Source organism: Bos mutus, chromosome X (genome assembly GCF_027580195.1).
Source record: "Bos mutus isolate GX-2022 chromosome X, NWIPB_WYAK_1.1, whole genome shotgun sequence".
NCBI lineage: Eukaryota > Metazoa > Chordata > Mammalia > Artiodactyla > Bovidae > Bos > Bos mutus.
The window spans coordinates 22,789,441-22,911,336 of record NC_091646.1 but is presented as its reverse complement, the minus strand read 5'-3'; the positions used below and the strand labels follow the sequence as shown (position 1 = coordinate 22,911,336).

Sequence of the window (121,896 nt, the reverse complement as noted above, 5' to 3'; positions counted from 1 at the left end):
TCATACACCTTATTTCCATCCTTTCTTTCCTAAATAATGCTTAAGGAAACCATGCTAGGGTTAACACGGGAAGAGAGGAGGAACAACCAAGGTGAATCCGCACTAAGGACAGAGAAGAGACTGCCTGGCTTGCGAAAAAAGGCTCCTTCACTGCGCGTGCGCCCACATCACGGCGGACACAGGCGCCTGTAATAATGTTCGTTGCTTACGTAGTAGACGTGCGTCAGCGGGCCGGACCCAGGACGCATGCGCAGAAGCGCAGTGCCCAAATGATTCTGCAAGGCAGTGGGTTGTGGTTTTTGTTTTGACCGGAAAGGCTTACCCGGGTTTCCTTGGCTGAGGGAAATAAAGGAGCATTCACGGATTATGATAAATTCCTCATGTTCATTACAGGCTTGGAGGTGGAAGATCTCAGTGTTAGGTGCCCCGAGCTTGGAGTTAGGAGGGTCGGAGCCAGTCCTGTCCCACTTTGTGCCCACTGGTGTTAGGGATGGTAGGGCTGCAAAAGTGAGCACGCACTTGTCTAAGAACTTCCTTCTCTCTTTTATTTTTCCTCTTTTTCCTCTCTCCCTACATCATCTCCTCACTTAGCTGACTTGTTCTTATGTGAACGGGAGCCAGAAAAACCAGAGAGCTCCAAACTAAGCTTCTGCACGGACAGAGCACGGGAGAAAATGGAGCTACATTTGGAGGTGCTGCCGAGTTCAACCACTACAGAAGATAACACTTTGAGGCGATCCAGCAGCGCCCCTTTGATCAGTGGCCTTGGGTGAGCAGGATTGAGATACTGGAGGAGGCCTGCGGGGGCGGGAAAGGGTGGCAAGAGTTGCAAGAAAGTGACTTACAATAGCATTCCCACTTCTTGACTCATCGAGTTTCTGCAGGTATCTCCCTTGCTCCTGGTGACCCGAAGATCCCACTCTCAGCCTGGGGGTGGGGGAAGGGGGACGGGCTGGCTGGAGGGCAAGGGCGCAAATGAAACCTGACATCCTCTTCTGACAGTTCATCAAGATCCAGGACCCTAAAGCAGCAACTATTTGGTGTGGAGCACGACTTTCTCTAACTTCACCCCATCTCTTACCCACACCATTGAAGAAATTGTGTACTCCCCACCCTTGCCTCCAGATCTGTAATGACTGTAATTTTTGTCATTCTCTAGTCTGCTTTGTCACCTCTGACCTTCACCTTAGCACACTCAGAGTGGGAATGGTTGTCAAGTAAATAAGCTTGGGCCTTTTTTACACCTAGTTTTTATTTGAACAAAAAGTTTAGCTATCACAGAAAATTGATCTCCTAATTTTGTATTTTCAGTGACCTACATTGGCCCTACTTAGTTCTTGGCAGGTGAAAGTTTTTTTCTCATATGCATAAAACAGATATATGTGTATATGGCCCATAGACAGATATGCAGTATATTTGTGCTATTAAAATTGTGTGGGAATTCTCCAAGAGGAGCTAATAAGGAGGGAGGAAATATCTAAAAAGACTCTAGAGATCTGATGATGAAAAAAGGTTTAAAAGATTAACTGATGGTTAACTGTATTTCCTGCATATATCCAAAGATCTGGCCTGACTCAACCTTATTTCTTAAAATAGAATTTTAAAGTGAGATCTTGGATTTCACATCCCAGTATCGTAAGTTTTTCTCAATGTTGTAAAAATGTCTGAAAAATGCATTCACTGCATACATTTTATTAAGTTTGCACCTCACCTTTTGCTGGCATCATCCTACTTGATAGCTGTAATTCACAACTGTTAGATGAGAACTCAGGAGACCAGATCTACCCTCTTTGTTTAATGTATGGGCTAACAGGCCTGTCGATCTCCAAGATGTCATAGGCAGTAATCTATCAGTACTAGGAAGCTGTGGCTCCAGACTCCTAAGCTAGTGCTTTGTCCACTGGCTCAGAGGGTAAATCATCTGCCTGCAGTGTGGGAGACCCGGGTTCGATCCCTGGGTTGGAAAGATCCCCTGGAGGAGGAAATGGCAACCCACTCCAGTATTCTTGCCTGGAGAATCCCATGGACAGAGCAGCCTGGTAGGCTGCAGTCCACAGGGTCGCAAAGAGTCGGACACAACTGAGCGACTTCACTTCACTTAACTTCAATCAATATCTAAGCTGATTAATTAAATAAATGCAGCTTTCTGGTCTTTTGAGTTAAGGGAGAATATGTTCTAACAAAATGAAACGCAAACTAAGAGTGACCTGAAAATAATACATTACCTTTTAAAATAGGCAGATAGAAAAATAAGGGGTGGAGACAGCTCTGCATGTTGTACTGAGAAAAACATGCTATAAATTCAGGATTCTACTCTAAATCCTGTTGTGTGAATAAATGAATTGTTATGGGTGCACTCTGCTAGTAGAAGAAAATACTTGAGAATGTTCATTTTATTGAAAAGCTCTGTGAAATGAAGAAACAAGTCACAAATATGTAGATGATGGAGGATATATATTTGCAGGAACATGTGGATCCTATTTAATATATTAAGTGCTGGGGTGGGGGTTGGGGGGCAGCTGACCAGGTCCCTTTTCCCAATCCTCAAAGTCCTGGAAACAGAGTGATCACAGTTATCCCTTCATACTTTGCTTTGTTCTGCAAAAGATTGGAAATGTTTATTATATTAGAACATGGTTACAGTGTAGAACTCCATAGCTTAAGATCCTGATGCTGGACATGAATTTTTGTACAGAAAGGTGAAGGGCAGTTGCATATTTCTCTAGTAGGAATTAACCCCAAAAAAAGACCAAGTCCAGGGACTCTTGTCTATCAAGAAGAAGTAGCATAGGAATGATAGGTGACATGCCTGAGGTCAAGGAACTTGTCCAAGTGATCTGAGGGCATATTTTGTGCTGTTGTGACAAGCTTAGCATTTAATCAACAAGAAAAATTTAGAGCAGAATTACACGGAGACTTAGTTGCATTCTTTTTCTTGCAGATTCTTTTCGGTGGAGTATGTCCACTGCTCACTGCACTTTCTTTTACTTGGCCTCTCATACTCATTGCCTTCCCTCTTTCACAGCTCACTAAATATTTTTGCACTTCTTTGAAGCAGTTTTCCAATTTTGCTTGATGTTTCCTATGTATAAAGACTCTCGGTCTCCCTTGCACCAGCATTTGCAGAATTTGTTGTGTAAATGTCAACTCTTTAATACAAACATCACTATTTCTTAAGTTCCTGTATAGTTTTGTATTCATCTTATATTAATAAAAATATCAATGTCAAAGTTTTGAACCTCTTGATTCTATCTTTAGCCCCTTGAAGTGGCTGACTTCACTACTGGTATCAGTGATTTTATTTAAAGGTATTTTTTTCTTCTACTTCTCTGGCCCTTATTAGGCCCTTATTAGAGATTAAGTTCTTGGATTTCTGCTAGTGCCTTCCCTCTTTAAATACCGCTAGTCTGACCCTGCATTTAAACTGTTAGTGCCTCAATTCTGTTTGAAAGACAAGCTATTGCCTGGGGGCCAAACTGATTGGTTTTGCAAATAAAGTTTTATTGTAACATAGCCACACCCCCTTGTTCACTTACTATCTCTGGGTCACTTTCGTACTACAGTGGCAGAGTTGACTAATTGCAGCAAAGATTGTATGGGTCACAAAGCCCAAAATATTTACTGTCTGGCCCTTTACAGACTTTATCAACCATCTAGATCCCCTGGAGGAGGGCATGGCAACCCACTCCAGTATTCTTGCCTGGAGAATCCCATGGACAGAGAAGCCAGTGGGTTACAGTCCATGGGGTCGAGAAGAGATGGACATGGCTAAAGCGACTGAGCACAAGCACACTGGTTTAATAAGCTTGTATTAATACAAACCTGGAAGAAGAATAATGGTCATGAAGAGTTATTGCTTTAGGGATGTAACTGGTGTAAATATAGTGCAGTTTAGACAGAGCTGCTTACTGATCATTTAAACATTATCTCAGTATATTGCATACCAGGCCTTCCTGACCCTCACTATCTCCCAGAGTTTGCTCAAGTTAGTGTCCATTGAATTGGTGATGCTATCCAACCATCTCATCCTCTGCTGCCATCTTCTCCTTTTGCCTTCAATCCTTCCCAGCATCACGGTCTTTTCAAATGAATCATCTCTTTGCATCAGGTAGCCAAAGTATTGGAGCTTCAGCTTCAGCATCAGTCCTTCCAATGAGTATTCAGGGTTGATTTCTCTTAGGATTGACTGGTTTGATCTCCTTACTGTCCAAGGAATTCTCAAGAGTCTTCTCCAACACCACAGTTAGAAAGCATCAATTCTTTGACACTCGGCCTGGTGGGCTGCTGTCTATGGGGTCGCACAGAGTCGGACACGACTGAAGCAACTTAGCAGCAGCAGCAGCTTCTTTATGGTCCAGGTCTCACATCCATATGTGACTATTGGAAAGACCATAGCTTTGACTAGATGGACCTTTGTTGGGAAAGTGATGTATTTGCTTTTTATTGTACTGTCTAGGTTTGTCATAGCCTTCCTTCCAAGAAGCAAGCATCTTCTAATTTCATGGCTGTAGTCACCATCCACAGTGATTTTGGAGCCCAAGAAGAGAAAATCTGTCAGTGCTTCCACTTTCCCCCTTCTCTTTGCCATGAAGTAATGGGACCAGATGCCACTTGAATGTTGCATCTTATTTTTTTGAATGTTCAGTTTTAAGCCAGCTTTTTCACTTTTCAGTTATAGTCTTATTAAATAAAATTGGCAGACAAAAATTTAGGGAAGAGTGTAATTGTTAGCTTTAAGAATTATCCCAGCAGAGGGAAGGGATAAGTTGGAAGTTTGGGGTTGACATATACATACTGCTGCTGCTGCTGCTAAGTCGCTTCAGTCATGTCCAACTCTGTGTGACCCCACAGACGGCAGCCCACCAGGCTCCCCCATCCCTGGGATTCTCCAGGCAAGAACACTGGAGTGGGTTGCCATTATATACACACTACTATATACAAAATAGATAACCAATAAGGACTTAATGTATAGCACAGAGAACTCTACTCAATACTCTGTAATGCCTATATGGGAAAAGAATCTAAAATAGAGTATATACATGTATATGCATAAATGATTCACCTTGCTGTACACCTGAAACTAACACATTATAAATCAACTATATTCCAATAAAATTTTTTTAAAAAAGAATTACCTCCCACATGCAAAAGACAGTGGAAATATGCAACCCATTAGTGACCCTCCAACTTCCTAGTTACCTTACCTTTACCTTTGCTGAGTTAACACCACTTTCAGCCTGACAGAGAACTAGGGTTTTCCACAAAGGTGGCTGGTAGAGGTATCTGGGTGGTGGAATGGAAGACCCATGCTTTGGAATCCAATGGGCCTGAATTTGAACCCAGATTTTTCCACCTTCTAGAGGCCTTAAATTACTTGGCCTCTCTGAGGCTCCATGATCTGTTCATTATTAAGACTACCAGGTTGTTGAGAAGAGTAGACAAGATCTTCATGTAGAACCTAACCCAGTGAAAGTGAAGTCACTCAGTCGTGTCCGACTCTTTGTGACCCCATGGACTGTAGCCTACCAGGCTTCTCTGTCCATGGATTTTCCAGGCAAGAGTACTGGAGTGGGTTGCCATTGCCTTCTTCCTAGTAGTAACTGCTAAAATATATTCCTATTCTTGTAGGGGAAAATGACTGGGAAAGAAAGTAAAAATACACATATACACATATCCTCTCATAAATATTGTTACTGCCTATTATATGCAAATTACTGCACTGCAAAGATGTATCTCAAGGCTCAATAAGCTTTTAATAGGGAAAATGAATACTGAGAAGACTTAAATGTATGGTCGAATAAGATCTATGCTTAGAAGAGAAAGTAAGTCCTAGGGTAATTAAAAGAAGGGAGTTAGAAATGACAGCAGGATTGGTGAGGAATACAGGGAAGCTTCTTGGATAGATGGCACTGAAGACGGGTCCTAACAAACAGATCGATAGGAAGCAGACTGGAAGAAAGGTGGCCAGGTAACTGAACAGCGTTTCAAGAATAGGCTTGGAAGTAGGAAAGTACAGGTGTATTCCAGAATGCTGGTCAACTCTGCCCAGATCACTGGCTCCCAAATGTTTACCTACTGACTAGTGCTGATCCCAGGTGACATTGTACCTAATCGATGGCTTTAAAAAGTTATATAAAGCATACTTTCCTGGGCATTACTGTATTTTACTCAGTCCTGTACTGTCAGTCCTGCTTTTTTTTTTTTTTTTAAATAACAAAATGCCCTTTTATAAATGAAATGATGGTAGTTGATGAGATTTTTTTTTAATGACCTTACTTGGCAAGAGAAAATGCAACTGCATGTTTATGCCAAGATTTTGTTTTGAAATTTTCCTAGTCTATGAAATCCGAAAGTCTGTGGAGCTAAATTGTGGAGGGCTTTGAAAGTTATAGTGTGTGTGCCTAGTTGCTCAGTCATGTCCGACTCTTTGCGACCTTATAGGCTGTAGCCCGCCAGGCTCCATCTATCAATGGGGATTCTCCAGGCAAGAATACTGGAGTGGGTTGCCATGCCTTCCTCCAGGGGATCTTCCCAACCCGGGGATTGAACCCAGGTCTCCCATATTACAGGCGGATTCTTAACCGTCTGAGCCACCAAGGAAGCTCAAAAGTTATAGTAAAGAATGTAACTGAATTCAGAAGGCAATGAAGAGAATCACTGAAAGTTGTGAGCAGGAGAGCAAGCTGATTGCAGTAGGAAAAGAACAGAGGTGAGCTGACCAATTAGACTATTACAGAGTCGGTGGAAAAGTAAGAATGCTTTGAATTGGTTTTTTAGCAAGGAACCTGGAAAGCATGATGGACATGAAAAATCATGGGTGAAACCTAAAAGAACTGGCACTTAATTGGATATAGGGGGTAGAAAAGAACATGTTAAAGATAGTTTATTATCATTAGGGAAACCTGGATGAAAGGTACACAAGAACACTCTATATTCTTTTTGCAATTTCTTGTGAGTCTCAGTTTCAAAATAAAAAAAGTTATAACAACATACTCTACTATATTTAAACTAGGCAACCAACAAGGACTTCCTGTATAGCACAGGGAACTCTCATCAATATTCTGTAATAACCTAAATGAAAAAAGAATTTGAAAAAAGATATATATGTATGTATAACTGAATCACTTTGCTGTATATCTGAAACACATTGTAAACCAACTAGAGTCCAATATAAAATAAAAATATTTCTAAAGTTATAACAAAACGAAAACATAAATAGGGAAAGATTTCTTCAGGGTCCCAAGCTCAAATCAGGTCAAGGCTGGCTGCTGATGCTGCTAAGTTGGCTCAGTCGTGTCCGACTGTGTGTGACCCCACAGACGGCAGCCCACCAGGCTCCCCTGTCCCTGGGATTCTCCAGGCAAAAACACTGGAGTGGGTTGCCATTTCTTCTCCAATGCATGAAAGTGAAAAGTGAAAGTGAAGTCGCTCAGTCGCATCTGACTCTTCACGACCCCAGGGACTGCAGCCTACCAGGCTCCTCCGTCCGTGAGAGTTTCCAGGCAAGAGTACTAGAGTGGGTCGCCAGTGCCTTCTCCACAAGGCTGGCTAAGTAGGCACTTTCAAAGCTGAGGAAACTAGGAACATCTTCAGCAGGCAGTGGTTGCTCAGCTCAGTTCATTGTTGCCATGGGGGACTGTGACTCAGTGTGGCAAAATTTCAATAGAAGCCAGAAACCTGGAGTCTGAGTTCTTTATGTGAAATCTCCATAGTTGTTCCAAGTTTGCACAGCTAATTAAAAACATTTTTAACACTGGGTAGGCCAAATGAGACATATCTGAAAAGCTTAGTTCTATTGACCCTGCTAGTGGCTATCCCTCTCATTATGTGAAAGTTTGGGAGTCCAGAGGAAATTGCAGCTAGAACATAATAGCTTCAATCACAAATTTAAATTGGTTACAGGTTTACATAGAAAATGATGTGTCTCTAAGGCCACAATAATTTATACTTATTCTTGGTAGCATGATTAGAGATAAAATGGCATGCTTGAGAATTCCCTACTTTACATGGACACTTGTTTAGGTTCAGTCAACTAAGGATGTGTGTGTGTGTGTGTGTGCGCGCGCACACATGCATGTTTTGTTTTCTACAGCTGCACAGCTGTTTCCATGAAGATGTTTACATCAATGGCAATGTTGTTTAAGGATTTGAAATCTTATTTCTTAAAAAAAAATTTTGTAATGAATTTTACATGACAAATGTTTTCCTTTTCTTCTTAGTGATAATTCACAATTGTTACAATCTGATTCAATAACAACTCGAAGAAACAGTGCAACATGTATGACACAACACAGTCTGGTAAGAAAATGCTTATAGATGTGTGCTATTGTTGTTGACCAGTGGTTCTCAAACTTGAGTGTGAATCTGGAAGGCTTGTTAGAACAGATTCAGATCAGATCAGATCAGTCGCTCAGTCATGTCCGACTCTTTGCGACCCCATGAATCGCAGCATGCCAGGCCTCCCTGTCCATCACCAACTCCCGGAGTTCACTCAGACTCATGTCCATCGAGTCAGTGATGCCATCCAGCCATCTCATCCTCTGTCGTCCCCTTCTCCTCTTGCCCCCAATCCCTCCCAGCATCAGAGTCTTTTCCAATGAGTCAACTCTTCACATGAGGGGGCCAAAGTACTGGAGTTTCAGCTTCAGCATCATTCCTTCCAAAGAAATCCCAGGGCTGACCTCCTTCAGAATGGACTGGTTGGATCTCCTTGCAGTCCAAGGGACTCTCAAGAGTCTTCTCCAACACCACTTCAAAGGCATCAATTATTCGGCGCTCAGCCTTCTTCACAGTCCAACTCTCACATCCATACATGACCACTTTACTGGCCCTCAACCCCAGAGTTTATGATTCAGGAGTTTTGGGGTGGGGCCTGAGAATTTGCATTTGTAAACAAGTTTCCACTTTGAGAAACATTGTTCTAAACATTAGTGAAGGAAAAATAATCACACTGACTGCAGTTATGATTGGTGCAGCTGCTGCAGCTGCAGGAGAATGAACTTTTAAATCCCACGTGGATTTAACATTGAGGTTTGTTTTTATATATAAAACCATCTGGCTTCCAGTTTTTAAAAGAACAATCTGATTTTGAGGGGGAAATTTGCAAGTTCTCCTAAGGGTAATTTTCAGGCTTATAGCTTGATTTTATCTCATATATACCTTGAATTGAAAATATAGTTTGTTTTTCATGGTGTTATAATGCCATCTCTAAATGATAACTCACCTACTAATTATCCTGTAAACGTAGGAAATATGCTTGTATGTCAGTAAGCCAAAGTGAATAAATGTTTCACTCTAGGAATCATTTTGTTGAGGTGAAATTCATATAGCACATAGTTATTTTAAACAATTCGGGGGCATTTGGTGAATTCACAGTTATTCAACCACCACCTCTCTCTTGTCTCAAAAAGCACACATCCTTGTCTTATTCCTGATCATAAGTGGAAAGCTTTCAGTCTTTCATTATTGAGTATGATATTAGCTGAAGGTTTGGGTAAATGCCCTTTTTCATGTTAGGGAAATTCCTTTCTATTCCTGCTTGCTGAGTCTTTTTTTTTTTTTTTTTAATCATCAAAGGCTGTTGAATTGTTTCAGAGGCTTTTTCTGCATCTATTCAGATGATTATGTTTTTTTTCCTCTCCATTCTGTTAATATGATTTACTACTTTGGTTTTCTTTTGTTGAACCACCTTTGAATTCCCACTTAGTCTTGCTGTATAATCCTTTTAATGTACTATGGGATTTGGTTTGCTATTATTTTGTTCAGAATTTTTCCACTTATAGTCATAAAGGATATTGGTCCATAGTTTTCTTGTAGTATCTTTGCTGACTTTGGTATTGGGGTAATGCTGATATTATAGAATGTGTTAGGGAATGTTCCTTCTCTTATATTTTTGGCAGAGTTTTATTAAGATTGGTGTTGATTCTTTAAATGTTTGATAGATTTCACCAGTGAAGCCATCTGGCTGTAGACTTTTTTTTTGTTGGGAGGTTTTGGAAACAGAGCCTCTCTCTTTACTTGTTAACAGGTCTGTTGAGATTTTATATTTCCTCCTGAGTTAGTTTGGTAATTTGTGTGTTTTTAGAAATTTGTCCATTTCGTTTAGATTATCTGCTTTGTTGATATACAATTATTCATATATTTCTCTTATATGATTTAATATGATGAAAGCTATAGAACTTTTTAATGAAATGCTATAGCTTAGATTCTATTTTAAAATATTGCTTTCTAATCTTAAAACTGAGCACTTTCCTCTTTATAAAATGATATTCAACATTATTACCACAAATGCAATAATAGTATGTTGGGGGAAAATTAGAACTGTTCATTAAACAAATCTTTCTTCCTCTATCCATTCTAGCTAGAGTGAAAGTAAAGATGAAATGGTGAGAAATGACATTGGAGATGTAAACTTGTGAAAAATCTTGTTACAGTGAGGTCACTCAGTCGTGTCTGACTTCTTTGCGACCCCATGGACTGTAGCCCACCAGGCTCCTCTGTCCATGGGATTCTCCAGGCAAGAATACTGGAGTGGTTTGCCATTTCCTTCTCCAAAAATCTTGTAGGGCCTTAAAAGTCATTTTTAAAGATTTTGCACTTTGGGAATTGCCTAGCAGTCCAGTGGTTAGGATTTCACTGCCAGGGCCTGAAATCAAACCCTGGTTAGGGAAACTAAGGTCCCACAAGCCATGCAGTACAGCCAAAAAGAGGAAAGACTTTTCCACTTTATCCTATTTTCAATGGAAACTCATTGAAGAATTCTGTCTGTGATTGACCAAATCACAGACAAATCTAAGTTTGTGATCAAATTTGCACTTCTAAAAGATTACCTTGGCTTCAGGGTAGCAAGTAGATTGGAAGAGGACAAAAGTAGATGTAAGAAGATCAGATGGGCAACTGTAGTAACTCTGGCAAACAGCTGATAGTAACTTGGACAAATGTGGTGGCAGTGCGAAGATCCATGAGATATTGGAAAAGTAGGATCAGTTGGTGATAGATTTGATGGAGAATGGAACACCATGGAGGCAAAGATGATTACCAGCTCTCTGACTTGGGCAACTGATGGGATAGTGGTACCACGGAGAAAGGGAACATTGGCAGAAGGGTAGATTTAAAAGGGAAGATGAGTTTAGTTTTGACCTTGTTAAGTTTGAGGTTCTCTGATATTTTCAAGTGGAGATGTTATATATACAAGTTTGAAACTTGGGATAGAGATCTGGGTTAGAGATACATTTAGGATCATTAATAGATCATTATTTGAAGCTATGGGAATGAATGAAATGACCTATGGAGAGAGTATAAGAGAAGAAGAGGAATAGGAAAAAGCTTTAAAAATCAATCTCAGAAAGTTCAGTTCAGTTCAGTTCAGTTGCTCAGTCTGATTCTTTGTGACCCCATGAATCACAGCACGCCAGGCCTCCCTGTTCATCACCAACTCCTGGAGTTCACTCAAACTCATGTCCGTTGAGTCAGTGATACCATCCAACTACCTCTTCTTCTGTCGTCCCCTTCTCCTCCCACCTTCAATCTTTCCCAGCATCAGGGTCTTTTCCAATGAGTCAGTTCTTTGCATCAGACGGCCAAAGTATTGGAGTTTCAGCTTCAGCATCAGTCCTTCCAATGAATATTCAGGACTGATTTCCTTTAGGATGGACTGGTTAGATCTCTTTGCAGTTCAAGGGACTCTCAAGAGTCTTCTCCATCACCACATTTCATAAGCATCAATTTTTCAGCACTCAGCTTTCTTTATAGTCCAACTCTTACATCCATACATGACTACTGGAAAAACCATAGCCTTGACTAGACGGACCTTTGTTGGCAAATGAATGTCTCTCCTTTTTAAAATGCTGTCTAGGTTGGTCATAACTTTCCTTCCAAGGAGTAAGCGTCTTTTAATTTCATGGCTGCAATCACCATCTGCAGTGATTTTGGAGCCCCAAAAAATAAAGTCTGACACTGTTTCCACTGTTTCCCCATCTATCTGCCATGAAGTGATGGGACCAGATGCCATGATCTTAGTTTTCTGAATGTTGAGCTTTAAGCCAACTTTTTTTCACTCTCCTCTTTCACTTTCACCAAGAGGCTCTTTAGTTCTTCTTTGCTTTCTGCCCATAAGGGTGGTGTCATCTGCATATCCAAGGTTATTGATATTTTCTCCCAGCAATCTTGATTCTAGCTTGTGCTTCATCCAGCCCAGCGTTTCTCATGATGTACTCTGCATATAATTTAAATAAGCAGGATGACAATATACAGCCTTGACATACTTCTTTCCTGATTTGGAATCAGTCTGTTGTTCCATGTCCCATTCTAACTGTTGCTTCCTGACCTGCATACAGGTTTCTCAAGAGGCAGGTCAGGTGGTCTGGTATTCCCATCTCTTCAAGAATTTTCCACAGTTTGTTGTCATCCACACTCAAAGGTTTTGGCATAGTCAATAAAGCAGAAATAGATGTTTTTCTGGAACTCTCTTGCTTTCTTGACAATCTCAGAAAAGGCTCCACCAAATAAGACTATGATGGAATGGTCAGAGAGATGGGAGGAGACTCAGGAGAGAGTAGTACCATGAAAAACCACAGAGAATAAAAGTGGTTAAACATTATAAAGACTGAAATGTGTCCTTTGAGTTACCAAAATAGAGCTTATCATGAACTTTAATTTGAAAGAAAGTTCATTGGAAAAAAGGGTAGAAGAAGCCAGAATGGATTGGGTTAAAATATGACTGAGAGGCAAGGACCTATAAATGGCACTATACATATGAACTTGATTATCTGAGGACAGATTATCCCTTCTGCACCTTAATTTCCTCATCTGTAAAATGGGAATGTAATAGCTTATGCCTCATAAGTTTGTTGTGATTATGTCAATCAGTGTAAAACACTTGGCACAGCAATGATACCTACCAAAAGTGAAAGTTGTCCAACTCTTTGCCACACCATGGACTGTAGCTCACCAGGCTCCTCTATCCATGGAATTCTAAAGGCAAGAATACTGCTAAATGCTCATTAAATATGTTTTTTACTAGTAATAGTACCTATGTAGAGAAACTAGGTACCTGGCATTTTTTAAATGCATAATTTTCCTTAGGATTTCTAGGCTCTTAATTCCCATAAGGTTCAGCTTAATATCATGCATATTTAAAATAAACCATCTTATACAATGGATTAGGTTTGGCAGAACTGAAGTCATTTTACCTTATTTGATGATGAGAATTTCAAGGTTTATTGGTTTAGCTTGCTGTAACAGCATTATAGGAGAAGGCAGTGGCAACCCACTCCAGTACTCTTGCCTAGAAAATCCCATGGATGGAGGAGCCTGGTAGGCTGCAGTCCATGGGGTCGCGAAGGTCGGACACGACTGAGCGACTTCACTTTCACTTTTCACTTTCATGCATTGGAGAAGGAAATGGCAACCCACTCCAGTGTTCTTGCCTGGAGAATCCCAGGGATGATGGAGCCTGGTGGGCTGCCATGTATGGGGTCGCACAGAGTCAGACACGACTGAAGCAACTTAGCAGCAACAGCATTATGCATATGCTTTTATTTTGTTCCAAGTACTACCTCATTATGAAATTTATGGAGATATATATCTGCCTTCACTATAGATAGGCTGAATTATCTAGGAGAATGAAATGATAATTAGAATGTTTTGGGCAAAAGCAACAAAATTCAACTAGAAGTGACTTAAACAATAAGGGACCTTTATTATATCAAATAACAAGAAGTTTGTTAAAGGAGGTTCCAGGGTTAGTTACTTCAGTGGCTCAGTGATGTCATCAGAGGCCCAGGTTTCTTCCATCTTTCCCCTCTACCATCCTGAGCAGCCTCACTCACCTTTGTACCTAGTAATTAAACCCAGGGTTCAGAATCACATGTATAACATGATCTATATATTTACAGATGTCAAGAAGGATATATATCAATCTATTATTAGTAATCTCTGGAGCATGGAATTGTGGGAAAATTTTTACTTCTGCCTTATGTATTTCTATACTATTTGAATGTTTTTCACAGAGCATCAACAATAGAGATGTTTTCATTTCTAGCTAATATATCACATTGCAAAATAGAAAAATCATTCTTGATACAAATATTGTTTTGAAAATATAATTGTCCCTTGGTACCTTGGTATATCCATGGGGGATTGATTCCATGATGCAGATGATACCAAAATCTGAGTATATTCCAGTCCCATAGCCTGCCCTCCATATCCAAGGCTTTGAATCCTCAGATCTAACCAGCCACAGGTTGTGTATTGTTTACAATCTGTGGTTGTTTGAGCCCACGAGTGGGAACCCTCAGGGCCAGCTGTATATTTATTGGAAAAAAAAAAAAAACAATCCATGTATAAATCGATGTGTGCAGTTCAAACCCATGTTGTTCAAGGGTCAACTGTATTTAAAAAGTGTTACTGAATGCATGAAACTTAAGTTTAAGGATCATGTCTCATACTAGACTGTCCCTAAATTTGGCGCTGCAGGAATCTAGAGTATTCAAATTCCCAGAGACAGAGATCGGAGTAGTGTTTGCCAGGGGCTTGAGGGCGGTGTTCTTTCATGGGTCTATAGAGTTTCATGTTTGCTAGATGAAAAGGATTCTAGAGATTGGTTACATAGCAACACAAATGTACTTATTTAACAGTACTAATTGTACTGAACTGTACAATTAAAAAATGGTAAATGTAAGATGGTAAATTTTATGTATCAGTTCAGTTCAGTTCAGTTGCTCAGTCGTGTCCAACTCTTTGCCACCCCATGAATCACAGCACATCAGGCCTCCCTGTCCATCACCAACACCCGGAGTTCATTCAAACTCATGTCCATCGAGTCGGTGATGCCATCAAGCCATCGCATCCTCTATCGTCTGCTTCTCCTCCTGCCCCCAATCCCTCCCAGCATCAGAGTCTTTTCCAATGAGTCAACTCTTTGCATGAGATGGCCACAGTATTGGAGTTTCAGCTTCAGCATCAGTCCTTCCAGTGAACACCCAGGACTGATCTCCTTTAGGATGGACTGGTTGGATCTCCTTGCAGTCCAAAGGACTCTCAAGAGTCTTCTCCAACATCACAGTTCAAAAGCATCAATTCTTCAGCGCTCAGCTTTCTTCACAGTCTAACTCTCACATCCATACATGACCACTGGAAAAACCATAGCCTTGACTAGACAGACATATCTCTGCTTTTTAATATGCTATCTAGGTTGGTCATAACTTTCCTTCCAAGGAGTAAGCATCTTTTAATTTCATGGCTGCAATCACCATCTGCAGTGATTTTGGAGCCCAAAAAAATAAAGTCTGACACTGTTTCCACTGTTTCCGCATCTATCGGCCATGAAGTGATGAGACCAGATGCCATGATCTTAGTTTTCTGAATGTTGAGCTTTAAGCCAACTTTTTCACTCTCCTCTTTCACTTTCACCAAGAGGCTCTTTAGTTCTTCTTTGCTTTCTGCCATAAGGGTGGTGTCATCTGCATATCTGAGGTTATTGATATTTTCTCCCAGCAATCTTGATTCTAGCTTGTGCTTCATCCAGCCCAGCGTTTCTCATGATGTACTCTGCATATAAGTTAAATAAGGAGGGTGACAATATACAGCCTTGATGTGCTCCTTTTCCGATTTGGAACCAGTCTGTTGTTCCATGTCCAGTTCTAACTGTTGCTTCCTCACCTGCATATAGGTTTCTCAAGAGGCAGGTCAGGTGGTCTGGTATTCCCATCTCTTGAAGAATTTTCCACAGTTTATTGTGGTCCACACAGTCAAAGGCTTTGGCATAGTCAATAAAGCAGAAATAGATGTTTTTCTAGAACTCTCTTGCTTTTTTCGACGATCCAGTGGATGTTGGCAATTTGATCTCTGGTTCCTCTGCCTTTTCTAAAACCGGCTTAAACATCTGGAAGTTCATGGTTCACGTGCTGTTGAAGCCTGGCTTGCAGAATTTTGAGCATCACTTTACTAGAGTGTGAGATGAGTGCAATTGTGCAGTAGTTTGAGCATTCTTTGTCATTGCCTTTCTTTGGGATTGGAATGAAAACTGACCTTTTCCAGTCCTGTGGCCACTGCTGAGTTTTCCAAATTTGCTGGCATATTGAGTGCAGCACTTTCACAGCATCATCTTTCAGGATTTGAAATAGCTCAACTGGAATTCCATCACCTCCACTAGCTTTGTTCATAGTGATGCTTCCTAAGGTCCACTTGACTTCACATTCCAGGATGTCTGGCTCTAGGTGAGTGATCATACCATGGTGAATATCTGGGTTGTGAAGCTCTTTTTTGTATAGTTCTTCTGTGTATTCTTACCACCTCTTCTTAATATCTTCTGCTTCTGTTAGGTCCCTACCATTTATTTCCTTTATTGAGACCATCTTTGCATGAAATATTCCCTTGGTATCGCTAATTTTCTTGAAGAGATCTCTAGTCTTTCCCATTCTGTTGTTTTCCTCTATTTCTTTGCACTGATTGCTGAAGAAGGCTTTCTTATCTCTCCTTGCTATTCTTTGGAACTCTGCATTCAGATGCTTATATCTTTCCTTTTTTCCTTTGCTTTTCGCTCCTCTTCTTTTCACAGCTATTTGTAAGGCCTCCTCAGACAGCCATTTTGCTTTTTTGCGTTTCTTTTCCATGGGGATGGTCTTGATCCCTGTCTCCTGTACAATGTCATGAACCTCTGACCATAGTTCATCAGGCACTCTGTCTATCAGATCTAGTCCCTTAAATCTATTTCTCACTTCCACTTTATAATCATAAGGGATTTGATTTAGGTCATACCTGAATGGTCTAGTGGTTTTCCCCACTTTCTTCAATTTCAGTCTGAATTTGGCAATAAGGAGTTCATGATCTGAGCCACAGTCAGTTTCTGGTCTTGATTTTGCTGGCGGTATAGAGCTTCTCCATCTTCAGCTGCAAAGAATATAATCAATCCGATTTCAGTGTTGACCATCTGGTGATGTCCATGTGTAGAGTCTTCTCTTGTGTTGTTGGAAGAGGGTGTTTGCTATGACCAGTGCGTTCTCTTGGCAGAACTCTATTAGCCTTTGCCCTGCTTCATTCTGTATACCAAGGCCAAATTTGCCTGTTACTCCAGGTGTTTCTTGACTTCCTACTTTTGCATTCCAGTCCCCTATAATGAAAAGGATGTGACTGGTGATAGAAGCAAGGTCCAATGCTGTAAAGAGCAATATTGCATAGGAACCTGGAATGTTAGGTCCATGAATCAAGGCAAATTGGAAGTGGTCAAACAGGAGATGGCAAGAGTGAACATTGACATTCTAGGAATCAGCAAACTAAAATGGACTGGAATGGGTGAATTTAACTCAGATGACCACTATATCTACTACTGTGGGCAGGAATCCCTTAGAAGAAATGGAGTAGCCATCGTGGTCAACAAAAGAGTCCGAAATGCAGTACTTGGATGCAATCTCAAAAATGACAGAATGATCTCTGTTTGTTTCCAAGGCAAACCATTCAATATCACAGTAATCCAAGTCTATGCCGCAAACAGTAATGCTGAAGAAGCTGAAGTTTAACGGTTCTATGAAGACTTACAAGACCTTTTAGAACTAACACCCAATTTTATGTATATTTTACCACAGTTAAAAAAATTTAACTGGCACTGATTTTAATGTATTAAAATGTAGGCAGAACAGTGTTTTAGAAAAAAATGTGGTGATTGAGGACATTTATAATCATCTCTCTCTCTCTAGTCGCTAAGTCATGTCTGACTCTTGCGACCCCATGTACTGTGGCCTGCCAGGCTCCCCTGTCCATGGGATTCTCCAGGCAAGAATATTGGATTCGGTTGCTGTTTCCTTCTGCAGGGGATCTTCCCAACCCAGGAATCAAACCCAGGTCTCCTGCATTGCAGGCAGATTCTTTTCTAACTGAGCTATAAGGGAAGCCCTGAGCTATAAAGAATTATGGGTGCCATTTAACACACAAATAGAGATGTATATGTACAAACCTTGTAAAAATATGCTATCTCACAATTATTTTCTGAATTAAGCTCAAATTTTTCTTCACCACTGTCAGGAAATCACTCCACCCCACCCCACTTTTTATTTTCTTGGCCGCACTACACAGCACGCAGGATCTTAGTTCCCTGATCAGGGATCAGACCTTTGCCCCCTGCGATGGGAGCATGGAGTCTTAAACACTGGACCACCAGGGAAGCCCCACTTCTGATGAGCAGTAATGGAGGTCCTCTTCTGCTTATGGAGACTATGTCTTCCCCCGAGTTACCCCTTTGCTGTATCCCCTGAAACCTCTGAGGTTGGCATGCCTGTTTCCAACTCCTCCACTAGGAATTCTCTTCCTGGAAACTCTGTTAAACTTGGTGCAGCTCTGTCTTCTCCATCTCCACCTCCCTCTACTCCAGCAAAAGCAGGAAAAGTTTTTCATCTTCCTGTCGGGAACAGTTGGACTTTACTTGAGCAATTTGTTTTAATTTTATGGCTACCTTATGGCTACCAGTGTTTGTTTACCTGATTTGGTTTTGCTTTACACATTGGCAACTACGAACTCTAAATCTAATTTATGGCCCACGTGATAGTGAGTGTGTAATACATTCCTTATCCTGCTTTATGCTCTGTCCTTCTAGCCTACATTTAGTTCATGTTCAATGTCTGCATAACCCATTTTAAATTGTTTGGGGAACTAGGCAGAGGCATTCATAAACAGCATATAACCCTTGTTCAGAATTTTCTAAGTGCTTTATCTCTAGTAACTGTAGTAAGAAATAGGTTAAAATTAGCAAACCTAGGAAAGTTAAGCATTTTTAAAATTTAATGTCTTTACAATATTAGTTTTCTGTGGTTTCTCTTAAATGGAACTAAGCATGATGTTTCCTCCTATCTTAATTCCTTCACTAGAGAGAACACTTGGGAATCAGCTTCACCTAGCACCCTCCCAGGCCCCTGCTCCCACTCCTACCCTCCCTGCCCTGTGACACCATTCCTGGTGCCGGTACTCTTGCTTCCTCCCAAGGACTTTTTTCCCCTAAAGTGTGAGAGAATGACACAATGGGAAATTTATTAATACACGAAAGATACCAGTGACGTTTATTGACATCTCAGGAAACTATTTCTATTTTAAAACTTAGTTTCATATAGAAAAATTACCTGAAGCAACTCCCTTGCATATACCACCTATAGTACTTAACCTTTGGGAGAATTCTCTTCTAAATGCCTTTTCTACAATTAATTTTCCAAGTTATTACTAAAAGACCAACCAAGTCCAATATTTGATCCATATTTTGTTCAATTTAAAAGTTTTATTGTGGCTTATAATTATCTAGCTCAGCTCAGTTTCAAACCCTACCTTCCACAGACATTTCACACTGTATCCTTATTGATGTCATCAATTTCAGTCAGGCAATCTTCTCAGGATTTCCCGGATAAAGTTTTTCCCATTAGGAAATTCTGAGCCTTTGTCTGAAGCTAAACCGATTCCTTCCTGTCTTTTCAGTTCAGTTCAGTCACTCAGTTGTGTCTGACTCTTTGCAACCCCATGGACTGCAGCACACCAGGCTTCCCTGTCCATCACCAACCCCTGGAGCTTGCTCAAACTCATGTCCATCGAGTTGGTGATGCCATCCAACCATCTCATCCTCTATCGTCCCCTTCTCCTCCTGCCTTCAATCTTTCCCAGCATCAGGGTCTTTTCAAATGAGTCAGTTCTTCACATCAGGTGGCCAAAGTATTGGAGCTTCAGCTTCAGCATCAGTCCTTCCAATGCATATTCAGGACTGATTTCCTTTAGGACTGACTGGTTTGATCTCCTTGCAGTCCAAGGGACTCTCAAGAGTCTTCTCCAACACCACAGTTCAAAAGCATCAATTCTTCAGCAGTCAGCTTTCTTCATGGTCCAACTCTCACATCCATACATGACTACTGGAAAAACCATAGCTTTAACTAGATGGACCTTTGTCAGCAAAGTAATGTCTCTGCTTTTTAATATTCTGTCTAGGTTTGTCATGAGCTTCCCTGATAGCTCAGTTGGTAAAGAATTCACCTGCAATGTGGGAAACCCGGGTTCAACCCCTGGATTGGGAAGATCCCCTGGAGAAGGGAAAGGCTACCCACTTCAGTATTTTGCCTAGAGAATTCCATGGACTGTATAGCTCATGGGGTCACAAAGAGTTGGACACAACTGAGCGACTTTCACTTCACAGGTTTGTCATAACTTTTCTTCCAAGGAGCAAGCATCTTTTAATTTCATGGCTGCAGTCACCATCTGCAGTGATTCTGGAGCCCAAGAAAGTGGTCTGTCACTGTTTCCTTTGCTTCCTCATCTATTTGCCATGAAGTGATGGGACCAGGTGCCATGATCTTAGTTTTCTGAATGTTGAGTTTTAAGCCAGCTTTTTCACTCTCGTCTTTCACTTTCATCAGGAGGCTCTTTAGTTCCTCTTTGCTTTCTGCCATAAGGGTGGTGTCATCTGCATATCTGAGGTTATTGACATTTCTCCCGGCAATCTTGATTCTAGCTTGTGTTTCATCCAGCCTAGCATTTCACACAATGTACCCTGCATATAAGTTAAATAAGCAGGGTGACAATATATAGCCTTGATGTGTACTCCTTTAGACATCAGTTAAAAATAATCACTTCCAGGAAGTCTTTCATAATTAGAAGTTTGCCACACCGTGCAATTCTCTTCTTTTGTTTTGTATTCAATAGCAATCATTTATCATTTAGATAAAGCACCATCTTGTACATAGAATGTATTATATATTTAAGTTCAAGTAATCATGTCTTTTCAATTAGATTGTAAATCTTATAAACCTAGTGTTGCACCTTCTATGTTGTGAACTTTCTGGGCATTTTGAATGATGATGATATGAGCATCAGTAGCATGAATTAAACTTGTTAAAATTCTGCTTGTTTAAAGATATGTATGTGTGTGGAAATAAATATGAGAACTTTTTAAAGGTAAAACTAATTTTTTTTTTTAAGATTTGGTGCATGTGACTGCACAACTTCTCAATGATTAATGCTAATATTGGGGTACATTGGGAGAGAATATCCAAAACTCTTTATTGGATAAATCTCAGTGTTTTCTACTTGCTTTGGAAAATAGATTACTTTTATAATATCCCTTAAGAGTTGGCATACAGTTTAAAAAAAAAAAAAAACATTTATTTGGTTGCATCAGGTTGTGACACATGATCTCTCATCACAGTCCGTGGAAAAATGCACAGACTCTCTAATTGTGGCATGCAGGCTCCCAAGTGGCATGTGGGATCTTAGTTTTCCAACCAGGGATTGAACCCATGTCCCCCTGCATTACAAGGAAGATTCTCAACCACTGGACCACCAAGGAAATCCGGGCATACAATTTTTTAAAAATTAGCAGTAATATCCAATGTTGGAGAAGTACAAGGAAATCAAGATTTTCATAACACTGCTGGAAAGTGAATTTGTATGAGCTTTCTGGAGGGTAGTTCAGCAATGGGTATCAACAGCCTTGTGATCCAGAAATTCCAACTCTATGAATTTATCCTAAAGAATTCATTAAGAATATATGTAAAGATTAGCTTAAAGGTTGTTATCATAGCATTATTTATATGTGGCAACCGTATGAATGTCCTGCAACAGGGAACAGATTAAATAAATGACCTTCCTTATCTGTGTTTGAGTCCCAGTTCGAGCAATTATTAGCTGTATTACTAGGCAAGTTGCTTAATTTCTCTGACCTTCAGTTTTCTAAATTTAAAATGGTGACAATAGGGAATTCCCTGACAGTCCAGTGGATAGAACTCTGTGCTTCCTCTGCAGGGGGCATAGGTTCAATCCCTGGTCAGGGAACTAAGATCCTACAAGCCCCAGAGTACAGCCAATAAAAAAAAATGGGGACAGTGGAACAATAATGATATCTATATCATGGAGTTGTGAGAATTGAGTGGTCTAAGATACGTCTGGCACATAAATAGGTGCTTCTTATTATGGTACTTCTATAATAATGGTGTTGCAGGTGAATTTTAACATGGACAGCCTTTAAAAATGATGTTGCAGATAAATTTTAACATGGAAAGGTACTTGGAATATATTTGGGTTTTGTTTTGCTTCTGTTTACCATGCAGTGCAAAAGAGGCAAGCAAAGTGTTTTATATCATAGATTTTACTTCTGACTGTTTTGAAAGTTCATTTCTTTGACTAAAAGGAGAGACTTGCTTGGAAAACTAGGAGTGCTTAGGCAGGGTGGGGGAAAAGGCAATGCTAATGTCATCCTCATGGGGATGGGCACAAGGGGATCGTTAATAGCAAACTGATTTTGTAGAACTGTCAGCTGGAAGCACAGATGGCCCACTTCTGGACACCTGTTACATGTCAGGCATCACCCCTACAACTCAGGCAAAGCAACACTTCCTGGTAGTCACTCTTGCTGTCCTCCTGAATGTTGTAGTACAGGGCCCCAGCACACTTTCCCTTAAATTTAGACCCAATTTTTAATGTGTCCCCTTCCTTCACTGCACGATGCTGCTGCTGCTGCTGCTAAGTCACTTCAGTCGTGTCCGACTCTGTGCGACCCCATAGACGACAGCCCACCAGGCTCCCCCGTCCCTGGGATTCTCCAGGCAAGAGCACTGGAGTGGGTTGCCATTTCCTTCTCCAATGCATGAAAGTGAAAAGTGACACCATGTTTCTAATTAGGACTTTATCATGAATTCCTTTGCCCTTCATGGAGTTGTACGGTCAGTCAGCAAAATACAGAGGCTTCTTGTTTAAATACATTGGACCAGATTCAGGAAAGCATTTTCCTTTGACCTCCTTCTTGATCATAAGGGCTATTGCTCTTGGACCTTTCAAATACTTTCTGGAGGTGACACTTGATGCTGATCTACTTGGGGACATCAGTTCCTTTCTTCCTCATTCTAGCATTATCGAGATCTCAGTTATCTTGGGCCAGTCAGTTCATAGTCAATGACAGAGCCATCCTCTGCTCTTCTACCCTTTTCAAGGGCAACAGTCAGCTTGCAGAAGTTGCCAAATGTATCAGAAATAATGTCATTCTCTGGATCAGTGTTACACATTTCCTTGTAGACTGTTTATTTGCTGCAGCTCTTGTACATTTCCTTGTAGACTTTTTATTTGCTCCAGCTCCTGGTTGGTCCTTGAGGAGGTGATTTCATTGAGAGTTTTCATCAGTCACCAGCCCCTTCATAGAGGAGCCATTGAGCTTGGAATCCTTGTACTGAGCAGGTGTTTTCAGAAGGCCCCAAATCACCTTCTCCAGGTGGCTGGACAAGTCTGACTTCACTGCTGATGCAAGTCCCTTTTCGGTCCTTCTCTGACAGGCAAAAGTAATATTATGCCTCTGTTCTTTGCTGTAGATGGTCAAATTGTTGATGATGTTGACTTCAACCACATCTTTAGTCCTGATGGCTGTTTCAGTGTTCAAAACATCCCATTCAGCATCAAAGTTGGTATATGCTTTGACTAACATGTATGCATTTGAGGTTGTATAGTGGTCACCTTCTAAACTGCACTTGCACAGAATTTAATGAACAGTAGACATTTTGATAGAACGCGGACCAGGAGCTAAGAGCTCAGGTGCTCCAGATGCAGAGCTGGCATGTGTTATTAGAAAAAATAAAAAACTCAAACTGGAAAATAGTATCTGGAAAAATAAACACTGAAATATTTTACTATGACCATTTCTGGATAGTGGGTGATGTTTTTTTCCTCATTAATTATGTTTTATACTGAGCATGTATTGATTGTTTCATAATGAGAAAAAAGTGAGTTAATTTCTGTTGAAAAAAATTAAAAATCAGGATTAATAGGTTGTGAATTTGCTTAGTATGATGTTGTAATGATGGATTTGTGTTACTATACACTTATCTGAACTCATGATGTATAACACCAAGAGTGAACTCTACTATAAGCTATGAACTTTGGTTAATGATGTGTCAATGTCATTGAAACTTGGCTGTTTCCTCCACCTTCCAGAAAATAATAAGAAAAAAACTGATTTCAGAACTATCTTAAGCAAAATATAATTGGTGAGGTAAGGCAGGAGGAGAAGAGGGTGACAGAAGATGAGATGGGTGGATGGCATCCTCGAGTCAATGGATATGAGTTTGCACAAGCTCTGGGAGTTGGCGATGGACAGGAAAGCCTGGCATGCTGCAGTCCATGGGGTCGCAAAGAGTCAGACACAACTGAGCGACTGAACAATATCTCCTTTAAAGTCATATGATAAATTGTAAAACCTAATAACAATTCAGACTATCTGCTTCATAAGAACACTTGTTTATCCAACACACATTTTCTGAGCACTCATGCTTTTCCCCCACTCCACCAGCAACCTGCTCCTCTTACTGCCTTTCTTGCCCACTATCTACCTATAGTTTCAGCTGGAACCCTCAGGCCAGTCTTTAGTTCCTTTTACTTTCTTATCATTTCTCCAATCTGCCTCCTTACCTTCATCCCTCCCATCCTTTGTTATCTTTTGCCCAGTCCATGACCCTGCTTCTAGTCCCTCTTTCCTCCACCGTCAATTTGTTCTGCATTCACTGCTAGGGTTGCCTTTCTAAAACAGATATGATCTTCTTATCTAAAATACCCTTGAGGTTAAAGAACTCAGAGACCTATTCTTTAGGTTTCCTATTGGGCTCAAAGGCTAAAGTCCAAAAACAACAACCTGGTTTCAACCAAATTTCTCCCTCAAGTTTGCTTCCTGTCATGCTCTACCATATGCCAAGTTTCAGCCACCCTGAGCCTCTCTGTTTCCCAAACATGCCTCTCTACCTGAGCATCTCTTTCCACTCCCAGAAATATATGGCAAAACCAATACAATATTGTAGAGTTAAATAAAATAAAATTTGAAAAAAGAGAATCTGCCTTCTAATACAAGGGACACTGGTCTGATCCCTGGTCAGGGAACTAAGGTTCCACGTGTCACAGGGCAGCTAAGCCTGAGCACAACTCGTGAGCCCTATGGGCTCTAGAGCCTCTGTGTTGTAACTAAGACCTGGTGCAGTCAAATAAACAGATAAATATGTATTTTTAAAAAGACTTAAAAAAAAAGTTGACAGGTTAAAAGTGTAATATTTCTGTATGGCAGAAACCAACACAATCTTGTAAAGCAATTATCTTTCAGTTAAAAATAAATACTTTTTTTTAAAAAAAAACAATAAATGGAAAAAATATAATTGCTTATTAAAAAAAAAAAAGAAATAGCCTCCTTTCTTTTCTCTAATGAATTCCTGCACTCTTCTGTGAAGCGAGCTCCAACACCCTAGGCAGAATTATTTTCCTTGTCCTTTGAACTCCTATGAATCCTAACTTGTCCTGGCACTTACCTGTGGCCTAGTTCTCCCAACCTGGACTTTGAATTTCTAAAAGACAGGAAAATGTCTTATTTATCTTTGGATCCTCAGGGCCTAGCACAGGGCTTTCACGTATGGTAGGTGCTCATTAAACATGTTTAAATGCACAATTCAATGTGATCTTAAGATATAATGTGAATGTAAGATATGTTATATTCATTATCTAGCATATCTAGCATTTCAAGAGCCAATCAGGCTACAGATGGAATGGATAAATGAATTCTAAACATAATTCTCAAGCCTTATTTTCACACAGCTTTACATCTCTCTGTTCTTTCATCTCCCTCTTGTATGGTTCTTCATAAGCTTTGAGAAAAGACCAAAAAGGAGAAAATAGTCCTTCAAAAGACAAAGGGCCAAGACCAGCCATCTCCAAACTTTTTGGCACCAAGGACAAATTTCGTGGAAGACAGTTTTTCCATGGACATGGGTGGGGGTGATGGAGTGGGGTGTGAACGGTTCAGGCTGTAATGCAAGAGATGTGGAGTAGAATATGAAGCTTCACGCACATACCTCCTGCTGTGCAGCCCACTTCCTAAAAGGCTACAGACCACTATAGGTTGGGGACCCCTGGCCTAGACAAGTATCCAACCAAGCAAGAGTAAAATGTGCTGAATTCCTTGAACGTGATTGCCCTTCAGTTCAGTTCATTTCAGTTCAGTCGTTCAGTCATGTCTGACTCTTTGCGACCCCATGAATCACAGCACACCAGGCCTCCCTGTCCATCACTAACTCCCAGAGTTCACTCAAACTCATGTCCATCGAGTCGGTGATACCATCCAGCCATCTCATCCACTGTGGTCCCCTTCTCGTCCTGCCCCCAATCCCTCCCAGCATCAGGGACTTTTCCAATGAGTCAACTCTTCGCATGAGGTGGCCAAAGTATTGGAGTTTCAGCTTTAACATCGGTCCTTCCAATGAACACCCAGGACTGATCTCCTTTAGGATGGACTGGTTGGATCTCCTTGCAGTCCAAGGGACTCTCAAGAGTCTTCTCCAACACCACAGTTCAAAAGCATCAATTCTTCGGTGCTCAGCTTTCTTCACAGTCCAAATCTCACATCCATACGTGACTACTGGAAAAACAATAGCCTTGACTAGACGGACCTTTGTTGGCAAAGTAATATCTCTGCTTTTCAATATGCTATCTAGGTTGGTCATAACTTTCCTTCCAAGGAGTAAGCATCTTTTAATTTCATGGCTGCAATCACCATCTGCAGTGATTTTGGAGCCCAAAAAAATACAGTCTGACACTGTTTCCACTGTTTCCGCATCTATCTGCCATGAAGTGATGGGACCAGATGCCATGATCTTAGTTTTCTGAATGTTGAGCTTTAAGCCAACTTTTTCACTCTCCTCTTTCACTTTCATCAAGAGGCTTTTTAGTTCCTCTTCACTTTCTGCCATAAGGGTGGTGTCATCTGCATAGCTGAGGTTATTGATCTTTCTCCCGGCAATCTTGATTCCAGCTTGTGCTTCTTCCAGCCCAGTGTTTCTCATGATGTACTCTGCATATAAGTTAAATAAGCAGGGTGACAATATGCAGCCTTGATGTATTCCTTTTCCTATTTGGAATCAGTCTGTTGTTCCATGTCCAGTTCTAACTGTTGCTTCCTGACCTGCATATAGGTTTCTCAAGAGGCAGGTCAGGTGGTCTGGTATTCCCATATCTTTCAGAATTTTCCATAGTTTATTGTGATCCACACAGTCAAAGGCTTTAGCATAGTCAATAAAACAGAAATAGATGTTTTTCTAGAACTCTCTTGCTTTTGAGATGATCCAGCGGATGTTGGCAATTTGATCTCTGGTTCTTCTGCCTTTTCTAAAACCAGCTTGAACATCTGGAAGTTCATGGTTCATGTACTGTTGAAGCCTGGCTTGCAGAATTTTGAGCATCACTTTACTAGCATGTGAGATGAGTGCAATTGTGCGGTAGTTTGAGCATTCTTTGGCATTGCCTTTCTTTGGGATTGGAATGAAAACTGACCTTTTCCAGTCCTGTGGCCACTGCTGAGTTTTCCAAATGTGCTGGCATATTGAGTGCAGCACTTTCACAGCATCATCTTTCAGGATTTGAAATAGCTCAACTGGAATTCCATCATGTCCACTAGCTTTGTTCGTAGTGATGCTTTCTAAGGCCCACTTGACTTCCCATTCCAGGATGTCTGGCTCTAGGTGAGTGATTGCCCTTAGTCATTCTTTATTATGAAAGTTCAGTTTCCCCAGCTAGATTTCAAGATGTTTGGAGTTATTTTGTTTGTTTCTTTAGTATGCTTATTAAATTGTTGTTGTTGTTGTTTAGTTGCTAAGTCATGTCTGACTCTTGGGCTTCCCTGGTGGCTCAGCAGGTAAAGAATCGCCTGCAAAGCAGGAGACACAGCAGATGTGGGTTCAATCCCTGGGTTGGGAAGATCCCCTGGAGGAGGGCATGGAAACTTATTCCAGTATTCTTGCCTGGAGAATCTCATGGACAGAGGAGCCTGGCAGGCTTTAAGAATACTGGAGTGGATTGCCATTTACTTCTCCAGGGGATCTTCCCAACTCAGGGATCAAACCCGTGTCTCCTGCATTGCAGGCGGATTCTTCACCACTGAGCCACTAGGGAAGCTCATGCTTATTACATTAGCTACTGATTTAATGACCATTTCAGTTTTTTTGGGGTAATGCCTATCACTGCTGCTGTTGCTGCTGCTAAGTCGCTTCAGTTGTGTCTGACTCTGTGCGACCCCATACACGGCAGCCCACCAGGCTCCCCCGTCCCTGGGATTCTCCAGGCAAGAACACTGGAGTGGGTTGCCATTTCCTTCTTCAATGCATGAAACTGAAAAGTGAAAGTGAAGTCGCTCAGTCGTGTCCGACTCTTAGTGACCCCATGGACTGCAGCCTACCAGAGTCTTCCATCCATGGGATTTTCCAGGCAAGAGTACTGGAGTGGGGTGCCATTGCCTTCTCTGATGCCTATCACTAAGTTTTGATAATGAGCTAAAACTGGCAAGGAAAAATGAAGTGATTTTAAGATCTTTGAGCCTTGAGAAGGGAAAGCTAGAGATAAACTGTTCTATTGATGTTCTTCTGCCCTGTATTTATGTTAATGGTTATTTTGTTCTGTTATGATATATAGAGACTTTCAATTAGTATAATTTTCAGACAAGATTCAATTGTCTGAATCTTTAAATTTAATTAGTGCTATTGATAGCATGCATCAGGCACTCAAGAAATACTTTAGGCCATTCAACATTGACTTAATGTTTAGAAATAATCAGAAACATTAAAGAAAACTTGACTTTTATCTTCTAAATTCGTTTGTGCCATCTTCTCCCAGTCATGCTTCTGTCAGTCACCTCCATCAAATCAAACAGGTAGGAAGTTTTGAAAAACGGACAGCTGTTCATTAAAAAAAAGTAAATTTTGTTTTTCTTTTCAAAATACCTATGGTCAAATAAATCTAAGTGAGGTCACAAGTGATTAAATTTTTAATTCCTCGAATGGTTTCTTTATTTTTTTTTCCCCCACGAATGGTTTCTTTAAAAAAAAAAAAAATCCAAAACAACTAAGGAGACCTCTATTTATTTGGGTTACTAACTATTTTAATAAATTTATAGTTTCCTGAAATACTGCATACTCTTTTACCTTGAATCTAGCTTCTTCAAGGGATCTCAAAGATGATGAATGCTATATATGGAAATTAATTTTCAAGTTCATAATAGTCATAGTTTATCATAGTTTTCTTAATCCCAGATGCAGAAATTTTTTGACACATTTAATGATCTTTATGCTATCATTTTGTGTTCACTTCTCAGTGATCTGAGTTCAGGGACACATTCTATCTGTCTTATGTTGTATGTGTGTGTGTTTAATAGTAAAAGTATAATACAGAATGAAATCTTTGATTTTTCCAAGGCTTAGCCACAGAATTCAAAAGATTAAATCACCAGGATTTTTTTTTTCACCCAACTACAAGCAAACTTTTGTTCAAGTGGGGGAGCTTAACTGTTATTAAGCACTTATTATTCACTTAGCTCTATAATAGGTCCCATCTGTGGGCTCATTTCATCCTACAAGAAATTTACAAGGTCAGAAACCAAAGATGTTCAGCATTAACAAATATCAAGCCAAGACTTAGCCCAAAACTACTGAATTCTTTTACAGCTACTCTCACCAAGTTCCAGTGGCACAAAACCCAGACTGTCCTGTAACCCTAGGTTTTATTTCTCCAGCTCCTGCTTCCTCTCCCTCTCTCTCCCGCACCATGGCTTCCCTAGGCCCCACTTATCATCCACTTGCAAGAAAGTATGGTTTAAAGGATTCTTTTACTTTTTAATCGGAGAAGGCAATGGCACCCCACTCCAGTACTCTTGCCTAGAAAATCCCATGGACGGAGGAGCCTGGAAGACTGCAGTCCATGGGGTTGCTGAGGGTCGGACATGACTGAGCGACTTCACTTTCACTTTTCACTTTCATGCATTGGAGAAGGAAATGGCAACCCACTCCAGTGTTCTTGCCTGGAGAATCCCAGGGACGGGGGAGCCTGGTGGGCTGCCGTGTATGGAGTCGCACAGAGTCGGACACGACTGAAGTGACTTAGCAGTTACTTTTTAATGAATAAGATATTCTTTTGCTGTTTGTCTTTGTGCGTATGTAGCCATTTAAGACATTCTTAATGAAAGAACCTAAAGCTAGTAGTTAAAGTGACCTCTGGTTTATTTGTGCAGTTTTCTTTTCTTCCCTAAATTAGACCAGATATTTAAAAATTGATTATATATTTCTATCTGATTATGAAGTTTGAAAATCAGGACTAATTCAACTGGTTATTAATATAAACTGTAAAGCAACTTACTTCTATAGTGGCAGATTATATATTATAAACATTTAAAATGAAACACAAGTGGTGATCATTTTTGTAATATATGGAAATATTGAATTGCTGTGTTGTACACCTGGAACTAACATAGCATTGTAGGTCAATTATACTTCAGTAAAAAATAAATTAAAACTTTTAAAATTTAAATAAAATTGTAAAACAAAAATTAAAACTAAAATAAGATGAAGCACAAGTAGATAATGAATGAAATGGGAAAACAGAAACAACATTAACTTTCAATCTGGGTGCTGACTGACTGGAAAATTAAGGGTTATTTTCAGCAGTTTAATGGTCTGATAAATATCTTAAGTTACATATTTCTTTACATGTCTTCTTTAACCATGACTTCTTTTTAGCTATTAAACTTAACCTTTTAGGTACAAAACAGAAATGTGTGTTTCTTGCCTCATTACATTTTGAACTTTCACTATGACATTAACAAAGGCAATTATTTAATTTCATTTAGTTTTTTAGTAAAATGGGGGAACTAATAGTAGCTACGTTATAGGATTATTGTGAGGATGAAAAGATTTAATATATGTGTGGTGCCTGGCACACTACATTAAAAGTTGTTTAATGGAAATTTTAAAACACACAAAAAAGAACCTCCATGTATTCAGTATCCAGCTTTAACTATTGATTACATTTTGTACATCATTTTTCAACTATCCCCTTTTATTTTGGGGGTAGGAGGGTGCTTTAAAGTATATCTCTGATATCTTTTTAACCTTAAATACTCTGTATGAATCTGAGGATGTTTTATTTCACATAAACACAATGCCATCGTCACATCTAATGGAGTTATTCTTTAATTTTATTGAATAACAAGTCCATGTTAAATTTTCCTGATTCTCCAAAAAATGCCCTTTTCAGTGATTCAAACATGTTCCAGCCATGATCTTTTAGGTTACTTTTATTTAAAACAGCCTTCCTCTCCTGATTTTGTTCCATGCCACTTACTTACTGAAGAAACAGGCCATTTGTCTTATGAAAAGCCCCACATTTTGATTCTGCTTCCAGGTGCCAGTGTTTGATATACTCTTTTATTCCTTGTATTTCCTACAAACTGATTGGACTATACTTGCATTTATTTTAAAATAAGCACACAGTCCCAAGTTAATATTAGGTTCTGGGTCAACATTTAAGTAAGGGTATGGTTTAAGTTACCCTTTTTCTACTAGGCAGTTAATGGGCAATTTCTCCTTGACTCTAGTTGTTAGTTGTTTTCTAGGCATTAGAGAGCTTGAGAACATCAAGTGAGAAGTTAATTTTCTTTTTTTTTCAGCTCTGAGATATAATTAACATATAACATTGTGTAAGCATAAGGTCTATAATAATTTGATATATATATATATATTGCAAACCTGTCAGTCCTAAAGGAAACCAACCCTGAATATTCATTGGAAGGACAATGCTGAAGCTGAAGCTCTGGTACTTTGGCCACCTGATGTGAAGAGCTGACTCATTGCAAAAGACCCTGATGCTGAGAAAGATGGAAGGCAAAAGGAGAAGGGGATGGCAGAGGGATGAGATGGTTAGATAGCATCACTGACTCAATGGACATGAATTTAAGCAAATTCCAGGAGATAATAGAGGACAGACAAGCCTGGTATGCTGTAGCCCATGGGGTCACAGAGGTGGACGTGACTTAGAGACTGAATAACAACAAAGCAATGACATTAGATTTCTGTGATTTGGTTTTGAGTTTTCCTTGGAACCTGCAAAGTACCTACTGTCTCTTACTTCTCTAAGGGAATAGCTTAACTTGTTTTAAAGAAACTTAATTTGATCTTAGTTTGCAAATTGTTTTATTCTTTCAACAAGAATTCATTGAGGAATGTGCCACTGGGCAACTAAAATCTCTCAGGCATACTCTCCTTCAGAGAGCAAAAGTGGGTGACTTACTATTTTCTTTTTAGATACTAAGGGACTGAAAACCAACTTCAGTGCTCAAGTGCAGCAAATCTCCTTAACCTAGGTTTCTACCATACAGTACTGTTTGCCCTTGACAGTTACATAGCTTTTGACCTTTTATCCTTATTTTAACAATCTTATTTTATTATAAACTATCTCATATCCATTTGAGAAATTGGCAAGATATAAATAATAGAAGTGTCCACCCACTTTTACTAACGATCCTAAAATAGTTGATGTTGGGGAATGCTCCAACTTTCAATGGGAAAAACAATATGCAAAATTCTGTCCTACTTCTGGGAAAACTTACTCTTTACTTGTGAATTGAGTGAATTACAAAATACTTTGAGCTTCTCACTATACAAAAGCATCTAAATAAATGTTAAATGGAAGAACTATACTAACAATTACATTTTGTTGAAATGTGATTCCATTATTTTAAAAGACTGATTAACTTCTTAAACTTCCTTTCCCAATTTCCCTCATTTTCCATAATGGCATCAAATAGTCTCCCAGTTTTAAGACTCAGAGCTATAGGTTCATCTTCAGTTCTTCCTTATTTTTCGACTGTATCCTATTAAGCATCTAATCCTATTAATTCTTCCTTGACAATATCTTCTCTGTTCCCATTACTACTTTCTTCTGTCCCTTGGGTCTAGATTACAGTAATAATATTCTAATTATATTCTAATAGATTTCCTACCTCTGCTAGTTTAGTCTGACTTCCACAATCAACACCAAAGTAGCTTTTTAAAAAATCAACATTATTTCACCTTTTTCTCTCCTGTGTAAAAAGTTAGAATGCTTCCCATTACCTTTTGAGTACTAATAAGAAGAGATAGGCTGTATTGAGCACTTACTATGTGCCAGACCTTTTAACAGGAACTGTATAACCACCTCATTATCCTTATTATTAGCATTATCATCTTCATAGGATCAAGAAACTGAGGCTCAGGTTAAGCTGTTTGCCTAAGGTCACACAGGTAGTAAGTTATAGAGCTGGGATTTGGCTCAATTCTGTTTGGCTCCAGAATCTGAGGTCCTAACAACTATGCTATTCTGCCCAAACTCATTAAATTCAAAATCTTCAATTATTTAAGATTCTATAAATCTGATGCTCTCTTACCACTCCAGGTTTCTTTCTTGTTTATAGTGCAAATTCTTATCCAGCCAAGCTAGTCTCACTATTCTCCAATCTGCATATTCTTTCTCTCCTCTAAACCTTTGTTCATATGATTCCTTCTGCTTTTTGGTATCATATCCAAAAAATCATTGCCAAATGGCACAAAGATTTTGCCCTATTTTTTCTCATTTGTTACCTATGCTTTTGGTGTCGTATCCAAAAAATCATTGCCAATGACTAAGTCCAATGACACTAAGTCCAATGACACTAAGCTTTTGCCCTATGTTTTCTTCAAAGAGTTTTATAGTTTTATGTTTAGGTCTTTGGTCCATTTTGAGTTAATTTTTGTATATAGTGTAAGAAAGAGTTCAACTTCATTCTTTTGTATATGGATGTTCAGTTTTCCAAGCACTATTTACTGAAAAGATCATTCTTTCCCCCTTTGAATGGTGTTGACATCCTTTTGAAAATCAATTGACCATATATCCAAGGGATTTTTTTTAGGCTCTCTCTATTCTATTTCATTGGTCTGTATGCCTCTCCTCATGCCAGAACCACACTGTTTTAATTACTGTAGCTTTGTGTAGTGACTTTTGAAATCAGGTAATGTGAGTCCTCCAAAGTTTATTCTTCTTTCTCAAGATCATTTTTATATTTCTTCAAAAAATGTCATTGAGGTTTTGATAGGCATTACCTTGCATCTGTAGATCACTTTGGGTAGTATTGCCTTTTTAACAGTATTGTCTTTTAATCCACAAACACAGGATGTCTTTCCATATGTGGGTTATTTTTAAAGTAACTATTTATGTGAAAAACACACACTATAAAAAGGTCAAACAATATGGTAAAGTACAGAGAAAGACATTAAAAGACACTTGCTTCTTGGAAGAAAAGCTATGACCAACGTAGACAGTGTATTAAAAAATAGAGACATTACTTTACCGACAAAGGCCCATATAGTCAAAGCTATGGTTTTTCTGGTAGTCATGTATGGATGTGAGAGTTGAACCATAAAAAAGACTGAATGCCAAAGAATTCATGCTTTTGAGCTGTGGTGTTGGAGAAGATTCTTGAAAGTCTCTTGGACTGCAAGGAGATCAAACCAGTCAATCCTAAAGGAAATCAGTCCTGAATATTCATTAAAAGGACTGATGCTGAAGCTGAAGCTCCAGTACTTTGGCCACCTGATGCAAAGAGCTGACTCACTAGAAAAGACCCTGATGCTGGGGAAGATTGAAGGCAAGAGGAGAAGGGGACAATAGAGGATAAGATGGTTGGATGGCATCACTGATTCAATGGACATGGGTTTGAGCAAGCTCCGGGATTTGGTGAAGGTCAGGGAAGCCTGGCGTGCTTCAGTCCATGGGGTCGCAAAGAGTCAGACATGACTGAGTGACTGAACAACAACAACAACAACAGAGAAAGACAAAACAAATTGCTACGAACCTCACTACACATTGATAAGGGCTGCTAACTTTTGGAAGAAGGCAATGGCAACCCACTCCAGTACTCTTGTCTGGAAAATTCCATGGACAAAAGAGCCTGGTGTGCTCCATAGGGTCACAGAGACACGATTGAAGCAACTTATCACAGCATAGCACCTGAAGAATGAATAGATAACCTCTGGAGGCTGTCATTTTTCATGTTTTGTTACTAAAACAATTTTTAGAGGCTGTTAGAGTCCTTTAACTAACTCAGTTCTAATTACTTTAAGTGTTGGTATGAGTGAGTGAGTAAATCTCCAAGTGTGTTAGGAGGAAGAAAGAAACATGTAATATAACTTTACTTGTGTCTTGGAAAAGAAAAGGGCATATTTTAAAGTCCTGAATTGTGCAGTCCTGATTTTGTCCATGTAAAAAAAATCTATAAACATTTTTATAGCTGTTTATTTTTGCTGTCCCATTTGTATCTTAGTTTTAACCAAATCTTCTTTGATCCTTTCCTGGACAAGTACTGTAATTTTTGATAATAAAGCACGGGTCAAATCCAAAGAGAAAGATTGAAATTTAGGATTTGTGTATATATTAAGTATTGCTCAATGTTGAGTACCCACATTCTAGGTCTTTTTGGAAGTGTGAGGGAAACCCCTCATCAGGTATGTAGCTCTCTTTCCCCAAAGGCAAGAGTTTCCTTTGCTTATTGAAGTGAATCTTGGGTTTCCTGCTTGCTTTAAGATGATGAGAGCTCCACGGTACAACCACTAATGCAGTAAGGATTCCCTTCCCCATGCCATATCTGTCACCCTCAGTATTTGATAAGTAAGCAATAGGTGCTACAGTTGTTCACTGCTTTCTGCTTATACAGAAGAACAACGAGGTACAGAAACCATCCTCTGCAAACTGCACTGATTTAATTCCAGCATCTGCAGCAGTTTCCCTCACCGAGGTGACTGGCAAGGTAAGAAAGGAGTGTCTAAAAGTCTGTGTCCCTTGAAATATTTGTAAGACTTAAATGTTTCACTTTTGAGGGATATATTTTGCTATAGTATGTCTGATTCTAAATGATAGTTCTCCCTTCCTTTTCGTTTCTTAAACTATTATCTACGTATTACAAAAGTCACCAACTTTTAGGTACATGATTTGATTAATTTTGGTAATTGTGTACAATCTTGTAACTGTAACCATAATCAAGATATAGAACAATTTTCACACTCTAAACAGTTTCCTCATGATCTTTTGCACTTGATCTCCTTCCCCACTACCTCCACCCACTCTGGGAAACCACTGATCTGCTTTCTGAGAAAAGTGGTGGTTTTAAAACCTCTGTTCCAATTCGGTGTTAGCAATGTTTTTCTCCATCACTACAAACTTGTGTGAGATGCACTGGCTTGCCTCCAAGTCCTATTCCTAGTCCTATACAATGATTTACAATGTAAGTTTCTATTGTATGAAAATACTAAATTGCTTATAAAACAAGAATTTGGGAAAACTTAAAAGAAATTACACCGAGTTCAATCCCTGGCTGGGAAACTAAGATCCTGAAAGCCACAAGGTACAGCACCCCCCCAAAAAATATATATAGATCCAGTTTCCATGACAACCGAAAAAGTAATGTCAATGCCATTGTTTTGTTTTATCATTTTGTGTTATTGAAATGAATCAAGTGACTAAGAACATGTGAGAACATGTGAACATATGAAGAATCAGTAATTCATTAAGACTGTCTGACATAGTTTTCCTCTGACTCAGCTTGTTCATAAGGATCAGAGTTAACTCTTAAATGAACTTTTAACAACCATACCCTCTTATTCATCCATGATTTTCACCTGGACTCAAGGCAGGTCAGAGCCAGGACTGTGTGTCCTTCTAGCTTTTCCCCCCACAACTTGGGAAAATCCTGAATCCTTATAAATTACAAGTCAGTTTGCTGTCCTGAGGCTTTCCTGTTTTTACCTACATTTAGAGACAAACAATGAAATCATGTATTGTGGGATACTATATAAAGTTCTCTTTTAGTGTATATCTTTAGATCTGTTATAATGAAATAGTCACAGCTGATCTTATTCAAATGTTTTCTTATAATGATTATGATAATTTTATTTTAGAAGAAGTCAAAGTGCCGCCAGTACTATTAGATCAAGTGTCCTTGGCCCATTAAAAGGAAAAGGTACTTTTATCTACCAACAGAAATAACTTATTATTTTTACAAGATATCATATAAAATCATGTATTATACATAAATTCATTTAAAAGGATTTAGTTATTTAAAATATATTTGATAAATTACTAGAGGCCATTTGTCTTACTTAAATGAAACTATATGTAAAGACATTTTGAGAGCTATCAAGTGCCATATAAATGTGAATTGAAAACCTCAGTTCCAGTTTAGTCAACTAGTTGCCTTAAATACCTTCTGAAACAAGAAGGGGAATGAATAAACAGACTGAGTCAGTTATCAAGTATTCTGCTGAATCTCAACCCCTGCGCTGCCCTGCCACCACACATACACATTAATATCGTATGAATAAGTTGACACAAATTAGATCCACTTACAACACTAAAAAATATATACTAATGTGTATGTCATTTGATGATTAACTTGTTTATGTGGGCTATTTTTGGTTAAATATATGGAAAATGACCCACCTACTCAGTAATAAAAGGATAGGGAAAGAGCAGCAGTTTTGTGTTTTTTTTTTTTAAACTCCTGCAGTCCTGGATCCCATTTCTCATCCCTGACTCACTAAGCTATTTATTTCCTTTTTTTTTCTTGATATAACTACTGAATTATAGGCTTAGTACAAAGTTTAACTATAATAGGGAGGGGAAATGGATAAATGGGAAAGGAGAGTAAACTTAAAAATGTATATTTGTGAAAAATCTATTAACATGGGAAAGAAGAAGGAGAAAGAAGAGGAAATGGAAGGGGAGAGGTAAAGGAAGAAGGAGGAACGTAAAACTAGAGAAAAGGAAACTTAAATGGATTTCAGTGTTCCATGCATTTGGCATAAATTAGTGGCAGTCTTCCTAACAACATAACAAACTCAGCGTGTTCTCATTTTGTTCTAAGACTTAGAAGAGAATGGCTTCCCTAGTGGCTCAGCAGTAAAGAATCCACTGGCCAATACAGGAGACATGTGTTCGATCTCTGGGTCAGGAATTTCCCCTGGAGAAGGACGTGGCAACCCACTCCAATATTCTTGCCTGGGAAATCCCATGGACAGAGGAGCCTGGCGGGCTACAGTCCATGCGGTCACGAAAAGGTCAGACACAACTTAGTGACTAAACACACACAATAAGTTATAAACTTGATCATCAGTTTTACTCACATTCAGACCTGGTTATCATGTTAATGTGTAACACTTTCTTCAAAGTCAAGGTTTTGACAATGCAGTTTTCTGTGATTAAATGCTTTCCATAGTATTGAAAAAATATATTTGTTCATTGTATGCTACAAAAAAATCCATCTACTTAGTTCATTGTGTATGTTTAGCAAAATAAGGATAGCAATAACTTGAAGTTTTAAAATAAGGAATGAGGTTAAATTATGATATGTCCTTAATACATAGCTTTATAAACACATGTAGAATTTAGTTAATAATGAGAAAAATTATAATCATAAAAAAGTAGATTACATATCACATTATTTAAAGTGCAAATCCAATTTTGTTTAAAAAAAGCAATCACGTATACACACATATTCAGGAACTACTGAAAACAGTGATCTCTGGATAATTGCAATGTAAACATTTTTCCTTTTGTTTTTCTTTTATAAATTAATTGCAATGAAAAGTTTTACTTTTGCAGTTGAAAGCATAATAAACACATTAGATAAAATATATCTACCTTGATGTGCATTCTTTGTCATAGGTGAAATGACATCTCAACACCATCCAGAGAGAATTTTCCAAGACACAACCAACATGCTTTCTTCTGATACTAATCCCAGTGTTTGATAGGAATGTTTGGTAAGTATTAACATGAGACTTTGAGCATTCATTGGCCACTTTTGGTTTTTCAGTCTACTTTGGCTATTGTACATATTCAAAAGTGTGGTATATTATGAAATATTTTTAGTAAGTTTTATAAAATGACTATCCCAAATGGATACTGTTAACTTTAGTTCTTCTACCCAACACTTAGTATATGGTAGACACATTTTTAGAAGTGGGCTTTTGGCGTTAGATTAAGAGGTATTAGAGAAATATTAATACATAAAAATGCAAGCTTGGGAAAGAGTCATCTGCCCATCTTTTCTACCTTGGATTTTTGTGTACTTTTTTAGGCTGAGCATATGATTTAAAAGTGTGCCAAGAAAGCAACTTTTAATAATCAAAATGGAAAATACAGAGAAGGGATTTTTATTATCATTACTGTTGGTTTTGTTTCACTCCTCTTATGAAACTGCTCCTGTAACCAGTGCCAATCCCTTGTTCATTTTGCATTCATTTGTACACAAAGCGCAGAGATCTCTTGAATTCTGTTATCAATGAGTGGCATTTTCTTTTCCTAATCTATCCTCAGATGTTCTTGATAGAAACAACAGTAGTGCAGGATCATCTCAATTCACCAGCAAAAATCAGCACTGTCGCAAACTCTCCTGTGTTGCCTTCTGATTCTAGTTCTCCATTGTAATTGATGAACTTTCAACTAAATGATTCACTCATCCCAAGACTTTCTCCCCAATGGAGAAACACACATGCACTCACTTGCTTGATCTCTCTCTCACACTCATACACATGTTGGATCAGTAACAGAATTGTCTGTGATATAACTGACTATTTCTTATTTATCTTTTTTTCTCAATTTCCTAAAATTCTGTTTACAGAACTTGCATGTCTAATTCCTGTGTATGCTCTTAAAAGCAACGTAGTGATTCATGTTGATGTATGGCAAAACCAATACAATATTGTAAAGTAATTAGCCTCTGATTAAAATAAATTTAATTAAAAAAAAGGCAACATAGTAATACTTTCAAAGATACTTTCCAAACAAGATGTATCTTGAAGATACAATCATACATCTTCAGGTTGCTAATATATAGAAACATCCTGCGCCTTGACTTTAAAAAAAAAAAAATTGAGAGCTCTATTTATGTGAATAAAAAATAAATAAAATTTACATTCTAATGAAATATAATTGTTCCATTAATCAACAGGTAAAATGATTTTGAAAATTATGTGCTGAATATTTATGCTAGTTTTTTTTAATATTTTCAGTAATTGCTAGTTTCCATTCTGTAAAGAAAAATCATCTATCAAAAGCAGTTTTAAAAACTAAGCTAGTTATACTGTACTGATCCAAGGATTGCCAATTTTTCACATGAATCCTTGGATGTTTAATTTGTTGCGAAGAAATATGTAGGGGAGGCAAGATGAATGGAAGCTAATTGACTAGCAAGAAAATTATATGTAATTGGGGCCTCACTCAATTTGTACTTAACCTGATTATCCCTGATCAATTTTGTATTCTAATTAAGTGTGAAAAAAGACAATGTGGATAAATTGTGGTCTTTTGCATTCTATGAATTACCTTGTATTCATCATCATGACTACTGATTTGATTAAATTGAGTAAATTGTCTAACGGGCTTAATATGTTAGGGCTTTTCTGCAAGAATCATGCGCTTCCAGTTATTCCCAAAGGGTTATAAAGATTTGTTTAAAACCCAATTTTCTCTTCAAAAGTCTTAAGGATCTTTTAAATAAGAAAAATCATCTGTTAAAAATTTTAAATCTAAAGTAAGTGCTCTAAGTAATTGGGGCTAGTATTAGCATTTTGAAAAATAGAAATGTGTTATATCTTCATGAAATGAAGTTGAGAATTGGTTTAAATTTCCTCAGCTAATGAAGGTAGAAATGGCTATCTAAAATATTTGTTAAATGTTTTTCTTTGTCATTAGAAATAGTCAGAATGATTGAAATCTGATGTACGCGTATCCCACGTGGGAAAAAGATAGGCATCAAGAACCTTTTGTCAATGGCCCTGATGGAATTGATTAGAATGGATATATATTGTGTCTGTGTTGGGGGAAGGGCAGATTCTATTCACCTATGGATAAATGAAACTGAATATTTCTGAGATGACTGGGATCATCCTGAAGCTGGGATAGGATTCTACAAATCGACTAAGGACACGTGAATTATGAATATTGCCTTTGTTATTTACCTTCTTGCCAGACATTAGTTGATGAGTTGTGAACATATAAGGGGGCTCTCACAGAATGAGGTATGATTCCAGTGATGTTACTTGCTGAAATTATATATTGACCAAAAAAAGGTCCCCATGCATTATTTGACACTTCAGCCAAAAAAAAAAAGAGTTTTTCAGAATGATCAAAGACTAAGGATAGAGAAAGTAAGCAATGGGGGTGAGACTGTAACACACTGTGTGAGGAACTTTCACCCAGAAATCTTGGTGATCTTGACTATCTCATCCTAATACACTTTTTTTCAACTCAGACAATTTCTTTCACTCTATTTTCTTAGTTTTTATTGTTTTAGTTGAATCCTAGGGTGCCACAACTCACTATAATATGCTCAGAATTGAGGACCTTGTGGTTGGTTTTCCATTCTATTACCTTTGAACTTGTATATTGGGAGGCTCCATTTCTTAAATGATTTTCCATTTATTAATTTTCAGATCAAAGCAATTCTAAGTTTTACATGAGATATTTTGTAGTTAAGTTTTAAAAATTATAATAAGACTATGTTTTGTAATTCTAAACATGCCGAGGAACTGCCATACCAATTTTCCACAGAGAAGGACATGTACTGGTTTCTTACGGCTATAATAACACAGTACCACAAACTGGGTAGCCCAAAATAATAGAACTGGACTATATCTGTATTATAATAAGACTATGTTTTGTTATTCTAAACATGCCGAGGAACTGCCATACCAATTTTCCACAGAGAAGGACATGTACTGGTTTCTTAGGGCTATAATAACACAGTACCACAAACTGGGTAGCCCAAAATAATAGAAATGGATTATATCTGTAGGGACCCTATTTTCAAATAAGGTCACATTAAGAGGCGCAGGGAGTTAGGGAGTTAGAACTTCACCATTATCTTTCTGTGGACATGATTCAACCCACAACAGGATGGTTTTGGAATTTTTTATTGTTCCAATTTTTTAAATTAATTTTTTAAATCACCTATCTTATAACTCATCTTTAAAAGTGTAAGAACAAGAGGTGATCATATTGTACATGTGTTTGTATGTCTTCCTATACATTTATATATATATATATAATTATAAATATATATTTATATATAAATATATAATTATAAATATATATTTATATAAATATAAATTTATAAATTATAATTGTAATTGTAATATTTAATATAATTTATAAATAATATTTTAATTTTAACATTTAAATAATATATAAATTATAAATAAATATTAATGTATAAATATAATGTATATAATATATTTAAATATATTATAAATATATATTATAAATATAAATATGCTAGTTTTCACATTGTCAGTAAGAGGATAAATAAAAGTAGAAATATGTTTTTCAAATATTTTAAAAGCATCATTTTTAATCCTTAAATGTGTTCATGTTCAATCACATATTCCTATTTTACTTATAATCTTCTAAAAGAGCAGCACTCAAGTTTATCCTAACATGAAAGCTCATTGCAATAATAAGTTAGATTCTCAGATCAGGAAAAAGATATGGTTCTTCGAATTTTTAATGACTAAATAAACTAATCGAGTTTGCAATATCAAGTATATTCAATAAGTATTGAATATTTTCTGTGTACACAAACTATACTTAAAACTGTATATGAAAATGAGTGAGATACCTTTCCTATTGTCAAGCAGGATAAGTGAGAAAATAATGATACAAGGTAGTCTAAGATAGTATGACCATAAATACACATATGAAAAGATCTCTGTACTATAAAAGTAGGAGAGAAAGACAATAGTGAAATCACAGAATCTTAGAACTTAAAGCAGTTTCAGTTCAGTCACTCAGTCATGTCCAACTCTTTGTGACCCCATGAACCGCAGCATGCAAGGCTTTCTTGTCCATCACCAACTCCCAGAGCTTGCTCAAACTCATGTCTATCGAGTCGGTAATGCCATTCAACCATCTCATCCTCTGTCATCCTCTTCTCCTCCCGCCTTCCATCCTTCCCAGCATCAGGGTCTTTTCCAATGAGTCAGCACTTCGCATCAGGTGGCCAAAGTATTAGAGTCTCAGCTTCAGCATCAGTCCTTCCAATGAACATTCAGGACTGATTTCCTTTAGGATGGACTGGTTGGATCTCCTTGCAGTCCAAGGGACTCTCAAGAGTCTTCTCCAACACCACAATTCAAAAGCATCAGTTCTTTGGCACTCAGATTTCTTTATAGTCCAACTTTCACATCCATGCATGACTATAGGAAAAACCATAGCTTTAACTAGACGGACCTTTGTCGGCAAAGTAATGTCTCTGCTTTTTAATATGCTACCTAGGTTGGTCATAGCTTTTCTTCCAAGGAGCAAGCATCTTTAAATTTCATGGTTGCAGTCACTATCTGCAGTGATTTTGGAGCCCAAGAAAATAACATCTGTCACTGTTTCCATTGTTTCCCCATCTATTTGCCATGAAATGATGGGACCAGATGCCAGGATCTTCATTTTTTGAATGTTGAATTTTAAGCCAACTTTTTCACTCTCCTCTTTCACCTTCATCAAGAGGCTCTCTCTTTAGTTCATCTTTGCTTTCTACCATAAGTGTGGTGTAATCTACATATCTGAGATGATTGATATTTCTCCCGGCAATCTTGATTCCAGCTTGTGCTTCATCCAGCCTGGCATTTCGCATGATGTTCTCTGCATATACATTAAATAAGCAGGGTGACAATATACAGCCTTGCTGTACTCCTTTCCCAATTTGGAACCAGTCTGTTGTTCCATGTCTGGTTCTAACTATTGCTTCTTGACCTGCATACACGTTTCTCAGGAGGCAGGTAAGGTGGTCTGGTATTCCTATCTCTTGAAGTATTTTCCATAGTTTGTTGTGATCCACACAGTCAAAAGCTTTAGCATAGTCAATAAAGCAGAAGTAGATGTTTTTCTGGAACTCTTTTGTTTTTCTCTATTATCCAACGGATGTTGGCAATTCGAATCTCTGGTTCCTCTGCCTTTTCTAAATCCAGCTTGAACATCTGGAATTTCTTGGTTCACATACTGTTGAAGCTTAGCTTGGAAAATTTTGAGCATTACTTTGCTAGTGTGTGAGATGAGTGCAACTGTGCAGTAGTTTGAATGTTCTTTGGCATTGCCTTTCTTTGGGATTGGAATGAAAACGGACATTTTCCAGTCCTGTGGCCACTGCTGAGTTTTCCAAATTTGCTGGCATATTGAGTGCAGCACTTTCACAAAATCTTCTTTTAGGATTTGAAATAGCTCAACTGGAATCACATCACATCCACTAACTTTGTCCATAGTGGTGCTTCCTAAGGACTACTTGACCTTGCACTCCAGGATGTCTGCCTCTAGATGAGTGATCACACCCTCGTGGTTGTCTGGGTCACTAAGATCTTTTTTGTATAGTTCTTCTGTGTATTCTTGCCACCTCTTCTTAACATCTGCCTCTGTTATGTCCATACTGTTTCTGTCCTTTATCGAGCCCATCTTTGCATGAAATGTCCCCTTGGTATCTCTAATTTTCTTGAGATCTCTAGTCTTTCCCATGCTATTCTTTTCCTCTATTTCTTTGCCTTGATCACTGAGGAAGGCTTTCTTATCTCTCCTTGCTATTCTTTGGAAATCTACATTCAAATGGATATATCTTTCCTTTTCTCCTTTGCCGTTTGCTTCTGTTCTTTTCACAGCTATTTTGTAAGGCCTCCTCAGACAACCATTTTGCCTTTTTGTATTTCTTTTTCTTGGGGATGGTTTTGATCACAGCCTCCTGTACAATATTATGAACCTCTGTCCATAGTTCCTCAGGCACTCTGCCTATCAGAACTAATCCCTTGAATCTATTTGTCACTTGCACTGTATAATCGTAAGGGATTTGATTTAGGTCATACCTGAATGGTCTAGTGGTTTAAAGGAGTTTAGAAGTCTTTTAATCTACCTCTCAATGCAGGAATCCTTTTAAGAATTCCAGACAGGTTGTCTTTTAGCTTTAGTTTAAAATCTTGTGATTTCAAAGTGATTGACTGAATCCCTCACAGGCCAGCCAGTTCATTCTATTGATGGACAGTTCTCAGTATTAGAAAGTTCTTACATTAAAAAGGGGTGTGGGGTTTGTATCTCTGTGGCCTGTTTCACTGGCTCTTTAGAATTGAGGCAAATCAAATGAGCTATTAAAAGCACATGAGTTAAGATTCTAATTCTGCATTAATCTTTGTTCCTGCTCTCTGAATTATTAGTACTCCCACTACAGCATATTTAATCTCATCTTCTAAATGAATTTTTGAAATTCACCTGGAAGCAACTGTATATAAATATCCATGATGAAAATGCATGTATGGTACTTTGGATATCTATGGAGAAAACTAATTACAATTTGCCTGAAGTGCTTTTAAATATTTTAAATCTTAGAAAGTTGAGCTTGAAAATCTATCATATACATAGACTTTACTCTCAGATAGTTGAAATTCTACATTTAAAAAAGGCAAGGGAATAATAAGTTATTCTGGTGAAAAGGTAGCTTTCTTTCCCTTAAGTTCCATGATATCTCACAGATTTCTTAAAATGTGCTTCTTAACCTGAGAGTAAATAAGATTAATTTTTACAAATGTCCGTAAGGTATAGGTGAAAAGACTCACACATCATATAGAATGTTAGAAACTTGCTCAACTTTCTTAATAGTGGGAGACATAGTCTTTCAGAAGAAATGTGTTAAGTTGATACAGTTATTAACGGAATCCTATGAATTGACCAATAAGCTATAGTATGAAATTGGAGATCTCTGTGGCATCACTGACAAAAGTAAATTGATAACACTGGTTCCCATGGACCTTTTAGTTGACTGACCAGTCTCCATTATTAGTGAGCACAGGAGTCAGAAAGCCCGACTTGCAGCTCCAGCTCTATCACTGGCACTGTATGCCTTCGGGGAGGTCACGTCACCTGTCTGTGTTTCATATTTCCAATCTGTAAAACAGAGTTGGATTAGATATTTCTCAGATCCCTTCTGCCTCTTAAAATTTTACTGATTCTGTAAAAACATCTGCCTTCATCTTTGCTAGCATGACAGCAAAAGTCATGATGACATTAAACTCCAAAAGGCTTTAAGAAAATATTTAGGAAATTAGACAGCTTTTTACCTAATATTTTGATTCTTTCTGGCAATAAGAAATTCATTCTGTTTAGCCTCATCAATAGTTTCTTCTCATCTATGAATTATGCATGCTTTATGATGAAATGTGGAAAGCTAATTCCCCCCTGATTTCTTGTTTTGTGTGGAAAAATGATCCTCTCAAGAGTTCCATATTAATAACAAGTTCCACTGACAAAACACTCACCATAAAGTTTTCTTTCTACTATAACTACAGCTTGAGACAAAAAAAAAAAAGAGATACAGTTTGTATATTTTTTTCAGAGTAGCAAAGGAGACAGGGCCAAAAGCAATATCAACTATAAAAATTCTATCCCAATACACATTTGGAAGTGCTCAACAAGTACTAAAGAGCAGATAACCAGCAAAATAGCCTTTTCTTTTTCCTTGATAATTATTGTATGGCTATAAGAAAAATTTCTCCCTCTATTGTAGTTTAGTTGATTTCTTAGCATGATTCATGTTTGGTAACTCTCCAATGAACACAAATGAAAAAGGACATATTTGAAAGTCGCAAACAGCTGGTTCGTGACTTTGTGCTGAGGAAAGAAATATTTTGAAATCACATTATCCAGGAGAGGAACCTCACTGTACTTTTCATTTCTAGTCCCACTTTTCTGGGAGGAAAGGTTTAGTTTGCTTTCTTTATTTTTTTTAATTTAGTGAAGGAAAATTGATTTACCCTAGGTGTCCATCAATAGTTTGCTTTCTTAACTAGACATATGAAACTCTGCAGTGGTTTACATTGTCATATTCTTCTATAGTATTTTTATAAGTGTGAGTGAGGTCTTTGGAGAGAAAACTGCTAAGGCTAGCATGTTAGGGCTGTCAAGGGACATTCAGCTAAAATTCCCTTAAACTTGATTTAGAATACATCCTCATGCCACACTGATTATCCAAGGTTTTAAAAACTTGTGTAATAAAGCTGTTGAGAGCATGGGGAAAGTGGTATATGAATTCACTGGGGTGGATTCCTAATGTCCTTTCTAGAGGAAGTTTAGTATGTATCAAAAACCTTCAAAATGTGTACATCTTTAAAATTTTTTTATTCATTTGGCTGTGCTGGGTCTTTGTTGCTGCACAGGCTTTTCTCTAGTTGTGGCGAGTGGTGGCTTTTCTCCAGTTGAAGTGCACAGGCTTCTCATTGTGGTGACTTCTGTTGCTGAGCACAGGCTCTAGGGCATTCAGGTTTCAGTAGCTGCAGCTCCTGAGCTCTATAGCACAGGCTCAGTAGTTGTGGCGCACAGATTAGTTGTCCTGTGGCATGTGGGATATTCCAGGACCAGGGATCGAACCTGTATCTCTTGCGTTGGCCAGCAGATTCTTTACCACTGAGCCACCAGGGAAGCCCCAAAATGTGTACATCTTTTGATATAGCAACTCTTCTAGGAATTTTTCTTAGGAGAATATATAGGACAAGTTGAAATAGATGTTGACTGTAACATTATTTGTCACTTTGGAAAACCTAACATTTTTAACACATTGGGCTGGGACAACTGAATATTCATGTGCAAAACACTGAAATTTGACTCCTACCTTATACCGTATACAAAAATTAACTCAAAATGGATCAATGACCTAAATATTAAGACCTAAAGATCTTTTCAAGAAAATTGGAGATACCAAGGGAACATTTCATGCAAAGATGGGCACAATAAAGGACAGAAATGGTATGGACCTAACAGAAGCAGAAGATGTTAAGAAGAGGTGGCAAGAATACACAGAAGAGCTGTACAAAAAAGGTCTTCATGACCTAGATAACCACGATGATGTGGTCACTGACCTAGAGCCAGACATCCTGGAGTGTGAAATCTGGTGGGCTTTAGGAAGCAATACTATGAACAAAGCTAGTGGAGGTGATGGAACTCCAGCTGAGAAATTTCAAATCCTAAAAGATGATACTGTTAAAGTGTTACACTCAATATGCCAGCAAATTTGGAAAACTCACCAGTGGCCACAGGACTGGAAAATGTCAGTTTTCATTCCAATCCCAAATAAGGGCAATGTCAAAGAATGTTTAAACTACTGTACAATTTCACATGCTAGCAAGGTAATGTTCAAAATCCTTCAAGTTAGGCTTCAACAGTACATAAACTGAGAACTTCCAAATGTAGAAGCTGGATTTAGAAAAGGCAGAGGAACCAGAGATCAAATTGCCAACATCTGTTGTATCATGGAGAAATCAAGGAAATTCCAGAAAAACATCTGTTTCTGCTTTATTGACTATGCTAAAGCCTTTGACTGTGGATGACAACAAACTGCAAAAGTATTAAAGAGATGGGAATACCACACCACCTTACCTGTCTCCTGAGAAACCTGTATGCAGGAATAGAAGCAACAGTGAGAAACAGACACAGAACAATGAACTGGTTACAAAATTGGGAAAGGCATACAGCAAGGCTGTATATTGTCACCCTGCTTATTTAACTTACATGCAGAGTACACCATTTGAAATGCCAGGCTGGATGAAACATAAGCTGGAATCAAGATTGCCAGGAGAAATATCAACAACTTCAGATATGCATATGATACCACTCTAATGGCAGAAAGTAAAGAGAAACTCAGAGCCTCTTAATGAAGGTGAAAGAGGAGAGTGAAAAAGCTGGCTTAAAACTCAACATTCAAAAAATGAAGACCATAGCATCTGGTCCCATCACTCACTTCATGGCAAATAGAAGGGGAAAAAATTGAAACAGTGGCAAATTTTATTTTCTTGGGCTCCAAAGTCACTGTGGATGGCAACTGCAAGCCATGAAATTAAAAGATGCTTGTTCCTTGGAAGAAAATCTATGACAAACCTAGACAACATGTTAGAAAGCAGAGACATCACTTTAGTGACAAAGATCCATACAGTCAAAGCTATGGTTTTTCTAGTAGTCAGGTACATATGTGAGAGTTGGACCATAAAGAAGGCTGAGCACTGAAGAACTGCTGCTTTTGAATTGTGGTGTTGGAGAAGACTCTTGAAAGTCCCTTGGACAGCAAGGAGATCAAACCAGTTGATCCTAAAGGAAATCAACCCTGAGTATTCATTGGAAGGACTGATGCTGAAGCTGAAGCTTCAACACTTTGGCCACCTGATGCAAAGAGCAGACTCATTGGAAAAGACCTTGGTTCTGGGAAAGATTGAGGGCAGGAGGAGAAGAGGGCAACAGAGAATGAAATGGTTGGATGGCATCATTGACTCAATGGACACGAGTTTGAGCTAACTCCTGGAGATGATGAAGGACAGGGAAGCCTGGCATGCTGCAGTCCATGGGATCATAAAGAGTCGAACACAACTTAGTGACTGAACAACAAAACCATTTAATTCTTAGAAAAAGAAGAGGGTAAATATTTATGACCCTGGATTTAGCAATGGATTCTTAGATATAGCACCAAAAGAAAAATAAATTGAACTTTATAAAAATTAAGAACTTTTGTGAATCAAAGAACATTATCAAGGCAGTGAAAAGGCAATCTGTAGTGTAAAAAAATTTTGTAAATCATATCTGATAAGGGTTTAATCCTGAATATGTAAGCAATTCTGATAGCTCAACAACAAAAAGCCCAATTAAAATATGGGCAAAGGACTTTATGAATAGACATTTCTCCAAAGAAGATATACAGATGGTCAATAAGCACATGAAAAGATGTTCAACATTATTAGTTATTAGGGAAATGCAAATCAAAACCACAAAGAGATGCCATTTTATACATGCTATTGCTACTGCTGCTAAGTCACGTCAGTCGTGTCTGACTCTGTGCGACCCCATAGACGGCAGCCCACCAGGCTCCCCCGTCCCTGGGATTCTCCAGGCAAGAACACTGGAGCGGGTTGCCATTTCCTTCTCCAATGCACGAAAGTGAAAAGTGAAAGTGAAGTCGCTCAGTCATGTCCGACTCCTAGTGACCCCACGGACTGCAGCCTACCAGGCTCCTCCGTCCATGGGAGTTTCCAGGCAAGAGTACTGGAGTGGGTCGCCAGTGCCTTCTCCGTTTCATACATGAGGATGGCTCTAATAAAAAAAGACAGGAAGTAGCAAGTATTGATCAAGATGCAGAGAAATGGAACCGTTGCACCTTTCTCACTGGAATGTAAAATGACACGGCAACTGTGGAAAACTTTATCAGTTCTTCAAAATATTAAACTCATAGTTATCATATGATCCAATTAATTCCACTTCTTGAAAACAAAGCCTTGAACAGGTACTTGTATGCCAGTGTTCCTTGCAGCATTATTCATTCATGATAGCCAAAAGGTTGAAACAACTTGAGTCCATCACCAGATGAATGGATAAAATGTGGTATATCCATACCACGAACTATTATTCAGCCACAAAAAGGAATGAAGTTTTGACACTTGCTACAACATGGGTGAACCTTGGAAACATTATAAGTGAAATAAGCCAGACACAAAAGGATAAATATTGCATGTCACCACTTACTTACACAAATTTGTAGAAACAGAAAATAGTTTACAGGTTACCAGGGGCTGGTGGGAGGGGGAATGAGGATTCTTAATGGGTACAGAATGTCTGTTTGAGATGATGAAAAACCTTTGGAAATATAGAGTGGGAATGTAATTGTGAATATAAGCTTCCCAGGTAGCACTGTTGGTAAAGAATCTGCCTGCCAGTGCAGGAAACACAAGAGATATGGGTTCGATCCCTGGGCTGGGAACATCCCCTGGAGTAGGAAATGGTAACCCACTTCAGTATTCCTGCTGAAAAATTCCATGGACAGAGGAGCCTGGTAGGCTACAGTCCATGGGGTCACAAAGAGTGGGACACGACTGAGTGCACATGCACACATATGCTGAATTGTATACTTCAATATGGTTAAAATGGAAAGTTTTATGTAAAAAACTAGAAACCTAAAGTCTAACACTAAAGTATCAGTTAATCTAGCACTTATCAGAGTGTTTTATAAAATATAAGTAAGTGTCCTGAAGAATTAAAGAAGGGGGAGGCCATGGACAATCTCTGGTCAAGTAAGTTTGGGGAACTCAGTTAATTCATTTCTTTAACATGTGAAAGCCCAAGAAAGGGAATATGGTATGGGGCATTTTAAACTATTTAACCTAAGTCCTATTTTTTTGAGGGTCATCTTATAGAACTAATGTTATATAGAATGTCCTCTGGGAAACTTTGGGTAAACAAATTACATACAGTATAGTCATTCCATGGAAATCTCTGTACCTGTTAAGAATGATGTACCTGTTAAGAATGTTTATACTGTATTGTAAAGTAAAAAAGTAGTGTTATTAATGGTATCTCATTTATGTTTTTTAAAAGTATATGTATATATTTTATAGGGATCTATAACAGAAAAAATTCTGTAAGGCTATATGCCAAAATGTTTACATTTCTAGGAGGTGGAAGATGCATGACTTTGTTTTCATTTGTGTTTCTCTTTGCTTGTCTGTATTTTCATTTTTTTTCACATAGCAAACCTGTTACTTGTATAATCAAGAAATAATAGAAGATAAATATGTTTTAGAAATTCATATGCAGTTCTGACAAATGTGAGGGAAAGGATAAGAGCATCAGTGCTCCCTTATCACTATTGGATTCTTCACTTGAGTGTGTGCGTGTTAAGTCACTTCAGTCATGTCCAGTCAAGTCTGCGACCCTATGGACTGTAACCTGCCAGGCTCCTCTGTCCATGGGATTCTCCAGGCAAGAATACTGAAGTGGGTTGCTGTGCCCTCCTCCAGGGGATCCTCCAGGGGATCTTCCCAACCCTGGGATCGAACACACATCTCTTACATCTCTGGCATGGGCAGGTGTAAGAGGTGTAAGGTGCTACCACCTGGGAAGCCCCCATGCATTGGCAGGAGGGTTCTTTACCACTAGCACTTCCTGGGACTCTTCACTTACTTCTATTTTAATTTTCACTGAAGGAGAGTCAAAGAGCCTTTCAACTGTTTGAATGTTCTGCTCATTAAAAAATTCCCCCAGATATTGAACTAAATCTATCTTCCATTCTTTGGTCTTAATTTGTCATAGGGAATGCCACAAAAATAGGCAAAGTCTATCTATCACCTCTACCCTAGTGGCTCAGATGGTAAAGAATCAGCCTGCAATGCAGGAGACTCGGGTTTAATCCCTGGATCGGGAAGCTCCCCTGGAGAAGGGCATGGCAACCCACTCCAGTATTCTTGCCTGGAGAATCCCATGGACAGAAGAGCCTGGTGGGCTACAGTTCCATAGGATCACACAGAGTCAGACATGACTGAGCGACTGAGCAGCAGCATCACCTCTCCCATAGGTGTAGACTTTCAGATATTTGGCAACAGCTACCATGTCCAGACAGATCTTTTCTATTCTAGGTTTCCATTCTAGTCTTTTTTCTCTGAGATGGTTTCCAGGCCTTGTTACCATCCTGGCCATTAACCTCCAATTTGTCAATATCCTTCAAGTGTGGCACCCAGAAATGACTACAACAGTCCATTCTTGTTTTTCACATTTCCTTATCAGTTCCTAAAAACTTGTGATATTATTAGATCCCTCTGATTAAAAAAATAATTTCAGATTATTTCCCAGTGCAATAGGACTGTATTCTGAATCCTATCCTAAGACTGTATATGAGAGATACTCAATTATCTATTTTTCCCATCTTTTAATTTCTAAAGCTATATAGATGAATAAAATATTCTAGGTCAGTTCCTCATCAGATCTCTTGCATTTATTGTAACCTTAATAGAATGTTTGCCAAACACCAAAAGGATAATGAGCTTCCACACTGATGGTGAGGGAAGAGGTGCCCTGTAGTCTGGCCAAGGAATCTGAAGACCCTCTTGTCCTATACCATTTTCTACTCTTTGTCTTAGTCATTTGATATCAGTTTTTAGATTAGTCAAGCTTCATCCAGATTAATTGGCCTCTCTATTGAGATGCATTTCATAAGATGATAGTGACAAGCCAGGGTTCACAGTGATGTAGAACGTCACATCTTGTCCTTAATCTGATCCCAGATCTCCCAACCACAGCAACCCACTCCAGTATTCTTGCCTTGAGAATCCAATGGACAGAGGAGCCTAGTGGCTACAGTCTATAGGGTCACAAAGAGTCCGACATGACTGAGGGACTGAGCACTGAGTGCATGAGCACTCCCAACCAACCTAGTGTATATTGGTCTCATTTCCAGCCTAGTGAATCCTTTGGCTTTTATTCCTTTGGCCATTCTCCCACTATTTAAAAGAACCTGTTAAACCGTATATACCAGCTCTAAATAGCATTGGCTCAATGCCTTCTACCATGCACATGTTCCTGGGTGCTTAGTTTTTTCAAGCGAGTGGTTTCCTAATTGTAGAGACTGCATCTTGGTCCACAGTTTACACAGGATACTTATTACTTACACTTGCTAAGCAGATGTATCTTTAAATTTTCAACTTTTGAAGAGTTTTTATTTAAACTAGTATTGGTACAGTAAACTCTAGTCAATATTCTGTAATAACCTAAATGGGAAAAGAATTTGAAAAAGAAAAAAATCAACTCAGTTGAGATGTAATTTACATACTTACTATAAATTTCATCTATTTTAAGCTTTCAGTCAAGATATAGACCACTGACCACTGACCTTTCATCATTAATCTTCTACTCCTACCACCAGCTCCAGATGACCACTGATCTCCTTTTTATCATCACTACAGGTTAGAGTTCACTTTTATAGAATTTCATAGATATGTATAAAATCATACAGTATATATTCTTTTGTGTCTAGTTGCTTTTGTTTAGAATGTCCTTGAAATCCATTCATGTTGTTTCCTGGATCAGCACTTCATCTCTTTTATTGCTAAGTTGTGTTTCGTTGTATGTATATGGCACAATTTGCTTATCCATTAACATTTTGATGGACATCTAGGTTGTTTCCAGTTATGGGTTATTACAAATAAAGCTGCTATGAATATTTGTGTTTAAGCTTTTGTGTAGATGTGTATTTTAATTTCTCTTGAGTAAATGCCTAGTAGGATTGCTATGTTATGTGAGTGTATGTTTAACTTTGAAAGAAATTGCTGATCTGTTTTCCAAAGTAATTTTACCATTTTATATTCCCATCAGCAATGCATGTTCATTTATGTGGCCCATGTATGTAGTTTGTTTAAATGATAGTTTGATTTTGAAATCCTAATTTTCAAAAGGATTTGTTGTGTTAAATGTTGCTTGAGATAGGAAAGCCATCAGTGAGAGTGAGGAAATATGTTTAACTATGTTTATTTTATCAAAAATGCTCATCAGATTATATTTGCTTTCAAAGAATTTACCTTGTTTAGCTTGAGTTTGGGTATTTAGCCAAATACAATTATTCATTACTGTTTAAGATGATCAGCTGAAGGGAATACTTCCTTCAAAAGATAATCCTATTTGACTTAGAAAATAAACTGACTTAACTTTCTCCAGAGGCTTCTAAGTTTCTTTAGGAATAGCTTCATATGACTTCTCGCTTTTAGTTAACTTCAAGATAAATTCATAGATAAATCAGTCAGTTAAAGAGAAGCTATGGCTTGCTAAAGTCCCAGTGACATACTAACGTGTATGTAGCCTCCCAAACTCACTCACTTACTGACAGGAGAAGAGTGACTTTCATAGGTATTTGCCAGTGTCCTGTTGTTCAGGGGGCTGTGGGTACCAGGAAAGCTATGAAGCATGGTATCAGCCTTTGGATCTTGGTGAAAGAAAGAAAGAAAAAAGCAAACCAAATAGATGTACTTGGTCTATTTCATCATACCTAAGATCCAAGGGTTTAATAGAGCACATGTTACCAAGCAACACACTTTGCTAATTTCACTTTACCAAATAGGAACTCCAGCAGAAGTGCCAGGATTGTCTGAGTCTTGTCTGGGACTCCTCAAATGTTGAGCAGGAGAAGGAAACTATTTGTGTACTAGAAATGTAGTACCACATTTGGCCATCAACTAAAGGGTTTTGTTCTCTCTTTTACTACATTGTGAAAGCAGAGGTAGTGTACTTACTTACCTTTAGGGATGTCTATCCCATTGTAGATATAGTGTTCTGCAGCAAGCAGATCCAACATTGTTTTCCTTTGTGACTCAGGACTCACACAATACCACATTTGAGGGCTAATATCACATTTGGGGGTCATTAGGCAATGCTTGCTCGATGTCAGAGCTAAAACCATCCTGCTCCTAGCTTTTTTGTTTGTTTCCATGACAAGCTTTTCTTCAGTCTCTAATTTTCTCTAAACTATTTTAAAATATTGTTCACTCCATTCAAAGGCTTACTTTCCCTTTATAAATCAATACTGAAAGACTACATTACTACATTATCTTGAATTTTTCTTGCTTGTAAGCCTTTCAGAGAACCTGAGTTCATCTGTGTGATTTTATGGGATCTCACTATTAAAAGATAACTGAAACTAGGGAAAGAGCTCTGGGGTTCAGATTCTTAGGCTGAGTGGTTCAAAGTCCCATATTATTTTTCATGAATGAAAATGGCCTTTTTTTTTCAGTGGCACTGGGTCTTAGCTGTAGCATATGGGATTTATTTCCCTGATCAGGGATCAAACCCCAGGCCCCCGCATTGGGAGTGTGGAGCCTTAGCCACTGGACCACCAGAGAAGTCCCGAAAATGGCCTTTTTTAAGAAACAAAGCTCATTTCTCAGGAAGTTGAATGCCAGAGACTAATCATGTTAACGGAAACTAGGCACCGTCTCTCTGCTGATGTATTATTTATCGTATTTATATTCTGTTTCTTCCCCCAAAGGACTTGAATTAGAAACAACTGAAGTTGAGAGTTTGTCTTTAGTTTTAGCTTGCTTTCTGTTGCCTCTTTCCCTCCAGCAGCCCAAGTGCCAGCCTTCCCTCCCGGTGCTCCCAGAGGTTTATTTTCTTACCATCTTCTAATCAAAACTCCCATCCTAGCAAGTCTATATTAGAAATTCTGATTAAAGTTCTTCGCAGGAAAATTAAAGTGACTAATAAATTTAACTTTGAGGGAAGGTGTTTGTATTTTAAAGCAGTAATTTACTTCTAACCTCAGTCATTAGATTTTGAGGGTTAGTGGTCAGGGGATGATGTAGCTGGGAGCTTCTATTCCCTTCTATTCCTGTCCCCTCTCCCCATCTCTCCCAAGCATGACATGGAGTAAGCACAAGCCATGGGCCCTTCTGTCCTACATTGCCTTTTTTTATTTTTAAAAATTTCCTTTTAATGGTAAATACTCATAGAAAACTTGGGAAATCCAAAGAACTACAAGATTAAAAATTTACTAATAGTCTTAACTCTCAATGATGATCAATAATATTTTGATGTACTTCCAGCCTTTTCTCCTATTTATATTTTTGAAATATTTTTGTGATCATGCAATATATAAAATTTCATATTTTTTGTTTGACTTATTTAAAAATTTAACAGTTTTTTATATCAATATAAATTCTGACCAGAGGCTATAAGTACATAGTCCATGTGTATGTTTGCTTACTATCTTACCCTGACTACAATTTCTTCAATTAGATCCTTATTTGGGGACATTTAGGTTATTTTCTCTTTAAAAAAATGAAGTATTATTGACCTAGAACACTATGTTAGTTCCCTGTGACTCATTTATTTGTAACTGGAAGTCTGTATCTCTTAGTCTCCTTTACCTATTTACTCATCCTCCCAACCCACCTTCCCCTCTGGCAACCACATGCTTGTGCTCTGTATCTATGACTCTTTCCTGTTTTGTTATGACTGTTCATTTGTTTTTGAGATTCCACATCTAAGTGAAATCGTACAGTAGTCCTTATCTGACTTATTTCACTTAGTACAATACCCTCTAGGTCCATCCATGTTTTCGTAAATGGCGAGATTTCATTATTTTTTTATAGCTGAGTAATATTCCATTGTGTATATGTATCACATCTTCTTCATCAACTCATTTATCGATGAACACTCAGGTTGCCTCCATGTCTTGGCTGTGTGAATAACGTTGCACTAAACATGGAGGTGCACATATTTGTGAATTCGTGTTTTTGTTTTCTTTGGGGAAAATACCCAGAAGTGGAATTGCTGAATTGTAGGGTAGTTCTATTTGTAATTTTTTGAGGAGCCTCCATACTGTTTCCCACAGTGGCTGCACCAATTTAGAGTCCCGCAGCAGTGCATGCGGGTTCCATTTTCTCCACATTCTCACCAATGCTTATGATTTGTTGTCTCTTTTGATAATAGCCCTTCTGACAGGTGTGAGGTGGTTTTGATTTGCATTTCCCTGGTAATTAGTGCTGCTGAGCAAATTTTCATGTACTTGTTGGCCTTCCGTATGTCTTCTTTGGAAAAATGCCTAATCAGATCCTCTGCTCATTTTAAAATTAGGTTGTTTGTTTTTTTGATGTTGAATTGTATGAGTTCTGTGTATATATCCTCATTATTGTCTCCATTTATTTAGGAGGAAGCTGAGGCTTGGGAGAGTTAATCACTTGCCCAAATTTCCTCCTAAAGAAATAGGTACCATAATCGTACCTGTGGCATAGAATTACTGTGAAGATTAAATTTACTATCTGCAGCATGTAAAAATACCAAGTTACCTGTCAAATAATAAGCACGCAGTTTTAAAAGTGCTGGTTGTTATTGTTCTTATATACTAACTAGTCTCTGTAATGAACTAGTTACAGAGGCCAGCCAGAGATATCATCCAGCATCCCCTTCTAGACTTTGGTGGCATGTAATACTGAGTTTCCGTTTATGTTGGTGTTATAGAGCTTCATTTAAAATAAATTTAGGTAGGGAAAGGTAAGTCAATTTAAAGAAACCATTAGGTATCAGGTAGTATGTGGATATGGCACAGATGATGATAAATATATATGAATGCCTACCTCAGTGGTTCCTCATTCCTAGAATAAATTTAAACTCTGTAGTGCAGCAGTCACTCTATTTAATATTGCACTGTGCAATGTTAATATTAATTATTGGTATTTAAGAACAACATATTATATTACTCTAATATCATAAATTCACTCCCAGCACCTCATCCCCTTTAGCCTACTCTATCTTTCCTTTTTTCTTATTACATTCTAACAGTCTCTGTTTATTTATTTTAGAGTTTGTTTATTACTTTTATTGTTTGTATCTCTTCACTAGAATGTAAACTCCCCCAGGGCAGGAATCTTTTTCTGTTTTTGTTCACTAAGTGAATAAACTGCCTAAAACAGTGCATGGCCTGTAACAGATAGTCACTAAATATTTAGTGACTGATTAGATGAATAAATGTGAAATTCACAGTCTTTTACAATCTGGTCCCAATCTATTTACAGGCCCACCTCTTGTCCTTCTACCCTCTGGGTATCACTGTTTCCAGCGCACACCGTTTGCTCCCACATCTCTATGCATTTACTTATACTCTCTCCTTTGGCCTGAATAAATAATCATGAATTCAAGCAGATATTTAGTTATAAGAATGTTCTTCACCATCTATCAATGAAAAATTTGAAAACAGCCTCAATATTCATCAATAAGGGATAACTTAGAGAAATCACGATAACTCCCACTTGAGGAAGGGCAATTTGGCAATATCTGTCCAAATTACAAATGTGCAGAGCCTCCGAAGCAGCAGTTGTGCTTTAGGCAGTTTATCCCACAGACATACTTGCTTGTATGTCAAATGAATATGTGCTGGTGAGTCACTGCAGTGCTTTAGTCACTCCTGTTAGACATAGCAGTGACAGAACTCATTACGTTATTATGTAGAGCTATATTTATTGATGTGGGAAGATTATAATAGCTAACATTAATTCAACTTGCTATGTGTCAGGCACTGTGATAAGTGTTTTTATATATTTTTGTCTCACTGAATCCTCACAACAGCCCTATGAGGTAGTTACTATAATAGTCCTCACTTTACACAGGAGGAAATGGACTCAGAGACGTTAATTTACTTAACCAGGACCAGACGACTAAGTCTGTGCATGTGTTCTCAGTCGTGTGCGACTCTGAGACCCCATGGACTGTATCCAGCCAGGCTCCTCTGCCCATGGGGTTTCTCAGGCAAGAATACTGGAGTGGGTTGCCATTCCCTTCTCTAGGGGATCTGCCCAACCCAGGGACGGAACCTGTGTCTCTTGTGTCTCCTGCATTGGCAGGCAGATTCTTTACCACTAGCACCATCTGGGAAGCCCATGATGTCTGAAATACAGTATGACAGTATTTTGTGTACGATGATCCACTTTTGTAAGAAGAAATACATATAGATATCTAAGCTTATATATGTGTATATAAAATGATTGGAAAGAAACACACTGAAATATTAATAGTTACATGGTGAATTATGGGTGGTTTTAATTTTCTTCTTTTTGCTTATCATTATTTTCTGAGTTTTCTGTTAAATTTTGGGGCTGACTTGGAAGAAGTGAAGCCAGGAGGCATGAATTAGTTGTGTAATTTTAAAGATGGCTAAATTTTTAAAGTTTGTTGGTAGTGTGGAATAGTGACACTGATATGAAGGAAGTGTTTTTAGGCTGAGAGAGAAAAACTAGCCAGGAGGGAAGAGCTTGCCCAAAGGGAAAGAGGATGGCCAAGTGTAGGAGAAGGCAAGAGAACCTAGTGTCAAGGACACACGTGGAAGAGGAAACCTTGAGGAGGGAGTCCCTTGTTCTCTGGAGGCTGAGGAGTGGGGATGAGCAGGCAGATGTGAAAAAGCAGTGACTCAAGGACACGCAAGGTCAAGTACCAAGAGAATCGAGAGAATCAAGGGAGTTCCTGCTTGATGACCTATGTCCTGTCATTGAAACTCAAAGCTTGGCCCTCAACTGAGGGGTTGGGGTTGGGGTGAGGGTGGGGTAAGGAATCTGAGGAGAGGGAGAGGATTGGAAACAATCGCGGAGAGAAATTTGATACAAATATTTAAAAGGACTACCTTGTAGCCCTTGGGGCCCTGCTGAGGCTAGCTGGCCTGGCTTTGTAACAGAGCCAATCTCATGACCTTCTCCAGCAATAGTTAGCAGGCTGGGAGTGGGAGGTGGAGAGAATGGATGGTGGGGTTTTCACAGGGCTGAGGATTGGCAGAGCAGGTGCTACAGAAGGTCACAGGGAGAGTGAGTCCAGAGATCAGCACTAGCATGGCTAAGACGGCTGATCACAGCACCAGCTTGGAAGGAGGAAAGGAAGCCAGCAAGCTACTGATGCCTCTGGGCAAGGAGTGGGAAGGAAGGACAGGCTGGTGGTCCTGGCAGCAGAGTGGTAGAGGGAGACCCATGCGAGGCTGAGGTCAGAGGGGGTGTTTCTGAGTTTGATACTGTATGTTGAAATGGTCCCCTATAGTGCCACTTGGAGTAAGTGGAAAGGAGCAGAAGGTAAACTACACAGAATACAAGGGTGAAGACAGCATTAAAATAACTACAAGCTGATGAAGGGCAATTTGGCAATATCTATCAAAATTATGTGTGCCTTCCTTTTCATCCAGAAATTCAGCTTTGAGGCATTTATCTTACAGATAGATACACTTACTTTGGTGCAAGATGAATGCATAAGGTTGAGTCATTCCAACACTGTATGTAACCTCAACGGATTGGAAACAGCCTAAAAGTCCACCAAGAGTGATTTGATTCCTTAAATAAACTGTAGTTCTTCAATGGAATGCTAGATAGCTGGGAAAGGGAGGAAGCTCTTTGTGAGCTGATATAGAATGATCTCAAATATTTTGTTAGCTGAAAGAAGCAAGGTACAAATCAGTGGGAATAGTTCTCAATCTCTTTGCTGCTGCTAAGTCGCTTCAGTCGTGTCCGACTCTGTGTGACCCCACAGACGGCAGCCCACCAGGCTCCCCCATCCCTGGGATTCTCCAGGCAAGAACACTGGAGTGGGTTGCCATTTCCTTCTGCAATGCGTGAAAGTGAAGCCGCTCAGTCGTGTCCGACTCTTTGCGACCCCATGGACTGCATCCTACCAGGCTCCTTTGTCCATGGGATTTTCCAGGCAAGAGTACTGGAGTGGGGTGCCATTGTCTTCTCCGCAATCTCTTTGTTAACATGAGTAAAACATCCCAGGGAGGATACATAAAAAAACGTTAATGTTGGTTGCCTCTGAGGAGGGGGAGCTGTTGGCTAGGTAACAAGGTTTGGAGGGCGACTTTTCACTTGTCCTTTTGTTTTGTATCCTTTTTTTTTTTTTTCACTTTATGGAAGTGTAATTACAAAATAAAAATTGTGTATATTAAAATTATATGACAGTATGTACCTTTTGAATTTTGAACCACAAGGATACATTACTGGGAAAATGAACTAAAACATTATATATATATATATATATATATATATATAAAAATTTGAATCTCTTTTATAGATACTTAATCACTTTTTTTTAAGCACAAAAAAATCCCACTAGAGATTTGCTTCACATTAGTCACTTTGCGAGGGTCATGGGTGGGAATTTGAATGAAATTAAATTATGTGTTGATAATCGCTAAAGCTGGGTGTTGGGTATATGGGGGTTCATTTTCTTTTGAAACATGAACTTGTCATTTTTGTAGGTCAAAAATTGTCACATTTTGACAGTTTTATGTGCTGTTAAAGCCATTAAATGTCCTCATTATTAAGCTAATGCTGTTCTCATTATTTTTATAAATTTTCCATAAAACAAATGTTTTCAGTGAAAGGAAAAATAAAAGAGCTCCCACCAGGCCCTTGGTAGGAACATTCAGGTACGTTCTCATCCTGGCTCCTGTATCTAATTATTTAGTGGAAATTCCCATTGCCCCATTGACATCTGAAACAGCAGTACTGCCTTGTTGATTTCCCTTAATTATGGAACCTGGTACTGTTCTCGGGATTTTTCCTATTAACAACAATCTCTCCCCATCCTGTTGTGTGTTAATTGGGTACTACCTTATCCTTATTGCTGGTAAAGTTCATCCTGTTCTTCAAAAATCACTTCTTTAGTTTCTTATGATCGCCTAACATCCTCTTCCTGCCTCACAGTCTATTATTAGCAATCCTAACTAATTTGGAGCCATGCCTGTATGTATCCTGGCTACTTACATTAATCAATCTAGGGGCTGATGTGTCTAGGACATTCAGTATACCACACCATAAAGTTCATCCTAAGCCATCAGTAAGCCTGCTTGTGTTCAGCCTTTTGGCTTCTAGTGTTTTTGCTTATGCCTGCACTTCTTACCGGAGAAAGCAATGGCACCCCACTCCAGTACTCTTGTCTGGAAAATCCCATGGATGTAGGAGCCTGGAGGGCTGCAGTCCATGGGGTCGCACAGAGTCGGACACGACTGAAGCGACTTAGCAGCAGCAGCAGCAGCACTTCTTATGTTACCTCAGAGGCTATGGTGATTTGGGCCTGGCCCCTGACACCTGCTAATCCAGGCCTTTTTGTCTGTCCTTAGAAGGCAGGTGTCTTTCTCTTGCTGTCTACAGGCACCTCTTCTCTATAACTCACAGTCTGTTGGTCAACTCTGCTTCCATGTCCCATTGCCATCCCCAAACCTAATTAGTTCCCCCAACATTAAGCTTCTCCTTTACCTCCTCTGTAAAGAGCCTCCTCCAACCACCTCATCCTAGGAAGTCTGGTTTTAGCACACCTCCTCTGTGCCGCCCTTCACCACACTGAATTGTCCTGGCCCTTTTTTTTGGTCCTGCCAGCCCCAGACTGTGAATTTCTGGGTTAAAGATGGAGACCATGTCTTGTTCTCCCTTGAATATCATACCTATCACAGCATCAGACACAATGGTTAAATGGTCGAAATAATATTTTTTTAATTTTAATGTGAAATATTTTCAACTTAAGGAAAATTGTCTGCAAAGAGAGTAAAAAGAAATTTCACATACTCTTGATGAAGATTTATCTATTGTTAGCATCTTGTTACATTAATCATTCTCTCTCGCTCTTTCTACACACACACACACACATTTTTCTGAAACACTTCAAAGTTGCAGACAACATGTCCCATCACCCTCTAATACTTCAATGTATTTCCTAAGAACATTCTCTTATATAAACACAGTTAAGTTAGCAAATTCAAGAAATATAACATTGATACAGTATACTATTACAGATAATTGTCCCAAGAATGCTCTTTTTGCTATATTTGATAACCTTTTGAATTCTGTGGTAATAAGCCTGTAAGTCTGCAATTGATATTTTTCATACTTCACACCTGATAAACTGATCAAAAAGCCACTTCATCAAGATACTTAGTCACTGACTTTAATTTTACTTGAGCTACATAATATTTGTCTACAATTGTATTTACACTAAATGTGGGCCTGTTTTACTAGAATGATGTATCAGGGAAGTAAAGAATCCAGCATGTTACTTTCATATTGAAATGGAATGTTGATACACCTGGAAGCTATAAAAATGTAAATCAACTATACCTCAATTAAAAATATTTTTTAAGTGGAAAAAAAAAAAAAGCAAAAACAACAAAGCAGCAGTGGAATGTTGATGTGCCCTTGTGCCCATTTCTGGGTCTCCATCAGTAGTATCACTGAGGCAGCCAGGAAGGCACCGTTTTACTCATTAACAGTGTGCTCAACCCTATGCTGGATACAGGGGAGAGAGAACATAAAGGAGCTCTCCCAAGGACCTTACAGTCTAGGAAGTAATGTGGCAGCCATACAGGGAACAATGAGCAGAGCAAAGAGAAGGCTAGCATTTGCTAGGCACCTATTAGGTGCCAGACACTTCAGAAACCCTGTAATGCAGGTATTATCCCCATTGGCCCAAGATCACAAAACTAGTAAACAGTAGAGTTAGGATATGAACCCAGGCCCCTATGACTCAAAATAAGAGCATATGAGGCAGCTTATAGTCATGTGCTCTGGGCCAGATGAGATGAATTAAATAAGTCTCAGTGAGATGCATAGAACCTACAAAGGCCACTCTGGGGACTCTCTGGGAGATTGTGTTGGGATGCTGACAACCAGCAGCAGGTGCTCCCACCCAAACCCCTTTAAAACCTGCCTGTTATAACTACCTGTTCTCACTGAAGGGCTCAGGCTCTGTCCACCTCCGCTTCTGGTGGACTTGGGGAGATGGGGAGGGGAAGCTGATTCACATTTCTACATTCAACTGCATTGGCCCCCTCTCCAACGCTAGTTGAATTGTTTATCTTCCAAGTGCCTTGACCTCCTGGGGGCAATTTCTCTACACTTCTCAACATCAGAAGCACAGCTCCCTCTGAGCTGAGAGGAGCCTCTTGCTTTACCACAGAACCCCACACCCTCCTGACCTGTCCTCTCCCACCCACCTACCCTTATGCTTCTTTTTGCATGGAAGGCACGACAGGAATTTAACATGTTTGTGTTTTTTTTTTTTTCCATGACAGGGAGAAGAGCTGGCTTAGACAGATGTAGAACCGCCCAGTCTACTTAAGGCATACCAACTGAATAGCTTAGTCCAAAACATCAGTTCTATAGATTAAAAACTTGAAGAAGGCCACATGCATTCTGACATTTTTTTCCCCAATGAAGAAACTAAGATGGAAAAGGAAAAGTTTGTTCCTAAGTCTGTAGTTCTAATCCTCAACAACCAAGGAGTTATGGTGTGTGGGGATGGGGTTCTCTTAAAATAAAAATTAAATAAACGAAGGGTTTTGTAGGGTACTTAAAAGAAATGCAGGATTCTGCTTGATGTTTGTTAACTTTTTTATTTTGAAATAATTATACTCATAGGAAGTTGTCCTTCACGCAGTCTCCCCCAATGATTACTTCGCACATAATTATAGTTTCATATAAAGGCCAGAAAATTGACATAGGTACCATGTCTGTGTATAATTCTATGCTCTTTTATTACATGTATAGGTTCATAGAACCACCACCACAATCAAGACACAAAACTATTCTGTCATGACAAAGACCTCCCTGGTGTACCCCTTTATAGTCACACCAACCCTGTCACCCTCCACCATCTCTAATGTCTGCTGCTGCTGCTGCTGCTGCTGCTGCTGCTGCTAAGTCGCTTCAGTTGTGTCCGACTCTGTGCGACCCCATAGATGGCAGCCCACTAGGCTCCCCCGTCCCTGGGATTCTCCAGGCAAGAACACTGGAGTGGGTTCCCTAATGTCTGGTAACCATTAAAATTTGTTCTCCATCTCTATAATTGTGTACTTCTAAAAGTACAGTTTCCTTTAGGAAATAGATTTGCACTCTAGTTTTCACAGAATCTCAGGTTTGAAGGAATAACTTCTCCAGGCCAGTCTCCCTTCCCATGCCCAGATTTTACCTACTACCTCTCTTCTAAGTGTCCAGCCAGCCCCTGTGACATGCAAACCAGAACCTTCTCCAGGATTTTAGAATGTTGAGGTATTTCATATAAATAGTTAGAGCAAAGATATTGTTTCTTTCCATAAATTTGTTCAGTAGTTAGCAAAACTCTTATCTTTAGGTTAAATATTACAAAATGCCCTCTCACCTGCTGATTTTCCCATCAGACACTGAGAGGAATGAAACATTGGAAGCCTGAAAGGCTCAGAGAAAATTCCAGAAATCCTTTAACTATAGGTTAGCCTGGCTCCCAGCAATTGGGGCCTTTCAAATGTATGTGGTTCATGTGTGGAATTTATTTCTTGGGCTGATTGTGTGTTATCTACATGGTATCTACAAGTGTCATTCTGTGAGATAATCTTACTGTAGCCCAACTCCCCAGAACTCCCTTGTGGGGAATAGAGTTTTACAGGGCACCATGAAGGCAATGGCACCCCACTCCAGTACTCTTGCCTGGAAAATCCCATGGACAGAGGAGCCTGGTGGGCTGCCGTCTATGGGATCGCACAGAGTCGGACATGACTGAAGCAACTTTGCAGCAGCAGCAGCAGCATATAGCCTGTTTTACGAACATTAGAAAATAATGACTCAAAGTAATGGTAAAACCGGAAGGGGCTGGCAGAAGTGAAGCCACGGGGGTTCCACAATTAGGATTAATTTGGATCCCCCACCTCCTCTCCCCTGGACAGTTTTGAAATCTTTTCACAAGTTTAACTTATTTCTTATAGAGCACTGTGCTCTCCTTAACTGGACAGCAGCATGTGTATAGGTCTAGATTCAGCCCCATTAGGATGTGCCCTTTGGAATAAATGACTTCAAACTAATAGTTCCATCCATAGCAGCCCCAGAGGCAGGGGTAGGAGAGCATCTGACTTTGGCCCAGGAGACACCACAGTCTAGTGAATGCCCTCTTCTTGAAGTCGGAACGACAGTGGCCCATTCCCTACTTTCTTAATAAGGGCCCCTGCCTCCCACAACATTCCTGACTTCCCCTTGGGTGGGGAGAGTACAAACTGAGAAAGGAAAGGAGAGAATGCAGCTAGCTATGTGCTCTACCTCAAGTGCCATTCCTCTGGGTCCACATCATAACTTACAACCCAAAGACCTTCAGTACTCATGTCTTGGTGTTTTCCCCTCATCAAATAACCCATGGGGGTAACTTGTATTTTCCAAAGTGAAAAGATGTTTCCAACTAACTGAATAATCCTGGCATGTTCTCTGCTGCCTTAGTTTCTTTGGCGGGTAATTTTGTGGCTACTCTTCTGCTATCTTTTTCTTCAACCTGTGTTAAGAGAAGAGAAGACAAGGCTAGGTCATGGTCAGGATGCTGACTTTGGCAGTGCCCCTTCCTCCCTGGTGGCTCAGATGGTAAAGTGTCTGCCTACAATGCAGGAGACCTGGGTTCAATCCCTGGGTCAGGAAGATTCCCTGGAGAAGGAAATGGCAACCCACTCCATTATTCTTGCCTGGATAATTCCATGGACAGAGGAACCTGGTAGGCTACAGTCCATCTGGTCACAAAGAGTCAGACACGACTGAGGGACTTCACTTCCTCCCTGGGAGGCCTTCTTGTGGAAGGCAATTATCTTCAACTGCCAGAGCCTCAGTTTCCTCATCCACAAAAGTGGGATAAATAACTGCCCCCCTAACCTTACAAAGGTGGTCATTTAGATAAACAGATATTAGAAACATCTTTGTAAAATTTTCAAAAGGGAAAATATAGTGATCAAGATCTTCAAATACAGGGCTTCCCTGGTGGTCCAGTGGTTAAGAATCTGCCTTGCAATGCAAGGGACACCAGTTCAACCCCTGATCTGGGAAGATCCCACATGCACAGAGCAATTGATCCCCTGAGTCATAACTACTAAGCCCACTGTAACTATTGAAGCCCAGGCACCCTAGAGCCCATGCTCCACATCAAGAGAAGCCACCACAATGAGAAGCCCACACACTGCAATGAAGAGTAGCCCCTGCTTGCCACAAGTAGAGAGAGCCCATGTGCAGCAACAACAACATATCAGAGCCAGAAAAGAAAAGAAAAAATAGATCTTTTAAAAGCAGCTCAATTCCAGAAAAATAAACGACCCAATCAAAAAATGGGCCAAAGAACTAAATAGACATTTCTCCAAAGAAGACACACAGATGGCTAACAAACACATGAAAAGATGCTCAACATCACTCATTCTCAGAGAAATGCAAATCAAAACCATGATGAGGTACCATTTCACGCCAGTCAGAATGGCTGCGATCCAAAAGTCTACAAGCAATAAATGCTGGAGAGGATGTGGAGAAAAGGGAACCCTCTTACACTGTTGGTGGGAATGCAAACTAGTACAGCCACTATGGAGAACAGTGTGGAGATTCCTTAAAAAACTGGAAATAGAACTGCCATATGACCCAGCAATCCCACTGCTGGGCATACTCACCGAGGAAACCAGAATTGAAAGAGACACGTGTACCCCAGTGTTCATCACAGCACTGTTTATAATAGCCAGGACATGGAAGCAACCTAGATGTCCATCAGCAGATGAATGGATAAGAAAGCTGTGGCACATATACATAATGGAGTGTTACTCAGCCATTAAAAAGAATACATTTGAATCAGTTCTAATGAGGTGGATGAAACTGGAGCCGATTATACAGAGTGAAGTAAGCCAGAAAGAAAAACACCAATACAGTATACTATGCATATATATGGAATTTAGAAAGATGGTAACAATAACCCTATATGCGAGGCAGCAAAAGAGACGCAGATGTATAGAACAGTCTTTTGGACTCTGTGGGAGAGGGAGAGGGTGGGATGATTTGGGAGAATGGCATTGAAACATGTATAATATCATATAAGAAACGAATCGCCAGTCCAGGTTTGATGCAGGATACAGGATGCTTGGGGCTGGTGCACTGGGATGACCCAGAGGGATGGTACAGGGAGGGAGGTAGGAGGGGGGTTCAGGATTGGGAACACATGTACACCCGTGGCGGATTCATGTTGATATATGGCAAAACCAATATAATATTATAAAGTAATTAGCCTCCAATTAAAATAAATAAATTTAAATTAAAAAAGGAAATATACATTGTGATTTTAAATGGCTGATAATAAACTATTAAATAAATATGTGCTTTTAAAAATTTTTATTCAAAAAGTTGTAAGACTGTTAGATAATCAGCTCATATATATTAGGCATACAGATCCTACTAAAGTAGATTTTGTGAGCTGAGTGTGAGTTTCAAGAGCCTTGAAACATGCTAAACAGACAAGCAATGAGACTAGGTGTGTTTATGTGATTTACTTCCTTATATCAGCAATAACATTTTAATCTATTTTAATGATGTTGTTTAAAATGGAAGTCATTCTAAAACTAAGAGCAACAGAACTTTTATATGATATCCAAGTATAATAACTGATACAGTTAATTTTGGTAACTCATATTCAATAAACCATTTAAAACAGAAAAAAAATTAAAACTCTTCAAATACAGTATAAAAATATGATTTACAATCTTCTTTAAGAATGTTTAGAAAAACATTCTTAAAATAACTTTTATAAGTCATCTATTTTACTTTACATGGCTTTGGGGGGCCTATTTTGACTCAATTCTTAGTATTGTTCAATATATTTTTTAGCATGAGGGCAAGGTTGGTCATAAAATGTGATGAAATCTATTGGAACGTGGGATTTTTAAAAAAAAGAATGTGGGATAAAGTGATTCAAATAGGTGTTTATAAGACAGAGAAGACACATTAGGAATTTGATTTCATGCACGTAGACAATGAGCTTTGTTGAGCCAGTAGATTTTCTATTTTTCAGTAGAAACACTGTTTCACAACAGCAGGATGCATCCTGGTCAGTTGGGTGTAAAGTAGAATGTCAATCAAAACCCCTGTGGCCCCCCTCTCACCAGGCCAGTTTGCATGCCTCTTCACCTAGTCTTACTTTGTGAGGACAGATTGCCCTGAACTAGATCCCTGGGGCTTTGAACTGAGACTTTCATCAGGTTTCTGCTGCTGCTGCTGCTGCTGCTAAGTCGCTTCAGTCATCTCCAACTCTGTGCAACCCCATAGACGGCAGCCCACCAGGCTCCCCCATCCCTGGGATTCTCCAGGCAAGAACACTGGAGTGGGGTGCCATTTCCTTCTCCAGTGCATGAAAGTGAAAAGTGAAAGTGAAGTCTCTCAGTCGTGTCCGACTCCTAGTGACCCCATGGACTGCAGCCTACCAGGCTCCTCCATCCATGGGATTTTCCAGGCAAGAGTACTGGAGTGGGGTGCCATTGCCTTCTCTGCAGGTTTCTGCTAAAGGCTAATTAATCATCAGATCAACTCATTGCAAAAGCAAGTGGTCATGCTGATCCCTTGAGTCATTAGGGCAACAGAAAGAGAAGGAAATGGCCTTACCCTCCTTCCAGGATTAGAAGAGAGAAGTTCCTGAGATCTAATGAATTTCTGCTAAATTTGGGGTGTGCTCCCCAATTGTGCTTTTTCTCTTTTTTCCTGTAATATTCCTTTCAAAAAGCTACCCAGAAAACAAAGGGGCCTATTGCATTGCCCAGAGGTTTTCAGCCATTTAAGGCTCCCTTCTCAGTGTAAGCAGAGCTATAGGCTAAAACTGCTCATTTGGTTGGAAAGTGAAACCTGCCTTTCCTGACTATGTGATGTCAAACTGGCCTGATGGATTTTTTAAATGCATGTACCAGTTATATGAGTCTATAGCATATCTTCTATCTGTTCTGGGAGAGTTTGTGGTTTGCGGTTTGGTTCATATTTCAGCCAACAGGTACTGTCAAGGGGGACTAACTTTGAAAAGTGGTCCAAATATTTTTTCTGACCTCTGAACACCCTGAAATATTTACCTGTCTATGCTGCTGCTGCTGCTAAGTCGCTTCAGTCGTGTCCAACTCTGTGCAACCCCATAGACAGCAGCCCACCAGGCTCCCCCATCCTTGGGATTCTCCAGGCAAGAACACTGGAGTGGGTTGCCATTTCCTTCTCCAACGCATGAAAGTGAAACGTGAAAGTGAAGCCGCTCAGTCGTGTCCGACTCTTAGCGACCCCATGGACTTCAGCCTACCAGGCTCCTCTGTCCATGGGATTTTCCAGGCAAGAGTACTGGAGTGGGACGCCATTGCCTTCTCCATTACCTGTCTATACGATACCATAATACATGGTCTAAAAGTGAACAAGTCTTTCAGGGGAGCAAGTGATTGTTTGTATGATAGCAAACAGTTTGGTTTTCTGTTGTTGTTGTCACTGTCATCTGCCAAGATGAATGGTTGTTTCTGTTGTGTAAACACATACTATCACCTCCTTTTCCTTTTTCACTGAGTTGACCCCAAAGTGAGCCCCCTAGCTGGGAGACAGCATGCTCTGAGCAGTAAAATTATAAACTCTGAAGCCAAACAGATCTAAGTTTAGCTGTGGAGGTCTTTAAAAGGCTGAATAATATCTCTGAGCTTTAGTTATCTCGTCTGTAAATTGGGCATGATATCATCTGCCTTGAGGAGTTGTTGCAGGATTCTTAGGATGCTATTGTAAATGTCTACCCTGGACCAAGGAGTCAGTGTGTCTTAACTTTTTGGTTACCTACAGATCACCTGGGGGATCTTACTAAACTCCTGACCCTGATTCAGAAGGTCTGAGGTGGGGCCAGAGAATCTTCATTGCCAATAAGCCTCAGGAGATGCCCACGAGGCTGGTTCATGGACCACACTTGGAGTAGCAAGGGTCTAGATAACATTTGCAAAGTACCTTAGCACAGTTAATGCTTAATACATGGTTACTCCAAAATAATTCAATCACTTGCTTAAAAATCACTGAGAAGAAACTATTTTCCCCCAAAGATAATACCAGTCTGCCTTTAGCTCCATTCTCATAGCCTTTGCAAAAGTACCTCATTGGGATTGGCCATGGTTGGTAATTTCTGAAAGCAGATAATGGGTAAATGGGAGAGGTTCATTATACTATTATCTCTGCTTCTGAACATGTTTAATATTTTCAATAATAAGACTTTTTAAATTAAAAGAGATTTTTAGGGTAGTGACATCATTCTATATGATACTAAATATATATGATATTATAATGGTGGGTACATGGCATGAATTTGTCCAAGCCCATAGAACGGACAACAAGAGTGAATCCTATTGTAAACTATGGACTTTGTTGGATAATGATTTATCAGTGCAGATTGATCCATTATAACAAATGCACCTTTGTGGGATGTGGATGGTGGGGGAGGCTATGCATGTGTTGGGGGTTAGGACAGGGATATACAAGAAGTCTGTACTTTCTATTCCATTTTGCTGTGAACCCAAAATTGCTCTAAATAGTAAAGTCTATTAAGAAAACTCCACAAACAAGAACACCTGTTTTCTAACAGCCTGTGAACAGTAGAAGATACAGGTGTAGAAGTACAGTCATTAGCTAAAAAATCACCTTCACTAGGGGAGAGAGTGGAGAAGGCAATGGCAAGCCACTCCAGTACTCTTGCCTAGAAAATCCCATGGATGGAGGAGCCTGGTAGGCTGCAGTCCATGGGGTCGCTAAGAGTCGGACACGACTGAGCGACTTCACTTTAACTTTTCACTTTCACACAATGGAGAAGGCAATGGCAACCCACTCCAGTGTTCTTGCCTGGAGAATCCCAGGGACGGTGGAGCCTGGTGGGCTGCCGTCTATGGGGTCACACAGAGTCGGACACGACTGAAGCGACTTAGCAGCAGCAGGGGAAAGAGGGAGCTTTTGTTTCAATTCCCCCAAATAAACCCATTCCTAACCTGGCCTGCTATGACTTAGGATTTTGCAAAAGTAATTTGCCCATCCATCTCAGGGTTTAACACGTTTTTTTCCCCTTAATATTATCACAGTTTACACTTTGTCAAGATGGGTTTTGAATTGTTTTTCTCTACCTTGGACTAAAATCTGTCTATGCATGCATGGCATCACCGACTCAATGAACATGAGTTCGTGTAAACTCTGGTAGTTGGTGATGGACAGGGAGGCCTGGCATGCTGCAGCCCATGGGGTTGCAAAGAGTCAGACATGACTGAGAGACTGAACTGAACTGAACTGACTGATGTATGCATGGTCAGTCGCTAAGTTGTGTCCTACTCTTTGCAACCCTATGGATTGTAGCCCACCAGGCTGTCTGTCCATGGGATTTTCCAGGCAAGAGTACTGGAGTGGGTTGCCATTTCCTCCTCCAGGGGATCTTCCCAACCCAGGGATCAAACCCATGTCTCCTGAGCCTCCTGCGTTTCCTGCATTGACAGGCAGGTTCTTCACCACTAAATCACCTAGGAAGCCCCCAAATCTGACTATATCCTCAGGAAATAATTTTATTTACTCTTTTCACTTCATTGAATCAGGGCTTTTCCCCACCTGCCCAGCTTGTGTGTTCATTAAGTCGGTGATTCACGAAGCAACCTCCCAGCTAATTGTAAGATGCATTTAGTGAGCTGGACATTCCCCATCATCATCTTCCTTGACCTGGGCCCAATTTTTATTAGGTACTGAGTTGACTTAGCTTAGGGCAGGTACCACTTTAGATTTTTAGACGTTTTGATAACCAGGTGACAGGGGCAAATTAGGAACTAAATGAACAAAATAAAGGAACCAGCCAGCTTGAGTTTAGTCTATTTGCATTTCTTTGTCCTCTTGGTCACATGAAGCCTCTCCAAACCAGCGTCCTAACTGAATCTTCTTTTTTCTGCCTATGGCTTACCTAAAGAGTCTTTGATGTGGTAACTGGACAAGGTGTCATCCCAATGGCCTGAAGCTGGGTCAGCTCTTTGTTATTTTGTTTGGTATTTAATCCTGGAGAGTAATGTTCTGCTCTGGTATGTTGTTTATCACTTCAAGATTATAGGTGTAGCAAATATTTTCCTAATGAAATAATCACTAACTTGACATTCTGGTGCTGGGACAATACGGTGAGTTTCCCTCCATTTGAATCTTCTGCATGCATGCAAGTATAGCTACGAGTTCCCAGGTGGCGCTAGTAGTAAAGAACCCACCTGCCAATGCAGGAGACATAAGCGACGCTGATTCTATCCCTGGGTCATGAAGATCCCCTGGAGAAGGAAATGGCAACCCACTCCAGTATTCTTGCCTGGAGAATTCATGTGCATGGTCTCAAGCCTACCCTCAACTCCAATTTCCTTTACTGCTGCTGCTGCTGCTGCTAAGTCGCTTCAGTCGTGTCGGACTCTGTGTGACCCCATAGATGGCAGCCCACCAGGCTCCCCCGTCCCTGGGATTCTCCAGGCAAGAACACTGGAGTGGGTTGCCATATTTTAGGCCTGTTCTGTCAAATGTTGGGGTTTTAGGTGCTACTTGAAATTTTCTATATCCCTCATAATAGCAAAACTTTGAAACCTCAGAGTTGTTTCCATGTTTTTGTCAAAACCCTGTACGTGTCTCCTTGGTAGCTGTTATGTAGTCTTTTTAACATAATTGTTCCTTGAATGAAAATATCAAGGAGATGCTCGTTTCCAGAATCCCTTCTTGAAACCTGAAGCTTTTCATGTTGACTTTGTGTAACTCCTTCTGAAGTGAATTCAGGTGGCAGAATTGTGAAGGCCTAACCATTTCAAGGTGGCAAAACACCTACGGTGACAGATAATTACAACTATCACCATGCTTCTTGCTGTGCATTTCCTGTTTGCTAACTGCCTTCACGATGAATCATACTCATTTTCACGATGACAACTTCTTTACTTTGTTCCTAATTAAAACTTGTAATGCCAGTGGCCCCTTGGCAAGCTTGGGTCTTTCCTCTCTAGTCTGTGATCAGCCTCTTTAATCACAGCAGAGAAAAAAGTTTTCTTCACAATAGACAGGAAGCAATCACACACACATCACAGTCTCAAATATCTCCACGGAAATTGTTTCAAAACAACTCCCCCCACCTCCTGGCACACTCATCCTTACCTTTGCTTGTGAACCCAAGCCCTCTTCGTGTATCAAGCAAGCCCATCATTTAAGGTCAGTTCAGGCCTCTTCAGCTCCGGCAGCATTTGTCGGGTACGCCATGCATTTCAGCACCAATTGGATCAAAGGGTATTTGAGGCACATTTTCTTTTCTACCCTTCCTCCCATGCCACCACACACTCAAATATGGACTGTAAATCCAGACAGTGCAGACACACAATGTATGATCACTTGCCAGTCACCCAGTTTTTGTTAATTACAGCCTGTCAAAATGCAGCAGACTTGAATTAAAAGGGAGAACTTAAGTGAGTTCAATCAAGTCATCTCTAAAAGGGAAAAATCCAAGTATTTTTATGATTCTGGGGATCTAACATTGAAAACTAGTTGAGGGGGGGGATGTTTGTACAAAACTGGGAAATTACACACTGAAGATGGGAGGATAAATAACTACTGTCAAGGGGTGACACAGATTACCAATTTAGTCTTTGATATGAAATATTGTTACTGAATCATCAAGAATTAACCCATTCTGATCTGGGGGAGAATGGATATATGTATATGTATGAGTCCCTCTGCTGTCCACCTAAAACTATCACATTATTAATTGGCTATACTCCAATATAAAACAAAAAATTTAAAAAATAATAATAATAAAGAATTAACCCCCCAGGTTCAATGCACGATACTGGATGCTTGGGGCTAGTGCACTGGGACGACCCAGAGGGATGGTATGGGGAGGGAGGAGGGAGGACGGTTCAGGATGGGGAGCACATGTATACCTGTGATGGATTCATTCTGATATTTGGCAAAACTAATACAATTATGTAAAGTTTAAAAATAAAATAAAATTTAAAAAAAAAAAAAAAAAGAATTAACCCCTTCCAAGATTATAAAGAAATTAATTCTCCATACTGTTGCCTAGCACTTTGATGGTTTCATCTTTTTACCTTTAAATTTTTTATTCATTTGGAGTTCATCCTGTTGGAATGCATCAATCCAATTTCATTTTTTTTTTCTAGATGGCTATCCAGTTTTCATGCCATTTATTGGCCAGTATATTTTTTTCTCCACTGTTTGGAGGTGACACCTCTACCTAAATTCCTGGGTATATTTGGGTGTATTTCTGTATTTTCAGTTCTTTTCCTTTGGTCTGTTCAAGGACCAATGGCACATTATTGCAATTATTGGAGTTATATAAAAGCTTTAATTTCTGGAAACATTTCTCCCTTTACTCTTCAAGATTTCCTAGTTATGAGCATTTCTTCATATGAACTCTAGAATCAACGCATCTAGGTGGAAAAAAACACCAACACTTTGTGGTATTCTTTTTGGGATCATGTTAAATTTATACAAGTTAGAATGATAGGAAATGTTTATGATGTTAATACTACAATTTCCATTTGTTCATGTCTAGTTTTGTGTTTCCCTGGATTGTTTTATTCTCCTTATAAAGGTTTTGGGACTCTAAGTTTAAACCTAGGGTTTTTTTTTTTTCCTGATATATTTTTTTTCTTAATTGAAGCATTACTATACAATATTGTGTTGGTTTCTGCCACACATCAACGTGAATCAGCCACAGGTATACATATGCCCCTTCCCTCTTGAACCTCCCTTCCACCCCTCTAAAACCTAGAGTTTTAAAAATTTTTGCTATTGTAAATGGACTCATTATAAATGCTAACTGGTGCTTATATGCATGTGTATCTATGATTTGTTACCTTGGTGTGGGGTAGTGTTTTCTATGATTCAAAATCCAGAAGTCATAACAGATTCATAAATGCAACTACCCCAGAATAAGTTTTGCATGGTAAAGACACCATAAGTAAAGTCAAAGAAAAATGATAAACTGAAAGGAAATATTTGCAACTCACATCACAAAGGGCTCCTATAAGCCAATAAGGAAAAAAACACCCACTCACCAGAAAGCAGGGGATGGCGAACCAAAAAGGTAAATAAATAGCTCTATGAAAAGATGGTCAACCTCACTTTTAAGTTAATAAAAATTAATAAGAATGAGGATACTCTTTACTGATATAGAAAGTTCTTCCGGGATATAGTGTTAAGTGGGAAAATAGCTGGGTGCAGTATAGTATTGGGTTGGCCAAAAAAGTTTATTTGGGTTTTTCTGTAATAGCTTATGGAAAACCTGAATGACCTTTTTGGCCAACCCATATAGCCTATGTTACCATTTATATATAAAGCACTAAAATAAGAATCTGTATTTGGAGAAACAAAGTATATTAAAACTAATAAAAGTGGTCACTTGTACAGGGCTGAGTGGATAGGCAATGGGGTGGGCAGGGATGGTGAGCAGAGTTTTCACTGTATACCTTTTTAGTTTTTTATTTTTGAAGCATGTAACTGTTACCTATTCAAAAATTTTAATAACAAATTAACTCCCTTGGTAAATTTAAAAACTTAAGACATTTTGGCTCACATATTTCACTTCTCATTTTTGCTTATTTAACTCACAGAAACAGGAGACACCTTTAGGATACAGGGCTTCCCTGATAGCTCAAGCAGTAAAGAATCTGCCTGCCAATGCAGGAGACACAGGAGACCTGGGTTCGATCCCCGGGTTGGGAAAATCCCCTGGAGAAGGAAATGGCTACCCACTCCAGTATTCTTGCCTGGAGAATCCCATGGATAGACAAGTCTGGCAGGCTACAGTCCATAGAGTTGCAAACAATTGAACACAGAGACAAAAATTTTGAGTTCCTCAGAGACATACCCAAACAAAATGTGTAAATCAATGTGAAACTTCAGGTCTCCGTTTTCTTTTATTTTTTAAAGTAATTTCTGTTCTTTACAATGTGTGATCACACGCACACAGGCACGCACGTGCGCCTGCACTCGCACACATACACATATACACGATTTGAGATGGACAGAGAAACAAGGATAACTTTCAAACACAGACTTCCCTGGTGGCTCAGATGGTAAAGTGTCTGCCTACAATGCGGGAGACCTGGGTTCAATTCCTGGGTTGGGAAGATCCCCTAGAGAAGGGAAACGGCAACCCACTCCAGTATTCTTGCCTGGGAAATCCCATGGACAGAGGAGCCTGGCAGGCTACAGTCCATGAGGAAGCAAAGAGTCGGACACGACTGAGCGACTTCACTTCAAACACAAGGGTAATTTTTTTTTTTTTTACAAAGTTCAAAATAGATTACATTTATGTGCTTTTTAGTCATTACACAATGTACAGACATGATCCATTTAATGATTTATGCTCCCCAAATGGTTAAACAATGAAGATTTTCTATGAAAGAGTATATACATAAAAGCTTTGACTTTAGAAGCAAAGTACTGTTTCTTGCAAAAACCAACATCAGGCATATATCTTGTGTTTATCCTTGAGAATACTACAGTAGCAGTGCATAAATTCATTCTGTAAAAAGATCTGGAACATGATTTTCAAGAGTCTGAATGCATTGTGCTCTCAGATAAAAATCCTAAGTCAAAAGATCAATTACTACAACACTAACAGTTAAAACTGCATATATATGTTAGAGATCAGAAGAGGCTATAAAGAAATGTAAATAGTTGTGCTTCAGGGGACTTTTTTGGTAAAGTTGTTTTAATAATAAATACAAACTTATAAATACAACTTAAAAAATATCTCAGTGACTGGTATAAAATAGACAGATATCAAGGATTTTTTATGTTGATACTTGGCTTAGAGTTTAAAGGTGAAAAATCATCTCCACATAAACCACCTGGCATTGGTAGCCCCAATCTGGGCTAGTACCTTACAGTCAGGCAGAGGGCTATGGAGAAAAGACAAGTGATTTTCCTCCCATTACCATAAAGCATTATCCAGAGGTAAAGCTAGGGTGTACCAAGTAACTAAACAAATGTCTACCTTCCTTTGGAATTCTTAGACCAAATAGAATGGTCACCCTACTTCTTGGTGGCTGGACCACAACCTATTCTGCAGTTCATCAAATGAATTAAATATGTCTTCTGCGAGAGACTAAGCATGATCCCTCAGTACTTTATTCTTTTTATTACTCTCTACATATTGACTGTAAAACGTATTTTAGAAACACCATGGCAACTGTTTATAATGGTAGAGGACAAGGCATAGTTTACATAGGAACATTGATGTTCGTACCTAGGAAGTAAATGTACTTTTACTTTTAGGCTGGTCAGTTTGCTCTTTTAGGCCTTTAACTTTGAAGGACACATGACTGCAACAATCAAAGTGAATTAGAAAAAGGATGAGGAAATAACAAATGTCTTAATTAAGTCTTTTGCATGGGTGGCTTAGATGTAAAAAGAATTTCTTCAAATAATTTCCTAAGTGTCACTCAGAAGCCTCCTTGCTATCTGTAACATAATGTGCTGGAGTCCTTGGAATAAAATTATAGAGTAATTTAAAATATATTATATATTTGAAATGATTGTAAATCATTCAATAGTTTGTAGCATGTTAATGGGGTGAAATAGAGATAAAAGGCAGTCCACATTCATATTTTCAAGATAAATGTACTTCAGAAGTCAACTGAACTCCTTGTTCATGTTCTAAATATAGCCATTGTGATAAGACCTGAAAGAAAAAATTGGAGCACAGTTAAAGATATGCATTTTACGAAATCTTTACAGCACAAAGCCAGGCACTCTACCAAGAACTCAAAATAAATTTGAATTTTGATACTATACAGATACTATAGCGGAAGATATCCAATATATAGTAATTGGCAGTCATTGGATAGATTTAAATAAATCACTAATGTCTGGCCATAGCTAATTTTTTAACCATTAAATATATCTCTCACATTTTCCAGTCACATCAGCTATAATAATAGCAGACATGGCAGTTTAAAGTGTCAGTAAACGCAGCCAACTTTATCAACAAAAACAATGTAAGCCTATTTGTATTCCAGTGTCCTAGAGCCACAAAGAGACAAAAGCATATATTTCTGCTTAGCTTGTTTCTTTGGAAGAGACTCCATACATAAGAATTTTAATAATATAAGAATATACTCGGTCCTAAATGGTTCTTAAAAAGTGAGTGATAAAGTACAGAGAAGGAAAATAATCGCATAGGACTTGGGGCAAAGATGCCCCAAAAGGTTAAGCTGGAGTAAGCCTAAAAGATGAACAGGAAAGACAGAAAACAGTAAGATGGGCTGGCATTTCAGGTGAGTGAATGGCAAGAACAAGGGCATAGAGGTAGGACTGGGGCTCCAGATGAGCTTTGGGAGGTCAATAAATAACCTAATGGGCTCTAACCAAGGATTTACATAGGGAAGCAGCTAGACAATATTAACTCAGAGAGGACTCGGAGCATGGAGTCTTCAGTGTCAAACTATGGAGTTATACTTCATTCTATGGATTATGGGGAATCATTGAAGGTTGTTGAGCAGAGTGGTGGTGGTGAAACCAACCCAGAATTGAAATCAACCTGACAGTAATGTGATGGGTGATTTTGGTTGAGGGGGAAATAACGGGGATAAAAGGGGGAGGAATAGGAAGAGAAGGGACACAGATAGAAGTCAGGGAGACAACTCAGGAGACAATTTTGAAGTTTAAAAAAAAGTGAGCACACCAAGGAACTGAAAAGAGTTGGCATCTCAAAAGAGGTGAGAGGAGACAATGAGGAAAGAGTCATGCATCACGAGAATCCTAATCTTTGACACATGGTAGGTATTGAATAAATGTTTGTTCATTTGAACTAATTAACTATAAGATTTCAAGCCAGGATGACTGAAAGAAATGATTCAATAGCCGACAAGGGAACTAGTTTAAAGAGAAAGGATCACAATATTAAACAAGGCTGCCTTGTTCATCTTTATCACTGTATGTGCTTTGTGTATTTCCCTAAGGTCAATTCCTAGAAGTGGAAATGCTGTATAATGGAGTGTATGCAGTTTATATTTTATACATGTTTTGCATGCATGCTAAGTCACTTCAGTTGTATCTGATTTTTTGTGACCCCATGGACTGTAGCCCGCCAGACTCCGCTGTACATGGGATTTCCCAGGCAAGAATACTGGAGTGGGTGACTATTTCCTTCTCCAAGGGATTTTCCAGACCCAGGGACGAACCTGTCTCTTGTGTCTCCTGCATTGGCAGGCGGGTTCTTTACCACTAGCGCCACCTGGGAATCCCATACAGTTGTAAATCAGCAAAAGGACAATAATGAATAAATGTAGTATTTGGTACTAGATAAATAAGTTTGAAAGAACCAAATGTAAGCCAACAATTAAATCTTAAAATACATTTTACCTCAACATGCTTCTGAAGCAATATTTTTTTGTTTTTCTTTAAAAAAAAAAAATCAAGCCACCACCATCACCCCATATACACATAAACCACCACTACCACCTCCAGGCCATAAAAATTGCCTACATAGGGAGGGGCAACATAGGGGTAGAGGACTAGGAAGTACAAACTGTTGGGTATGAGGCTCAAGGATGTATTGTATAACACAGGGACTGGAGTCAATATTTGTAATAACTGTAAGTGGAAAGTAATCTTTAAAATTGTGTTAAAATTTTAAAAAATTAAAAAGAATCAATTATAATCAATAGACCTTAGGTGAGCCATTTAAAGATTCTGGGCCTTGATTTATGTTAGGAATGCTTGCTTTAGGTTTAATATTAGTGTTTCTATAACTTTCATGTTTCTACAATGTATACTTTAAGTGTTTAGGATACAATTTAGTCCAGAATAGATTTTTTTAAAGAAATAATGGGATAAATAAAGGAATAATGTATTCTTCTTTTCAAGAAAAAAAACTGCCTATGCTATGCCCTGGTGGCTCAGAGGTTAGAGCGTCTGCCTGCAATGCGGGAGACCCGGGTTCGATCCCTGGGTCGGGAAGATCCCCTGGAGAAGGAAATGGCAACCCACTCCAGTATTCTTGCCTGGAGAATCCCATGGAGGGAGGAGCCTGGTGGGCTACAGTCCATGGGGTCACAAAGAGTTGGACACGACTGAGTCAAACTAGTACTAGTAGTATGCTATGCCCCAAAGCATCTTTAAAACACTTACCTAAGATATAAGCAGCCACTAATTTTTGATTCACACTTAAGTGGAGGTAGAGAGGCACCAGTGATTCCACATCCCCAGCGTGGGAAGCATCAGAGCTGTAATACACACCACTGCCAAGAAGACAGTCAGTAAACTAGGTCCTGAGGAGACAGTTCTGTTTTCTGTAAAAAGACAAGAACCCCTGAGATTTCTTCTAAAAACAACTTAGATAAAAGTTCATTCATATAGACTGGCCACCACTCACCAGGATTCTGGTTTTGTCTAACTTCTCTGATACTTTCTCCATCATTCCCATCCCATGGGACCTTATCTGTTGGACTTATCTGGAAGCCCATTACAGGATGGAATGTTCTAGTGGCCATCATCCTTTCCCCACCACCCCACTGGAATTTGTAGAAAGTGTTTGAGCATGTATCACCTGTGTATGTTTATAAATTATAGGCATAAGTACTGTACTATTATATTTAATATGAAATATGCAAATAGAACTTTAATAGAATGGGCTAAAAACAGATAGAAATTGAAGTTCTAGCATTGTCTTCGCATACCCCTCATGCACTACTTGTGTGTACTCCGCCTTGGAGCCCACTGCAGTAGGGCTACCCTACCTTCTGGGAGTATCTTTGGTAGACCTTGAGACAGGTTTGGTCCTAATAACTGCAGCATCCTGCTACCATTTTGGAAAATGTTAAGGCACCAGAAAAGGTTCAACTTGAATGTTATTAAAACTGCCTATGAAAATTCTTGCCCTCCACTCTACCTGCATTTATAGTACAGAAGAAAACAGCAGAGACAATATCCGGCAAATAGTCTGCTAAATGAAATAACTGAGTCACAAAAGGACAAATACTATATGATTCCATTTGTATGAGAAATCTCAAATAGACAAACTCATAGAATCAGAGTAGAATGTTGGCTGCCAGGGGCCAGGTTGCTAATCAATGAGCATAAAAATCTCAGTTATGCAAGATGAGTAAGTTCTAGAGATCTGCTGTACAGCATTGTACCTACAGTCCACGATACTATATTGTACACAAAAAGTAGTTAAAACAGTAAATATCATATTGTGTTCTTACTATAATAATATAAAATTTAAAAACATTTATTATCAGGTCTGCCCTTCTATAGATCTGGCTGTACAGAACTATATAGTATTCATACCCATATTTTTAAGAAACCCACCAGCATTTTCTGTCTTACAGCTTTTCCCACTACCCTTCCTTTCATTAAAAGAAATAGCCAACAGCAACACAATCTTTGTGTTTTATTAATGAAAAACACTGTTCATTTTATTATTAGATGCAGCTTTTCTAAATTATTAATACCTTAGCTGTTGTGTGAAGCTTAATTGAGCCTCACGAAAGCCAGATAGCTGAAAACAAATTCAAAGTTTACAGTGATTATTGCTTGAGACGAAACAATAGCATAAATGCCTAAAAACAAGTCTGTCTTTTGCTAATGAATACAGTACTTTTGGTACTTGTTGCAAAGGTAAGTTTTCAAGGCAAATATTTCTGACAACTACACTGCTCAATGCAAACCCACAGTTTTATTCCCCTTGAAAGATAATTTCAAGAAATTTTTACCGTTTAGAGAAATTTCAAAAACATTCACACAAATGCTTGACATTTTTCAAAGTGGAGAGTTTTTCTGATACTACAGGGTTGTAAAAATTTTACAGATACAGAAAAAAATAAGGGTTCTTCTGTAATCCCATCTTCTTAGAGATAACACTGTTAATAGCTTGGTATATAGATCCTTGCAGATTTTATAAATGCCCATATAAACATGTAAAATGATTTTTTACTTAAATGAGACCATATTATACATACTGTTCTTAACTTTTTACTCTCACTTGGAAAAATATTTGAATCTCTTTTTATGTCAATATAGGACCATCTACCATTCTATTGTGTTGTTGTTTAGTCACTAAGTTGTGTCCAATTCCCATGGACTGCAGCCCGCCAGGCTCCTCTGTCCATGGGACTTCCCAGGCAAGAATACTGGAGTGGGTTGCCATTTCCTTCTCCAGGGGATCTTCCCCACACTGAGCCACCAGGGAAGCCCATTCTATTAAATCCTTGTAAATGTCTGCATGACATTCCATCTTTTGAATATCTGTAATTTAATCAATCCCCAATTTATAGACTTTTAGGTCATTTTCAATTCTTTATTATTATAATCAGTAATAAAGAAAGTAGTTTTCTTAAGCCAAAGAGCACTAGCTCAAACCTGGCATCAGACATAGCAGTTTTTTAGTAATATAATTAAGATAAACCCGCTGAGATTCAGATGAATCCTTTTAAAACACCTTTTTAATGACGTGGGCTTTGGTATTTTGTGAAAGTATGTTTTGTGGATTTCTCTTCAACTTCTGTTAAATGAAATATATATATATATATATACACACACACATACATATAATTATATTTATGCTCATAGACAAGGTCTAGAAAGTAACACGGAACACATAAAGGCAGATTTGTTAAGTGTGTGGGATTATAGGTATTGTTTCCTTCCTTTAATTTGTTACTAAGATGTCTTTTATACAATACATAAACTTGAGAAGAATTTCTCATTTTTACTGCCTTTCACTACATTTTAAGATCCAAATATCTTGAGATATAGCCTCTAACCATTTTTCCAGCAAAACTCAAAGAGAGAACCTCACAATATTGTTGTGCCTATAACATACTTAATAAACATTTTCTACAGCTAAAGACATGCAAAAATAATGACTCCCATAGAACAATCGCAATTTCTTTCAACATTTTGATTCAGAGAAACATAATGAAAAACGTAGAATTCCATATACTAGAAACCACACATAATTTACTATTAATTTAATAAACAAGAGAAGCTAAAAATATCACTCTGTGCGCCTAGATTGACTAAGTTACTGTTACACTCTATTACTTTACTCAATTTCCCGCCATATTATTAGAAGCATTGGGGTAACTACCCACAAATGGGACTTGCTGGCCAAGACTGTGGGGAGTGAGGAGCTCTACTGTGGGATTGCCCTTGCTCTACAAAGGAGCAGGAGACTTGGAAACTTTTTAAGATAAAGAACAACGATCTACCAGACTACCAGGTGAGAAGTCCAGCCTTTCTACTGAGGCCCATGTACATATTTCCTGTATAACTAATCTGTGCCGGGCCCTGTGCTAGATGCCAAGGACATAACGATGAACCAGACAAATAAGGTGCCTGCCTTCTTGAGCTTCCTGACAAGGATGGCTTAGAGAGGTGTTTTTCCCCCCCAAAACAGAGACTACCATGTACTATGCCAATATCTCCGATTCTATTCATCTACTTACTCCAATTTTACATTAGAACAATTCTCTAATGTACCTGAGATACAAAGGTTTGTTATAAACATAAAATAAGAAGAAAATGTTCAGTTAATACACATTTGTATTTTAGGATGATTTTCACTTGAATTCTAACAAATTTAAAAATAAAAGAAAAAAAATATATGTAAAACACTAAACCCTCTTGGGCATCACACCAGTCTGTTAAACACAAAAGTGATCTCCAATGACCACTTTAAATTACAAAATTAACACCCAAAACCAAACACTCAGATGGCCTTTCTTCTTCTATAAGAAGGCATTTTAAAAGAGGAATCCTGCATTTCACATCTATTTATAAGTCAACTTCACAGTACTGATTGGACATCAAAGTGTCCATTTGACGTCATCAAATGTCATCAAAGTGACACTTGACAGAGATTCTCTTTCAGCTTCAAAACACGAAAAACTAGTTCTGTCAGTTAATAACAGTTGCTGAGAAGAAAACAATCTACTAACTACTACCTAATTCCTAGTCTTGGTATCACCAGTGAACCTGGGCACTCCCTGCATGGAATGAGAAGACACTTGCCTCCAGCGAATGCCTGTCTTGTCAAAATAAACATTCTAAGATGAACAAACTGATAGGGATTTAAGAATTAATGTAATGACAAGTAGATGGTTTTTATTCCTTTATATATAGTGTTGCGATTTCAAGAACAGGTGCTATCATATTTATATATCATGATCAAAAAGTCACCATGCTTTTCTATGGAAAGTTTTCTCTTCCTCCCTTTATAATAGGGTTGACGGGAGATAAGAAGAAGATCAAAGGATGGGGGAATGATGTCCAAAGAGTTGAATATGAGGATACTGTCGATGTTGAAAGAATATATCGTAACACTCCTGAATATCTAAGCTGGAAGGAAATGAGGAATGGAGAGGGATTCAATTAACAGCCCACAGGGGAAGGGGATATTATAATCTACTTAGTTTAATTAACTTCAACTTTAATGAGTTTTTTTTCCAAAATAATATGAAAAGTGCACTTGGCCTACTGCCAAGCACAATTTCTCTCCTTCTTCGAATTAATTCAATGAGAAAGGATATAGGAAAGTCACAGAAGCAAAAGTACAGAATTGCCAAATTGTGCTAGCATTGTAAAGTACAGTGCCTGCAGTCTCAGGTTTTATAGACTGAAAAGCTCTGGCAATGACTGCCCCTGCCTTACAGCCCTGTCTCAGTTCAGTTCAGTTCAGTCGCTCAGTCGTGTCCAGCTCTTCACGACCCCATGAATCGCAGCACGCCAGGCCTCCCTGTCCATCACAAACTCCCGGAGTTCACTCAGACTCACATCCATCGAGTCAGTGATGCCATCCGGCCATCTCATCCTCTGTCGTCCCCTTCTCCTCCTGCCCCGAGTCCCTCCCAGCATCAGAGTCTTTTCCAATGAGTCAGCTCTTCGCTTGAGGTGGCCAAAGTACTGGAGTTTCAGCTTTAGCAGCCCTGTCTAGTGGAGTTATTTTCTCCCCTAAAAGGCCAGCTTGAGGTCTCTTGTTCAATTCTAGGTACCTGATCTCTACATTCACTTTTGAAGTAGTCAACTAGGTTTAGAGTGGCAGGTTATTGTTCTAGTAATTATTCTTTGCTCCCTGATTCATTTAAAGTAAGAAACATGTAAGACCTCAAAAGGACTTTAAAAACAACCTGAAGTAAAACAAAACAAAACAAAAAACCAACACAACGCAAAGTACCTGGTTGAAACGACTGCTCAAAAAATAAACTTTCAGTTAAATGTTCTTTTATTCTTTTTTCCTCCTCTTCCTTTTGTTGTTCTTTTGCGGATGGGAGAAGAGTAGCCACAACCTCTTTCCTTCCTAAAGCCTTCCTCTGGCTTTGTTCAGAAACTTGGAGACGGAATTTGTCTATTACGCCATAGTGACAGGATCGGACATCTCTGTGACGAATTACACTGAAACATTGAAAAAGAACAAATGCAGTTTAGGTTTCAAACAGAATTCAGCAAGAGATTTCATACATATTTACTGAGTGTTACCAAATACTCAAATACAGAAACTTGTTGATGATGTTTTTTTTTTTTTTAAAAAAAAATCACAGTATAACCCCAAAAGAAATGGGTAATTCTTAAATATTTGATGAATAAGAGTCTAAAATAAAAGGATAGGTAAAGGAAATTCCTTTTCACAATGACATTTTTTCCTGGCTATCTCTGTGTAGCAATATTCACTAAAGAGGATATATATGAAATTGTTTCTTCCCCACAGAAGTCTCAAAAATTCCTATTGCCACTTATTTATTGTTCAAATAACAAAATAACAAACCTCACCCTAGACTTCAATTAAAATTGAAGTCCATGCACAAAGGCAAAAATAAGCAATCGAATAAGTAGGTAATCCAGTAAGACCATGCAACAGAAGGCTAACAATACATTTCTGTATTTCTCTGAAAAGAGTATAAAGCAGTATAATTTTTTATGCAAGTTATCTTCAGTGCCATTCATTTTTACTTTATAAGAATAAAAAGAGAACACAAAACAATTAGGTCAAAGGTAACACATTTATGGGGCGAGATACTATATTTCTTTGGAATAGTCCTTATCATGTACACAATGAAAATCAAAGAAATATGCAAAAAAAATATCATCAAAGATACATCATTTTATGGCTCTGAGATGATGAAAATATATGCCAGAGAAAAAACTTCTGCTTCTCATTCTTATGGAAGATTTAAAGCAATACAGTTTACTTGGTAGCTTAAATTAAGGGCTGGTCATTAGATCCATCTGGTCACCTCTAGTTTTAAAGTGAAAGTTAAATATGAACAGCTTGAACAAACAATCATTTATCTGACACTTTAAGACCAAATTATCTGGAAGAGCTCAGCTAACATTTTCCAGATGAGTAGTTATACACTTGTTTCCTGTTTGTATAGACTAACTTTCAGTTTTATTACTGAATCATTTCAGATGAATTTATATTACTATTTTTCCCAGAGTGTAGCATTATTAGTCCCTCAATTGTCACTATAATAGCAAGATGTTCCAAAGAAGACTAAATTCCCTATTATAGCTAGAGAAATGTACAGGATTAAGTTAGAACTTTAATTCCATAAATCTCTCTGCTATGACTAAACGCACAACCACGAGGAAATGTTCATGGAAATATTAACACACACCTTGGCTCCAACATAATGAATTATTATGTGGCCAACCTGTTTAGAATTTCTTAGAAACTTCTTAAAAAGAATGTTGGCAGACAAACTCTCAGCAAAAATCCAAAATGTAATGAGTGCCAAGGTGGAGCAGCTTTAAGAAAAGATCTTTTGCAAGTTAAACACATAAATATCAACACACTGAAAATATGTTACCAGGAAGTGATTTTGACTTACATATCCATACAACACTGAGGCTTTACTGCACCGGCAGCGTCAACGACAACATACTTATTTGGAGTAGTACACAAAACTGAAAGAAAAAGTCACAATGGCCATTAGTGATTTTTAAAAAATTAATTTCTACAAGTCAAAAATTAGTAGGGAGTAGTTCAATCCATACAATAGACCTAGGAGACTCACCTTTGAACTTCAAGGCAAACTCATAGGGATTATAGAGTGTCAACACTTGCTTATGTGTTGACTGGTCATCTGCATAAAATATTAGCTCTGTGGGAAACACAAAGACAGGAAGATTTCCTTCCACTAACTCTGGCTGTCTTTTTTGTTGATGCATTGGCACTAAATCCCCCTCGCTGAGGCGTCGGTTTTTACAGTCTCAAATCTACTTGGGGTTTTTCTTAAAAATCAGTTAAAAACTCCAAAGCATTTTGGCAATCTGGAAAGAGAAGAGAGAAAGCAAGCTGAGTGATAACTGTTTTTCATGAGCTAGCTGTGACTAGCATGGTTAGCATACATTAAAACAGTCCCCAAATCATTTAAACATGCTTTTGACTTTTCCTCTTGGTTTACTTATACAGGTTCTACTAAACTCTGCAAAGAAACTTACACATGCTCCTTTCACATTTGGGATATCAACCTATGATAAGTTACTTACAAACTTGAATACAGGAATAAAGAAGGCTTCCTATTTAATCACCCTCGAAGAGGTGCGACCAAAGGGTTGTCAGTATTTTAAAACCTCAGATTAAAAAAAAAAAAGAATACATTTTGTTACAACATATTTTATGTGAGCCAATCAGAATTCTTAAAGAAGAAAAAAAAATAAAGTAAGCTTCCATGATTTACAGGGGAAAAACACAAGACTCACTTTTTTAATACTCATTATTCAGTCGCTAAGTCATGTTCGACTCTTGGTGACCCCATGAACTACAACATGCAAGGCTTCCCTTCACTATCTCCTGGAGTTTGCTCAAATTCATGTCCATTGAGTCAGTGATGCCATCCAACCATCTCATTCTCTGTCACCTACTTCTCCTCCTGCCCTCAATCTTTCCCAGAATCAGGGTCTTTTCCAGTGAGTCGGCTCTTCGAATCAGGTGGCCAAAACATTGGTGCTTCATCATCAGTCCTTCCAATGAATATTCAGGGTTGATTTCCTTTAGGATTGACTGGTTTGATCTCCTTGCTGTCCAAGGAACTCTCAAAAGTCTTCTCCAGCACCACAATTTGAAAGCATCAATTCTTCAGCACTCAGCCTTCTTTATGGGCCAACTCTCACATCCATACAAGACTACTGGAAAAACCATAGCTTTGACTATATGAACATTTGTCAGCAAAGTGATTTCTCTGCCTTTTAATACATTGTCTAGGTTTTTCAGTTTTTCTTCCAATGAGCAAGCTCTTTTAATTTCGTGGCTGGAGTCACTGTCTGCAGTGATTTTAGAGCCCAAGAATATAAAATCTGCCACTGCTTCCACTTTTTCCCCATTTATTTGCCATGAAGTGATGGGACCAGATGCCATGATCTTAATTTTTTGAATGTTGAGTTTTAAGCCAGCTTTTTCACTCTCCTCTTTCACCTTCATCAAGAGGCTTTTTAGTTCCTCTTCCCTTTCTGCCATAAGGGTGGTGTCATCTGCATATCTGAGGCTGCTGATCTTTCTCCTGGCAATCTTGATTCCAGCTTGTGCTTCTTCCAGCCCAGCGTTTCTCGTGATGTACTCTGCATATACGTTAAATAAGCAGGGTGACAATATACAGCCTTGCCGTACTCCTTTCCCAATTTTGAACCAGTCTATTGTTCCATGTCTGGTTCTAACTGTTTCTTCTTGTGCATACAGGTTTCTCAGGAGACAGGTAAGGTGGTCTGGTATTCCCATCTCTTTAAGAATTTCCCACAGTTTATTGTGATCCACACAAAGGCTTTAGCATAGTCAATGAAGCAGAAGTATTTCTGGAATTCTCTTTGTTTTTTTCTATGATCCAACAGATGGCAATTTGATCTCTGGTTCCTCTACCTTTTCTAAATCCAGTTTGTACACCTGGAAGTTCTCAGTTCACGTACTGGAGAACAGTAATACCAAAGAAGTTCTCGCATTATTGCGGATGTTCTAGGCCCCATATTAGATTTCCCAACCTGGGGATCCAGCAAAGGGACTGGAAATCCCCAGGGAATCTGACTTTGGAGGTCAGTGGGACTTGGGGAAACAGAGACTCTTGGAGGGCACAAACAAACCTTGTGCACACCAGGATGCAGGGGAAAGGAGCACTGACCCCACAAGAGACTGAGCCAGACATGTCTGTGAGTGTTTGAAAGTCTCCTGCAGAGGAGTGGGTTGGCAGTGGCCTATCGCAGGGACAGGGGCGCTGGCAGCAGCAGTCCTGGGAGGCACGTGTTGGCATAAGTCCTTTTGGAGGTCGCCTCTAGCCCTACCACAGAGCCTGTAGACTCCAGAACTGGGCCTCCCCAGGTTAAACAACTAATAGGGAGGGAGCACAGCCCCACCTATCAGCAGACAATTGGATTAAAGATTTTTTGAGCATTGGCTCTGCCCACCAAAGCAAGACCCAGTTTTCCCCATAGCTAGCTAGTCCCTCCCATCAGGAAGCTTCCACAAGCCTCTCATCCTCATCTATCAGAGGGCAGACAAAGGAGTCAAGAACTACAATCCCACAGCCTCCAGAGCAAAAACCACAATCACAGAAAGCTAACCAAAATGATCACATGGATCACAGCCTTGTGTAACTCAATGAAGCTATGAGCCATGCTGTGCAGGGCCACCCAAGAAGGACAGGTCATGGTGTAGAGTTCTGACAAAATGCGGTCCACTGGAGAAGAGAATGGCAGGCCACTCCAGTATTCTTGCCTCAACTCCAGTATTCTTGCCCATGAACAACATGAAAAGGCAAAAAAAAAAAAAAAAAATCATCATTACAACAATGCTTTAGTTAGTGCCTCTGGCAGCATGGGTGGGACAGTTCTCTTAATCATTTTTCTATTGAAACCCACAAACAGAAATGTCTTGAAAAGAAGCCAAATATCCAAACTTGCTGAGTTTTCTATGAAAATTCAAGTCAGTAAGCAAGCCTTGGCATGCAAGTGGCACCATGCCTCCTCCTACACAAGTACACAAGCTTTGTGAGAGCTATTTTCTTCCAACTTCAGAGACCTTTTTGGATTCCTTCTGGGGCTCTTGAATATGTTCCAGAAAGTTGTAGCTGGCAGAAGTCTGCCTGTCTGATAAGTAATGTTTCTGCATTTATTTCCTAATCTAATTTTGATCAACAACATTCTTATTTAGTTAGCACCCCAAATATGGCTTTGTAAAATAAAATATGAAAGCAAAAATATACAATCACAGAAAATGTCTGAGTTTGTAGATCACAGCTTTAGAATAGGCCACAAACCATTTAATACTTTGCACTCAAGTTCTCATACACTCAAAGAGAAATATTAACAAATGATTACATTGTTTGATTTCTACCAGCTATCAGGGCTGTGATTCTGACTGGGGCTTTGTCCACTTTTATCAAATAGGATACTGTATAATCATGTATGCAAATTTTTATTCTTTTTTCCCAGCAGAACATTGTTGTTGTTCAGTCGCTAACTCATGTCTGACTCTTTGTGACCCCATGGGCTGTCCTTCAACATCTCCCAGAGCTTGCTCAAACTCATGTCCATTGGTTGGTGATCCCATGCAAACATCTCATCCTCTGTCGCCCGTGTCTCCTCCTGCCCACAATCTTTTAGGTGAGGAACTATGTCAAGAGCTGCACAGAAATACAAAAATGAATAATGCACTGGCCTTGCTCTCCAGAGACTAGTCTAACTGAAGAGACAAAACAAATATTTAAGCTGCTGCTGCTGCGGCTGCTAAGTCACTTCAGTCGTGTCTGACTCTGTGCGTCCCCAGAGACAGCAGCCCACCAGGCTCCCCTGTCCCTGGGATTCTCCAGGCAAGAACACTGGAGTGGGTTGCCATTTCCCTCTCCAATGCATGAAAGTGAAAAGTGAAAGTGAAGTCGCTCAGTCACGTCTGACTCTTAGCGACCCCATGGACTGCAGCCTACCGGGCTCCTTCGTCCATGGGATTTTCCAGGCAAGAGTACTGGAGTGGGGTGCCATTGCCTTCTCCGAATATTTAAGCTACTTTTATTATAATGCATACTGCTGTATATAAAGTGCTAGGGAGTTAGAAGACTGCCTGGATAATTCTACCTGGAAGAGAGGCCAGGAGATAATATTTGGGGTGGCCCTTAAAGAAAAGAAAGGCTTCTGTGTTGGGGGGAGTGAGCAGGGAGGGCATTCATTCCTGGGGATCAGCATAAGCAAAGACACAAGAATGTGAAAGGAAGAAGCTTGGTAAGGTCAGCATCCACAGGCTGCCCCAGAGCCCACTTTCTATTTGTACACTTACGGCATGCCTATAGCTCATATGTGTTAGGTTGTTGTTACTGTTTTGACTAAGCCCAAAGCACTCGACATTTTTATTAATAATAATATTTTACATCTGTTTAATTTACAACAGATTACAAACTTCTTATTAATTATATATACCAAATGAATTGATATATGTAAAGCCTTTAGCACTTGCTATAGGCAAGGTGCTACTCTAAGTATTCGTTGCTATTACTAAATTAGGAAAAGACCAGACAGACAAAAAAATGCCAGAAGGCCTCTCTTTGTCCAGTATTCTTTCCACTATACCAAACTAACTGTCCATTTCAATAAAAGAAAACTAAAGTTATTCTGAAGGGCATCTGATAAAATTATTTTACTTCTGAGTTTTTATTTGCCATGAATTTCATTTCTTTGTTAAGAGCTATACACATTTCTATTTGGATAATGTACTCCTGGAAGTTTGGGATACTTTTTTGAATAGAAAATGATAAGCTCTACAATTACTTTCTTAATAAGCTTAGCTATCAGGAATAGAACAACCAAATTTGGCATCACTAAATAATATTCAACATTTTACTCTAAAATTCAAGGTGAGAATTTAGCTTATGATAAAAGGTAGCATCTCTAATTTGTGGAACATAGTTCAGTCAAATGTTGATAAAATCAGGTATCCAGAAAAAAAGTTGATTTTATGCCTCACTCCTTATAAAATTCCAAAATTTAATTGTAATAAATCCTAAATGGAACGAAGCTTTAAATGTATTTTTAAAAACATAAAAGCACTAGAAACCATGGGAAATCTGTTTTTTATATAATCTTAGGCTCTCTAACAACCAGAAACCAAAAAAATAATAAATTCAACTATACAAAAATTTTTAAAGTTCTGCATGGCAAATAAATTTTATAAGTAAAGCTGAAAGAACATTTTCAATTCATATCACAGGCAGTGTGTAATTCCCCTACTATATATAGAGGACTCATAAATCATTAAAAAAAGATAATGCAATATAAAAATGAGCAAACACTGTAATATTTTGTAGAAAAGGACATACAAATTGTTTTTAAAGTTACAAAAGTATGTGTAACTTCACTCACAAGAGAAATACAAACTAAATCTATACCGAAATACATGTTTTTACCTGTCAAATTGGCAAAAATAAAAATGTTTGACACTACATGGTGGGAGCAATCAGGCATGTTCTTACATTGCTTCCAAGGATATAAATATAAATTGGCACATCCACTATACCTGCTAAAATGAAATGTATATAACCCTCAGATCTAGAGATTCTACTTCTAGGAATGTGTTGGGCATAAATATTCCCAAATATTCCCCTTGTGTGAAATCCTGTATGAGAAAGGTTTGAGGGATTTTTTTTTTTTTTTTTTTGGAGGGGGGTTGCTTTTTTTTTTTCTTGCAGCACTGAGTATTAATAAAATAATTTATGTGAGGCACATAGAATGAAGCTTGGCATGCAAGAAGGGCTAGTTGTTGCAACAGCAAAAGACTGGAAACAGCCCAAATGGTCATTAATAAGAGATTCATTAAATTAAGTATGATAAAGTCATTTGCTGGGATACCAGCTATGTATCAAGAAGAAAGGGGAAGCGCTTTGGCAGCATGCAATGCAAACTGTAGGGTATGCTACTTTTGGTGTGGAAAAGGGAGATAAAAGACTATGTAAACCTATTTTCTTGGATATGGGGGAAATATCTTTGGAAGGACAGCCAGGGCTGCCCCTGGAAGGACAGACTGAATGGCTGAGGACAGGGGTGAGAGGGAGTTTTCTCTGAACACTGTTTTATATCTTTTGAATTCTGAACCACATGAAGACCTAATTTAAAAGTTAAAAAAAAAAAAAAAAAGGTTGAATCAAGCAATAACTCTACTAGAGGCTAATTTGAGAAAGGTGCCAGTTTTGAAACATAAGGAATTTAGAAACCATGTGTGAAAAATCTGTTAACTGCTCTTTCCAATTTATGGTCTTTTAATAACATTGAAAACCTTAACCTATGTGTTAAATAGAATGATTTTAATTATTTAAGATAAGTTAATATGCAACAGAAACTCAATACAATGAGAAAAAGTAAGATTTATTGAAGATAACTTGCAAACCTAGGAAAATGTAAAACTTTGTCACAAAGGAATATGAGGCAGTTTGTAAATCTGACTGAGAAGTTAAAATTAAACACACAGAACAAGTGCTAAACTCTTGTTTCTAACCTCAAGAAGTTAGTTGGCACAGGTCAGAGTAGATTATTAGCTTTAAATGATGGCTTAGTAGAAATTCTTATTTTTGAATTTTGAAGCTTTCTCTTTATGAGTTAAATATTTTCCCATGTATCGTGAATAGGCTGGCTGTCCCCTGGTCACCATTTTCAGCAGTTTACTATTTCTTTTCAGATTTCTGTTGCCATTTTTCACTTATCTTGGCTAAGATATAAATCGCCTCCCAAACTCCAACCAGTGGAGATTAGGGAGGAATTAGCACCAGGTCACCAGTGCAATATTATAGACTCTGCCAACAAACACGATGGAGTGTGACACCTGCCTTTAATTAATGGTTTTCCGGAGACTAACACTTTCTTTTTGCTCTAGTCAACGTTGCAAAATGATAAAATGCAAAAATTCTGGGGACAGATTATACATTAAGCTGGTAAAACCTCACAGCAAATCAGTTAATAAGGTTGCTTTCTGAAAGTCAAGTACACACAGAGTCAAAGAATGTCAGCTCCTAATCCTTCTCATTTTACCAATAAGAAAAGCAGGCCCAGAGTGGTTAAGGGTCTTACCCAAGGTTGCACAGGATATTGGTGGCAGAACTCTGGTCTTCAGACTCACACTTCCTTATACAATGATCATCTCCTCTGTGTCTCAGTTCAAAAATCCTGCTTCCCTGATGCTGATGGCCATTCATGCCCTCATCTCTAGAAAATTCCCCTGCTTTTCCATAAAAGAAGAATTCTCAAAGGATGACCCAAAATTCAAGTCTTGATGCATGTGTTTCCTTTTCGGTTTTATCAAGGAAAAAAACACAGACAATTTCACTCACTAAGTTGCACATACTTTCTTTTCCTGATTGTGAAAGCAGAGCTATGGCTGTTAGTAACCCAAGTTTGAGCTTCCTTTGTGGCTCAGATGGTAAAGAATCTGCTTGTAATGTGGGAGACCTGGGTTCAATCTCTGGGTTGGGAAGATCCCCTGGAAGAGGCCATGGCAACCCACTCCAGTATTCTTGCCTGGAGAATCCCCATGGACAGAGAAGCCTGGTGAGCTACAGTCCATGGGGTCTAAGTCGGACATGATTGAGCGACTAAGCACAGCACAGCACAACCAAACTTTACTTTATTCTTCCTCTCTGGATGCCAAAATTTTACGCATTCTTCGAAGCCTACTTCAAATGTCCCCTCTTTGTTGACTTCATCTACTGCTCTAATCTACAAGGATCTCAGTAATTTTATTACATTATTTTTTAATATACTTATCGCATAGAGTGAATAATTTAACATTTGTTTTATGTGGAGTAATTATGACTCCAGATTTCAGGCATAACGCTATATTGTTTTTCTCTGGGGTTGTGTTTGTTTTGTTTTGCTGTTTTGTTTTTTGCATCTGAAGACTAGACATCAATGTTAGGCATTAGAAGATACTGAACTCAGCAGTTAACCTACAGGTGTCCACTAATAACTGGCTCCTCCATCAGCTCCCTTTCCCCATAGCTGAACACCCTTTATCCGCAAAAGACAGGCAACTGATCCCAATTAGAGGAACAGTAAATCTATGGTGGCTACCTGCCATGGGCTGGGGTAAGAGGAGAACCGAGAGCATCAGCACTCCCAGCTGCCTCTCCCCTCCCCCCTCCCTCCCACTTCCCTCTCCTCACCATCCCTGCCTCCTTCCCCCTTGCCCAACTAGGCCAGCAGGGTTTAGAAATCTGAGGCTCTGATATACCCCCGACATTACAGAAAGACAACACCACTCAGAGCTCCTGGTACCGGAAACTGCCTCATCCTTTTCCTCTGTACCCAAAGCACAGAAATGCAAACATGAATGAAATCTGAAAGAAAACCTTATGTGTGCACACCACCTTGTGACCAGTTTGCAAACTACTCTCCCTCTAAAAAAAAAAAGAAAAAAAAGAGAGAGAGAGCCTCAACACACTGAAATCGGCACCTATACTTTCTACCCGCACTTCTGGGAGGAGACCAATACTCCAAAGTGTGACCATTTGCTATCCTTCTCACTTAGGATGGACCAGAGGAAGGGGAAGACAAGGCTCTGAGATACACAGGGACATTTGCCCTCCCCACCCCCTGCCCTTTTTGCGGGGGGATAGGAGGCTGCAAGAAAAATGAAAAAAGTAATTCTTGGGGATTCTTGTATCAAACTGGTTCAAAGTGTGAAACAGTTAGGCATGATTCGAAGTACAGCCTGCCCCAGACACTAGTGAGCCATCTGCGTGGCTACAGTGCACCAGCTACTTCCTACCTGTCCCTGGCTCTTGTGTTTACTGATTAGGGGACCCAGCTCCACCTTCAGGCCAGTCCCCTTTTATCTGGGCATAGGGGCTATCTCTTTCTTCCATACATGGTGCAGTCTCTGCCAATGGCCAACTACATAGTATATAGTGAACAGCAATATGTTCTTTTGCTTTACTCTCACTGGTATCAAAACCTCTCTTTCCTTCCCATTTCATAAAGTCAGCTTTCCTCATCTCTGAGCTTCTAGTATTATCTGTTAGGCTTTTTAATGGCTGGTCTGTTCCTAAAATTGACTCTTTCACAAGCAATGTTCTAATGTTCATGCTATATTAGATGGTTCACTGCCCAATACTAGGCAATTTTGTTTTTATACACTTTCTAGTTTTTTTGTATAATTTGATATCTTAAAGATTGACTGCTATAAATGATATGTATTGCTAGGCTATTACATATTTAAGATGTAAAAGTTAAGTAGTGTACGTTTTAAGGTTTAAAAGAAATAAGGATGGGGAATTCCCTGGTGGTCCAGTGATTAGGCCTCTGGGCAGGGGGCATGGGTTTGATCCTGTCAGGGAACTAAGATCCTGCATGCTGTGTGGCATGGCCAATAAATAAAAGAAATAAGGATGCCCTCCAATAATGTCTTTTTAAAAACATTTCTTTCTAACTAGTTATTTGCAACCTTTGTTTTACAAAATCCAAATATGTCTTCAGTTATTTCCAGATGTATGTACAATTCTCAAAGTCCATATTAATTAACTATATGAAATACATATGTTGCTATGAAGAGCACTCTCAGAAGTTTGAGGATCACAAATTATTTCAACAAACATTTACTGAGCACTTATTATATACCAGGCACTGTGTTAAGGAATATGGAGAAAAGATGAAATCATGGTCTCAGCCCTCCAAAAACTCAGTCTAGTACGAAAAATGGATATACATAGTAATTAGGATAAGATGTGAGAAGAGTTAAAATGCTGATAAATACAAAATGCTCTGGGATCATAAAGAAAGTGACAGTCTGCCTTAAATAGGGGTTTGCAGTAGGAGTGGAGGGAGATGGGGGTGAATTCCAAGGAAGAGTATTTGTGGAGGCATGAAAGGGACTCTTAAAATGAGCTTTAGCATTGCCTATGGTTAAAAAATAGCATGTGTGGGGGAGCAGCAAAAGAGAAGGCTGGAAAGGTAAGCTGGAGGCAGATGGTGAAAATCTTCTAAGCCAAGTTTGAGAGGTTTAGACTTGATTCTGGATGCCAGCGTTTCTCAAAATGTGGTACCAGACCAGCAGCTTCACCTGGGAACTTGCTAGAAATGCAAATACTTGGGTCCCACCTTAGACCTATTGAATCAGAAATTCTGGGGTCGGGGCCCAGCTCTCTGGTTTTAATAAGCCCTCCAAATGATTCTGATGCACACAATGCTTTGAGAACCACTGCTGCAGGCCAAGGGAAACTTGGAAGGATTCAGAACAGGGAACTGACTGGATATGATCAGAAGTAGGAGACCGGTTGCCACTCACCACTCAAGCACCGGGCCTGACTCCAAAGTAGCTACCACAAACAAAAATATTAAATGAATGTGGCATGGAGAAGTGAGGGGCTACACTAAGGCAGGAGTAATGGAGAAGAAACAGATTGTAGAGATGTTTTTCAGGTAGCTCAAGTTGAATCAGGTGACTAGGATATATCCATACAAGTGTGACCAAAATGGTTTTTATATAAAAAGCAAGCTATAATCTTGTCGACTGTATCAATTACTGAGTGTTTTAAGAAGTGAGCCACACAGACTCTAGAAAAAAGGGGAGGTCAAGAGCAATTTCTATGTGTTCCCACAGGGTCAAGAGCAAAGGGTGCCCTGGCATGTACATGACTTTTCTGATCTGCTTGGCAGTTCTACATCTCCCTTGAAGTTAATAAACTGGTATTAATATTAACATAGAAATCTTTTGTGAGTTTGGTTAGTATGAATCAATCCCTGAGACTGACTGATAGTTTCTGAATGTGCTGGCAAAATGCAATTTTGAAAACCTGGTACTTGTCCTGATGATCTAGTCAAGGTACTGCCAAGGGGAAAACCTGCTATAGCCTTTTTATGCCAATTTCATCACTGATCACATAGCCCATTTAATTCAGGTAGAAGCTGGAATGAGTGAAAGAATCAGACTTTGTACTATGCCCTGAAGGTCAAGAAAGTTAGGTGGAACTGTTATTTCTAATTTTGGAGGCAGGATTTAGCTGAAGCAATCTTCAATTTCCTGACAGAGAGGAGGGAGAGAAAGGTACAGGTCAACCTACATGGTTAACTTACCTAATGACCTAATGAGAATTTTGCAGAATGCGATTCCTATTTCTATTAGGACTCTAGGTACTTCTTGTTACATACTGTATGTTCCTTTCAGTTGATACCAACATCTTGGCTTATTTAACCAGCTTATTTTATCCAAGAATAGTGCCCAATCAAAAACTGCACTATTTTGTGGAATTTGAGAGCTATAAGGGGCTCTGGAGATTAAAACAAAACTTTCACATTACAGATGAAGAAATGGAGGGCCTCAAAGAGTAAATCACTTAATCTATTTATTGTAGGGCAAGGTTCTCCAGAATGCTACAAAGTGGCAAAACAAGATTCAGAACACTAATAATCTGTTTCAGACAAGATTTAAAATTTCTCTTTCATTTTAAACTTTTTAAAATCAGAAAAAAGAATGAATTACTTTATTGAGCTATTTGAGACATGGGAAGCTTTTCTTGCAGTTTCTTGTTTTCTGCTTTTCAGAAATTGGAGTTAAATGTAAAAGATCCATGAGAAAAAAAAATCGAAAGCAAAAAATTTAGGAAGAAAATGTGCAAGAATAAGTTAAGGGGAGAAACATGCATTATGTTATAAGCTATTTGTTCTATTTTCTATCTTTGCCTATAACATGGTAATTTTGTACTGAATACTGTCCATTACATTTAAATATATTTTATAAATAAAAGGAATTCAAAAATTTCAAAGATCCTGGTATGTGAGTAAATGTCTTATTCTGAGAGTTCTAGAAATGCTTCAGAAACTACCTTAATTTTGAATCCTGTTTGGATAAGAAGACGTGAACAACTTGAAAGGAACATTTGGCCCTGTTTCCTGTTTTCCAAACTTCCCACTGCTTTATAAGCAAATATATGTGTAATCTTAAAGCTGGTGTCCATCCCCTATTCAATATCCTGTATATGGTATTTTCTCCGCAGAGATTTCCCAGCATTTAGAGGAAACAAGTGGACAAGAATTTCGTCATCAAGAATATATTATTCCCGTGTGTGCCCTGCCTGAAGAAGTAGATTTTCCCCTTCTGTCTGGAATTCACATTAACACAATGCATTCTGAAAGTACACTACTGTTTGGGCAAGATCCAAAGGACCCAATTTTTCAGGTTTCTGTCCTCTTTAGCGCCCTCAAAAAAAAAAAAAAAAAAAAAAATCCGGACTTTTTCCCACCAAGTTAGGTCTCCTCGATTCTACTGGGACAGAAATGCTACTTCAGTCCAGAGAGGAGAGATGTCAGCTACTTTATCCAGGGGGGACACCACAGAGCACTGACGAAGGGTTGGAAGACTGAGCAGGGAGATCAAACGGTCCATCTTAGGACTTCAGCTCCACCAGGTTGGGGCCCTGCCTTTCCAGCCCTCGTCCCCACACCGGCCGGCTCCATGTGAAACCGGTCATGTGAGCCTGTTTACAGCAGAGCAGCTGGTGCAACCATCAGGATCCGTGCGGAGGTCCAGGAAAGGAAAAGATACAGGCCACGTACCCCTTACCAACTCCCCCCCCCCATTATTGATATTTCAAGAAGGCGTTTCCTGTCACTCCCAGCCTCTCCGCCCCACTTTCATCGCCCTCCAGCGATCCCGGGACTCCTCGCTCCAGCCCAGCCGATTTCCTTCCAATTGCTCGCCGCGGGGACGGGCTGGGCTGGGAGGAAGGGCGAGGACGATGACAGCCCGAAGGTGTCGACCTCCCTCCCTAGCCCTCCTCAAAACATCCGCTAAAGAGTTGTCCCTGGAGTCTCATCCCCGGGGCAACCGAACTCTGTCTGGCAGGCACCGGGAGGATCCCGAGCCAGCTGCCTCCGCCCGGGCAAAAGCGAAACACACACGAGCCGGCCCGACCCTGGGGCGGAGATCCGCGATCGGCGAGGCAATTGACAGTCAGAGATGGGGCAGCAAGGACTCCATCTGCCTTCCCCCCACCTCCCACCCGCGTCCCGGCGCCGCGGAGCCCGGCTGTCAGTCACAGAGCCAAGCTCCGGGTTTGGGTACGGCTCATTCTTTCCGCCAGGTCTCTCGGCAACGTAACTTCCACGTCTTCCCGAAGTCGGAGAAAGTGGGTGACGGGACGGTGGGGGACTCTCACCTCGGCAACACCGGCTCCTCGGAAAGCAGCTGCGATTGCTCCCTCCGGTCCTTTGTCAGCATCTCTAAGCTGCACTGCCTGCTGGGATACCGGAGGACTCAAATACCACCTCTCTCCGCCCTCGAGGATGAGCTGCAGTTGCAGGGTGGGTGGGAAGAAGGAGAAGAGGTGGGGCCGGGGGCGGGGCCGGATCCAGGGGCAGGGCTTCCTTGCTTGCCACCTGGTCTCTGGGTTTCTCCTGGCTCTCTCTGACCTGCCTCTCCTCTCTTTCCTGCTGCCCCTTGAGGAGAATGTGAACTCTTACAGAAGACAGTCTCTCGTTGCACTTGTTAGGCAGTGATCCTTGACTTATTCCCCTACACACACACACTCACACACACACTGAGGACAGAAGCTAATTAATTCTACCTCTGAGACATCTTATTAACCACCTCTTTCTCCAAGCCATCCTCAGTGCTACAGGCTCTGTTTCGGCCCCATGATTTTTTGCTTGAACCATTGCAGTAGCCTTCTGATTAGACTCTCTCCTTCCACTCTTGTCTTTGTCTAAACCACCTCCCAGACAGCAACCAGAGGGATTTAAGATGTATATGCAACATATTACTCTTCTGCTTAAAACCTTTCAATGTCTCAACAGTATCTACAACCCCTTAGCATTTTATATGAGGTCCTCTGCAATCCTTTTCTGATAACTCAATACTTGAGCCCATCAACTGCCATTCCTGGAAGATAGTAGGGCCTGGGACAACTCAACCAGCACTGGCTGCCCCCAATACTCCCCCTTGAGAGGCCACACTGTCAGTAATGCTCATAGGCCCCTTTTGTTATTGTTCAGTTGCTAAGTCATGTCCAACCCTTTGCGATCCCATGGACTGCTGCACTCCAAGCTTCCCTGTCCTTTACTATCGCCTGGGGTTTGTTCAACCTCATGTTCACTGAGTCAGTGATGCATCAAACCATCTCTCCTTGGAGTATCATTAAAGAGAGAATTTTCAAAATTAAATTTTAATGATGTCCATTAAGGAGAATAAGGTACAGCCACTCTGGGTCCCCTCCCTACAAGTATAAGGCCCAAAGGATTTCTCCCAATTGTCCTATCCAAGCAATGGGCTGCCAGTAGATTTCCCTTGGGCTCAGGCTTCGGATGCCTTTGCTCCAAGATTCCCACAGTTATAATGCCCTTCTGTCTTTGCAGTACCTATCTATCTTTCAACACCCAGTGAAAATGTCACTTCCTCCAGTAAACCCTCCAGGATTGGCCATGATCACAATTAACTCTTGCCCCACCACCATATAATGTTACTTATTCTGCTTTGGAATTCTTCCTGACTTAGGTAATCACTGGTCATGTATATGTCTTCCTTTCTCTCCTGCCTAGACTAAGAATTTCTCAAACCCACCCATAGCTGGCAGCAGAATGCCTGATCCAGAAGAGACATGATACAACTGGATGAAATCCTTCAACTTCACTGCATCTGAAGCCCTAGGTAGGCCTAGAAAGGATCCCAGGCAAAACCTCATATAACCGCCATCCTCCCTTTACTAGGACATCTCCATCTTGACTGGATCACGTGCCATTTTGCAAACACAAACTGGTTAGGCAGCAGAGCATTGCAAAAGGACCAAAGCTTATACTTCCCTTGCAGGTCAGACTGGTTTGTGGTACAATATATAGTTGTGGAAAATGTAACTGGTATAGTTCACATGACAATGCAATGTAGAAAAACTTCATGGTGCCATAGAAAATAACTGAGTTTCCAAATACAAATATCTGTATCTCCTACTCTGGGGAAGCTTCAGACTCCTATCTGCTTCAGTCTACTGTTGAGTTCCATCCACATCCCTTCGGACCTTATAAACCATGTTACAAAGTATCCTTTTACAAAAGCAGGCATCTTACTTTGTGTTGTTCTTGCATCATTTAATGCATGTTTGTTTTCTCTCCAGTTACATTACAAGCTACACTCTGGTGTGGTTTCCTCATCCCTAAAACTGGGACAAGAATCCTTGGCCTACCCAGTTTACCAGGCTGCTAGAAGGTTCTCATCTGCTAATATTTATAGTATATGTGATAATGTAATTATGGGATGCTCTTCCAGAGTACTGTCTATTTTATTATTATGTTTTAAAACCTTTATACTCTATCACTCAGATATGTGTTTTTGACATTCCACATTAGGAACCAAAGCCTTTATTGTGAATTCCTGGAGACAATGCTTTAAATCATGGTTTCCCAAATTTGCCTAAAGAATTACTCTTTTTTTTTAACCTGAAGCTCTTGACTTAAAGAAAGACGTACAACATATGAGTCGTGAATTTAAGTTTTATTTGTTGTCTTGCTGAAGACTATAGTCAGGGAGACAGCCATTCACTTGAGGAAAATGCTCCAAAGTGGTAGGGGTGAAACCAGTTTATCCACAACTTTCAGCTAGGAGACATGGGCAGTCAAGCATACATTCTTGGTAAAAGATTATTGTTATTCACAAAGAATGGATATCTCAAGTTAATGATTTTAAGTATGCTTTCTTATGTATGAGAGATGGAAGAATCTGGGGTCATTGACATTCTTCCTGAGACATGCATCTAATATCCACGATGTCTGCTTGTCCAAAGCAAAGAGTGCCTCATTCTGTTCTAATCCTGATTTCATCTCAGGGTACACTGTCCATCAGCAAATGCAGTGGGTTATGACTTAACACTTGTAAAACTGAGTGGTGAGCAATGCTCCTTGTTCTACTTTGTTCACAGAGCCCTTGATAAAAAATGGATTTGCAGACTCATACAGAAATTTCCCATTGGCTATTTTACATATGGTAGTATATATGTTTCCATGTTACTCTCTCCATTTGTCCCACCCTCTCCTTCCTTCCCCCAACTCACCTCCCATGTCCATAAGTCTGTTCTCTATGTCTGCATCTCCACTGACGCCCTGCAAATAGGTCCTTCAATTAAAAATAAATTTTTAAAAATCTCTAGGAAAATACACACACACACACGCACACACACACACACACACACAAAACAAAAAACCAGACTTCCAGAATGTACCCAGACTTACTGAATAAGAATTTCCAGGTAAGATTCTGCTCCAAAAATTCTGAAGTGTGAGCTTTTCCATACCACTGACCAATTGCCTGACACCAGCTGGGTGTCCTATAATTCAATCCCACTCTGACACTGTCTATCCACAATTCAACTCAACTCTGATACTACCTACCCAGAGATTGTGTCAGATCCCACGGGTTAAGAGATCAGTCCCATAAGACCACACTCCACTTCATATATCAATCACAAGTCCAGGTTATCACCTATACTTCTCACCAATTGGCTATAAAATAGAGGTTCCAATGACCCCCTCCTTTGGGTTCAATTAATTTGCTAGAGCAGCTCACAGAACTCAGAAAATCAGTTTAGTCACTAGATTACAGATTTATTACAACGGATACTAGAGAATATGAACCAATGGCCAGATGAAGAGATACATAGGGCTAGGTCCTAAACAAAAAAGAGCTCCTGTCCTCATGCAGTTTGGGACCCAGAATGGTGGCACATGGAAATGTTCTGGTTCACCAACCTGAGAGTCCTCTGAACCCTGTCCTTTTGGGTCTTCATAGAGGCTTCATTAAATAATCCTGATAGACTAAATTATTGGCCACTCGTGATTGACTCAACCTCCAGCCCCTCTTCCCTCTGGAGGTCCCCATCCTTAGGAGTTTTCCAAAAGTCACCACATTAACATAAACTCAGATGGGTTGAAAGGGGTTTGTTATGAATATCCAGACACTTTTATTGCTCTCATCACTTAAGATATTTCAAGAGTTTTAGGAACTCTGAGATCAAATTGCCAACATCTGTTGAGTTATACAAAAAGCAAGGGAATTCTAGAAAAGTATCTACTTGTGCTTCATTGACTACTCTAAAGCCTTTGACTATGTAGATCACAACAAACTGTGGAAAATTCTTAAAGAGATGGGAATACCAGACCACCTGACCTGTCTCCTGAGAAACCTGTACGCAGAACAAGAAGCAACAGTTAGAACCGGACATCGAACAATGGACTGGTTCCAAATTGGGAAAGGCATACGTTAAGGCTGTATATTGTCTCCCTGCTTATTTAACTTATATGCAGAGTACATCATTTGAAATGCCAGGCTGGATGAAGCACAAGCTGGAATCAAGATTGTCAGGAGAAATATCAATAACCTCAGATATGCAGATGATATCACTCTAATGGCAGAAAGCAAAGAGGAACTAAAGACCCTCTTAATGAAGGCGAAAGAGAAGAGTGGAAATGCTGACTTAAAACTCAACATTGAGAAACCTAGGATCATGGCATCTGGTCCCATCACTTCATGACAAATAGAAGGAGGAAAACTGGAAACAGTGACAGACTTTATTTTCTTGAGCTCCAAAATCACTGCAGACAGTGACTGCAGCCATGAAATTAAAAGAACTTGCTCATTGGTAGAAAAGCTATGACAAACCTAGAGAATGTATTTAAAAGCAGAGAAATCACTTTGCTGACAAAGGCTCATATAGTTAAAGCTATGGTTTTTCCAGTAGTCATGTATGGATGTGAAAGTTGGACCATAAAGAAGGCTGAGCACCAAAGAATTAATGCTTTCAAACTGTGGTGCTGGAGAAGCCTCTTGAGAGTCCCTTGGACAGAAAGGAGATCAAACCAATCAATCCTAAAGGAAATCAACCCTAAATATTCACTGGAAGGGCTGGTGCTGAAGCTCCAATGCTTTGGCCACCTGATACGAAGAGCTGACTCATTGGAAAAGACTCTGATGCTGGGAAAGATTGAGGGCAGGAGAAGAAGGGGGTGACAGAAAATGAGATGGTTGGATGGCTTCACTGACTCAATGGACATGAGTTTGAGCAAACTCTGGGAGATAGTGCAGGACAGGGAAGCCTGGCGTGCTGCAGTCCATGGGGTCACCAAGAGTTGGACACGACTTAGTGACTGAACAACAACAGCCAGAAATGGGGAGGAAGACCAAATATATATTTCTTATAAGTCACAATATCATACCACGAGAAAAACAAGATCAAAAATACAATTTGGAATGACACCAGGTGATTCTTACTCTCAGACAATCTGGGAGGCACTGCTCTTACCAGTTGTTCACATAGAACGGATTTATCTAAGCTTCTTTCTGGAAAAGGCCTTTCAGATAAGGAGAAATTGCAACTGGAACAATCCTGGGAGGAGGCTCAGGAAGGGCAGACAAACTTTAGTTTGCGTCACAATTGTGCCTGCAGATAGAAAAGCAAAAGCTTCTTCTGAGTTTCCTTGTCCTTGCTCTAAGCGCCCAGAAACTGGCCTGAGGCTCTGTGGCTGGCAGCTAATCTGATTTCTCAGCGGAAGCACAGAACTGAGACCTTTACTGCCTCCATCCAATTGGTGATTTTCCAGGACTTTCTCAGTTGTTGTGACCAACACTTCCTTTAGACCCCTCTCTTCAGTTCCCCTAGCTCCCCAAGCAGATCTCTTTCCCAGTAGTTAAACCCATTACTGTTACTGTTTTCCTGTGTGTCTGTGAGGTGGTGAGTGCTGGACAGGGTCTTATCCACCTTCTCACCCCTGTGCCTGATGTACTGTTGGGGCCTCTGTTGCACTGACCTATGGCATTGTTTAGTGTCTGTTTCACCTACTTGACTGGGAGCTCACTAAGGGCAGCCACAGTTTAACCCTGTATCTTCATGTCCTAGCCTTGTGACATGCACAGAGTCATGGGTCAGCAAATGTTTGTTGAAGAGCAAATGGTCTCCCTTTTGGTAGAGCCTAAGTGAACGACTTCAGGAGAGAGGCTGTCAGCAAGGTACTGGCACTTGGTAGTCTTGGGATTAGGATTTGGGCACGTAGCCTTGATGCACACTTGCTCCTTCTGACCTGAGCTGTGCTTGAGAAAGGGCCTTTTCCAAAATAATTTTTAAAATATTTATTTGGCTGCCCTAGGTCGTAGTTGCAGCACATGGGATTTTTAGTTGAGGCATGCAGTGAACTCTTACTTGTGGCATTTGGGCTCTAGTTCCCCGACCAGGGATGGAACCTGTACCCCCTACACTGGGAGCATGGAGTCTTAGCCACTGGACCACCAGAGAAGTCCCTGAGAAGGGCCTTTTGAAAGGAGTGGGGAATATGGCCTAGTTCTCACAACACCTTGAGGCAAGCACTGAGACTGGAAGATGTGGCTAAAACAGGACTGAACGCTAACAAGGTTTCAGCAGTATTCTCATTCACTGACAGTCCAGACACCTGTCAAATCCAGGCATGCTGCTGCTGCTGCTAAGTCACTTCAGTTGTGTCCTACTCTGTGTGACCCCGTAGACAGCAGCCCACCAGGCTCCCCCATCCCTGGGATTCTCCAGGCAAGAACACTGGAGTGGGTTGCCATTTCATACAAAGGTATTAAAGGCCATACCACTCATCCTAGATTGTTCAGCCATGTTCAGCTATGTTGTATTGCTATTCCATTCTGGAAACCTTTGCCCAGAGCTCCCCTCCTGTTCTTACCATAGCTCATTTTGGAAAAAAATTAAGCAATAGGAATCATAATTACAGGCATTTGGTCGTGGAACAGACAGAGTTTTAATTGCCTAGAGCACTGTTTGCAAAAGAAGGAACTGTCCCACTAACTAGCTCTATGACCTCAGGCCAATCCTTTCTTCAGCCTGGCCTCAAAACTCACCCATTTGTACAATGAGGTTGCTGGACTATGACGAGTCTGTGGCAGGCCCAGCAAGCCTGGCCAGAAATCTTTGTTCAAAGCCCAGGAAACAGATCTCCTGCCCTGATTCCCCACGTAAACTTACAGAATCAACCACAGAAAAATTGTCCTATATTTCTCCTCCACTCCACCCCACAACCCACATTATAAAAATAAAAATTACTACATTACCTATTAGTCAAACCACCCACTCCAGTATTCTTGCCGGGAGAATCCCATGAACAGAGGAGTCTGTGGGCTGCCATCCTTGGGGTCACACAGAGTCGGACACATCTGAGCAACTAAGCACACACACACGCACACAAGACCACTTAGTAAACTACCTGCTAGATGTCAATACTATGTATGAATGATTTTGTTTTATTCTTTAAATAGTAGGAACATTTTCCATGCTCCAGAAGCTTGAGATGGCCTCAGTGACACCAAGAGGAACCTATGACTTAGTGAGTCTCTGGGCAGAGGTAAGGATAGTTTGTAGCTTCTGTCATGGCAACCAGGGTACCTGTATTCTTTGCACCTGTTGGGTTACAACAGTTCACAAAGGGTCTCTATTCACGATGCTAGAAAAAAATTGACCAAGATAAGGAGATGATGTTAGGCAGAGTGTTAAGGGGAAAGAAGCAAAAGTCAGCAATTCCTTTTGAAAATAGAAGACAGCTGTAGAATGAGACATGTGAGGCAGTGTACTTTAATAGAAGAAGCATGGAGTCATGAGCTATGGAAACTGGGGTAAGTTGCTTATTAATAACTTCTCTGAGCTCAGATCCTTCGGCTATAAAGCCTTTTTTCAGATGTTGGCCTGAATAGAGGAAATAATGCATGGTTGTAAAGAGCCTAGAACATAGAAGGAAGGCGCTCAGTACACGTTAGTTATCATTGTGAAGAATCTGAGATCTGATAAAGAAAGAAAGGCCACTGCCTAGTCAACTTTGTTTCACAGATTCAAAGGGAGTCCATGCTGTCTAATAATGGCATAGCCCAGATATGGGGTTGGTGTACCCACCATTCTAGCCCATGCTGCTGCACTCTGCAGAGGATTTCTGTGCTTTTACATCTGCATACTTCAATGCCTCATGCTCTTGGATACTTGTGCCTGCCAGTTTGGTTGTCCTGTGTCCAACCCAGAGAAGTTTTGCCATTTCCCACAAGAAATCCAGATACTCAGCGTTTTCTATATTTGGTAACTTAGACTGAAATTGTTCAAGGTTGTCAGGGAGGTCCTGGGTAGCTATCTGCTTTCTTGTCTCTACCCTTTCACTCTGTTCCGTTCCAAAGCCTATACTCCCCACAACCCTACCCTTCATGCTTATCTCTTCGGCTTGTCTCATAAATGGTAAAGTGAGCTGAGATTTTGTATCTAGTAATCTTGTAGGTGCTCAATAAAAATATATTTATATTTAAAGCTTAAAACTTCCTGGACACCCTGTTGAGGGACTATGCCGATATTGTTGTTCAGTCGCTAAGTCGTATCTGACTCTTTGCACCCCATGGACTGCAGCACACCAGGCTCCTCTGTCTTCCACTATCTCCTGGAGTTTGCTCTAACTCATGTCCGGTGAGTCAGTGATGCTATCTAACCATCTCATCCTCTCCCTCCCCCTTCTCCTTTTGCCTTCAATCTTTCCCATGGGCAGCCCTAAAATTTCATCAAACATCCAAGATATATAACTTGTCACACTCACCTACTTATCTACTCATTTCATGGGGAGACTTGGAAAGCAGACTGAACTCATATACCTGAAAACAATGTTGAGGTAAGTATGCATGCCACAACACATCTGAGAATATTTCATCATGGAAGCATAGATGATTTCAGTGACTGGTATGAGTAAGTCATGGCAGGGAGATCCTGAAATAACACATACTTAAGATGTAGCTTGTATATAATCATACTTCACATCAGCCCATGTGATTTTGTACTTCAAAAGTGACCAACCCTATAATCCAGTTTTAAGTGTTTTTCAAATGTCCACACAGAAGACAGATATACTGTACTAAAGTGCAGTGGTTTAAGAGGGTGAATAAGAAGCATTTAGATCCGGGTTAAAACCTCATCTTTGACACTTACCAGCTGTGTGTGACCTTGGGCAAGCATGTCTCTTGTAGTTTCAGTTTTCTTACCTGTGAAATGAAGTGATTATATAAATGTTGAGGTTCTTGATATGACTATACAAAATGCATTTTTAATGTTGACATTTGGAGAAAAATCAGAGTCTAGATATATGTTCAGAATCAGTAACTTTACTAAAAAAGTGAAATTCAACATTTAAAACACCCAAGCTCCATGTTTAAGAAACCAATTCTAGTTTAATCTGGTTACAGACACCCCAACAAGTTCCTAGTGTTTGAAGAAACCTCCTCCCAAATAAAACCACACTTAACCAATAAAATCTGTTACAAATGATTGTGTCATCAAAATACACTTTGATTGGCCGGTGGTACTTTTAAGCTAAGCCACTACTCTCTGGTGGCTCAGAGGTCAAAGCGTCTGCCTGGAATGTGGAAGACCAGGGTTTGATCCCTGGGTCAGGAAGATCCCCTGGAGAAGGAAATGGCAACCCACTCCAGTACTTTTGCCTGGAGAATCCCATGGAGGGAGGAGCCTGGTAGGCTACTGTCTATGGGGTCACAAAGAGTCAGACACGACTGAGAGACTTCACTTTCACTTTTAAGCTGGGCTATCGGAGCTTGCATAACTATATTCTTAGCAGTAATGGAGAGCCCATGATAGCTGTAATGGAGAGCCCATGATGGCAAAGAACCAAGGAGTTTTGGGTTCAGTGGTACTCCTCTTTGTCTCTTTGTCTCTAACACTAGGCAAGCCTCTGACAATAGCTAAGAAAAAACTGCTATGGCAATTTTTCCTATCAGCAACTTAAACCACTTCCTTGCCTTTAGTCAGCTGCCAGTGCTGCAGGCTTTTAGGTAAAACTGACCCCAATGGAAGTGACTAGCTGTAGTCATATTCCCTTAATACATGACAAACCCAGAGACATTAAAACTGTAGAGAAAAATAAAATTTAAAAATAATGGTGATTAAAGGTAAAAACAATAAATAAAACTGTAGAGATAGGAGAGATAGGTATACGTAACAAACCTCTCTATTTTGTTTGGAGCAGCATCTTAAAATATTTAAACCAAGATCAATCCTGGCTCTTTATGGTACCGTTAATAATAGTAATCCCATAGTCTGGTGAGCTGCCATCTATGGGGTAGCACAGGGTCGGACACGACTGAAGCGACTTAGCAGCAGTCTCTCTTGGGGCTTCCCAGGTAGCTCAGTGGTAAAGAATCCACCTGCCAATTCAGGAGCCGCAGGAGACATAGATTTGATCCCTGGTCAGGAAGATCCCCTGGAGTAGGAAATGGCAACTCACTCCAGCATTCTTGCCTGGAAAATCCCATGGACAGAGGGGCCTGGTGGTCTACAGTCCATAGCGTCTCAAAGAGTCAGACACAAATAAGCTCGTACACATACACACAGTCTCTTTTTAAACTAAATTTATGTTCTGTTTACAACACTTGATAATGATTCTTTGTAAGTAAATAGATGCTCTGGTAGAAGCTCCTACAATTTTAAATAATTTGAATGGGATGGTTAGAAACAAAAAGTTTATTTCAAAGCCGCAAGCATTTTCCATCTCTTAAGAGGTATGGATTTGCAGATTTTGAGGCAAACATTCCTTTGTTCTGGAAAAAAAAAAAAAAACTACCTGAGGTATCCTTCTGTCTAATAAAATACAAGACCATGAGGTCCCACCCACCCCATCCCATCCCATCCCTAGTGTCCTCAGGACTTGATAAGCTTGTGGAGTTGTTGCTGTTGTTTTCAAACCTTAGTTGAATTCTGGAAGTCTAAGTCTGGTGTTCCAAAAGGCCAGCAGAACAAAATCTAGGGTACTTGACAGGCTTATGTTCAGAGGTGTTTTCCCAACTCTAAGCCCCTCTAGTCAAATATTCCCCCATCACCCAAGTATTGTTGTTGTTCAGTCACTAAATCATGTGTGACTCTTTGCAGTCCCATGGACTGCAGCACACCAGGCCTCCCTGCCTCTTTCATGCTACCAGAACCCCCTTTTTTCCACTATTCACCCCTCAGGGAATGTGACTGTATTCACCAGTTTGTGGTAAATCCTGATTAAACTAAAAGGATGATTTTCAAATTGTGGTCCCTGGAGGTCCCTTTCCAAGGTCTCACAAGGTCAAAACTGTTTGTATCATCATCATTATTTGCCTTTTTTTCCTGTGTGAACATTTTCACTGATGGTGCAAAAGCAATGGTGGGTAAAGCTGCTAGTGCACTGGCACAAATCACAGCAGTGATATTACACTGTACTTATAGTCATTGTACTTTTCATCAGTACATGCCAGGAGGAAGCAAAATCCTATTTTACCTAAGGAATCAGTAAGAGGTATTAATTTTATTCAATCTCAACCCTTGAGTACAGGACTTTTTAATATCCTGTATGAAAAATAGGAAGTATGCATAAAGCACTTCTTCAGAAAAAAGTATGATAGTCATCTCAAAAAAAATTAATTTGCCCAGTTGGGTTATGAACTAAACTATCTACTTTTTCATGGAAATCCATTTTTATTTGAAAGAATGATGGGCAATTTATGGTTATTTAAACTTATTATTTGGTAGCTATTTTTTTTCCATAACTGAGTGAAGTGAGCCTGGGACTTCAAGAGAACAACCTTTGTTTTCAACTGCAGTCGACTGTAATAAATGCTCCTGAGACATCAGGGAGGATGAGAATAAAAAAATGCCCCTTAGGTTTAGGAACATGAATGTCCTGCCAACCTTCTCAAAAGATTTCAATGGATGGTAAGGATGGAATACAGATTGAGATAAACTGAGAAGTGCCTGCTTAGTCGCTTAGTCATGTCCGACTCTTTGTGATTCCCATGGACTATAGCCCGCCAGTCTCCTCTGTCCATGGGACTCTCCAGGCAAGAATGCTGGAGTGGGTAGCCATTCCCTTCTCCAGGGGATCTTCTTGACCAAGGGACTGAACCCAGGTCTCCTGCATTGGCAGGTGGATTCTTTACCATATAAGCCACCAGGACAGCCCAAATTGAGAAGTGAGTGGGAATTTAAAAAAAAAAAATGGAGGCAGTGAGAACAGACAACTCTTGGGAGAAGTTTAACAGTGAGGAGGGAAAAGATAAAATAGCTGAAAGGGGAATGGAGGGGTCAAGGAAAATTGTTCTAAAGATGGGGAAGGCTTGAGCATGAATAGGAGATGATGGAATGGAGGAAATAAAGGAGGAGTGAATGAAGAAAGAGGAGGGGGAATAGTGGGCAGGATTCAGGAGAAGAGATTGGGATCTAGGTCTCAGTTGATGATGATGGTGGTGGTGGTGGTGTATGTTTGTGTATTGGCTGAACAGGAGTGAAAGAAGTTTTGAAGAGGGTGGAGAAAGTGTGAAATTGTCATTTCAGAGAGTGGGAGAGCAGACCAGAGAAACAACACAGTCTTGCAGGCATTGTTTATGTCATCTACATCCCTTGTTTCTACCACTTCTATGTTGCTGGTTCCCAGATCTATATCTCCAGTCCATGCATGTCCTCTAACCTCCTTGTGTCCTTGTGTTAGTCGCTCAGTCTTGTCTGACTCTTTGTGACCCCATGGACTATAACCCTTGAGGTTCCTCAGCCCATAGGATTTTCCAGGCAAGAATACTGCAGTGGGTAGCCATTCCCTTCTCCAGGGGATCTTCCCCACCCAGGGATCAAACCTGGGTCTCCTGAACTGCAGGCAAATTCTTTACCATCTGAGCCACCAAGAAAGTCACTTCTAACCTCCAGATCCACGTATCTAATTGACCACTGGATAACTTCCACTTGTGTATCACACAGGCATGTTACTCACTGCATCCAAAATCACACTCATGATCTCAGTTGGACATGACTGAGCGACTTCACTTTCACTTTTCACTTTCATGCATTGGAGAAGGAAATGGCAACCCACTCCAGTATTCTTGCCTGGAGAATCCCAGGGATGGGGGAGCCTGGTGGGCTGCCGTCTATGGGGTTGCACAGAGTCCGACACGACTGAAGTGACTTAGCAGCAGCAGCAGCAGCAGATGGAGAAGACTCTTGAGAGTCCCTTGGACTGCAAGGAGATCAAACCAGTCAATCCTTAAGGAAATCAGCCCTAAATATTCATTGGAAGGACTGATGCTGAAGCTCCAATACTTTGGCCACCTGATGCGAAGAACTGACTCATTGGAAAAAGCCTGATGCCGGGAAAGAAGGCAGGAGGAGAAGGGGACAACAGAGGATAAGGTGGTTGGATGGCATCACCGACTTGATGGACATGAGTTTAAGCAAGCTCTGGGAGTTGGTGATGGACAGGGAGGCAGTCCATGGGGTTGCAAAGAGTCAGACAACTGAGGGACTGAACTGAACTGACTGATCCATCATCCATCTTGTCATGCAAGACAGAATCCTAGGAGTCATCTGTGTTTTGCTCATTCAATCAGTCATTAAATGCTATTGATCCAGTTTCCTTAGTGTTAGTTACTCAGTCGTGTGTTACTCTTTAGGACTCCATGGACTGTAGCCTGCCAGGTTCCTCTGTCCATGGATTCTCCAAGCAAGAATACTGGAATGGATTACCATTCCCTTCTCCAGGGGATCTTCCCAACCTGGGGACTGAATCCGGGTCTCCTGCATTGCAGGCAGACTCTTTACTGTCTGAGCTACAGGGAAGCCCCTATTGATCTAATTTCTTTAGCCTACCTTTGGTCTAGCCACATCATCCCAACCCCCTATTTACCACTCTAGTTCAAGCCAGTATGACCTTGTATCAGACTGTTGCCAAATCCTCCTTCCTCCCTTCCCCCGCCTTTTATTTTATCTTCAGTAAACAGAGTGATCCTTTTCAAAAGCATGTATCCTGTCATACTTCTGTTTAAAACCCTTCAAGAGCATTCCATTGTCCCCAGGCTAAAGAACAGAACTTGTAACTCCCTCTTTCCTTCCATCCTGACCTCTGCCTTCTATCACACCGTTTGTATTCTCAGTCCCCTCATCCTTCTCCTTTTTTTAAAGAGCACTTACCACCTTTTTACTTATTGTGACTGTTTATTCTGTCTCCTCCCTCATGGAGACCCCCTCCATGAGAACTTGCATCTCTTTTTTTGTGCATATATTTTATCTGTTATGGGCTGAACTCTGTCCTCCCTAAACTCCAAACACTGAACCCTAACCCCCAGTACCACAGATCATGGCTGTTTGGAGGGAGGACTTTTAAATAGGTCACTGGAAAAATAAAGTCAGGTGGGTGGACCCTAATCCAGTATGGCTAGTTTCCTCAAAGAAGAGGAAATTAGGACACAACACATATAGAGGGAAGATGATGTGAAGATACAGGGAGAAGACCACCATCTAAAAGCCAAGGAGCAAGGTCTCAGAAGAAACCAACCCTAATGATGCCCTGACTTCTAGCTTCCAGCCCCTAGAACTCTGAGAAATCAGATTTCTATTGTTTAAGGCCCACCCCACCCCACCCCCAAGCTGTGGTACTTTGCTATCACAGCCCTCAGTTCAGTTCAGTTCAGTTTAGTCGCTTAGTCGTATCTGACTCTTTGCGACCCCATGAATCGCAGCACGCCAGGCCTCCCTATCCATCACCAGCTCCCAGAGTTCACTTAGACTCACATCCATCGAGTCGGTGATGCCATCCAGCCATCTCATCCTCGGTCATCCCCTTCTCCTCCTGCCCCCAATCCCTCCCAGCATCAGAGTCTTTTCGAATGAGTCAACTATTCGCATGAGGTGGCCAAAGTATTGGAGTTTCAGCTTTATCATCATCCTTCCAATGAACACCCAGGACTGATTTCCTTTAGGATGGACTGGTTGGATCTCCTTGCAATCTAAGGGACTCTCAAGAGTCTTCTCCAACACCACAGTTCAAAAGCATCAATTCTTCAGTGCTCAGCTTTCTTCACAGTTCAACTCTCACATCCATACATGACCACTGGAAAAACCATAGCCTTGACTAGACGAACCTTTGTTCGCAAAGTAATGTCTCTGCTTTTTAATATGCTTTCTAGGTTGGTCATAACTTTCCTTCCAAGGAGTAAGCGTCTTTTAATTTCATGGCTAAAATCACCATCTGCAGTGATTTTGGAGCCCCCAAAAATAAAGTCTGACACCGTTTCCACGGTTTCCCCATCTATTTCCCATGAAGTGATGGGACCAGATGCCATGATCTGTTTTCTGAATGTTGAGCTTTAAGCCAACTTTTTCACTCTACTCTTCCAATTTCATCAAGAGGCTTTTTAGTTCCTCTTCACTTTCTGACATAATGGTGGTGTCATCTGCATATCTGAGGTTATTGATATTTCTCCCGGCAATCTTGATTCCAGCTTGTGCTTCTTCCAGTCCAGCATTTCTCATGATGTACTCTGCATAGAAGTTAAATAAGCAGGGTGACAATATACAGCCTTGATGTACTCCTTTTCCTATTTGGAACCAGTCTGTTGCTCCATGTCCAGTTCTAACTTTTGCTTCCTGACCTGCATACAGGTTTCTCAGGAGGCAGGTCAGGTGGTCTGGTATTCCCATCTCTTTCAGAATTTTCCACAGTTTATTGTGATCCACACAGTCAAAGGCTTTGGCATAGTCAAGAAAGCAGAAATAGATGTTTTTCTGGAACTCTCCTGCTTTTTTCATGATCCAGTGGATGTTGGCAATTTGATCTCTGGTTCCTCTGCCTTTTCTAAAACCAGCTTGAACATCTGGAAGTTCACGGTTCATGTATTGCTGAAGCCTGGCTTGGAGAATCACAGCCCTAGTGAATTTAAATAATCCAAACCACCTAGAACAACTCCTGACATGTAATAAGTGAAAATAAAGTGAAAGTGAAGTCCCTCAGTCGTGTCCAACTCTTTGCGACCCCATGGACTGTAGCCTACCAGGCTCCTCCGTCCATGGGATTTTCCAGGCAAGAATACTGGAGTGGGTTGCCATTTCCTTCTCCAGGAGATCTTCCCCACCCAGGGATTGAACCCCGGTCTCCCACATTGTAGGCAGATGCTTTACCATCTGACCCACCAGGGAAGTCCCTGACATGTGATACTGCTACTGCTAAGTCACTTCAGTCGTATCCGACTCTGTGCGACCCCATAGACGGCAGCCCACCAGGTTCCCCGGTCCCTGGGATTCTCCAGGCAAGAACACTGGAGTGGGTTTCCATTTCCTTCTCCAATGCATGAAAGTGAAAAGTGAAAGTGAAGTCACTCAGTCGTATCCGACTCTAGCGACCCCATGGACTGCAGCCTACCAGGCTCCTCGGTCCATGGGATTTTCTAGGCAAAAGTACTGGAGTGGGGTGCCATTGCCTTCTCCGTGACATGTGATAAGCAGTCAGCAAATATTTGCTGAAAGAATAGATGAATGTGAGGCCCCATGTGATCTGGCCTCTGCTGCCCTCTCTGACCTGATCTCCTGCCCCTTTCCCCTTGGATCTCTCCTTCCAAACAGGACTCAACTCCTTCCAAACAGGACTTTTCTGAACCCCTCAAACATGCCATACCCTTCCACCTCAAACTTTGCCCTCTTCTCTCTCCCTGGGCTTCTCACTTCCCCAGCCCCCCACAGTTCCCCCCAGGTCAGCACTGCAATTTCACACTATTTGAGACTTCTGGTCCCAAATTCAATTTTAAACACTATTTTTCAAATACATTAACTGAACTAGAATGGACATACAACAAATTACACATATTTAAAATGTGCAATTTGATAAGTTTTAACATATGTATATACCAATGAAATCATCACAATCAAGATATATATAGATGTATAGATACATGCATGCGTGCATACTCAGTTGCTCAGTCATGTCCAACCCTATGGACTATAGCCCGCCAGGCTCCCTCATCCATGGAATTCTCCAGGCAAGAATACTGAAGTGGGCTGCTGTTTCCTTCTCCAGAGGATCCTCCTGACCCAGGGATCAAACCCACATCTCCTGTGATTCCTGGATTGGCAGGTGGATTCTTTACCACTAGCGCCACCTGGGAAGCCGCATATAGGTATATAGATACATACATATAGATATATATCATGGTTTATGCCCCCAGAAGTTTTCCCATAGCCCTGTTTATTCCCTGACTCCCCACCTTACCCTCCTCTCAAGTCAACCACTGATCTGCTTTTAGTCACTGGGAACTGCGTTTTTGCACTTTATTGAGCTATGATTGAATCACAAAAAACTGTACACATTTAATGTCCAGAGTGTGCACATTTAGTTTTATATGAATAGAATCATATACTATGTCCTTTTTATTTGGGTCTGGCTTTTTTTTTTAACTCAGCATAATTTTTATATTCATCTGCATTGTTATGTGTATCAGTAGTCCATTCCCTTTTATTACTGAATAGCATTCCATTGTATGTATCACAGTTTGTTTCTCTGTTCAGCAGCTGATGGACATTTGTGCTGTTTATAGTTTGCAACTATTACAAATAAAGCTGCTCTGAGCATTTGTATACAGTCAGCTTTATTCCTATTATTTTCTTAGGGAAGTATTTTCCATCTTCCAAAATAAGTTAGGTCCTCCTGCTCTCTCATCTATTCATTTCTTTCTGTGTAAGTGTGTATTTGCTTAGGAGGAATGTTCTGTTAGTTTGGAAGAATGATTTTGATAAATTGCTCAGGAGAGAGAGTGAGACCCACAGAGAGACAAGAAGAATTAACTTCTCTCTTGAGTGGAATGGGGATAAGGAGGGTGGAGAGAACAAAATCTTTGGATGCGTCTGTTATAATTTGATGCATACATACTTTTGTGACAACCTCAAGTGTATTAGGCTTCGTTTGAGATATTGGTAAGAAACAATAAGATCGATTTTAAATTGATATACATTATTTTAGTTAAGAAAGGGTCTAGTGCTGTGATTTCTGCTTATTAAGGCAATGGCACCCCACTCCAGTACTCTTGCCTGGAAAATCCCATGGATGGAGGAGCCTGGTGGGCTGCAGTCCATGGGGTCTCGAAGGTCGGACGCGACTGAGCGACTTCACTTTGACTTTTCACTTTCATGCATTGGAGAAGGAAATGGCAACCCACTCCAGTGTTCTTGCCTGGAGAATCCCAGGGACAGGGGAGCCTGGTGGGCTGCCGTCTATGGGGTCGCACAGAGTCGGACACGACTGAAGCGACTTAGCAGCAGTAGCAGTAGCAAAATTAACACAGTTTCCTGTATCCTTTGTTCAAATATCCACTAAGACTTCTACTCATCCCATTATCCCTGTATTCTTTCCCTGAAAACAAAGAAACCCCATCCCCTTTTACTATTGTAGCCTGCTCCTTTCAGAACTCTCTCTCCTCTTCCATGCCTGGCTGCTGGATCTGACCCAACAATTCAGGACCTAGCAACCCAGTGGAGGTGAGAGACCCACCCAGCAGCCTGGCTCAAGTTCCAGGCATACAGAGCCCTGTTTCCAATCCTGCTGGTCCTAAAAATATCCCAACCATTGGCAGGTGGCTAGGCTATTTTCAACCTTGGGGGCCTCAGGAATCAAAGGATCTTTGCCAGGCCAGGAAGCAAAAGAGCAAGTTCTTATTGGTGGGCTTCAGATAAAAACAGCTGTCTATGGCACTAGTTCAACTCATTCTCAAATGTCTAACTGGCATTGCCAGTTGTTTCACTTTTTAAACTCAATCATATCTCCCATTTCCACTGTAAAACATGAACCCAGGACAGCACATGCAGATATTGGGAGGATAGGGTGGGAGGCCAGAGAAATGTTTCTTTCTTCAACTTGCCCAACTCTATGTTACTTTTGAGTTACAGAGGAACTCTGAAATAAATTACAGAAGAGCTCTAAAGTTTCTCTACAGTTTCAGCCTTAAACATCACACACATCTAGAAAGTGGGTCATGGTGTCTGCTTCTTCTGCTGGCAAAATTAAAGTACTATTATTATCATCCCCATTTTATAGAGGAGGAAACCCAAGGAATAGAGGAGAGGTTAAATAACTTGCAAACTAGAAACTGGCAAAGCCAGAGCCAGGAAAGAAACTCAGATTTTTTGGACTCCAAAGCTTATGCTCTTAATCTCTAGTGTTTCCAAAAATGTGGTCCTGAGATGCCTCCCAGAATTATATTAAGTGGATGAGCACCTTATAACCAAGTCCTGTCATGCAATTTCAGCATCGGAATTTGCATTTCATTTACAATCATAAGAGTACAAAGAGTCATCTTTTATATCTTTTGGATCCAAGAGAAAAGAACAGAGGTGAACCTAATGCATAAATGATGTATTTGTTCCAAACAAAGGCAGATAATATCATAGTTACTTCAGAGGAAGTGTTTTAATAATCCACATACCAGTATTCACATTGAGGAAAGTGATTTAGTTTCAGAAAAGCAACATCACCCATCATATTAAATTAATGTTTATGATTTGAATTTTATTGATTTTGTAGTTTTGTTTGCATTTAATATGCAAAATCATTCCAGTTTTATCATAGTTTAACTACTATAAGTTTATGTCTCATTTTATGCTACCATCTATTGGGTTGGCCAAAAAGATCATTTGGATTTTTCCATAACAGCTTACAAAAACCCAAGCTTTTTGGCCAACATTCAAGTAATATTATAATAAAAGAGCAACATTGAAGTTCTGAAGGAAACTTTTTCCAACGGAAAGCCTTCACACATTGCTCATATTTGACAAACTGCTGAATAGGCAGTTGAAGACTGTAAAGAGCTGCATGACTATCCTGGGATTCCTGTTATTGGAATTTTGTTTTTGTTGCTGTTCTTACCTTTGAGACACCTCAAAGGTTCAAGGTGACACTGGCCTCCCTTTAACCACTTGTGCATGTATGCAACAAAGCTGTGGGTCTTTGGCATTCCTTGACTATTCGGTCTAGCTACTATATCATAGACATTTGTGTTTTATGCCATTGTTAGTAGATTGTTTATACTATTTTCTCGGTTGTTTCTCCAAACAAAAATGATGCAGTGACAGGACTAGAGGCAAGAAAAGAGAAAAAGAAAGGAAGAGCTCCTGTTTTCTTTCACTTCCTCTAAGTTGCCTGTTACTTCCTTTCTCTCTACTTCTATTTTCTTACAAACCTGGAAGTAGTTATGAAATTGAGCAACATGTGGTGCAGAATGATTCTCTACTCCCTACCTTCCTCAAAAAGAAAAAGACAGAAGCAAATCAAAGTTCTTTAAGGGAGAACTGGAAGACCCCATTCCATCTCAAAAGTAAAGGGAAATAAATGTTTGGGGTGATGCAGACTGGGACTCCAATTCTGGCTTTGCAATTTATAAGCTATGTGATCTGGAGTCAGTAAAAACCTTACTGAGCCTCAGTTTTCTTATACCTAAGATGGGAAGAAGACAATATTTCCGACTCCATAGAGTTGTCATAAAGATGAAAGTAAATGATGTAATGTATGAATATCATCTAGAGAGCGCTTTTAGATCTCTTCAAATCTCTTCCCCAGCAGCATTGCACAAACCTTTTATGAACTTAAATTCCCTCTAACCTACAGAGCTGATTTTATTCTCTGTCCTCATTCTTTCAGGGCAGACACATGGAAAAATGTTTAGGATATAATGTTAAGCCAAAAAAAAAAAACAAAACTGAGGGGAAATAAAGGTGCAAAGTGCGTGTACACAAGGCTTGCAACCAGGGCTGGGACTTTGTTGCAAACTCAGTCAGTGAGTGAGAGAGAGATCAGTGAGTGACTGCTACATGGTATGGCCCAATAAATACCTGTGGAATGAATGGATGAACTGTGGAAAAATCTGGAATCAGGTGAACAAGGACTGATGGAAGGATCTGGGAATGAAAAATATTGGGGTTGGGTTAAACCAGAGGTTTTCTCCCTCCCTCCTTTCCTACCTTCTTCCTCTCTTCCTTCTTTCCTTCTTCCTTCCTTCCTCTCCCTCTTTCTTTCTCTCCCTGAAAAACTCTTATTTTATATTTCCAAAGAAAACATGGGAAAATAAAAGACAATTCTGTTGGCCTTGCAGAAAAATGCACATTAGAGATCTCAGTATGTGTGTTCAGTCGCTTAGTCGTGTCCGACTCTTTGTGACCCCATGGACTGTAGCCCGCCAGGC

General features: G+C 39.7%; 2 protein-coding genes and 1 pseudogene across 4 annotated transcripts; 1 reads left to right on the top strand and 2 right to left on the bottom strand.

The window, feature by feature from the left end:
• The first annotated feature begins 286 nt into the window (after positions 1-286).
• On the top strand, positions 287-64,338 carry LOC106701654 (PABIR family member 1-like). Of its 3 annotated transcripts, none has more exons than XM_070365858.1 (6): positions 287-769; positions 8,220-8,298; positions 35,522-35,614; positions 36,762-36,823; positions 38,527-38,624; positions 64,211-64,338. In XM_070365858.1, exons 1-4 carry the CDS (start codon positions 675-677, stop codon positions 36,789-36,791), a joined length of 297 nt encoding a protein of 98 aa, XP_070221959.1. In that variant the 5' UTR covers positions 287-674; the 3' UTR covers positions 36,792-36,823; positions 38,527-38,624; positions 64,211-64,338. The 3 variants fall into 3 exon arrangements, with proteins under 3 accessions (XP_070221959.1, XP_070221958.1, XP_070221960.1); XM_070365857.1 differs by lacking the exon at positions 64,211-64,338 and adding an exon at positions 53,488-53,576; XM_070365859.1 differs by lacking the exons at positions 36,762-36,823; positions 64,211-64,338 and adding an exon at positions 53,488-53,576.
• Positions 22,315-23,503, bottom strand: LOC102279722 (annexin A2 pseudogene; annotated as a pseudogene).
• A 12,498-nt stretch (positions 64,339-76,836) lies between the features above and the next one.
• MOSPD1 (motile sperm domain containing 1) lies at positions 76,837-101,199 on the bottom strand. Its single transcript, XM_070365904.1, has 6 exons — positions 101,063-101,199; positions 87,965-88,220; positions 87,779-87,854; positions 86,125-86,342; positions 81,078-81,238; positions 76,837-78,627 (listed from the first exon to the last, which is right to left on the bottom strand). The coding sequence occupies exons 2-5, from the start codon at positions 88,116-88,118 to the stop codon at positions 81,114-81,116; spliced, it is 573 nt and encodes a 190-aa protein (XP_070222005.1). The 5' UTR covers positions 88,119-88,220; positions 101,063-101,199; the 3' UTR covers positions 76,837-78,627; positions 81,078-81,113.
• Positions 101,200-121,896: the final 20,697 nt, after the last annotated feature.

Bases quoted from the DNA above. Each gene is read 5' to 3' on its own strand.
- LOC106701654 (XM_070365858.1), top strand. From the start codon at position 675: ATGGAGCTACATTTGGAGGTGCTGCCGAGTTCAACCACTACAGAAGAT. The intron at 770-8,219 runs GTGAGCAGGATT...TTTTCTTCTTAG, and splicing joins CCTTTGATCAGTGGCCTTGG to TGATAATTCACAATTGTTAC. The intron at 8,299-35,521 runs GTAAGAAAATGC...CTGCTTATACAG, and splicing joins GTATGACACAACACAGTCTG to AAGAACAACGAGGTACAGAA.
- MOSPD1 (XM_070365904.1), bottom strand. From the start codon at position 88,118: ATGCATCAACAAAAAAGACAGCCAGAGTTAGTGGAAGGAAATCTTCCT. The intron at 87,855-87,964 runs GTGAGTCTCCTA...TTTTTCTTTCAG, and splicing joins GTTTGCCTTGAAGTTCAAAG to TTTTGTGTACTACTCCAAAT. The intron at 81,239-86,124 runs GTACTTTGCGTT...GTCTTTTTACAG, and splicing joins TGAGCAGTCGTTTCAACCAG to AAAACAGAACTGTCTCCTCA.